The sequence below is a fragment of the Rhipicephalus sanguineus genome, chromosome 7 (genome assembly GCF_013339695.2).
Source record: "Rhipicephalus sanguineus isolate Rsan-2018 chromosome 7, BIME_Rsan_1.4, whole genome shotgun sequence".
NCBI classification, from domain to species: domain Eukaryota; kingdom Metazoa; phylum Arthropoda; class Arachnida; order Ixodida; family Ixodidae; genus Rhipicephalus; species Rhipicephalus sanguineus.
In genome coordinates, this window is record NC_051182.1 from 80,472,847 (window position 1) to 80,617,025 (window position 144,179).

Consider the following 144,179-nt stretch of genomic DNA (forward strand, 5'->3'; position numbering starts at 1 on the left):
GCCGAAGTGTTGCCGTCCATTGACCGTCAGGACTTCCACGTGTGCGCTCCCGCCGGAGCCTTCAATTTCCGTTGTCCCGGCGGCACAGTCTTCGACCCTGAAAGAAACGCTTGCGACATTGACCGTGGCACTGACGTGACCGATTTGGCACTCCCAGGAAATGCCGACGACGACTTCACGTGTGACGGTAGACGCGACGGCTTGCACCCTGACGAGACCATGGGACACGACTGCGCTAGGTATTACTCGTGCGAAGGTGGTCGAAAAAGGATCATGTTGTGCCCTACAGGTACGAGGTTCAACCCGGTGCTTCTCCTTTGCTCGAGCTCGGTCCTGTGTCACGTGGATCGGCATTTCTCAGCAACGCAGCCGCCCGCCCCATCGGACGCCCCGGTTTCCACAACACAACCCAGTACAACACCGGGTACGCCCACATCCACGGTGGCACCCACCCGCCGAACGACACCGGCGTACACGGTCGAGTTAACGATGCCAGCGCCTGCCGCTGTAACTGAACGAGCGTCGGATAGGGGAAGCGCTCGTACGGCTACTAGAGGAACTACATGGGCGCCATCCTGGCAGGGCAGTTGGGCTGCGACGAGAGCGCCTGCGCGCTCGACTACGCCGGCGCCCGCGGAATTTACAACGCGAGTTACTACGGCACGACCTACAACATCGACAACTACTGAGGCTACGACGACGACGACGACAACAACAACGACGACCACAACGACGATGACGACACCAGCCCCTACGCCTGCAATACAGCCGGAATTGCAGCAAGATTATGAAGATTACTATACAGAATTTTTGCCAGAAAATGCCGCAGAAGTAACACCCGGTGGCGCGAGACAAACTCCACCGGTGACTACGCCGAAAAGCGCTCCAGAGCCAGTCGTAGGTTTAGTTCCAAGAAAAATTCCAGAGGGTGTCCCCCTGCCTCGACTGGAAGATACGCTAGTAACTGCGCCTCCATTCACCAAGGATTACGTGACAGAAGCGACACCAAGAAATGTTCCAAAACAGGTACAGTGCCTACGGTCACTACACCGCAGAATATAAAGGAGCTTTCGCCAGAAACTACACCGTCGACAACTCGGGCCAGCACTACGGTAACTACTCAGAGAAGCACGCCAGAGTATGTCCCCGAATACGAAACAGACTACTATTCGGAGTTTGCGCCCGAAACAACTGCGAGATTCACCACAGAAACGACGCGGCCTACCACTGAAGCGACAACTGAAAGAACTACAACACGCCAAACAACGCCTGTATTTTCGCGCATAACCACACCGGCTCCTGTACCTGTGACAACAAGAGCGCCAACGAGAGGGTCGACCCGAACGGATACACGTAGAACGACGTGGTCAGACTCGTGGGACGGGGCGTGGGCTGGTACACGAGCGCCTGCATGGGCAGCTACACGCGCACCAACTTGGGACGCGACACGAGCTCAGGCAACCCGGGCTCCAGTGACACAACCAACAGTCACGCAAGCATCAGTGACGCAAGCACGAGTCACCCAAGCACGGACGTCACACAGGAGGGTGGTGCAAGCACGAGTTACACAAGCAGCGGTGGCTAACGTCCCAGTGACAGAAGCACCGGTTAGGCATTCATGGGCAGGGCAAACATCACCGCAGGTTACGTATCAGGAACCGACACTGCCACCAATACAGTCACAGACCGAGCAACCAGCGAGGGAACCGACAAGAGCCGCTACTGAAGTACCGAGTCCTCCAGTACCTTTACAAGAGCAAAGTTATGAAAGCAAACCACCTCTAGTGCCTTTACAGGAATTAAGTTATGACAGCAAGCCAACAGCTTCCCCAGAAATCCCAGCTTCGCCGATTGCTGTTGAGACACCTATTGGGCAAGGTGGTTCCGTGAGCTCCGAACCTTCCCAAGGGTATTCAGGTGGTGGTGCGCCACCTCCAGCCACTGCTCCCGGAGACGTCACCTTGCTTCCTTTCCCGCAACAACATCTGGGCGGGACGCGACGACGTCGCATAAAGTGCGTGAAGACGGGTGTTTTCGCCGATTTCAGGTCTGGATGTCGTAGGTACCACGTGTGCACGAAGAACAAAAGCAAGACGTACGAGTGTCCGCAAGGTCTCCTGTTCAGTCCGGTCAAACAGATGTGTGACGTGCCCGAGAAGGTGACCTGCGCGCCTCCTCGTCACCGAGGTTGTGTCAACTGCAAGCCGTCCAGAACGTCGACATCAAAGACGCCTTCTTCGCGCTTGCACCATGCCCATGGCGTGCCTCCCGGCTTCCACTTCGAATGCGATCAACTGCCGGACGGATTTTACCCCGACGTAGCACGTCGGTGCCACGTCTTCTATCGCTGCCACGGCGGCCAAACGTTCTCGCACTACTGCAAGGGAGGCCTGTTGTTCAACGCTAAGACCGGCAACTGCGATTTTGAGGGGAGCGTGGACTGTTCCTTGCCGGGTGACGAGGAGCCGTCACCTAACGAGTCCGCATGAGTGTTTCTCGCACACTTGTCAACACGGCTAGTCAGTGCGATGAGCCTCGCGAACGCCAATTGACTGCGGAGCAGCGCAACATGTGCCAAGTCGGGATGAGGGGCTGTACAAAAGGAAATCTGCTTCTACAAGCGTCATTTTGAAATGGAGTTGAGATGTTTCTTCGCGGTGTCGAATACCGCAGGTAGAGTGTGTTGACGCATGGAGGACATTACTATATTGAATGTTCTATTAATCACACAATGGAGATAAAGCATAGCTGCATTCAAGGTCTTCTCATGAGACATCACTCCAACATTTCTAGCTTCGAAGAAGAGCAAATGAGGCGCTTTTGTGGTAGACCACCAACACGCTTCTGACTGAAAAATTTGGGACCTATGCGCTTCCACTACAAACAACTACGCTTTAGCGGAGTTAGGGTACCCGATATCGCGTTGGTGCCTGAAAAGACAGAGCAAGTGTTCCCCATTCTGTGAACTGCTTTTCTTTTTATGACGTGCCTTGTATTTTGTGAGGCAGAATCGTTGGTGAGCATGGTAGTATTTTCCCCATGGTTTATCTGTGCAAGACGTACTCGTGCATTACTTGAGCGTTGTTCATGTTAAGTAATTATTTTTCCGCTGTTTTCTGTCATCTTGCATCTGAAATCTCATGTGCAGAAGCACTAAAGGAATATTTCTATTAACGGAGTGCTCGAAACGCAAGTACCATACTTTTCGATTGGCTTATAGACTTCAGTCTACACGAATGCCGAGGTCATATTCGAAACAGCTCTGCATAACGCAAGCACAAGACAGTGCATGGCCTACGAAGCCTACACGACACCTTAAGTGTTAACAAAATATTCTTGCGTAGTCACCACATACCCTTACATATGGTGCATTCTCGGAACGCGAAATTGTGCTCTAACAGCTAGCAGCAACAGAAAGAAAAGAGCACTACGATGTTCGCTGTTTCCAGCACTTACACGGAGTGTATGATGCAGTGTTTGTTTCTCTCATGATCCTGTGAAGCGTTGTATCTGATATGACTAAATGCGGAAGTAAAATTACGGTACTTGCTAGAAACACGACTTCTGCGCTGAATTGTGCCCAACGAACACTGTCATTGTTGTAAAATAAATTCCACAGTATGTTATTTCAATGTTCTCTGCCTCGTATATTTTGAACACTGTTAGACATCAATAAAAGTTCGCCAAATTATAGAAGCTGTGGATGTAGAGAACAGAATATTGAAGATGACGTTAATCTTGAGAACAGTACGAGGAAGGGGGACAAGGAGGAGAGCGAATGTTAGCTGAAAGGTATAGGGCTAACTGAAACAGACCCCCGTTGGCTACACCTCACTCAAAAAGGGACAGCGGAAGAAAGCTTTCAAAGCAGTAGAAAACGCCCACTGCTGATGCCACCGACGTAGTAACAATTCTATGCTCGATGTCACAGACGGTGAATCACTACAGTAGCCTCCGCACGTCGCCGCAGCGCTTTTGCGGCCTTTCGTAGCTTTCGTGGAGCATAGTCTCCAGATCTCATTCACTATAAAAGCTTTTCCGTTTAGCTGATCTGGAGCTGTGCGCACATCAAATATTTATTTAAAAAGATGGCCTACAGCACCGGAGGTATTCGAAAGTGTCACGGATAACGTGGCCGATGACAACCCTATCGGCCATTCCGCTCATAAACGAATACGCATTCGTGAACGCAACATCTATATGTGCGCAACACAGCACTGTAGCCTCGGTAAAAAAAAAAAAAAAAACATCCAATGCAGCAGTAGCATTGACGCATGAAAGAGGATACAACCAACATTGAATGAACTGAGGCGCGTGAGCTTATGCAACGTCATACAGTGCGCTACCTTTCTTCGTGTCTGGAAGCGACAATTCTTGACAACCTGCACATGAAGAAAACATGCTACTGCATGCTCTTTACTGAGAGTTTCCCGCATGTACTGAAACACAAGTGCTGAAAATCAGACGAGTTGGTAACTCGTTTTCAAACTTCTTACAGCGCAGAAAGAAAGAGGAAGAACACCGCCAAATTGAAAAGAAGGAGGGCAAAGAGGGCTGACGTCCAACTTGTTTGCATTTAAAGTATGCGTGCGATTATAAAACTCGAATAAAAACAAACACGACCGGCATCTTTGCACAACACAGCGTGTTGTCGACGACCATGCGCTTTCTAAATCACGCAGAAATGGGGCACCAGTAATTTAACCTCTCTTCTTCGTAGGCCGAAAGATAGGGATACATATGCGGCCTACCGTAACTGCTGCAAGCGTTTCAACAAAGTCGATTGTGAGTTGTGATCGATGGTTAGACAGCGCTTCGCACAGATCAAAGGCTGCCAAGCAATTCTTACCTTTTCCCGCAATTTTTGCACGAAGGTGTTTTATGCCAGGGTCCACCAAGACTTTCATGACGTATTTCCGTCACGGAAATATGTTAGCAAATGAACGTGATCAGATGACAAAGAAAAAAAACTAGAAGAAATAAAAAGTTCCGTTGACAGGAGTCAAACCCACGACCTCTCGCAACGCGACGATGGCTGCCGGGCGCTTAACCGACGGTGCCACCGTTATACACATGAAGGAGGCTACATGAACGCGATTTTTGTCTCTCACACGTTCCTCTTACAGTGCTCTTGGTTCACGGGTAAGTGTCACCATCTGGAAGCGGCAGAGTCAAGTAATGCGTGGCCTCCGCGATTAGCTTCGGCAACACGCCGTTACGGCAATCCGATTCGGCGCGATGCAAATAGGACAAGTGGGCGTGTCCAGATAAGATCGAACCTGAGATCCCGGTCACCATTGCCGATTTCGGTGAAATTTACAGTAGGTCTAGGCATTCGACCCAGAACAATGGTTTCGAAGTTAGTTTCGCGAATAAAATTTTTGTTTGCCTGAAAAAAAAGCTAATTTTGACCGCAAAAACAGTTTTCCGCCACTTTCGCGATTTCTGAATTTTGAGCCCACCTAGGCAAAAACGCTGCACTTCTTGGTCACAATATTTATTTTCCTCAAAGAACAAGTGAACTACAATCTGATGAGTCTATTATTTTTCTTGCTTATCGAAGCACTTTCGAAGAAAAATATCACAAACATGGCACATCGCGCAAAATACCTGTATTTCAGGAATTTATTGTTGCAAACAAGTGAAAGTGACGATAATAAAAACCGGTACATATTGAATTTGATACCTGCGCACTCATTTAAAATAATATTCTTGGTTTCATGGTGCTCCATTTCAATCGATAATTGGGCTGAAACGTAAGTTATTTACCAGAAACGCCGAATATCTAAAAATAGCTTTCTCAAAAAGGCCATTTTTAACTTTTTTAAAGCCCTCGGATTGATGTCAAGGACGTCATATGCCATTTTGTGTGAAAAACGTTGCGTTATTTCGCTAGCTAACAAATTATAATGCGTGAAATGTGATCAAGTCAGCCTTGCGGCCGCGTCTTTCGTTGTGCTGAAACTCGGGTATTAGTTGTTCAAAATACTTGCACGGCACATAATCACAAAGCAGCAGTTTCACAACAAAAACTGCGCAATCAGTTGTCACAGCGCAGCAAGCTTTGTCATGCAATCAGCCGCTTGACAAACCCGCAGCAGCGGCCGCTCATGGTGCGGGCGCTCACATTACATGAGGGCCGCTTCGTCTGCGGATGAGCTCCGTTTGCGCACCAAACTACGTTCAGAGGACGAACGAGAGAAGGAATGCATCACTGTGAAAGTTAAAGGCTGTTAACTGCAAACAAATGTCGTAATAGGCCAAGAAAACTCTGCGGGCAATTTCGAGTGAGCGCCTTCAATACAATGCACATGTATTGTTTTCCATGCTGTTATGCCCGCAGCCGCAAATATCGTGATAAACGCTCGGCTTGCGTTGAATATTATATATGTGGACGCACAATACAACAATACAACAATATGTGGACGCACAACAATACAGTATCGTAAAGGCGGTGCTTTCGTGATGCAAAGGACTTGGACACACTTCTTTTCACAGCCAGCCGACACAAGTGTTGCACGAGACGGAGAACAACTGCAGTTTGAGTTGTTCGACCATCGGAAGTTGTTCGACCATTTCGCAAAGCTAACTTCGAAACCATTGTTCTGAATCTAAACAGGCTGAAAAAAGAGTGTTTCACACTCGCCGGCATGGCTGAGATTGGCGCTGGCTAACACACCTAGGTTAAAATGCACATATATACCCCGCAAAGTGTACGGTATAGGGCGATCGCCGGCGTAGCTCAGTGGTAGAGCATCGAACTCGTTATTGGAAGGTCGCAGGTTCGGTCCCTGCAGGCGGCAAGTTTTCTTTTCGTCCACTTTACTTTCGTTACATTCATATCGTAATTAGTACAAATAGCATCCCCTATATATACTTTCCTTGGCATTGTTGTCTGTTATTTCTAAGTAATATTTGATTGATTTATTTATTTATTTATTTATTTATTTATTTATTTATTTATTGATACCTCAAGGGTCCCAAGGGACATTACATGAGGGGTGGGCATCAAAAGTAAGAACAAAAGATAGAAAAAAATACAATAATTAACAACAAACAACAATCAGAAAATGCAAAATACAAAAGACGGCAACGATGACAATTTGAAAGGAAGAAAAACATCTATTTACAATGGTAAGTCCAAAAACAGCAGTTCCATATATTAAATTAAGTGTTCGGTAGCAGATCGGAAGCGCGCTGCATCACAGACGAGTGCGACATCTCCAGGAAGGTCATTCCAGTCTCCGGCAGTTCGGACGAAGAATTGATGGAATTTAGTAGTGCGAGTTCGGGGTGGAATTCTGCGTTCATGTGACCTGTTCGAGATGTACAATGAGTCTGTTGAATGAACTCGCTGTCACGAGGTATGGTGTGAAAGAATCTGTGGTATAGGCGTAGGCGTGAGATGCGACGACGAGAGGCCAGAGGTACTAGCTCCAGTTTAGACGTTAGAGACGAAACGCTTGTGTGATAGGAGTACTCGGAAAGAATAAATCTAGCAGAACGGTTTTGAACAGATTCGAGAGCTTTAGTGAGATTAGATTGGTGGGGGTCAAAGATAGCACAGGCATATTCAAGTTTAGGTCGCACGAGCGTTTTGTAGGCAAGTAATCTTACGTGTGACTGTGCCATGAAAAGATTACGGCGAAGATAACCAAGCATTTTGTTAGCTGAATTGATAATGTGGGTTACATGATCCGTCCAAGACAAATCTTGAGACAGGTGAAGACCTAGGCACTTGAAGGAACGCACATTAGACAGAACGCAGTTATTAATCTTGTACACGGAGGGTGCGTAGTTATGTCGACGATGGAATGAAATGGTCGCGGTCTTACTGGTGTTCAGTGGCATGAGCCATGTAGCACACCAGTCTTGAATACGAAAGGGGTCTTCCTGAAGAGAACAGACGTCGGAGAGGTTATTGATATGGCGGTGCACGACGCAATCGTCTGCAAAAATACGTATTTCGAGGTTACAGCAGATGGCAGGTCATTGATGTAGATTAGGAAGAGGAGCGGCCCAAGAACAGTGCCTTGGGGTACGCCAGACAGAATGGGCGAAGTGGATGATGTATAGTTGTTAGCACACAGGAACTGCTTCCGGTTGGATAGAAACACTCGATCCAGTTGCGAATGTTTAGGCATGAATGTTTAGGCGCGATAATTTTAACAAAAGACGAAAATGAGGATATTGTGTCTATCAAGGAAAAACGAGCCCTTAAAGTAATCTTCTTTCCTTAATGTATCAGAGATGGGTTACTTCATGAGTGAAGACATTCATTGAAAATCGAAGTGGGTTGATAAGCCGGGCAAGCTTCGGCTGAAGCAGTCTTTGTGCGACTGCGATGATCGAAGAAACAATGCGTTGGGTGCAGAATAGTAAACGCTTTCCTCTGTACGCGAGGAGACAATATTCGGACATGAGCTTCGGTTGGAATTGATTGGTCGAGGGTCTCGCCAATTTCCGCAATAGACTTTTTAGACAGCAAGCCCCGTTGAAACATTCCGTGTACGCAATCCAATCGTTCGATGTATTGTGCGCGAGATTGTTGTGGGAATTTATGGAACTCTCATGGAATCCGCATATGCTACGTTATATCCCAATGAAATCATACGGGCGCATCGGAATCGCATGCTGAACGTTTCTATAGAGCAGCGACTTGCTTGGTGTGCCAATGTGCGCGACGCCAGACCATGGCGCTCGCACTAAGGTTTGCGAGCGTGCCACTTTCCTGCGGTGCTTATGAAGGGTAGAAAGTAAATTATTATGAGCTGTTCAAGATCCACATTGGTTCTTACTGAAAAATGCTGAGCTTTCTATATGAATTGGAGGATACGTTGATAATAAACACAATTCCAGGTCGTTTTCGCCAGGCTTCCTTAAAGTGTCGAAATCTCTTGCACGCAAGCGTAAGAGAGCCCTACTTCGGACATTTGCGCAAAAGCTGTAACTATATTTAAACGGTTATAGTGAGTTACGAGTTACGGTATGTTCTGTCCGTACAATAAAATTACTTCCAGGCGCACTGTTATAGTGATTGTGCACTGTGGCTATGTTATGAGTCATTTTTTTCAGGGGGGGGGGGTGTAAGAATGCTGTTAGGATGCACATGTGTTTAGAGTGCAGCCCTAAAGCGGCCATTGTTGCGCGAAGCGTTGGCGTGCCTCGACGTAACTCAGCGAACGAGCACAGCTACGGATGAAAGGGTGGGAAGGAATGCCTCACGTGCGCGTCCGCCAGTCAATAATAACGTGTGACCTCAACACACTCGAAGTTATATTGTAAGAACGCAGTCACGTACGTTGGCGTGGCAGTTTGGCTGCTTCCTATGCCCCCGGATGAGTGAAACCTTCCGACGAAATGACATACTAAAGGTGCTACCGTATGTTCGTGCGTTGTCTTCACCTTTCACTTTTCCCTGTCACTGTACAATATTGAAGATAGCTAAAGCAACATTGAACGATTGCACGAAGATCATTATTTTGGTAGTCATCGGTAATATTAAAGTTTTTTTACCGGCGCGGAAATGGGCACAATTCATGCCGTTGAGATTTATGTTCTTTGGCAACACTCAAAACATCCATAAAGCCTCGCCCAGATTTCGCGTTAGGGAGTGTCGTAATCGCCGGTAAGTTTTATTTTTTTTTCCAGAACAGTCGCTGACTTCAATCCACGTACATTCCTTGATTTAGAGCCAAGAGTATTAACACTTTAAATTCTAACACTAATGGTAATTACTTTGGCTTACATGTTAACAGTACATATGGAGCACCACGCTGCGCAAGGAGTCCGCTTCATACCAGACAAATACTGAAACAATGCACATAACGGATAACGTGATAGGCTCTGCTAGCCGAATGCGAATGAAATAGTAATCAGGGGGTCAAGTCAATGACGTGCTTTAATATTCACAAGAAAACAAAAAAGGCGGGTCGTACAATGAGATTTCCTTGCATTACCACAAGGCACACTTGCACCTTCCAAAAGTCGACGCGGCATGAAAACCTATCAGGCAGAGTTTGAAATTTTCAATGTGTAGCCAGGAGTAGGTTCATATAAAAACGCGGGACGTTTAAGAATAATACCAAAATCGCAAGCGTACAAGACAAAACCAACTTTTAGCCACTGATGACAAGCATGACGTCACAGGTTTTTTTACCTGTCGTGCTATCACATTCGCTTGATTCTTGCCACTGGAGTAAGCGCCCCCTCCAAATGTAGACGGCGTCGAGCTCCATGAACGGCTCAGAAACTATCATTTCCTGAATGCCTGGGCTTTTGTGGAAGCTTGGCTAGCATCTATACATTATCCTGTAAAATTTTTTGGGGTGCCCATCCCGCTTGACATCATCTATCTTTTTGATCTCCTGCTTAGTCTGACCTATTCAGAACATACGCGTACTGCCTGATTCACAAGTGGTGCCACTGCAGAAGGCTTTTGAGGTGACGACTGCGCCAGTCTACAGTAAAGAGATCTACCGGAATGTGCAGGCTATATACATAATGCCACAGACCAGTGGAAGACAGCTTCACTAGGATGTAGAGGAAACGGATGTAGCCGTCGGCCTCATCCTCGATTGTGAAATTTAACGACGCTTCCAGGTCATTGAGGAGTTCAGAAAAAAACGTTGAACATGCTTTCTGTCTAGGACGCAAAGGTGGTCGTCCACTACTATAGGAACAGATTTGGCTTAGGCCCTTTATCGTTATGTTGGCTGCTGTTACGGAAAGTGATACACACAAAGCAGTGTGCACGTTCGCTGGTAGAAGTAATCCTTGAAGGTAAACGACATTTTAGTCGAAAAGTAGCCAAGAGGTGGAAAATCCACGCCAAAAGATGTGACGTCTGTGGGTGAAGTTGGCCTATAATGGCAGAGAGAACGTAATTTTATTAATACAACATTACTTTCACTAAGCAGCTATTAATCTGGCTAATGAGATGCTGACCGTGACAGCCATGCCACAAGTGTCTCCTTGCAGCTGCTTTGCAACAGCTTTTATGCTGCGGCAAGTACACTGACTCTCATTACTTCTCATTAAACTTGCTCCAGCGTCTGAAATACGTAGGGTTCCAGCAGTACATTTTGCTCGGCGATCCCAGCTTACAGCTGCGACTGAAATTATGCACTCACGCAGATTTCTCAAGCAAACTTATCATAACATATCATCATCATCAATTATCCACCCTTAATGACCTTCGTTGAGGTATTCTATAAGTGGGGGGGGGGGCGGAGCATACATAAGTCAAGTGAACGTTGAGCTAGTCGTGGATAAAGCCAACAAATAATAACATTTAGAGCGATACAGGAGTTGGAACGCAATGGCAATCAGACACAAAAGTAACGCGGTTATAACCAATGAACGCCATGTAAAAGCAAAAATGTTTAAAATGCAACACAGCAAATAAATGGCAAATAGTTTTGACTTTTATGCTAAATTAATTTCAATTCGATAGATAACTTGCGTTTTTTTTTTTGTAAAGTGTGAGATAAACAAGATCTTACAACCCTTTTTTGTTTCGTTCATTTTTCCAAGAGCATACGATTTGTGACCCCAGAACGGGTGTGCGGGCAGCTCGGGTTCATTGATCGACAAGACGGCCTGCTGCCCTTCGCAAATGCCTGCGTGACACGTGACGCGCTCGGCGCTGACTGATGGTGGAAACGAACGCACCCGTAGGAGAAGGTTTGCCAAAGGCATGTGGGCACAGCTTGCGTAATCGCTTTCAGTTTACAGGTGGGCTTGTAAGAAGAATTGGTCGAGCTTCAGTACTTAAACAAGGCCCGCCACCACCATTACCGCAGTGTGCAAACTCATTCGTAAACATGGGGTCAATGGGCGTTCTGGTAGCAGTCTTCTGCATGGCGGCGCTTCACGGTAAGCACGCTACTCCAGAAAACAAGTTTGTCCTTTATTATTCATTACGGAAATATTTACAAACCGATTGAAATCACTTGTTTTAGTTCTGCTTTTGACGAAAATGTTTCGTCCTACGCTGTTATGGCAAGACATGACGTGCGAGAAATCCAACAAAGTAGAACTAGGCGATGATTCTTTAGGTATATGATTACAATTACCAGAAAGGTGACATCACGACCGAGCCTGAAACAATGGCGAAAGTTTGTTGTAGCGAACCGTTTCCTAATTGATGTCTTCCTCTTTTGCATTGAAAATTTCTACGTATGCAATTCGCCGTTGCGGCCCTTACAGTGTTTCATTTTGCCAAACTGAAAAAAAAAACATTGCAGCAGACACATTTCGGATTTGTCAGGTTTACTTTCACTTGTCTCCTCATATCTTTAAACAGCTGTGAGCCTCTCGCAAAAGTATTTATGACGCTTCATTGATATATTACTAAGTGTTCTGAGCCCAAAATATGGAATGAAAAATCGTTGAACTTGCACGTACGGTCTTCAGAAGGGGTTGAGAAACTACCGATGCTATTTACTTGAAGCGTTTAATGTCCCAAACCTTTTAAAACTCTGTGCCAAATATCAAAGATGTATTATTTAATAATAAAGCATGCTGTGGCATTGCTAGATAACGCCGAAATAAAAAAAAGGTTTGCTTTCTTACCCTTAATGAAGCTATGTCGTAGCTTTACCCGATGTTTTTTTAAATCGCGCAATGTTTTAACACGAAAGTATTTGATGCTAGCGCCCACCAAGACTTTTATGACGTATTTCCGTCACGGAAATACGTCAGCAAAATGAGCGCCAAAAATAGCAAAGAAAAAAAACTGTAAGAAAAGGTCCCGTTGGCAGGAATCGAACCCGTGACCGCTCGGTTCGCGTTGATGGCCAAACAGGTCCCGTTGACAGGAATCGAACCCGTGACCGCTCGGTCCGCGTTGATGGCCAAACACTCGACGGAGGCTACATGAATGCGCCTTTTATCTTTCACACTTTCCTCTACGCAGTGCTCTTGGATGGATGGATGGATGGATGGATGGATGGATGGATGGATGGATGGATGGATGGATAGATGGATGCTATGAGCGTCCCCTTTGTAACGGGGCGGGGACATGTGTGCCACCACGCTTGAAAAAACAACAAAAGAACGCACCGTTGCTCCGACCGTCCCACTCGACGCGCTTCCAATAGGAGAAGTGTAATTTTGTCAACGCTTTAACACACCGCGAGGTGGAGGCTTTAGCCCAAGCCTCGCTAATAGCATTTATCCATATCGAAAAATAGCTCTGCGATGCTCGCCTGGCTGTCGCACCGCGTTCCCCGTTCGCCCTGTGAGAATTAACGACCAGGCTAGAGGGAAGACACAACGCGCGTCGCGTTTCACTTCGCGTTTCACGACGCTTTGAAGGAGTGCATATCGAGTACCAGTGCTTATTATGTCCTTGTTGATGTCATATTTGCGCGGGTTTAACCCATATGCGGTGTCCACGTATATATTAACAACTTCAGCTACCGCAAGGATTATTCATGATCATGGGCGTTAGTCGTCAGTACGGAGATGTGCCACTAGGCTGCAAAAGGAGTGCGTCCACATCAGGCGGTGCTATATCTGGCAAACAACAGTAGCCATTGTACAAGCTCTGGTATACCAATGCACTATAAACAATAAACTAGTTCTGTGACGACACGTTTTCACTTTCGTGTTATACCTATTCCTAAGACGGAGGGATTAGCCATGTTTTTCTGAATATACTCTGGTACATAGAACAAAGTTGCTCCCTAGGCTGGCTTACTACAGGAGGCTTAATTAGAGTGGAAATCAATATGGACTTTAAGATAATTAAAAATACTCTACTACTAAACTTTCTAAGTCAACATTTTAGCACACTTCTTTGTTACACAAAATGAAGCCAGTGGTCTCTGATTGGTCCCTAACTAGGAAATATTTTGTTCCAGATACGTATTTAGCGAAGCGTGCTTTATGCATTCGGGTTAGAATATATCTTGAACACCAATGCGCATTGTCTGAAGCTTTAAAAACGTATAACGCGAAAGCAGATGTCACCCTTACAAATCTTTCTAACTGAATCGATGCTTTCGAAGTAACAAGTCGTAAATGTCAGTATTTGCCATGAAATACCCATTACTATGCATGTTAATTAGTGAAACATCGTTATCAGGATGAAATATTAATCTTGATTGTGATTGTTATACTGCCCGCTTCTGCAAGTAATCTTGCCTAAAGAGGTAGAACTTTGCAGCATACTGCGGGTGTTTCCTCAAAATTTTCTCAACTACAAGATAAAATACTACATTGCAGAACTTTGCATTATGGTAGCTGGTGCGTTCAAATATATTTTTGGCTCTTCGAAGAACACTTAAAACACCTGGGTGAAGAACGTAATTATTAGGAGCTCAGAGCCAAGCTGCCTGCGGCATATACCAACAATAACCATAGCAACAATAACCAACACATATACCAACAATAACCAGCAGTGGCATACAACATATACCAACAATAACCAGCAGTGGCCAGTCGGCCCAGTGTGCCAGAGGGTAACACACAAGGCCCGTGCCCCCCGCCCCCCCCGAAAAATTTTGTTCCATAGCATACAGAGCGCAAAATGACGCTCGACGACATCTGCCTGCCCGGTCGCCACTACAGGTGAAGAAGGTGCCCCCCCCCCCGAAAAAAAATGTCTGCCTACGCCCCTAATAACCAGTGATAGCGACGTAATTTGGGACTAACTAAATAAAGAAGTGCAGGATAAATTCAAGTAGTTATAGTAAGCTTGCACTATGCAACCTGTGAAGTCAAACCCTACCATATGAAACTCTGGTATATCGAATTATTCTCTATATTCAACTATTTTCGAACACCGGAATACTGCAACGTCAATGGACCGGGATATTTCAGGCTACAAAGAACGAAAATAGCAGGAACACTTGACATATCGGACAATGGGCAGTGCGATACGCCCCAGGAAATTGGCTTTCGCTCACAAGAATGTGAATTTTCACAAGGAAAGCATACTGTCCCGTTTGCTTGCATTTGGGAGACTGAGTGGCGTGACGAGCAGAAACCAGCGCTTGCCATCGCGTGCCTTCTCCCATGATTCCTCGTCGTCGCGGACGTCGTGTGGGGTCGCCGTTCGCTCCTGAACTCCCTTTGCTAATGCAATGACTGCCGTGAAACGGGAGAACCTTGCTACTCTTCGCGAAGCTGGCGATAATCAAGACAGTAGAACGTAGGGGAAAGAAATCTGACGACCCACTGGTTGCGGCATCCCAAGAAGCACGCTGAGTATTGAAAGACAACACCACTATTAGGGCCAAGGCAGACTAGGGGCGTCCGGCTCCCGACGAGCACGCGCAGCTGCGTATGAACGTGTTGAGTCGCTGCTTATATTGATACTCTATTTTTTCGCGTACATACCGCACCTGCCTATAACCCGCACCCCTAAATAAAAACTGCCGAAAAATAAACACTAAAGAACTTCCCCGTGTATTGCCGTAAACTGCATTCCTTACATTGTCGTGCAGAAGTGCCGTCAAGCCAACTTGCGCACCAAAATTCGAACCGAAAATACTGGTTAATTTTTAAAAAGTTTGATATCGATTATACAATATTTCGAACTAGTTGCCGTTTTTTTAGCAACGTAGACAAATGCGAGTGCGACTGTATTCTCAAAATAATCGTTTAAATATGACGCATACTAGCTAACATGTTGGATAATATCATGCTAATAGCATACCGACGAACCGAGCAAAAAGTACAGTGAAGTGTCTCGCACATGCCCTTTAATCTGTCCTCTTTCCTCCTGTATTTTTCTAAACATTCCTGAACTAAGATACCACCTCCTAAATGCAAGCGAACCGTATCTTAGAGTGGTACACTTAACGTATTTCTTTCTGCGGGTAATGAAGCATGCCCGTCTGTGCATAACATGTATACAGGCATACCGGGTTTGTTGTTTCTGTCAGAAATTGCACGCAAGCTAGAGCGATTTCTCATTATGTGAAAACTGCGCGAATAACGTATAGACGAAGGGAGAAACAGACGACACAAGCGCCGCGCAGTTTTCCCATAATGCATTACCAACTCGCCCAAGAGTATGTTCTTCTAAGCGATTTCTCGTTATTAAAATAGACTTGAGACCTTCATTTCGGGAAAAGGGCATTCTACGCATAATGAGAACGCGAGATATATTATACTGGACGGTATATAAGCAGATAAATTATTAGTGACTGCTGTCAGAAAATGTAAGGCCATTTGAACAGAAGCACTCAAGAGGGAATCTAAAAGATATTCCGGATACGCGCAGAAGAGAAGAAGGACTGTTACTATTCATGTTAAACACTGGTAATGAATCTCCAGAAAAAAAAGCGATACCCAACCTAACTCAATTGTCATGACTGTTTGATTCTTGTGCAGCCGTCAGCTCATTAAAAATAGTGGGCCATGCAATCGGTGGATCGGAGACACTAGAACGGGAGAAATTTGACATTTCATCGAAAGCAGGTGAGTGGTCCTCACCGAACCTTTGCGAAGCACTTGTGATTGTCATTTACATATAACAGATGCCATCTTTAAATGTGGGGAGACCTCTGTCAGGGGTGTTCAAGACGAAACTTTTTATTTGGGCGAACCTGTGCCCGGTAAACGAGAAGTCAGACAACAAGCTATGCACGACGCACAAAAATAGCGGCGAATAAAGCGACGACCGTCGATAATCTTCTCTGTGGTTTGGCGCGTCGGCATTTATACTTGAGGCATCGAACATTCGAGTTACGCTTATTGCTGGTGGCCGCACAAGTTCCAGAATAAACTCAACTGTTCGCGGTTGCTCGCTCAAGCCTATTAAACTATTCTCAAATAATCTCGAAGGTTCCCAGACATTCGGGCGAGCTTTGCAAAAGGCAGTGGGTATACGAGTATTGCACCAGTTGCCTAGAACTACAAAAAGAAGGGCGCGTGACAATATACAGTGACATAAAGTTCTCATCAGCGACTCATTCGGCTTGTGAGATTTCTCGTACTTACCATACCGCTGCTATCTGATATGCTCCTCATATCGGGACTAATGATGGTCATGCCTTGAATCAGAGTTGCCAGTGACCACAGTGAATCTCGTCGATGTAGCTGCTGGTTGTTTCCCTACCTATATTGCTGGCTGCTATCTAACCACAGCCGGCTACTTCGAGAAATGAGCACCTTATTGAAAAGCATAATTTGGATAGTTTCGCGCGTGCACAGAGACCAAACAATGGTAATTGGTGAGTCACTAGAACATTCGCTTTAGTTACTCAGTCTATAAGTGTCATTATGTGTCAAGGAGGTTCATGCGGTTCATTCGGTGTAAGAAATAAGAGGCTAATGAAGTCAACTGCGCTTCGACCACATCCCACTTATAGGCACCGGCTAGTAGTATAAGTTTTACATAATTACAGGAAATATGTCACATATCTCATATAATTCACAAACTGTATAATTTGCAAGACCGCATGGATTACGAATTCATTACTCATTCTGGTACACGCACACAGCGCTAACGGAACGGGCAACCTTCGTGAATTACCGGGAAATTTTTTACACCAAAAAACTAAGAGATCTGTATTTTTTACTACTTCTATTTACTGAAGCTTTGTCTCCTTCGTTTTTTTTGTAAATTAAAATAAAGTTGATGAAAAAACGGAAGCCTCAACTACGCATCATTTTTCTTCTAGCTTTCTTCCCACATAAGGACACCTTCTGCAACGACTAGCGCATACTTAAAATCCCAATTTCATCCTTTCGTCCATACTTTACGTCCTCTGTACACCTACGCCATTTTGACTGTCGTTCTAGCATTTATTGCAATTTCCATATTCTCATAGTAAATGGTGTAACACGAAACGTACCGTTTTGCTTGCGAAATCACGACTTTACACTTGCTCTGCATGCAGGTCTCATCTTTCAGCATAATGTATAACTGGAATGTCAAAAAAAGTAATTACGTTGAAACTCCAGCGCGTAATATCTCCTTTATAGCTATTCTGTTAATTCTGTGCTGGAAAAACATTACCCTTCTTTTGCACGTTGCTTTGACAAAGTAAAGTGAGATCAGACCAACACGAGAAATTTTCCAAGGCTCACTCTTCTCAGCGCCATTCTCTAAAAGAATTCCTAAATCAAGGAAATATTTGACAGGCCACCACTACGCGAAGCTATTTCTTCGATAACAGCTCAGTAGGCTTCACGTTCGTTTGTTTTCGCGCACGTGTTTTTATATCGGTATTATTTTTTGCAGACCCCAAGGACGGAGCTCAAGGGGAGATGAGAAAACTCACAGAAAAACAGGCAGTCGTCATGTTCCAAGTAAAACCCATCGATGGTAACATGGTTATTCTTTCTCTATTTGGTAAAAACAACGGCCTGAAACACGTCAAGCTTAAGCTTTCACATCGATATATTTTTCTTGCGAAATTATAGCTTTGAGCTCTTCAAAGAATAGGAAGTGTCATTTGATGTCCCATGAATGATCTGAAAGATTACTTTGTTACCGCTAAAATACTTGAATGCACCGTGTACAAAGGACTTATCTGAATGGCTAATTGAACAATGCAGTGAGATATATCAAACTTTATTTATTTAGCACGACACTGCCTCAGTGCAAAACAGTGACATCGAAAGAAAACCTACGGTCGACAGCCTGCGAAATATTGGTTTGACGCACTCGAGCTCTGAAGACATCGTTTTTACTGAAAGACACACGGCAATCAGGAGTAAAACTCACACACTTCTGACTGCATTTCTGCAAAACACGGGCATAAACATTTAAGCCTAGTGCCATAACTTTGCTAGAGACTTATAGGCAAAGGTGAAACAATTACCGATTGTATGTGTCAGGGTAACGCTGCCTGCTCCAACATTACCTGCACATCATATTTATGTAGCGGCACTGCATAGTGTTTCGACTCGGAGTTTTATCGATACAACTCTGCCTACGATAACGTAATCTTGAGAGATCCTACCTTTTCAGGATGCATTAAAAATGTTTTGAAAGCACTCTTTTTTAGTGTTGACTAATATAGTGTCAATCTTTAGTGTACCTTTTTTGTAATCTGCAAGTTTATGTGCGAGTGTTCTCTGTTTTTTTTTTTGACAACGTCTCGCCACACGGTATTGCAACTCGGGCTTGTGTTGTATATAACTTAAGTTTATATTACCAGACCAACGCAGACTGCTGGATGGTATTTAGTGATGCATTACGACTGGCACGTTTATCAGTTTATTGGTATGCGAGAAGTTGAGGTTGCACACACATGTATGTGTGCAATCTAAGCGCGGCGGGTACAGTGAATTATACGTTAAATGCATTTTAGCATCTGACGTCGCAGAAAGACTATTTTAAGGACGCGTCCTTTTTCTTCCAGACAACGACAGTGATGGTATGGGCGGAGACTTCAAAGGAGTGCCAAGTAAGTAGCAGGAAACGAGCATGCCTAAACTCATATGCAATATGCATCGCAGGCGTCATTCACTTATGGGCACTCTTGAAAGCAAATACAGAATGTATGGCGGAAATGCCGCGCTGAAAGAGAAACTCGGTAGCCTGTGTTGGCTTATTTCATCTGTTCATTCAACGAATGAAGAGGAACACAAGAACACAAGAAGGAACATGAAAGGGAAGAAGAAGAAGTGGCTCTGTTCGGTCGCTGTTTTTGTGCAGTGTTCGATTTTTGCTGTTTTCTTGGTCTATTACGCTGACATCCATTTCTTCCTCGGCGTGCCAACAAGACGTCGGGTGAAGACTTCGAGGGCTCGGCGCCTTACAGGTACGAGGTTCCTTTATCAAAGACTTGGCTAGTACGTGACCACTACGGTGGTTGGTAACCATCGCCACGAGCCTTATGCTCGTCCAAGTGCGTCAACCCTCATGAGTGACACTGCAGGGCACAATGAAAAGCCTGGGGGCTTACAGGCGCGCCAAAACGTCATAAGGCCGGCACGTTTGCACATTCACAACCGCGAAATGGCTTCAGCGAGCCCAGCAGCAATGGACGACGATGAAGCTGAGCGCAAGAAGCTTCGCTTAGAAGAGAATCTTTTCGACGATAAAACGTCAACTTATAACCTAAGTGATGAAGAAGACATGGGCGAAGATGAACCATTTACGTTGGTTGCGTATAAGAAGAAGCGAGCAGAGGGCATCCCAGTCGTCTTTCGTCCAACAGCTGAAGGTGCTAGTTTCTGGAAAGTGAACCCCAATCGAGTGTCAGCCGAAGTAGTTTCCGCTGCTAAAGAAAAAGTGCAGTCATTCAGAACGACCAGAGATGGAAGCTTCAGTGTCAGCGTTGCTTCCTTAGCTTCAGCCAAGCGCCTTCTAATGCTTTCGAATGTAGGCGGCCTGGAAGTTAAGCCTTTCATCCCAGAGTCATACACTCGGAACGTTGGGAAAGTAAAGCATGTGCCTCTGCAGTATTCAGACGAACAACTCCTAGAGTACTTGAGAGATGCAGGGGTTATATCGGCGCGGCGGCAAATGAAATATTACCGCCAGGAAGATGGAGCAGTAACGTCGCGTCCACTTCACACAGTGATTCTGACTTTTCGAGATGACCGCCCGATTCCAGGAAGAATCTACTTAGGATTCACCAGTCACCCAGTGGAAGAATATCTTGGTCCAGCACTCCGGTGCTATAACTGCCAGCGATTCGGACACATGGCAAAAAGTTGCCGTAACACACGCCGGTGTAAGATCTGCTCAGAAGAACACCACCATAAGGAGTGCAAGTCAGTTCTTCAACCTAAGTGTGCAAACTGTGCAGGTAATCACGCTGCCTCATATTCAGGCTGCCCGCAAAGTAAAGCTGCTGCGAAAATGCGTCGGCATGAGCTCATTCATGGAAGAAAACCGCGCCCCAATGAACCCTCTCCAAACCTTGAGATTGTTCATCCTGTACGTGATCTACCTCAGCGCACACCGCAACAACAACAGCCGCCAAGAGCACACCCGAGAGACCACTCACGAGAAGTACATTTAAGTACCCCAACCTACGCGTCAAAGCTGCGAACGCCCACGCGACCTCAGCCGGAAAGTAGCAGAACCGACAGCGCCAGTGTTCGCCCAAGCTACAACATCGAAACATCACGTCGTTCTCAACAGGCCTCAGAAACTGAACCATTCAAGGGGGACCATGCCTCTGCATCAGTCATGCAATTGATTCTACCAATGCTTTTCGCAGCACTTAAGGCAATCCTGTCTGCTCTACCGGAAGCAAACAACCTGCCAGAAGTAAAAGCCCTGCTGCCTCTGGAAGCACTATTGTATCAACAATCCGGGTCAGACCTGCGACAAGTAACATATGGATAAGCGCTATAAAAATGTCTCCGTACTCCAGTGGAATGCCAACAGTCTTCGAAGGAAGTGTGCTGACTTCCGTAAACTCCTTTTGCAATATAACTTTCCAATACTTTGCATCCAAGAGGCAGGAATGAATGACGATTTCCGCCTCTCTAACTACGTGATATATAAGTCATCTCGTCGAAGTGGTCCTAGCAGAGTGCATCTGTGCGTCAGAAAGGACCTACCTTCTCATCAAGTTCACTCAAGTGATTCGGACTTCCCGGAATTCGTCGCTTGTAAGGTATCCTTTGGTGAGCAGTGCATAACAGTGATTAATTTTTACCTACAACCTTCAAGCCGCATTTCGGTGGAAGAGCTCACAAATATCTTCAATATTTCAAATTCATATACATTTGTATGTGGAGACTTTAATGCACACAACATAATCTGGGGCAGTGATCGATGTGATGCACGTGGGAACGTTGTTGAGTGTGCCGCAGACAAATGCAATTTGACAATTTTAAATGACGGCTCCCCAACTTTTCTCCGTGGACATAATTACTCGAGTTGCATAGATGTTACCATGTGTTCCCAAGATCTAGTGAATGGTGTGGGATGGACAACGGATGTAGAAACACGTGGGAGTGACCATTTTCCCATCCTTATAAGTCACCCCTACTTGCGAAATGACGACATCAGGCGCTACAGCAAACTGACGAACTGGAAAGCTTTTCGGTACCGCCTAACAAACCAAAATAGTGAACTTACGACAGTTGAAAGCTTTACTGAATTTTTGCAAGATAATGCGAACAAATGTACAAAAAAAGTCCCGATTCCAAAAGACTATGCTGCAGTCGACGGAGAGTATGAACAACTAAGAGCCATCAGACGACGTTCCGAAAGGGCATATCGACGCAGCGGAAGTTTAGAAGCATACAAAAATGCACAGAAAATCCACAGTGTAATGCGCCGACGACTAGAAAATTTAGGTAAACGACGCTGGCGTAATTTTTGTGGAACGCTCTCTCCCCACACACCTGTTCCAAGAATTTGGCTGGTAATTCGAGCATTTAGTGGCCCTGTATCACAGAGCTTCCCATTTCGTGCGCTTGCTGTAGCCTTGGACAAACGGGAAGTTGTGGTAGCAGATGAATTTTGTCAACTTATCAGTAGGCCCGTCGCATCACACTGTGCCTTATTTGATAATTCTGTCGCGTTAGCCAGCCAGAAAATTAATGCTTGCTATTGGGCCCAGCATCCTCAACTAGACCCTCTATTTACGTTAAGTGAGCTGCAATGTGCTATAGCATCATGTCGTCAAAAATCGGCCTCTGGACCGGACGGCATTACGTACACTATGCTAAAGAACCTTGGGCCGACAGGCACAACCATTCTATTAGATATTTACAATAATCTATGGATGCAAGAAACTGTACCCGAGTCTTGGAAGTTTGCTCGCATCATTCCGATCTTAAAACCGGCTAAGACGCCCTTGAGCCTTGAATCCTTCCGCCCAATTAGTCTGACAAGTTGTTTATGTAAAGTAATGGAAAAAATGATTGATGCAAGACTTCAGTGGTGGTGCAACAGAACCGGTGTATTCTCCAACTACCTAACAGGTTTTAGGAAACAGAGATGCACAATGGATGCAATACTGGACATAGTAACGTATGTGGAGCATGAACACGCCTGTGGTAGTTTGACGGTCGCAGTGTTCTTAGACATCAAAAGGGCATTTGACACAGTCAGTCACACTCATGTTCTGCTGAGTATGTTGGAACTCGGACTGTCCGGCAGGTCTTTGCGGTGGATATCTAAATTTTTATCAGGTCGCAAAATATTCATTCAGACGAGCGAAGGAAAGAGTGCAGAACACGACGTGAGACAGGGAGTGCCACAAGGAAGCGTACTCAGCCCTTTTCTTTTCAACTGTGTTATGGCTGATTTAGCTAAAAGACTGCCTTCTAGGTTGAAATACTCTTTATATGCAGATGATGTGTGCATTTGGGCATCTGGCACGGATGTACGGTTGATTCAGATTGCATTGCAAGACGGCATAAATATTATTAACAACTTTTTAAAAGAAAGAGGAATGGTTCTGTCGCACGCAAAGACAGCTGTATTGCCCTTCACCCGTAAGAAGTTAAAAAACTTCAATCTCAATTTAGAAGGCGAACCACTAATGACTGTGACACAGCATCGGTTTCTCGGAGTAATACTTGATAGGCAGCTATCATGGGCACCTCACATAAAGAAACTCGAAAACGAGGTGAATATGCTAGTGAATATACTCCGCAGAATTGCTGGGACATCATGGGGCGGATCTGTATCATCCATGCTCGCTGTTCACAATGCGTTAATACGACAAAAAGTTGCATATTCTGCAGCAGTCTTACATGGCCTTTCCCGCACTTCAGAGGAGCGACTTCAAAGACTATTAGCTAGGGGACTGCGCGTCTGCCTAGGTGTTCCGCGAGCGACTTCCAGCAGCCTTGTCATAGCTGAGACTCGACAAGCACCCTTTCTAGTCATGAGAACAATCGAAACATGCCGCCATTTTTTTCGCTTACAGACGCAACACAAGGACCACCCATTGGCACTGGAGATTTTACGAAGGGATAAAAGCAATGCTCATGCAGAAATACAGAGTAATGTACATATATTACCAAGAAATGAAATTTGGAGCTCTGAAATGGACTATCCTCCATGGCTACTTGCAATACCGAGCATTGAATTCTCAGTAGATGGCATTATCAGAAAGAGAGACATGTTCATCCAAGCTGCTCAACAACTAGCGCTTTATCAGATACACATGCGGTATCCAGGGTACATACAGGTTTACACAGATGGCTCAAGTATCACAACGTCTTCAACATCGGCATTTATCATACCACAGCTCAATATTCAGGAATCATTTAAATTATGTCGTACAACGTCATCTACTACAGCAGAGCTTTTCGCTATTCTGTATGCTATAAAGTTTATAAACTCGGCAGCAGACGCGAGAAAATGGGTACTTTTCAGCGACTCACAGGCCGCATTAAGATCACTCTCGAGTACAAACACGACAGTAATTAGTGATAGCATGACATACGAAACGCTGAAAGAGCTCACCAAAGCAAGCAAGGCACAACATGAAATCAAATTCCAATGGATACCTGGCCATTGCAACATTCCTGGAAACACAGCTGCCGATGAAGCGGCACGACAAGCACATCGTAAAGATGTTACTATTTCTTTACCAATTTCGAAAAATGAATTGCGTGGTCTTATAAAGGCTACAACTTTCAGGATGAGCAAAACTGCTTGGTTTGACCAAAGTACAAAGAGCTGTGATTTATATCACATCGATCCATTCATTGAATTCAAAATTACGATAGCATTAGATAGAAGTATGGAAACTCTTATTCACCGATTGAGGCTAGGCACCGCATACACAAAACATTTTTTGCACAGAATTGGTAGAACTGAAACTCCCGAATGCGAATGTGGATTTATAGATGAAGACGTATGTCACCTTCTCATAGACTGTCCACATCATGACACGCCACGACGCCGTCTTAAATCGGAACTGTTGGCATTAGACCGCAGACCGTTTAGCTTGAGGAAACTTCTGGGCCCGTGGCCAACTAGAGTTTTACAGACGCAAGCTTTAAAAGCGTTAACACGTTTCTTACAAGACAGCGGCATTGCTGACAAGTACTAAGAAATACCGAACTTTCATTTGTATAACACATGTCATACTTATTATGCGCAGTCTCATATGACACCCATCATATGTGTGTGCTGAAGTGAATAACGTATCGACTGTTATGTACTCACGAGCGAATACATCTTCTTAAAGACCAGACGTGTGCTCTGCTGTTTTGTGCTGGTCGGACCAAATATTACGACGGACATTATCAGAGACTTCATTCGCTGAATTTGGAACATTTCTTTATCATTTTGTTGTGATATGTGCCTATAAGTGTGTTTTTGCATATGTGTGCCCGAGTGTTCTACTTTACATGAACTGCCTTGTATGTTTTACTTTAAGATATGTGTTCAAGTTTCACTCAAGGGCTAAGGAGTAGCCGGCGCCATAATTGTGCGCCAACATCTCCTTATATATCATATCAAAAAAAAAAAAAAAAAAAAAAAAAGGAACATGAAAGCCAGAGGAGCTTAACGTTAGCGCTCATTTCTGCGTACCTGTATATTGAGCAATTTTTTTCGATCATGATATACATTCCTTATTGTGATAATATTTAAGCGGACTTTCTTTTTGAAAGATCAATTTTATAACCAAAAAGCTGGACAATGATGCAACTGCAAGGATAGTAAAGGTGGTCAGATTAGTCTTCACTAATCTGATATGCGATCAGTTCTATGTCGAGCTATTGGATCGATGTGACCAGAATCAGCACGCCTCCAGAAGGTACGTAGAGGAGGCTTCACCTTCAACATATAACGAGAGTAGGAATTGTGCTTACTGGAAACCAGTGTGTCGGAACGGAACGAAAACCGAAAACGAGAAACGAAAAAACCCGATATTTTTGACCGGCATGAAAACGTAACCGAAACATTATCTATAATTTCTTCCGGACTGAAACCGAAATTTTTAAAATTATTTTTCGGTTCACGAGAAAACTCGACAATCCTGAACAACTGAGGTCATGCAGCGTAAGCAGTTATGCATATCTCCGGGAACAGTATTAAAACCAATGGCAGGCAGGAATTTCAAAAGCAAAGATATGCTGAAATTGTGCGAAAAACGAAAGCAGGGGCAACCAGAGATGTTTACATTAACGCAAGTGAACTTTTGCGCGCCTGTCACGCAGGCCAGCGTGAAGCATTGTCGGCGCTGAAGTTTGTTACAGCGAGGGCTGTTATGAGATCACAACAGCCGATTTTGGCGCCATACTTGTCCGCCGCCGCCGCCGGTGTCCGTAAACGCTATTGCGTGAAAGAAGAAAAAATGAAATGAGAAAAAAATTTCTAGGGTCGAATAGGATTGTAACCCACGCCCTATGCGTGGTAGTCGAGTGTTCCACCACAGTGCCACGCTGGTGCTTGTAACTCCTTCGCAAAAATACCCTAGACAGGCGTCATGTCGGGCAAAGAATTGTGTTAACTATGTAATATAGTTTGGCAGGAGAGTAAAATAACAATTTGGCGTCACACAATGCGAATTGTGCAAGGATTCGGTATAAAAGGCTCAGCTAATTCTTCATCGTTATCAGCCACAGCACAAAGTGCACATAATGCCTAACAGATGTGTAGCGGGTACAGGATTGTCAGATGCATGACGAAAAATGGCGTAGTGGATGCTTCAGAAAAATTACGATGATTTATAGCGTAGTCGGCTCCTTGCATGTATACTTGTATTGCCCAGGAGAGTGTACAAGAGGCTCTAGAAAGGCCGCTCTTCCAGCTTTCGCTGTGACTGTACAGCCTGTTCCGCGCAGGCATGGCGATTTTTTTTATCAGAACAGCGGTCTCGCACATCAGAGAGTACACTCAATGACGTGCTGCTTCTGAGATCGTGCTCACTCCCTTGACACAAAACATTGAGCCCGCTAAAAAAATCGAGCGAGCGAGAGAGAGAGAAATAACAACTTTATTGAGGTCCGTTACACACGTGGGGAAGAGCGTCCCCCCCGCGCCCACCCGAATTGCCTTTTGAGAAAAAATTCGGGAGATTCCACGCCTTGTGGGAATCGGTTGCGAAGCAATCAGCAAGTACTTATATTCTATAATTTATGGCTTTGAGCCAAGTGTTACAAGGTCGATCGACGTGTTTTTGTAAGCGTAGTAGTTGTGTGTACATCGTGGGCTAGCCAGGCACGTCGACAGCACTGGCGTTTAAAGGGTAACTGATGGTGTGACGTAACATAAGCTCTCACGTTATAGCACATAAGGCAGTATTATCGAAACGAAGTGAACTATACGGTGCAATGATGTGAATATCATACGTAACTTTCGTTAATGTATTGCTCTGGGGACGAGCAACGTTTCAATCTAGCATGCTGAACCGCAGGAATAAAAATTACACCATCTCCCTCTAAAGGGGACCATGAGACGATGCGAAGCCGGCGCACTTGCACGATCGCGTTCCGTTGGCGTTCGTTGGGCATGCTACCAACCTCGCGTCGTGGAACGCGAAGAGCACCGCTACGCGCGTCGTGTCTTCCATCTAGCCTGGCCGTTAATTCTCACAGGGCGAGCGGCGAACGCGGTCGAAAGGCGGGCGAGAGGAGGGCAGCATAGGAGAGGAGAGAGAGGGGGAGGGGACGCGTGCGCTCGCGCTCATCGCGGCGTTGCGCAGGAGAGAATTTCGGCATGTCGAGCCCGCGTTTCAGATGAGAGGAGAGGGCGAGAGGAGAGGGGGAGGGGATGCGGATAGGGGGAGGGGGAGTGGAGAGGAGGTGTGTGGAGAGGGCTTGCGCATGCGCAGTAAGGGTGGTCATGACGCACACCACTACCACCACCACCACCACCAGTTTGAACTCCGCTATAAGATGCTTCGCATCTAAAAATGTATTGTTTCTTAGATTGCTATAAAAACGAAGCCAACACTGGAACCACAGACGTTAACCTGATATGACGCCTGTATCATAGGAGTACATGTGTAGTGTTTGCTGTTTAGTTATAAAATAAATTGCAAGCACGACAACCACAATTGACGCTGCACCGACACGGCGCCTGCATAGGCTGTTTTTCCAAAGCAGTTTCTAGACCTGGCGTGACTCTGTGGTAGTAGTGGTAGTAGTGGTAGTATAGCTGACTGCCCCGCAGAATGCTTTGGTTTGATTTCTGCTGGGACCCTAATTTTTATTCTATGCATTCCTCGGGTCAACGCTGTCGATGTTGGTTTTTCTTAACGCTCTTGCATTTAAATTACCAATGTCTGTTCTCGCCGTTGCTTGTAGATATAAACTGTCAATCACCTGTGGCGCATACCCTTACACCGCGGCCCGTGGTAAACGGGGATGTGCCACACGTGTCTGGAGCAAAGGGTTTGATGACGTACACGACATGATTTTACGTTATTCATTTCATGCCCCAACAGTCATACTCGTCAAATCTTCTTACCCTCCCATGCCAACTTTGGTCTACACTAAGGAGGCAATCATGAGAGCACCCAGACGTAGGCGGCTAGCTAGATAGATAGATACGTAGATGGAAATACTCAAGGTGCCAAAGGTTAGCTAAGAAATGCTTCGCATTTTTTAAATACTATGACTTTGAGGATGATACTAGTTTGTGCTAGTTGGTAGGATTTCGGGGTATAGTTACTTCCGCTCCTCTGAAGAACGTGGGATAGAACGTGTTTCACCCCTGTCTCACTTTCTTAAAAGGTGGGCAAGTAACTACATCACAAATGCAATGTTTTTTGTCATTACCTTAACTTCAAATTTGTTCATACAGAAAAAAAACGTTACGAACCGTTACGGAACATGTTTTCTTCGTTCCGGAACAGAACCGGAACGGAACTTTTTGCGGTGGAACGAAACTAAAACCGAAACGAAAATCGTTTCGTTCCGACACCCTGCTGGAAACAAATATGGATCCAGTAGATTGACAGCTAGAAACCTGTACGACACCACACGAGACAAGTAGTTTAATAAGGCATATAAGCTCGCATATATAAACGACGCTGTAAACCACTTTGAGCTTATCGTAGCACTGTGCTTTCAACTTCGCAGCGGTCGCTGAAAAAACTTATGACGCTGAGGCTGAACGGAGTGACCCTGTCGGTGATGCGTCCAAGGCCATGCAGAAGGCACTGGGAAATGCCGTGGCAGAGTTCTTGCCAGGTGCCAGGAGTGACAGCCACCCGGTGATTCTTGCTGTTGGAAGCGCAATAAAAGACTGGTGCAAAGAAATGGGACTGCCTAGATATTCTATCTTACAGGTGACTCTTCATATTGGACGATTGCCCCTTCACAAAACAGACACCGCAGTCTACTCTAAGGCTGACCTAGATACCTTAAGACTGCTATAAATAATCTAAGCTTGCTCTAATTCAGTACTGAAGTGTTTAAGTGCATCGGGACGATAGATAATTTTTTTTGTGTAACAGCCTGTCAAGCTGAATCGCGTTACATGGGGACTAGTGTGTGGAAGTCTCGTACTGTTACTTTTCTACCTCTTGCACCATTTGTCCGCTCCGCTCCTTTGTGCAGGGTTGCCAGGCGTTTTTACACGGCCTAACATCCTCTGCCTGCTCCCCCCTTTTCCTCCTTTTAACATCTTCATCTGCTTAGCATCTGCTTAACATAGTCGACAACTGCCGCAGCTTGAGCTATTTCGCAGAAGAAGTTTCAAAGAAATGAAGTGCAATAGCAATAGAAGTAAACCAATACATTTCCACAATCACACTTACCTTGTTTTTTGCACCGGACTCAGCGTGCGTAAGAAAAATTCAGACAGAAAATAAGTACAATGGAAATACAAAGCTAGGGTGTTGTTTTTTTAGCTGAAGCAGCTTCCAGAACGTGTACCGAGCTTCTTGCATTAGAAACACTTAACAAGTGACTCAAGTTGAAGTTCAAGTGGTTTATTTAAAAAGCCAAAAAGAGCAGCTGAAATCGAAAAGAAAGAAGAAAGGTTGCTTGCAAGCAAACGTTCATACCACACTCTGGGTAAACTATACAAATGATACTATCACCGTTAATGAATCGAAAGAACTTTCCGTACAGCCATTCGAAAGTTAACCGTTCCTAGTCAGTTACGAGGAAGCTTTGACCAAGTGCCATATGAACAATTCAATTGCTTAGAAGCTTTCTTTTTCTACCCAATATTAAACGGGAGAGTCCTAACTTCAATGATTTTCTTTCCAAGGACAGACATAAGTGATCCTTACCAGAGTTAGGTCTGAACGAAACAATACTTCGGAAAAATTCGAATCTAATGCGAATGAAATAGAGGCGACTGTTAATACCGATAAAATCCCCTAACATAACGCTAAAAGCGAGACAAAGACGGATGGCGAAAACACAACACGAGCGCTGGTGATATATTCACGTCCTGCGTGACGATATGATTTTTCCTGCCAACGTTTCGACGAGAGCTGTAACCGTTTGACTCGTACTAAAACCTTAAAACTTTAACGCATATTGTACATTTTGCTTACCATTTGCAGGATAGTTCATATGCAGTGCGAAAGCTGATATTATGCGTTGGTTACTGTAATACTGACCTCTATTATTGGCGCCCCTGCTTAACGACCTGTGACAGATCATGATGGGTAGCAATGTGCATTAGTTGCAATGTTCCTGAAACCTCAGTTGCGCCTTTAAATAGGAAAGCACAGCATGTACCACATAAGAAGAAGCTTTTCAACGAGCAAGGTGTTTTTAAAATGAGTATCGAGCGTCTCGTAGAACATTCAACAGCCTCATACGACACACAAGTTTTATTGCGATAGCAATTAAATGGACAGTCTCGGCTCGTTTTTGCCGTCGCCGTGGCCGCCGTCATGCATCATATATGTATAAGTATGTGTGCGTATATATAAAAGTCCAAAACAAAGAATAATTCAGAAAAAAATGCTTCCGAAGTGCGAAATCGAACCAGCGACCTCTCGCTCCGCATCGCGTTGCGCTAACCACTACGCCACAGAGCGCAGATCCTTCATGTAGCGAACGGCGAGCGTTATAAACCCACCCTTTACCGCCGGCAGTACCACGGCAGACGCTTATAAGCGTTTCTTCATTGCCAGCGAGATGGCGCGAGGAGCGCAACGGGCGCATTTAAAATTCGTCGGCCAGCTCTCTCGCTTCTTCTAATATTTGCGTAGGGAGAACCTTGCCCTTCCGCTGTCTGCTCGCGCGGTTATCTCGTGGTGAGGGGAGGAGGGATGTTTCGAGCTTTCACCGTGATGTCCGCGCTGATGTTACGGAGCGTACGAAAGTCACTCGAGCTCAAGAGACGCCGCTAAACGAACAAACAGAAGATGAGCGCGAACTATCAAGTGTCACAGCTCGACGCTTTAAGCACGCTGATTCCTTTCGCTGCTTCGGCCGCCTTTGCAACAGGAGCGCTGTTCAAACTGAGAGTATCCATTGGCGAGCCTCACTTCGTATAGCATTACAGTTTCTTGCTATCGCATTCATTGCTTCGCCCTTGCGGCTAAACTGTGACTTTTTTCAATAAAGAGAAGTTGTCGTGGATGAGAGCATATCGTACATACAGGGACCGAGGTTAGGCCCACTATTGCAATGCGTGAATCGACGAGCGCAAGACCTGAGCATTGTCGGGGCCGAAGGCAAAAGGCGAATAATCTCTGGTATTATAATTGTAAGCTTGCAACACGAGGCGCGAGGCACCCGCACCTAAGCACGCCCTATACGTAAGGCGGCCGAGGAGGAAGCTAATTGCCGCAAGAAAAACCATGTGTGTTAGCCTCTGCACTCACCTTTGGGTTTCGATCGCATAATAATCTCGCTTTCTTTGGATGATGCTCTGTCCGAGCTATCGTCAAGCAGCGCTTAAAGGGTTGACGTTCGGCCTTGCTGATAAAGCATAGCAACAAAATGTAAGCGCTGTAAAAAGTCTAGGAAGGAGAAGGATGCAATCCATGTGCTAACCTTAAAAAATCCCTTATTGGGACTGAGGCCCATATCAGAACACATATGATGCCCGTACAGAAACAATTTTCTGGGACAGAGAGTCGTCATTTCTTGTGTCTCAGTGTACGAGTCAAGCAGTAGCCGTGTGTGACATATAAAAAAGAAAAATAGAACACATCTCTGCGCAAATGACTTTAGAAACGACCCTCAGAAATCAACTAAGTAATAATGTGTGTCCCCGATTAAATAAATCATGTCTTGAAATTTAGCGCGCGTTGGGTCCTTCTTCATGCTTGTCTCGTTAAAACACTTAAGATATGTTGCTTCGACAACCAAGGATGAGAAGAAGAAAACGACGCCGGTGAACAGCATCTGAAAATAAAAAAAAAGATGACGAAGATAGCGCGCAGCAACATGTGCTGGATTAAAGACGACGACGGGTTCAATCCCATTCGATCCTGAGTAATTTTTTTCTCATTTTATTTTTTTCATGTATATCGGTTACGCCACTGACGGCGAAGCCATTCAACGCAGTAACAAGCGCGTAAGAGCTGCGTTCTGAAATTTACGCGAGGCGTTTCAGGATTGCGGTGAATAACTTGACTTCTCGACTTCTTTATTAACGCGACAGCGTTAAAGAGCTCGTTTCGCAGAAATTCCGGTGTTGGCCCACTGTCGGCGTCGTTGGTTGTGAGTGAAAAATCATCACCTTGTCCGTGACCGAAAAGTCGAGAAAGACGCAAATAAAATAAGTAATAAAAGTCTTCGGTTTTGAGTGAGAACCAAACCCAGGCCGTCTGCGTGGCGAGTAGGTGTTCCACCACAAAGGTACGCTATTTCTTGAAACTGTTTCGGAAAAAAAGAACACCGCATGAATAATCTAGAAAGATGCAAATACGGTACGGTATGAAGAACTGTATTTAAAGCATCCTGAGAATAAAATAAACAATAAAAATCTTCGATTCCAGTAAGAATCGAACTGAGGCCCTCTGCGTGGCAAGGTGGTGTTCTACCACACAGCCACGCCACTGCTTGAAATAGCTTCGAAAAAAGAAACACTATATGAATGTCATGTAGTGGAAGTAGTTTGCCTAACCTAACGCATGTAATATTGCGTGGCAGACGCGTAGAATTACGCCAGGCGTCAAAACATGTAAATTGCGCTAAGCGTGGGAGTTTTAAACGCCCACCCATTACAAAGCGCTCAGACCTATTAGATGCGAAGCATCTTATGGCGGAGTTCAATCCGGTAGTGGTGAGCGGCGTGATCACCCTTGCTGCGCATGCGCAAACCCTCTCCGCACAGCTCCTCTACACACACCTCCTTTTCCCCTCCCCTGTCCACTACCTCTCCCCCTCTCCACTCCGCCCTAACGTGCCTCATTCTCTCCTGCGCAACGCCGCGATGAGCGCCAGCGCATGCGCCTCCTCTCTCCCTCTCTCTCTCTCCTCTCCTACGCTCCCTCCCTCTCGCGCGCCTGTCGACCGCGTTCCCCGCTCGCCCTGTGAGAATTAACGGCCAGGCTAGAGGGAAGACACGACGCGAGGTCGGTAGCATGCCCAACGAATACCAACGGAACGCGATCGTGCAAGTGCTCCGGCTTCGCATCGCCTCATGGTCCCCTTTAGCGGGAGATGGTGTAATTTTTCATCATCATAATCATCATCAGAAAAAGCATCGACAAAGTGAGCTGCTGCGCCGGCTCGCGTGTAGACTTACGGACGCGTAGTGGGCCCTTCACTGATTCGCAGACGGAAGAATTATGGCGCAGCGGGCGCTGCGCAAATGTACTTGCAGTAGGCATTATTGGATCGTTTGAAACGGCCAATGTTACGCGCTTGTTCGTTTCCTCGCGTTTCCTTCAACGTTACGTGAGACGTTCGTTTTCTTGCGGCACGGTTGAGGCATGCACCGAGAACCGAAGGCACACTGTAAGAACAAAAGGTGTTTTTTGACTCGTCTTTGCTACACATGTGACTCTCCTATGTATAACTCTCTTTGGAGAGTCACGTTGACTCTCTTTAGAAGAGTCGTGGGACGAACGACTCTCCAAAAGAGAGTTAGCGTGTCTCTTTAAAGAGAGTCATACATCCCATGACTCTCCTAAAGAGAGTCAGCGTGCCTCTCTAAAGGGAGTTATACATGGGAGAGTCACATGTGTAGCAAAGAAGACACCCTTTTTTCTTAAAGTGCAGGCTAGCAATTGAGAAAGCGATGCGCACGGGGGTCGATGACGCTATCGCGTTCTACTCTTGAAGGCGAAGCTCAAGCGTCCTCCATTTTCTTTTGTCGTCGCCTTCAACTTTATCGTTTAACTCTGATGTAAAAAACTGCATGGATTATTGCCAGAATTGCTTTTAATGATACCGTATAGATATGAGGCCAAGGTATACCAACGGCTGTGGAAAACTTTTGTAAATATTGCTGACACGGTGATGCCATTGTATGCCTTTTGCAAGATAAACTCCAAGTGAACTGATAGATTTCAAATTTTCTAGACGCTGTGATTCATACGGTAGGTGTACCGAAGCTCCAGATTCAATATTAATGGAATTAAGTAATATAGCTTTAGTTGCTAGTATCTTTAGAGGGGCTCGTTTCTTGGTTAGACACAACTAAATGGATCCAAGAGATAATTAGGTTGGGGAAGGTATTGTGACCATGAATTGTTGTCGTTAACTGTAGTCTAGTAATTATAAAGTACATTCCAATGAACTGAAGCGGACGAAAAATTACCTTTTCCTTCGGCGTTATCGGAACCCACAACCTTCAAATTACGCGTCTGATACTGTACCCATTGAGCTACGACGGAAGGCGCCTCTCCATGCACTCTGTCGGGTATATCTATATGTGTAATGCCTGGGAGGGATGGCCAGCGCCACTCGCAGTCAGAGCGGCGTGTGTGGAACGCTCTTTTTGTCAGAAGACGCCACCTGGAACGTGACCTTTGCACTGGACGGTAGTTGACAAAGAAACCTTGGTATGTCAACCTAAGACATTAGGTCTGCCGGGGCGAGGCCTTTGCTATCAGCTTTAGTTGCTAGTTACTTTATTTGACAAAGCTTTTCCGTTTAACCGCAGTTCTAGCTTTCCGAAGACGCTATTACAACGCAAATATGAGTAATGATGAGTGTCAGCTGGCCAGTCAATGGTTGTCTCATCCGCGTAGATTATAAATCGAAAATGATTATCAGTATTAGTGTCACAAATAATGTAATTGTGTATTATATGCAATCAGCGCAAAAATTGTCGGAATGTGAATTTCAATGTACAATACGCCAGTCTTCTTTCACCACAAAGCGGTTAGTGTTACCATAATACATATGACAGGGCAGACTGGTAGTATGATAGAGGTCTAACCTTGTCTGGACGACGCTTCTACCGTGAATGTACTAGCGTTACATTACGATGCTTTCGTTCATTTCGGCGAAAGTGCGATATTGGATTTTTTTTTCTGAATGAATGATGGCATTGTGCAGAGAGAGGTGGTTTCAGAGAGTTGAATGCTGGGCGAGTTGGTGCTTCAACATTCATATAATCGCATATAGCGCAACAAAACGGTGAAACAGAAAGGAAGACGAACATTGCGCCCGTGATCGCCTGTGCGGTATCGTTGCGAGATTTACGATGGCATTAATGCACGCACAGATTTACCGTGCTTCTCGACAAGCAACGCAGACGGCGCGCGCGCGCGCTGCCTGTCTTTCGGGTGGTCACTCTCGCATGTGATTACCAGAGCCTTTAAATGAGTCATGAGCCACCCCTCGGGCTTGGTGAGAAGGCACGCCCTGTGGATAGCAGACGCTGACGTGAACAGCTCAGCCAAATTTTGCAGTTGCGCTCGACGAGCGAAGTTTAGAAGCGGAGCGGGATACTGCCAGTTTTTCATGAGAGAACGGCAGCATGGGCTAGTTGGTGATTTGTAATCGACATATTTGCACAGCGCTACGTGAACGAGGACGTATGAAAGGACACAACACAGGCGCCCGTGTTGTGTCTTTTCATGCGTCCTCGTTCACGTAGCGCTGTGCAAATATGTCGATTACAAATATGCTAGTTTTTCGGGCGCCCTCTATTCATACAAGGGCCCGTGCTCGCTCTTTTCGGAGCTGCCGGCGCCTGCTGTTTGACGTCGAACAGCGCACGTAAATCAAGACCGGCGTTTGGATCAGACGCGCATCGTGCCACGGGGTGCCGCCATGCTCCGGTGCCGCGCTTCACAGTCTGCTAACATCACAGTGCTCACGCACAGAAATCACGTGATACAGAGCAATCGATCGCGTTCCATCACGCACGCTCAAGGTCAAGATGTGACCTTTAGTGGCTTATTTACCGCGTGCCAATCCTCCCCATGTAGATTTTAGCGCGCTGAAAGCGCTCGACAAAACCGGTCACTCCGCTCGATCCTGAGGGATTGAATAAAGTGTTGCGCCAATTGCTTCGAAAGGCAATAAACGTTTATAGTGAGGTCATTCGATGATTACTTGGGAGAGTGATTCAGGGCCCCTTTAATGAGGTTTGCAGAGCGCTGCCGCAGACAGCCATCGTAGAATCGCAGCTGCATTCACCAGGGTGTCTACCGAGTTGACATTTCTAAATTCCCTGAGATTTCCAGGTTTTCCCTGAGTGTTTTTGCAAAATTCCCTGAGTGAAACCGAACTTTGTTTTATGTCAAGATTGGTAGAGACCATATCGCTCGGTGATGTCACTCTCTAACGTTAGAAAATAAAAACGACTTAGTCCCATTTGAATAGTACATAGAACAGTTAAACCTCAATATAGCGAAGTTGGTAAAAGCGGCAACTCACTTCATTATATCGAAACTTCGTTAAACTGAAATTTGACCTTTCATGCAAGGCACAGTTACTGAAGGATTAATCTTAAATTGAAAATGCCACAAAAATGCTCGACTACTATGGCGACATGAAAAATTTTTTTTTATTTTTTTGCGTGAAAAAAAATCTATTTTGTTGAACCTGAGGTGCAGCAATCACAGTTAGATGCCTTGCCAGAGTGTCACATGTAAAGACGAAACAAATGCGGGTATAATGCACTGTGGAATTGCGCTTGTTCTGCTGCTGCGGGTTGTTGTCATATCCTCGCGCGTTGCCCAGAGCAATGCAACGCCTTTGCTATCATGTTGCCCAGCCGAACCATTTGCTCTCCACAAACGCACATCGAAAACCATCCCACGTTAGCAAGAAAGAGTCACAGTTTCACCGCGAGAGCAAAATAGTAAATTCGGTAGGAACAAAGAGGAATTTTATATGAATATAGGCTAGCAGCTCGCTCCTTCAGGAAACGCAGCCGCTGCACTAAGAGAAGTGCCCTATCTATGGCTCAGGGGCGGATTCAGGTACCTAATGGGGGGGGGGGGGTACAAAGGCTGAAGCACCCGCTCAGCAGTGAATTTTGGTGGGTCACGCATATTTACAACAGCCCGGAGCGGATTATGGCGATGCCTAAGAAGTCTTCCTTGCAAATGTGCATAGGGAAGCAGGAAAGGGTAGAGCGATGAGAGAGGTAGAGAGCAGGGACAAGATTCTCTTTATCCCTTTTGGGCAGTGGCAGGCAAAGCAACCTGAAAAAGGGGGGCAAACTCAACAGGCAGCCTGACAAAGGAGGTGGACGACAGGCACTGAAGGGAGGAGGCGGGGGCTGGCTTAAGGGGGGGTGGGCGATCGCCGCTACCGCCCCCCCCCCGTTTGGATTCGCCACTGCTATGGTTTCAACGGAAGTTTTGCAATTAGAGCACAACACCTACTAAGGTATGAGCCGTCTACTGATCCCCACAAAAGATGCCGCGACACAAGCGACCACGCACGCTGGTACAAAGTACGCACTTCCTGTCGGACTCTCGCAGCCCCCCCCCCCCACCTCCCTAACCCGCCGGCTCCTATCTCCATGTGCCCATCGCGCGAATAAGACAGTCGGCTCGTTTCATCTCTGCTTAAGCCCCGTTCGTCGATAGCGCTCGCGCGCTTTTGGACTTGATAAGGAAGATCATGGCGAAGGCGAAAAATTCGCGTCAGAGTGTTATATAATTGAGTTGAGTTGAGTTGAGTTGAGTTGAGTTTATTTACCACGTACAGTTGTACAGTAAGTGGCAGGGACAGGGGAAAAAAGCTGTATAAAAACAGCTTGACAAAGCCCCACATCCCCATGTTCACTGTGACAACAAAACGGCAAAAGCAAAGTAAAACACAAAACAACTTAAACCAGCAATGCACATGCTTTGCATCGGAACAAAGAAGTTATACAAACTTATACAACCCAGCAACGTAATGCTATAAATCGGAAGAAAGAAGTATACAAAACAGCAAATAATACTACACACATAAACTAATAAAGCATATTTAAAATTGAAGTATTAGAGAGCGTACGAACATTTTCACAATTAATTCCTAATTTATTAGTGTACTCGGCAAGCAATACTGCAATGTCTCAAAACCATAATTTGTGCGCGGTCTCGGCACATGCCAATGTTCGGAATGTCGGTTTAGGCGCGTCGAAGGATTTAATTGTAAGTTAGCTAAACTACGTATATAGCCGCGACCTTTTATGGTATCCGATCTAAAAGAGATTACTAAGGAATATTCGTAGAGCAGGTTTAGTTTGATTATTTTATATATAACGAATATTTGTGAAGTAGGGCATTAAAAGGCAGGTTAGCAACAGAACGTAGCGCTTTTTTCTGTAAGATAATAAGATTACTAATAGATTGCTTTGTTCCATTACCCCAAATTAAGTTGCAATAACTCAAATGTGATGTAAGAGCGCATTAAATATCAGAAGTTTTTGAGGAACTGGCAATAGACCCTGACATTTTCTCAAGATACCTAAGACTTTGCAAAGCTTGTTGCATAAAAATTCTGTATGATAATCCATTTCATGTGCTCATGGAAAACAACGCCCAAAGACTTCGCGATGGAGGAGAATTCGATTATGCTGTTATTTAACATGAGATTGTAGGATTCAGTGACTTCGTTTAGGGGGGATTTGGAGCGAAAAAGAACAGCTTTTGTTTTGGAACAATTTATAAGTAAAGAATTTTTTAGGGTCCAGCTGTGTATCTTTTGTAATGTTGAGTTAGCTGTATTTACGGACTTGCTATCGCAAAAAAAAAAAAGCAATATAGCTGCGCGCTAAGATCGCATGAAAGCACGGCAACAGCCTGAATTACGGCACTTCCGATTATGGTGGAAACGTTACTGTTTTCCGACATCGCACGCCGAATCGAGCAAGTGGGACCAGTGCCGGTGTCGCGAATTTCGGTCGCCGCTATGCCTTGGCTCTGAAAAGTTTTGTAATTCGGCTTTGTAGCAAACATCCACGTGGTGTGGCTGGTAATTGCGAGCTGCACCCCCAAAAAATATCGGTCGACTGCCTAAAACTTGTTTCAGCAGTGCCCTCATCAGGAAAGAAAAAGAAAGAAAAAAGCTTTTACTTGCTGTGAATGGGCCCGTTAGTTACACTAGGTCTCGCCTGGAAATTTATTCTATTCTTCACGGAGTCCTAAATAGCATCTTTGAGGCTCGGGATCAGAGCGAGTGAGCTCTCCGATAACAGCCAACAAGCGTAGTCTTTTTTCTCGCCGATCGGGATGACTTGCCAGATACCAGCCTTGTCGAAGACATCCGCTTCCTGAACGATCGCGATCGCTTGCAAGATAACTGAAGCTCGTTTTGCTACTGCTACCGCTTCTACAACTAATCATGCTTGTTACTTGACACGCGGCGATAAAAAAACACACCATATCGCGCGCTAACGCACAGCACGCGCGAGATAGAATACAGAACTACACCGCGTAGTCACAGAACACCCTGACAACATTGCGCGATACGATGTGTTGTGGTTCATGGTTCCCGCATGCCACGCACTAGCCGGATTCTCTCCCACTTCACCGCTCCGAAGGCGATGACAGCATCGAAGTGCGCCACTTCCCCGCTGCCGCAGCGGCCGTTTGATTTGAAGAATGCGTTCACAAAATATCGAGCCAGCGCTGCCGCGACTTTCTTTCCCTTTGAATAAAGTTACTGTGGATTTTCCCTGATGGGAGCACAATTTCACTGAGTTTTCCCTGAGAATTTCCAGACTACCCAAAATCCCTGAGAATTCCCGGTTTTCCCGGTTTTCCCGGTCGGTAGACACCCTGTTCACATAACTCGTCGCATATGGAGTTTCGGAGAACACCTCGACTCTGGCTGCGGGGAAAACTTTATTTAGGGCAAAGAAAGGTCTGCTTTAAGGAAAAAAAAAAAGAACATGATATGAAACGCTGTCATTACATAAAGGCACTGTTTGAAGTCATGAGACAAAACGTATAGAAATTCAAGGAGGCAGTCAAAACTGTAACACCTTCTTCCTATGCGGGCCTACGAGGAGGCCGGCAGGCTCGCTTTGCCGGTCCCTATACGTCGGACAGAGCCGGGTGTGCGACATCGTCACATTCCGTGGGACCAATGAAAATTGCCTTCAATTCATTTCAATTCCTTCTTCCTATGCAAGTAAATGAGGATTGTACGGAATTCAAGGGGGAGTATTGGCAGATAAATTGTGCATTATCTCTTTAAAGAAACGTATTTATTTAGAGGTTGGTGCGTATGCGTCTCAAGCTATTCTTCGTCTTTCCTATGAGAGTTACCGTTTCAATGCCGTAAGCAATCACAAATCCAGACAAATAAACACGTGAACTAACATTCACAGTTCGGCCGCGGCATAGAGAGGTGCTTCTTCCAATTTCAGGCGAGAGTTGGTGTGTGTATTGGAAATACTTAGGAACGTAGTCACTATAGACAATGGACTACTCATTTTAGGGTGTCAACGAAATATGTTATCCAGGTGCGAGTACTTTATGATGGGCTCCTCCATTCAGCTCATAAAAAAGAGTGAAGAATTTCTGCATCACTGTCAACGCCGGAGCAAACCGCATTTTGCAAGGAACCACGCACTATACTTTTATCGCCACCTTCTATAGAGCACCAGTCTTATATTGCGAAAAGCTCCGGCGAGCAATAAAAGACGTCATTCATATCTCCTCAGATTGCGTTCTGCGAAACTGCCGCACAATGACGAAATGTGGTTCTTGTGGTCCGTCGCCCTTATCACACGCGTACTCGTTGCTCGCTAGGTTCTGAGAATCCAGCTTGTGTAATTCCAACTACGGGGAAATGAGTGTGCCTTGGGCGCGCACGTCGGTTGAATCAAGCGCAAGCAGGTGTGTACACAGAACATGCACATCAACGCGGCAGCGCTGGGCTGCTTGCGGCAATGTTGCGGGTCTTCTTAGGTATTTCATTCAAATAATATGCCCCGAAGTCATGCAATGCTACAATCATAGGTCGGCAATAGAATCGGAGATCACTCATAATCACTCAAGAAATATATTTTTCTCTGAGGGCTCACTCTGACTCAGACTCACTAAATTTTTCCAAGACCGGACTCACTCGGACTCAGACTCAGTAAATTTTTTTTTCAGCCGGACTCACTCTGACTCAAACTCACCAACATATTATTCAGCCGGACTCACTCAGACTCAGACTCACGGCGTCACCTGAGTCTGAGTGAGCATGAGTGAGTCGACTCACGAGTCCGTTGGCGTAAAATTAGCATTTTCGATCATGGTGTGAATCCTTTTTAACGCCAGTATCTCTCATAATCGGTGCTCTACGATACGCCTTTTGATCTTGTGCCTTCAAATACGAGGTATCATATATCCTATATCATTATTATCATATATCCATCTAGTAAGGACATTTTCGTGAAATACGCGACTCACATGAGATATTTTTATCAAGAACATCCAATGAAAGAGTTAGCGGGAGAGGTCATGGCAGCCCTACCCCTAACTCACGCCTCTGATCAATAAATATTGAGGTGGCGCTGAACGCTAGTGTGCTGAGATACCTGTGAATGGACTTGAGTATAAACGTAAGCCGATATAAGGATGATAGTAATGCTGAAGATGAGTAGATAGGACCATAAGTCGGCAACAAAAGGTGGAGCTCACTCGGACTCAGTCAAGAAATATATTTTGCGCTTAGGGCTCACTCGGACTCAGGCTCTACAATACTTTCCTCAAATGGACTCACTCGGACTCCGACTGGCTAAAATTCTCCTCAACCGGACTCACTCAGACTCAAACTCACCAAAATATAACTCACCCGGACTCACTCAGACTCAGGCTCAAGGCCCGATCTGAGTTTGACTGAATCTGAGTGAGTCGACTCAACCTATGGCTAGGATTGAAACTATAATTCTAATAACGTCTGAAGCTTGACGTCCCGAAATCACGATATGATTATGAGGGACGCCGTAGTGGAGGGCTCCGGAAATTTTGACTGTCTGGTGTTCCTTAATTAACGTGCACTGACATCGCGCAGTACATGGGCCTCTAGCATTTCGCCTACATCGAGATGCGACCGCCGCGGCAGCGGTCGAATCCGCGAACTTCGGGTCAGCAGCCCAGCTGGGTAACCGCTACATCACCACGGCGGATTGAAACCATAATACGAGCGAGGTGATCTGTATGTGGAAAGTGATTATGAATTTTTTAATCTTTGCGTGCGGTTATACGTTTGATATTATTACTCGTAGGATATCGCTTTCGAAGGGGCAAACATTTTAAGGGACAAGGCTTGTTCGACGTGTGCTATTTTCTCTGTCTCCACCTTCAGTTTCTCAAGCCTACTGGTACGAAATTTTTATTTTTGTAAAAACATCACTTTTGATACTTCCGTTTTTTTGTTTGGTGCAACATATGACCGACTAACAATAACAATCTGCAAACGAGCGTAGCATTTGGCCGGGTGTGCTGCCGCTTATAAGGTGACGGAACCGCGACGATGCTGGTGGCTGTGCGATAACGAACTCGTTGCTTGTGGCAGCACCAGCGGGAACCACTGCGTCTGCTTATTGCTGTGATGAACCGCCGCGATCGAAGCGCATTGTTTGTAGGCCGAACGTTAGGGAGCACTGCAACCACGGCGCCAAAGAGGGCGCATCACGCGGTGTACCTTTGTATTTCGCGGGAACCTATAGTAAGCAGTGAAACACTAATATTACTTGGATAGAAAGTTAGAAACTGACTAAGCGGACGTTTGACAAACCGGTATACAACATTCTAATCGATAATTTTCCACCCGATCCGTTGCTTGAAAAGCAGGTTAATTACTCCTGCCTAATCAAGAGGGACACAAAAATAGTGTCTTACTCTATGCAAGAGTACGCAACATTGCTTTAGTCGCGTCCTAAATGAGCGTGTCGGCATATTTTTAAACTCTGGCAAAAGTTAGCTGGGGCAGCCTGTGTAAATTTGCTACACCAATATACACCACACATAGTCGCAGCCTCGCTGGCCTCCATCTTCCCAGTAGTAGAAGAGCCCTGCATTTTTTTTCTTTTATTCTTAAAAGAGAGAATAGGAAGAAGTGGCTTCTCTAGAAAGGAAAAGTGCGCGGCTGGCATATACCCAGGTAATATGGTTTATAACCGGCAGAGATACTGGACTGCCGTATAATATCGCGGCTCAGCTTTTTTTTTTCCTTCCGAACTGCAGCCTTCTGAGGCAACGTACATGATAAGACCTTATCTACAGAATAAAAGCACGAAACGAAGGCGAACTGACGTCGACAATTTCTATCTACGAAGTGCCCTTCTCTCAGACGCGGCGAGACAGTGGTGGATTTGAAGACGGGAATACGTTCTTTGTCCTCAAGAAGGAGGAATTCACCTCGAAGGTAGTCTCAAATCTTCCACAACTTTTTATCAGCTTCCTAAAATGCACCACACTGCACGAAAGTAATATTTACAAATACTGGCATCTTCAAAAGTAAGAGAACTACTCAGATAATTATTTGAGTGCACGTTAAAGAACCCCAGGTGGTCGAAATTTCCGCAGCCCTCCATTGCGGCATCTCTCATAATCATATCGTGGTTTTGGGACGTTAAACCCCAGATTATAAATTATTATTATTACTCAGATAATTCCTATAAGGCCGATTAGGATGACTTTAACAGCATGGTCTTCCATAGAACCAATCGCCTCCATGCATGCCCTGATATCGCTATTTATGCTACCGGCAGTCCAACACCGCTCTCTGAAATATACCGTAATAACCAAGGTGCATTTCGTGCCTTTATCCGAACCTAAAGCGAATGACAATCCTATCGGAAAACTAAGTGGCGCTGGCTCCGTGGCATAAATAAAGATGTCACACGTTCTCTTATACTTTCGCCTTAAGACGAGTCGAACGCGAAAGTCATCTTTCTCTTCTTTTTCTTCTCAGTCGTTGTACTGATGCCCCTCTCCGAAAGGTGTCTGCACCCAACGTGGTTTTGAAGTGCCTCGTGGATCAGATTCATTTGAAGCTTTTTGAATTTCACGTGGTTTTGCAGAGCCTCCAGGGTCGACGCACCTTTGACCAAGCGACGATCCAGTGTGATGGAGGTAGCCCCACGGCCAAGAATATACCTCATGTAGTCACTTGTTCGACAGAATATATTGACAAGGAACTAAAAAAAAAACAAATGAACGATAATACTGACAGTTATAACTGAGATTGTGATTTTTGATGCTGGAATGAGTGCACCAAAATTTTCCCTGCACATTTTCGCGGCTTCCATAACAATTGTCCAGAGGTACTGATGCATAGAAGCAATTACATCGGGCGAAATTAACGCAAGAAATTCATCTCGCAGGCTTGGCTAAAGCACAATGAAGCCCAAGCAGGTGCCTGCGTATCACGTCATCGATGGGCTCAAGTATTCGACAGGCTACACTGCGGAGAACGTACGGCAAGCACTCTCCTATATGCCAAGGGACGGCGACATCGTAATGGTGTCGTATGTCAAAGTTGGAAACAACTGGCTCGAGCAGATAATACAACTCATTCTGCACAGGTATGCCTGTCGCGCTGCGCGCACGCAGCGTGTTTGATGTGTTCTGTTGCACCAATACTTTCGTCAACATTGCACGTGTTACTTATATGCGTGGTTATTACACGCTGCTGTATTTACCCCACTGAGCAGATACTTTTCCTAATTACAAAGCCCTACCTATAAAAGCTACAAAAAGGAAGTAGGTGTTCTAATTTAATGAATGCGCGTTTCATTTGTGCCCAAGTAGTGATACTGTAACCACCAGTTCTTGCCAGTTGTCGTTTTAAATAATAGTTACCCGTATTTGGTACGGTGTCTGCTTGAAATATGGCGCTCCTGGTTTCAGTTCCTTTGATGGCAGGTACCGACAACTGTTTGTAAAGGTCACACCCAAACTGCTTGTCTTCAGTGTATCGGTACTGATGGTATAGTACGAAAAACTTTATTGATATCTAAAGGCGGCCCCAAAATTATCTGCGAAAGTCACTTGGTGCACTGTATGTGACCACGACGTCAGTGAAATTGACCGGCACTCGCTGCTGCTGCTGCCAGGTACGCAGCTGTAAAAAAATTCATGCGGTCTCTTTGCATTTGGTTAAGACGACTGCAAGACGAAAACCATCTTTTTTTTCCCTCTTCTTAGCGGATTGTATTGATCCCGCCTGAAAGCTTTCAGGCGGGATCACTAAGGCGGGCTCAATAACAGAAGAACGTAGTTTGAAGTCGATTAAAGGCACTCAGCCCTTGAGGGAAAGATATGGAAACGCCAGGCGTAAAAGTTATAGGAAGTGTTATTGTCAGTATATGTCTTCGATTTTGTTTCAGCAACAATGGTCTAGTGGTTGTGGTGCTCGAATGCTAACCTGTAGGTCGCGGAACAGAATTCCGGCGGCGGCGGCCGCATTTAGATGGAGGCGAGGGAGGCCCGTGTACTCAGATTTAGGTGCATGTTCAAGAACACCAGGTGGCCGACATTTCCGGAGCCCTTCGCTACGTCGTCCCTCATAATGATGTCGCGGTTTTGGACGTGAAACCCGAACAATCATTACATTGTATTTGCATGAGCAAGCTCCAGAAAATACACTTAAAGCGTTTCCGACAGATATCGGGGACACTGATTTACTCTATTATATTGTACGACTATGTTGCCCTTTCGCATTCCGTTACTAAATCTCAGCAGAATTTTATTAGTAGTCTTACTCTGAGCATTCTCTAACTTAACTGTGACAAAGCAGCAGCAGGCGATCTATGCCATGCTAGCCACGTGCCTTAAATGTTGCAACTGACCGTTTGTGCAAGGTTCACCCCCAGGATGCTTGCCGCAGGAGGGTTATGTAAGTGTTCTTTTCATAATTTAATCAGGGATCGTCATAGCATGCGGTATTGGTGAAAAGACTGGTCGATGCGTATATTTTAGTACACTTATGTTTTTGTAAAAACTAGTGGTCTGGAGTCAAGACTTTTCAAAATTGTTTCGGGCTCTGAACGTTGCATAAGCCTGCGTGAAGGCAACTCCGAATTAAAGTTAGTCGGAATTATTGAGAGCGCGGCACACGATATTTGCGACATCGAAGAAAACACCAACCACTTGCTGTACCACTGTCCACAGCTTGCATCGGAAAGACAAGTACTTTCGAACACACTGCAACGAGTGGATGATCGGCCACTTTCCGTGCAGGTGCTCCAACACAGTCCTCCATCTCTCGATGGCACTCGAGGCATTGATGCACTCTTGAGCTTTTTTTTAGGACGACGGGCTTGTGGGGAACGCATCTGACTTGTGATGCCGGCCCGCACGCTGCTGTTAATTCACTGCCTCTATCTTTCTTTTCCTGTTCTTTCCTCCTTTCTCTTTATCTTCCTATTCCCCTTCCCTATATATTCACCCAGTTAGGGTAGCCAATCGGAAGCGTTTCTGGTTAACACCTCTGCCTTCTCCCTTTCTGTTTCCTTCCTTCATTCCTTCCTTCCTTCCTTAAGGCACTCAAATGAACTATGAATGAAATCACTATATCTGAGCCGGAACACTAAGATAGCCCCCTCAGCTGCGATGGCTACGTTTGTGTACGCAACTTGTTTATGCTAGTTGCGTCAACTTGTAGCCAAATACTGATTGCACATACATATGGAGCCTATGATTTCATTCTTTTCATGTTAAAATGGAACCGCGAAATAAAAAAAAAGTATTTAATTACATGTTAACTACAATTAATTACTTAAAACTAACACAAAACAACAAATTACTTCATTTTCTTTCTTGGAATGTAATATTGAGTGCCTTGGAAATGTGGTATGTGAATTTGACACATTCTTAGAGTGTGCGTCAGAATTCGCACCTAAAGAGGTTAATTGCAATTTTCCGCAGTTGATGCCACAGATAAACCTTTGCCTGCTCTGTCGAGAAACCTCTGATACGTCTGATACTCAACAACAGACGAAAAAGAAGCAATGTTGGCTGATATATTTCACTGAATGTTCTTTGATGACGCACAGTTCGCATGTGGACGTCGAAATCAGTGTTATATATTCGAATGTGGAGGGTGACGTTGTTCACGCAGAGAGGATTTTATTTGGGATGTTCGCTTTTCTGCAGTGAATTTGTGCACGGCTTGGCCCTGGCGGATCGCGTCAGCGGACTCAACGACGCGTAGTACAACATCTTTCGGCGCCCCTCACCCCCTAGCGTCCTCGCCACCGTCGATGCTTCTTTGACAAGCGTTGCGATACTCGGTGTCGGCCCTTACCGCCAATCGTTCTGCGCCTTTGTCTTGTGACGTAGAGGTCGCGCTATCACTCTTATCAGCAGGTGCCTATCGGATACGCTATGGAAAGGACGCGTGGAAGGACGAGTGGAAGGACGCGTGGAAAGGACGCACGTCATCGTGGCTAACAGCGCGATTAACACAGACGAAGACGAGAAGGGGACACGGTACAGCGCTGACTTTTAAGTGATTTTTTTTGTGTGAAGAAAACGATAGCATACGAGTATATAGTGACACGAACAGAACACTTCGTGACCAACGCGGCCTTGGCCCTTTATAGCCCATCGACTCAAAAATGCTCTGTGCACCTAAGACTTGTCGTACCAGACGTATAGATTGCAAAAGTAATACGTAACCAGTAAACCAGGCACGGGTTCGCCCTAGATCCTTATCCACTATTCAACACGGAAACTTCGTTATTCATTGAGACAATAAAGGGCTGGCTGATACATTCAGACTCTGACTTGTTTATAAAAAAACGCCTCCACAATATCTCTTGATAGCCTTTGAGGGTGCCTGAAGAGCACGTTTGTTTTATGTAAAAGCGGGTGCCATTCACAGTCGCGACAGTACATAGACAAATGCTAATGCGTAAGCCCTTTCAATAAACTATGGTGTTCTCTCAACCGAATATTCAAGCAATGCCCGGTCTGACCTAAATATTGATGACCGCATAAAAAAGGGATTGAATATTTCTTGTAGAAGAGCGGGAATTGATGGAACGCCAGCACGCACAGAAGCACGAATGGGCGCGAAAAGAACGCGATGCCGCGGCCGCAGAACGCGCAGCCGCTCGCTCCGCTGGCTTCTATCTTTGGAGCATTGGAATGGCTCTAAATTCTCTCGTGTTATTTGAGATGGACATTTTGGTATCATGGCCAAATTTAGCCCGAGAGGCTCTAGCACCGGAGCAATGCACTAATACAACCAGGAAAGCCATTTTACAAGGCTAGTTCACCAAGTTGCTCCCTTATTTCACCGTCCCTATGTGCGCCTAATGTTTGGTTTATCACAGTCATAAGCGCTTTAAAATAGGGTGAACTCTATTGAGAAGAGAGCAGAGTAACATAGAAGGCCCTGAAAAATATAGTTACACCGCATATTTTCGTCAGATCTGACGAAAGAACACTGTAAACCATATTACACCCGGATAGGCGTTTTTTTGGTGTCTATAACTCACGCCCACACATCCCAAGAAAAGGGCGTAACAACCAGGATTACACCCTTTTCGTGGGCATACTCAACGGACTTACGCAATTTATGCATCGATTTTCAAGTGTGTAATATGAAAACTGCACCTTTATGGCAAAAGTGGATATGGGGTGTTTGAGGAAACATACAGCCCAGCACCCTTTAAAATATATATAATAATAATAATTGTTGGAATTTAACGTGCCAAAACCACCATATGATTTTCTACCACCTGGGGTTGTTTAACGGGCACATAAATCTATGTACATGGACCTCAAGCATTTTCACCTCCATCGAAAATGCGGCCGCGATTCGATCCCGCGACCTGCGGGTCAGCAGTCGAGCACCATAACCACTGGAGCACCGTGGCGTGTTCCTTTCAAAAATATAAATAATGTGGTCCCCCCCCCCCTATTCTTTCGTTCCTTTCTTCTAAAGCACTATAAAGCAAATCTCATAGCTAGTTCTTCCAGGGGAGACTATAGCTATCATTCACCACGCACTCTGGGAAAATACCCGATGCAACATTGCTTATTTCGTGCATGCATGCTATATCGTAAAATGTAGCAGCGGGTTTGTGCACACAACAAAATCGAGAAACGAAATCCGGAACGTCGCTGCTCGCATTTGTAAATTGTAACTGAGCCTTAACAGCTTAAAACATTCGCCAGGGTAACATACCGAAACTTCCTCACAAAAATGTATAGGTGTAACAGTTCAAGAAACACCCCTACACTCTACCAGCTATTCGGATGTTATATTCGAATATATGCCCTTCATGCGCCCTAATTTGAAATAAGGGTGTGCAAAGGGCGTTTGTGTCCTATTTAAGCGGATTAAAAATTGCCAGAAGTAAGGTTGTACGAAGGCTGTTTCAGCAATCTAAACACCCGTATGGGTGTGAAAAGATTTACTGTGAAGCTTCAGAATATTACGTCGATTTCTAGATCGTATAAAAACACATTGGCGTAGCGATTCATTAAGTCGAGCATGCACGCTTTGAATGCAAGTGCGTCAGAACTATTTTTACTTAGTGCAATTACAGCACTTGGAACTACAGTTGGTGGAGGTGCAGCCTTTCAGACCGCCAATCTTGCGGGGCCAAATCACCGGGTGCACTTTTGCAACGACGTACTACACTCCTGGAATGCGAATGAACCTCGCGCAATCAAACTTTTCAATATTAGCCACTACAGCGAGCCGACCTGTTTTGCGCATCTCATTCGATGCACTATATTTCGCGCGTCCGCCTCACTTGCCTACATATTTGCCGGGCGACATCGTCTGGCTTGCGCTGCCGCTACCCAGTAGACATCGACGGAGCCACAAACCGAATGGCTTTGAATAACCGTTCTTAATAGTTATTAGGTACCCTACGTTCCAAACAAGCGGAGTTAGTGAATACTTATCGGTATTTTTTAGCTTTACGTGTTTCGGAATGTTTATGTTTTTTTCAACGTTCAATCATTGCTATCATGACATGTGCCTCACTTATGCATGGCGTGTACGGAAACGCGGGGAAGCGAAAGTTTGATTTTTACTTTGAACCGAACGGTATTTTGCCATTTCTTATCGGTTATTGAAACTAAACGGCCGGAAAATATTCCACAGTGGCCCATGCAAAGCTTGTATCAATATACGTGCTCACTTCACAGTAGCACCAAGTTCATAAATAGTCATTATTTTGCGTTGGTAACTTTACCGCGAGCACGAATTGGTTCGCACATTTTAAGGCAGAATGTTTGAGCATACCAAGTGGCTATAATGAATATTTTGCGCTAACGAAAGCGTTAGTTTAATCTGACAACTTTTCTTAACGCGGGACGCAGGGGAGAGAGCGCCTCAGGGACCCTGGACTACCATATGCGCACACCTTACCCAGAGCTGGTTGGAACGGCATGGCTTGAGCAGATGACCAGCCCGCGGTTTATGAAGACCCACTTTGCTTACTCTAGGCAGCCCATAAATTCCAACGCGAGGTGAGTACCACGCGATTAGATTTAATGAAGTAGCCAATCAACAACCAATGGGCCAAGGCACGGCTGCACTTCGGTGTTCAGTGCAGGCAAAAAAAAAAAATCAAGGCAGCTTCATACTAGTGGTGCCAAGCCTGAAGGAAGTGTGGAGCTGCGCAGCCTTCTATGTTTCTCTTCGGTTTCTCTTTCCTTCCTCCTCTCTTCCTTTTTCTCTTATTTTTTTCTCTCTTTATTTCTATTTATTTCTATTTTCTTGCCATATTTTTTCCTTTCTTCTCTCTTTCTCTTTCTCGCTTGCTTCCTCTATTTTCTATTTTTATACGTTGTTTTGCTTGTTTACGCCAAGCGACGACAGCATACGGCAGCCCCGGCCCCTAAAGTGCTCCGCACTTAATATCATCAACAGGGTGCTCAAAGAATAAGAGGAAGGAGACTTCTCCTTGGCGCGAGCTCGCGCTCAGAATATACTACAGATGTCTATGCCATCCGTGGTTTCGCCTGCATTACGGCAAGCGATCACAGCATACGACAACTTACGACAGTCTGGCCGCCTAAAGTGCTCCGCACTTAAACGCTTCTGTGCCATTCGCACGGAATTCATAGATTGCCAACCGGGAAAAAAGGTTAAAATATAGGTTGTGAAACGCCTCCAAGAGAATGTGTCATTAGGTATAGCATCATAAATATTGTGAACGCTTTAGCAACCACCCGTTGATATGACAGGTTATTTGTACCGCTAATTACAACTTTTAAGTTTCCATTGTAATGTCGCCGGTTACTTAAACTTGTACGCTATAAAGAAACTGTATCTATGCGTCGCATATTCCATATAATAACGTGATCGTATTTGGACTACGATATCATAACAATGTGTTCTCTGCAAAACCATGAGTCAATGAGTAAAGGGCGCCTTATTTACGCGTAAGCACCTATTTGTAACATAAAAATCACACCATCTCCGCTAAAGGGGACCATAAGGCGATGCGAAGCAGTGTTTCGGCATGTCGAGCCCGCGTTTCAGAGGGGAAGTAGAAAGAGGGAGGGGAGGGGAGAATGGAGAGGGAAAAGTGGGAGACGGGTAGGGGAAAGAGAAGGGGTGAGGAAAGGGGAGAGCGGGAAAGTGGGAAAGGGGAAGTTGAGAGGGGGAGGGGAGAGGGAATGTGGGAGAGGAGGTGTGGGGAGAGGGTTCGCGCATGCGCACTAAGGGTGTTCACGCCGCACACCACCTCCACCGGTTTGAACACCGCCACAAGATGCTTCGCATCTAAAAAATTACCGCCAAAGCACTCCGGCCAAATGGTTAGCCAACGGAGCTGAAACGTGCGGCGCCGGTGTTTACACGAGCTACGGATCTATGGAACTGCTTTCTCTTGACACTTTTCATTTCTCTATCACCATATTTAAGAGATACGTGCATCAATCTACGATTGGCGACAATAGCTTAAATGATATTGAGAACACTTAAATGATTTTAAGGGTTGACATTTTTCCTGCAACGGGTCTCATGTCTAGCTACTTATGTTGATGAAACCTGAAGAGGAACTATTGCTAGCGCGGAGACCCGTCGAAGAAGGGTATGCTGGCACTGCTTGATTATCCTAGTCATATGCAGTCATATATATGACTAGGATAATATATGACTAGGATATGACTAGGACCTCCTAGTCATAAACAGCTTCGCTGTAAATAAAAAAAGAAAGGCTACTGAACGTCTGTTCGTTGGGCTGTCCGGGCGGCAAAGTGGGATTAGGGGCCTTCATGCTCTTCCTCCTGAATCATGTCCTGCTATACACAGACGAGAAATATAACCATCTGCGGCAAAAAATTTTCCTAGAATTTTGTTTATAATGGTTTTTTGATGCCCCAAAAGGCATTTCTGCGCAAGCTAGCGTACTCGGGTTGGTTCTGCTAGCCACGCCCGTGCGTTCAGAGCCAGGGTTGCCAGGTCGAAAACACAAAAAAAAATCCAAGATATTAGAAAAAGTAGCCAAAAACTAGCCAACGTGAGCCAATGGCAGTAAAAGTAGCCAAGCGTAGCCGCGCGTGTGAGAAAACAACTGCCATGTTTCTATATAAGTAACTAAATGTCAGAGGCTTTTAGTGGAAATGTGAATAAGTACAACAAGAATCTTTCGAAATCAATTACTGAGAATAAAGCTTACATTGTTGACTTTAGGGACAATTTCGTGCAGAATGATGAAGTTGCTTGCACAGTTGCGGAAACGCCACTCTCTTCACGCTTCGTGCGGGATTTTTCTTTAAATAACTAGAAGTGCCAGTCTTGCGGCGACAACAAATTTGAGTACCGCATGAGTGTCTGAGTGGTACAAACTCTCATGCGTGTTACAAACTAACACGTACACCAATTTATTATTCCTCAACAAACCGCACCCAACGAAGGACCCGGAGACAGGTCCGTGGTGTTGCGAGCGACCATCTCTCCCCAACATAACGAGGACATGTAGACTCAGGCCACCCGTAATCAACTGGCCTTTATGAGGACGAGACCCATTTGAGAGGCAGTGGGATGTCCGATTTTCCAACACTCTTGCTTATCTGGGATCTACCACCTGAATTCCGTGCTTATTATGAATTTAAGAAAGGAAATTTCAAGGGCTCTATTTTCTTTGTTAGACACAACATTAATGAGAATTAACAGACCATAGAGCCAAGGAAAGAATAGGGGATCCTTCACTTACTCGCGCAAAACTCACAGGGACAAGAACAGACTTACCGGGACAGGCGCGACCTGTCCCTGTCTCTTATTGTCCCTGTGTATTCTGCGCGAGTAAGTGAAGGATGAATTTGTCCCAACTAGGCCGAATTTCAGTTTTGATTCAGAATAGGGGATGGTATTTCTAGTAATTATGATGTAAATGTGAATGAAGTAAAAAGGACGAAAAGATAACTTGCCGCCATCAGGGACCGAACCTACAGCCTTCGAATAATGCATACTAAGCTGTGCCATTTCAGCTGCGGTGGCGGTCAGCTTATGTGGTATAGAGTGAAACTTCACTCGAACGAATTTCAAGGCACCCTATGAAAAAGTTCGTTAAAATAGTAAGGCCGCTGAACTGTAATGGTTGTGTTGGAACTTCTTATCAGAAGCTAAAGGAAGCACCAGTTGGATGAAATGAAATTTGAACCCTTTTATTTGCAATTCTGGAAGTTTGAATGCGAATTTCTGCTAAGTGAGTATGCTTTAAAGAATGTAGTGAGCTTTTGCTGCAGTTGTGCACTTCGCACTGCAGTGGCCATGAATTGAGCCACTGTGCCTTAGCTCTCATATATCTTCTCCGGCAACCACACTCTGCTGGGCAGCGAAGGACGTTAGTTTTTCTAAGTACATCAATGCTTCTTTAGCTGAGATTCTCGGTGCTTCCTCTACACGGGTTACTTACCCTACCTCGTCCTCTTGTTCTTCCTGAGGTAGGACGCTCGCTAGTCCTCAAAACGCAAAGCGCTCTCAGCACCCAATCTTTGAGATGTTTCTGATCAATATGACGTGAGTGACATTGCATGGTGTCACAACATATGTTCGTAGAACTGGAATGAGCTCTGCACTAATTTAGTTCAACTGAAATGCGTGAGAATTGGGTCCAATAGCACTTCGGTGGGGGATTTAAAAAAAGTTGGTACAAAAGAAAGCTTTTGACAGTGTTGCGCACGAAGCAATATTAGACAGAATAACAGAGCTAGGACTAGGCCAGCAAGTATACACCTATATTCTAGACTTCCTAACTAACCGAAAAACACGTATGAAGATATGAGACATTGAGCCCGAGGAACTGCAGCTCGGAAGCGCAAGTACGCCCCAAGGGTCAGTAATCTCTCCGACGCTCTTTAATCTCGCTCTTATCGGCTTACCAGCAGAGCTACAGGATATCAACGGCCTCCCTCGTACCATCTATGCTGACGATATTACGCTATGGATGAGCGATGGCAAGGATGGACAAGTTGAAAATACATTACGTCGTGCGATAGAAACAGTCGAACAATGCTTATCAGGAACCGGGATGGCGTGTTCGCCAGAAAAATCTCAACTCCTCATTTATAAACCATCACGACGTGGCCGAAAACCACGCAACTGATAGGAAAAGAATCTGGAAATTCACCTCACTACGGCGGATGGTAAACCCATACCCAAGGTACACAAGATCAGACTGTTAGGACTCATTATAGAAAGTAACGGCCACAATCGAGAGACCATGCGCAAATTAGGCGGTTTAATGTCTTGAATCATGAGGCTACTTAAACGCATAGCCAAAAAATATAGCGGGATGAAAGAAGGCAATCTGCTTAGACAAGTCCAAGCATTTGTAATAAGCAGAACAGTTTACGTAGCATCGTAACTACGATGGCACTCGTCAGAAAGATGCAATTTAGACTGTTTAATCAGGAAAATATACAAGCAAGCAATTGCACTCTCCGTCACCATTAGCAACGATAGTCTGCTGCAGCTAGGTCTTTACGATACACTGGATGAGCTAATCGATAATATGGATGAGCTAATCGATAATAATTGATCAAGCATCAAGGGTTCTAATATGCAGCTCAAGTGTTCTGATCATATCCGGCCTTTGGTTAATTACTGTTTCGAGAAGAAACTCAGGCCGGTAATTTCAGATAAGGAAGGGTATTTTGTAATTATGCCGGACAGTTTGTTCTCAGAAAAAGCATTAACAGCCATAGAAAAGAATTTTAGGACGGTAAAACTTAAGCCATCGGTAGTTACGCAACGTGCTGTCGACCTTTTGTTAAGACATAATATTGAGAGAATAGCTTGTAATGTCAAGAAGGCTAAATCACTTTAGAATTGCTTTTTTTTTCAGCCAACACACATAACAACAAGATCCCATTTAGAGCAATCGTTTCAGAGCAAGGCACCTGGCAAGTCGCTGTATCTAGTTATTTGCAGAACTGCTTAACCTCTTTGAGTTTTCAGACCCTTTTCGTATGCGTAATTCTCAGGCGCTAGTTCAGTTCCTCTCAGAGGAGAACCCCGGCTGTTGTAAAGCTTTTAGTATGAATATTGAAGACCTCTATTATTCTTTGCCGGATGAGGACTAGTTAAATTGTGTTAATGAATGTATTAACGAACAAGCGCACCAGACGGTTTTCACCGATAAATGTGGTGTTTCTACCGGGGCATTTCTAGAAATCCTTTCCATGTATTTAAAGTCGACGCTTGTAGGTTGGAAGGAAGGCGTTTACGTGCAGAAATCAGGAATATGTATTGGTTCTAAGGTTGCTTCGGTTCTTAGTGATTTATACCTTAGCAAGATTGACAAACTTTTGGAAGGCGCCTTAGGTAATTCGGTTATTAAGGTTTTTCGTTATGTGGACGATTACTTGATCTTTTGTAGTGGTGAGGACTTTGAAAAGGTGGTAACTTCCGTGAGCGAAAAAAATTTGAATTAAATGGAGGTGGGCTGATCTTTACTAAAGAGGTGCCTAGGATTAATGGAATACAATTTCTAGACATTTTCTTAACGTTCCAGAAGAACCACGTGTGCTGGTAGTATTCTCCTAGGTCTTCAAAACCGCTGTTAATTTTTTCGTCGAAGCACTCGAAGGTTGTAAAAAACGGCATCGCCATGTCTTGCCTTAAATCAGCCCGCACCAAGTCGTGTGAGCACAAAATGAGTGATAGCTTTAACGCACAGGTTACGCGTATTTTAGATGTAGGGTATCCTCGTGATGCAGTGGCCACGGTCGCTGAACGTTTAAAGAAGTCTATTGTGTTAAGTCCGAGCATGGCTGTAGAAAGCGATAGGAAGAAACGTGTCGTAGGTATACCGTACATTCATTGCGTATCTCACAGGCTAAAGAAAGTAGGAAGTAGATGCGGCGTTAATGTTGTTTTCACGGCTGCCAATAAGCTAGGTAAGATTTGTGCCGCTGTGCAGAGGAAGAATGAGCGAGTAAAAGACAAGAAGCGGAGCGATATTTGTTCTGTAAAACACACCAACAAATTCACTGATTGCCGTACGAGTGTGGTCTATAAGGTCCCTTTCAGCTGCGGCCGCTTCTACGTAGGACAAACGGGCCGATGCATTAACCAAATGTTGTTAGAACATAAGAGATCGCTAACAGGAGGCTCACCTTCTAATCTATCTTTACATTGTCGAGGTTGTAAGTGCACGCCAAAATTCGATGAATGCGCAGTGTTGTACCGTCATAGAAATGAAGAAACGCGCCTGATGATTGAAGCATGGCATATCGAGAATAGTGGTAGCGCATGCGTGAGCCAACCGTCGATTAACTTGCATAAAGATGAAATCAAATGCCTTAACAGTTATCTTCTACGTAGACCGCCACGCGTGCCGGATTGATAGGTTCGCCTGTTGCATGGGCATGCGCAGATAAGTTTTCGTGCCTTCTTTCTTTTCAGCCGTTGTGCGTCTCTTCAGTGGTTAGTCGGCGTTTGTGGTGTCCTGACTTCTTTCTTGTGTCCGTGTTTGCACGCCCTGTATTTTTAAAATGAGCTAATCGAGGCACAGCGCATGGCACAATACGAACGCTTGTCGAAAACTAAAACAGGCAGGCAAATATTGGATCGGCTAGGTATTACTTATCAGACGCGACATGGCGTCAAAGTAGATATGCCCAGACATATTAGAGGCGTGACAACCGTGCTTCCTATACTCAAGAATATGCATCCCGCCCACCATCAGGGCGGACGGGAAAGCAGAGCATTCGATATACATAGAAATTTGGTAACGGCATGGACACAGAGGAAATAGCTGTCGCATTCACCGTAGAACAAACAAGCTACAAACACAAGCGGACGTCATCATCAGTGATTCGCAGACGACGATACGAAACTTCGCAAACGGCCGAATCTCCCCTTAGGCAGTACGAATGCTGAAGCTCGGTAATATGCAAGAAAAAAGTGTCCACCTCATACAGACACCCGTTCACACACTATGAGACGGTAGTAATGAGGCGGCGCACAGCATGGCTCGAGGGCTTACAGGCCGAGCATCGGTTAGTCCCGCCTCAGGGAATACCGACGAGTGGGAGCAGGAAGCTAGAATGAGCACATTTCATGAAATTACAGTACACCATAGATTGCAGAGGCCCACAAAGGCGTACAAGCAGGAAAAAGTCTGTCGAAGGGCGGCACTTACAAACCCAATCCTACCCGAGTCGAGTACACCCAGACTTAGACACGACAGACAAGTGCAGACATTACGACTCTACAGCTACCTTAGAGCATATACTATGGGGATGTCCAGGTATAGTAAACGATAGACGTGATGCAGCCTTAAACAGCGACAGCCTCCACGCGTACTGGGAGTCTGCGTTGCTCAGCTCGGAACTGAAGCACCAACTCTGGGCCGTCCAGCGAGCCGAGGAAGCCACCAAGGGCCAGCAACACTTGGCCGAAGCCTATAGGTGGGATCCAGGCCCATCCCACCCATTCTCAGGGCACTCAGTAAAGTTATTTCATCTGATGTGAACTGAATAGTTCATTTAACTCACGTCCGTTGAAGTGATATTTTACTGTATATGTGCATTTAAAGGTAGGAGTGTTAGTCCGCGCCGCTCGTAGCCATGACGGCGCGGACACTGTTTTTCTGCCGGCTGGCGTCACGAAGCGCGGGATTTTTGTACGAGCTGGCAGCTGACCAATAATCGCTCGCATACTACCTGAAGGCGCGAAGCCTGCCAGAACGAGGCCCTCGCTGTAGATGAACGAAAGAAGGGGAATTTTAAGGGCTCTTTTATACTTTGATAGGTACAACATTAATTAAAACTGACGGAGAATAAAGCCTAGGAGAGTATAAGGGATGGTATATTTGTAGTAATTATGATGTAAATGTGAATAAAGTAAAGTGGACGAAAAGATAACGGTGTTTATTACACCTTATTACAACAAACATTCACTTGCGACTTGTAAGCGCTCGTTACATCAATTTTCAGCCGCTCGTCCCTTTCGTGGTGCCCTTATACATTACAGATGACTTAATCTTGTTTGCTTCATTTACCGTTCCGCAAACACACTCTGATATAGGTGACGCCGTATGCAACTACTGCAGAATTGCAGAAGTATAACAAAACGTATGCCAAGCGTTCAGTGTTACATAGCCCGAATAACCCTTGGTCTATTTGAACCCTGTGCGAATCTATGCAGGTATGTTTACCTTGCAAGGAACCCACTGGATGTGTGCGTCTCGTTCTACCACTTTACCCGCTCTCTCGAGGCATACAAGTTTGAGGACGGCAGCTTCGACGATTTCTTCGAACTCTTTGTGAATGGCGAGACGGACTGGGGCGACTACTTGGACCATTTGGCTTCGTGGTATGATCACCGCGACGATGACAACGTGCTCTTCATAACCTACGAGCAACTCAAGAGGGATTTCCGGGCAACCGTGATGAAGGTCGCCCAATTCCTCGGTAGCCAGTATGAAGAAATGTTGCTCAACGAATCTGGAGTTTTCCAGCAGGTATAGTTGAATCGTGGCTGTGCCATTATTGCGTGTGAGCTTGTTCTACGTGTACAAGTCGTATGAAACACTTTCTGGGTTATTGCAATCACGTATGTGCTCGAAGCATGTCCTTGCGCACCACATTGAACGTATATTGAACATTTAGCGTATTTTGGACACAGTATGCTTCTCATTTCGCGAAGCTGCGAGTACAGAAATTATTTCAAAACGATACTGGTTTTCTTCCATACTTGGTGCCAGTAAAAATAGAGGTCTCAATGGTCTTTATGAAAGCGAAACATGTAGAACGAAGCCATGTGCAGATCCACACTGTATACTGCAACCATAAGAAGATTTGTGCTTAAGCATCTACTAGAAAAGGTGCACATTTTTAGGGGCGAAGCTCCTTCGGCTGTGGGTCGTTCCCTCCTCTGTGCTAGTATGTATCCACCTCGTCCGATCGGCAACGGGCGTGCGCCGATCGGCAACGGCGCGGGGACCCTGCCGTACGAGAGTTAAATCACACTAAAAGACATACTTTGCGGGCGATGTACTCTAGTGAGCTTTCAACTTTTCGTCTTAATGTACATGATAAAGAAATTATTTCTACGAACAACGCAAAGCACAGCTGGAACAAGATGTTTGGTTTTGGGACGCTAAATGGAACCATGAGGCGATGCGAAGCCGCAGCACTTGCACGATCGCATTCTGTTGGCTTTCATTGGGCATGCTACCGACCTCGCGTCGTGGAACGCGAAAAGGAACGCTACGCGCGTCGTGCCTTCACTCTAGCCTTGCCGCTAATTCTCACAGGGCGAGCGGGGAACGCGGTCGCTCTTGGCGCGCTTTCTGTTTCGCTCGGGAGCGGACACTTTCCTTGCATTTCACCGCTCACAAAGCGGTGATAATGAAGGGACCGCGTAAACTAAGAGTACAATAAAAGTTTGATATGTTTAATATATACGCGGTGCTTCACACTCTTTATATGATGTACTGGGCGGATTTCACAGAAGAGTTTCGCGGTTTACCGATGATTCCCTCCGGAACTTCGCCCCACTCATCATCATTCACCCCGTGGATATGCTGTGATTTTTGAACACGAAAGTGTTTTATGCCGGTGTCCACCAGGATTTCAGTGACGTATTTCCGTCACGGAAATGAGGTCGAAAAGATTTACACGATCAGATGGCAAATAGAAAGAGTTCCATCAACCGGCATCGAACCCACGACCGCTCGCTCCTCAACAACAGATGCCGGGCACGCTATCCACTGCGCCACGGTCACAAACTCTAGAGGCTTTACAAACGCGCCTTTTATATCTACCATTATCCCGGTCGGCAGGGTGGTGCTGCCCTCTGGGAGCGGTAAAGTAAAGCAATTCTTCATTACTGTGGCCTCCACGATTAGCACCTCCAACGGGTTACACGTTCGCACCATTCAGCGCGTTTTCAATAGAAGTTCAAATTTGTCCAGGCCTTAACACACCGCGAGGTGGCGATATTAGCGCAAGCGTCGTAAAAGCGTCGGCCTCGCTCATAGCATCACGCTAATCCGAACCAAAAAATCACAGCATATCCACGGAGTGAATGATGATGAGTGGGCGAAACTGCGGAGGTTCATCGGTAAACCGTGAATCTTCCGTGAATTCTGCCCAGTACATCATCACCGACGTGAGATCGGGCGCGTTTATACTAAAGGTTCGATGAGAGTTATGACGACTTGCAGCTCACTTTAATTTTACATGTACGCTGTGAATTTTCATTGTTTAAAAAACCATTGATTTAGAAGACATCTGGCGTCTTTCGTTAGGCAGCTGGCGTCTTTTCGTTTTGCTTTAGAAACATCTGGCGTTCTTTCGTTTTGCTTTTAGAAAACATCTGGCGTCTTTCGTTGGTTTATTTCATCAATCAACGGCGTTTTCAACAAAATTTTTATTGTTTAATCACGCACAGGAGAAATCTCACCAGGCACTACCTTGGAGGTAAGCAATGGCTGCTAATGGGAATGAGAGACAGAAGAAGTCGGCTTTTAGCTAACACTTACACTTCTACTTCTACTAACGTTTCCTACTGGAACATGCCAATGGCTGCTAATGGGGAATGAGAGACAGAAGAAGTCGGCTTTTAGCTAACACTTACACTTCTACTTCTACTAACGTTTCCTACTGGAACATGCCAATGGCTGCTAATGGGGAATGAGAGACAGAAGAAGTCTGCTTTTAGCTAACACTTACACTTCTACTTCTACTAACGTTTCCTACTGGAACATGCCAATGGCTGCTAATGGGGAATGAGAGACAGAAGAAGTCTGCTTTTAGCTAACACTTACACTTCTACTTCTACTAACGTTTCCTACTGGAACATGCCAATGGCTGCTAATGGGGAATGAGAGACAGAATAATTCGGCTTTTAGTTAACGCGCACGCTGCGAATTTTTTATTGTTCAACAACGCACAGGCAAAATCTCCCACCGGCACCACCTTGGAGGTCAAGATCTGGTACTAGCGTTACGACTGGTTACGCACTACGACTACTACGACTACGAGGGACGAACGGGTGCCGCCTTAAGGAGCTTCGCCCCTAAAAAGCTCCCTCGACGGGAGTCAAACCCACGACCTCTCGGTCCGCGACAAGAAATGCTCGGCACGCTATCCACTGCGCCACGGTCACACACGCTGGAGGTTTTACAAATGCGCCTTTTATATCTCACACTTTCTTCTCACACTGCTCTTGGTCGGAGGGGTGGTGTCGTTCACTGTGAGGGGTAAAGTGAAGTAATGCATCAGGACCATGGCCTCCGCGATTAGCTCCTGCAACGCGTCGTTGCTACGCGTCCGTCCCATTTACCACATTTCCAATAGGAGAAGTGCAATTTCGTCATAGCCTTAACGCACCGCGAGGTGGCGACCTTATCCCAAGCGTCGGCCTCGCTCGTAGCATCCATCCATACCAAAAATAGGTCTGCGACGCGCACCCTCGCCTGGCTGTAACACCGCGTTCCCGCCTTACGCTCTCCCCGAAAACAAATCGCGGCCGGGCTACAGGGGAGACACGACGCGCGTTGCATGCGTTGCATTTCCCTCTAGTGCAGCCGTGGTGTTAATAACTCTTGAACAGCGTCTCTCATAATCATATCGTGGTTTTGGGACGTTAAACCCCAGATATTAATTAATTATAACTCTTGAACATGCCGTGGAATGGCGACCTTAGCCCATGTTCTGCGTCCATTCAGCGACGCTCTTCTGACTGACACACCACTTAGTCAGATTACGCCCTCACCGTTAACCTACAGCTACCACAAAGGTTTGTTTAATCATTGATCACGGACGTTAATCGTCGGGATGGAGATGCACCACCAAGCGTCAACGTGGGTGCATCCACATGAAACGGTGCTATAGCTGCCAAACACCAAGAGACATTGTGGAAGCTATCATATCAGTGTAGAGTAAGCATTCAGCTATTCCTGTAAGGACACGTTTTACTGTCGTGTTATACCGATTCCTATGATGGAGGGATCAAGCATGTTTTTTTTTTTTTCATTCTTCCCATCTTCTCTTGATTAGCCGCGGTGGTGGTTACGTTGCTCGGTAGCCTACCCGTAGTGCACCGGGTTTTGAATGGCCTGCGGGATCGACCCATCCTTTCGACCAAGCTACGTCATGATGAGGTCGCAAATTTTGGCGATCTAGTGACGTCTTGATGACGTCATATGAAGACTTCATCGCGTGATGATGATCTTTTGCGTCGCTTGTGTTGACACCGAAGTCTGCCCACTTTCGCGTTAGATGAAATAATGAAAGGCTTTAGTCCTAAAACGAATGGTTTCGCGTTACGATCGTCGACGCCCGCTGAGATGTACTGCCATTAAAGCCGAATGTTCAATTGCAGCCGAATGCCTATCCAGTGTTTACAAGCATCATACGTTTCTCGGGTATTAGGGTCTCTCATTTTACCCTTAGAATTGTGTAGAACTTCGAGGAGCAGCTAATTGCTACTTCGAAGAAGTCCCTCTTCACTTCACCCGTAGGTCTTTAAATGTGACACGTTAATCACCAGGAAGTGGGAGCCGAGGAATCAGGAACTCGGATCGTAGGTTATGCACTCGTACGTAAGGCCAGAGTAACTTACGGAGCTATTTGATCGTCTTTTTTTTACGCGAACGAGTGTCTTTAGACATAAACAAACTGATTGATTAAATTGATTGATTGACTGATTCCCTGCTCAGTCGATTGACTGGAAGGTGCATTTAAGCAGCTTGTGTCGCGTAACCACTCTATATACTCTCCCTGGCAGCAGTGAGCCTGCGGGAAGCAATTATGGTTTCCTTACCTGTGAGCATATCATGACAAAAGAAAAAGAAAACAAATCTGGAGCTTTTGCACTATCGGGAAAATGGTTGCAAGTGAAGCTTTGCCTGTGAGTGCCCGGCGTACCACTTCTCTTTCTTTCTATCGCATTGCGCGATGCTCTCTTTTGAGTGTTCTCTTACTCCATGTCGGGAATTGGACCTCCATTCACGTCCTTAGAAGCGCAACGCGTCTGTTGCTATAGGCAACAACGCCAGTCGTGCGTTCATATCCAGGCAACAACGAAAGTGTGACAACGTGAAATGACAAACAACCTCGATAAAAGATCAGATTGTCCTATCAGAAACGGCTGATCGCCTACAAGGCCGCGATTGATAGAGAAACAATTGTCGTAAAACGGCGCAGTCAAATACGCATGCGACCTGCGCACCTTAAGGGGCCGCCTTTCTTTACGCTCGCCGGCACCAAAATGTGTGAGCAACAAAAATCACAGCATATCCACGGAGTGAATGATGATGAGTGGGCGAAGCTGCGGAGGTTCATCGGTAAACCGTGAATCTTCCGTGAATTCTGCCCAGTACATCATCACCGACGTGAGATCGGGCGCGTTTATACTAAAGGTTCGATGAGTTATGACGACTTGCAGCGCACTTTAATTTTACATGTACGCTGTGAATTTTCATTGTTTAGAAAACCATTGCTTAGAAAACATCTGGCGTCTTTCGTTAAGCAGCTGGCGTCTTTTCGTTTTGCTTTAGAAACATCTGGCGTTCTTTCGTTTTGCTTTTAGAAAACATCTGGCGTCTTTCCTTGGTTTATTTCATCAATCAACGGCGTTTTCAACAAAATTTTTATTGTTTAATCACGCACAGGAGAAATCTCACCAGGCACTACCTTGGAGGTAAGCAATGGCTGCTAATGGGAATGAGAGACAGAAGAAGTCGGCTTTTAGCTAACGCTGCGAATTTTTTATTGTTCAACAACGCACAGGAAAAATCTCCCACCGGCACCACCTTGCAGGAAGACTGGTTACATACTACGCTACGAGGGACGAACGGGTGCCGCTATAAGGAGCTTCGCCCCTAAAATAGCTCTGCGACGACGCGCGCCTACATCACCTGGCTGTAGCACCGCGTTCCCCGCTCACGCGCTCGCCCTGACAAAAATCGCGGCCGGGCTACCGGGGCGGCACGACGCGCTTTGCGTTTCCTTATAGTCCGGCCGTGGTGTTCAATCAGACTTTAACATGCCGCGGGATGGCGACCAAGTTCTGCTTCCAATATGCGACGCTCTTCCTACTCTCACACCTCGTTTTCTGATTACGCTTTCACCGTTAACTACTACAGCTACCGCAAGGGTTTGTTTAATCATTTAACATGGACGTCAGTCGTCGGGATGGAGATGTACCTCCAATCATCAAAGTGGGTGCATCCACGTTAAACGGTGCTGTAGCTGCCAGACATCAATATACACTGTACAATGTCTGTTATATCAATGTACAGTAAACATTCAGTTGCTTCTGTAAGGGCACGCTTTACTTTCGAGTTATCCCGATTCCTATGACGGAGGGATCAACCATCTTTTTTTCTCTGCGAAGTTCAAAAATGAATATTTCGATATTTAAAAAACGACTATTTCAGCACGACGATGTGTTAACCTTAAACGACTTCTAATAATCGGAAGAGGGCACAAATTATCGAATTTTTTGGAAGTGATTCCGCGAGACAGTCACTATAAATGGATTGTATCATAGTGGTAACTGCATCGTAAACAATATATCTCATGACAAAAATGATGAAACGAGTCAGCAGTCGTGATTAAATTAAAATAACGTTGACAGGAGCTAACACGAAGCAAGTTTGAAATTTGGGAGAAAATAGGGGCTTTAAGCGCTAAGCGACAGTTCACCTGGGAATGTCGCTCGCACGAGCGACGTTGCCTGTTCACCGATTTCTCAAAATTTAAACGCAGGAGTAGAGGGGATGCTTGTGTCGCATGCGAGAAATCCTACTTCTTGAACTAAACTGCGAACGTTGTGAAATGGCGTTTCGTGCGGGTTCACCTTTTTTTGTCGCAGTCCTCGTAAACAGTCGAACGCGCTGAGTCGCTGGGTTAAGTTTGTTAAAACATTTCGTGCACGCTTTCTACGTACAGGAAATACTACAATCAGTCCGTTGTATATGTTTCTGTCTTTTCTACATACAGTTGGAACACAAGAGCAGCATACCATTCATGACGAAACTGCTCGAGGTCGACGAGAACGCAACATCCGACACGAAGATTACCAGCAACGACAATATGCACGACGCCCTCAAGCGTCTTGTATGCGACGAGAAGGGCAAGGTACGGCGGATAACGTTGGTCAGAAAGGGCGTCATCGGCGACTGGAAGAGTCTTTTCACTGCCGAGCACATCCGTCGAATGAGAGCGAGGATAATCGAGAAGGGTGTGGCACACATTGTAACTGACTTGTGGGGCAATGAAGATCTGGGCGAAGTTGTGTGAAGTGCTTCTGCTTTTGAGAACAGGTCGGTAGAGATTTACGAAGTACGGTATGATGAATAAATGAAGAGAAGTAGAAACATACATTCGTGTAATACTAAGATTGCTTCGCGCCTCTGCGCTTCCTTCGATCACGCAGAGCTGCCTAAGCTGCACAGATCTCAAGGCGGGAATTTCCGCGTTCACTGTGCAGCAAATATCATCGATGCGACAGGTACTGTGCTCTATGCACACCCGTAGAAATGTGTATTCTTAAATGGAACTTATTTCATTTTTACGAAGTCCGAATATTTGCCTGCATGTGTCAGTACACGTAAAATGCAAATTCCCCGTACCAAGTATAGTGACTGCTTTGGCTCTGTCGCTCGTTGTTCAAGTTTTCAGAGATAAAACTGCAGTCGCCACACTCTGAACCGATATCATGCGCAGGAACGGGACTCCGTTTATTTTACGGAGCAAGGGCCATACGAGCTATATGCTAGCAGATGTGAATTCTTTGTGGCGACGAATATTAGTCGCACGCAGGTGTGAACATAGGTCGCCTTCGCTCGCCTTTTGGCCGCCAGTCGCGAGTGGTTGCGTAAACGGTACTAGTCGCAGTTGTGGCGACTAGCACAGATGCGACTAGCACACCGGCACTCCGACGTCATGCTCCGTATAAAGTCCAAATCGATAACATCGCCCTGCGAGTTGTATATTCTACGCGTTAGTAAAAGCGCACCAGAGTTGGGAACGAGAGCCGACCGCCTACGTCACACAAAGGGCATATGCGACAACATCGACCCGCGTGCGAGGCCTGTCATCGATGGTTCGTCAAGCAGACAGGAAACGCCCCGCCCGTCTTTCGGCGCCGTTGCGAGCAGGGGGGGGGGGTCAGTCGAACAGCAACTGCGAATCTGTCTAAAAATCAGCCGTAATTTTCACCCTGACAAGGGAAGAACACAGGAGGACGGGCGCCGCTCCCGTCCAGCAGCAGCGCCCGTCCTCGTGTGTTCTTCCCTTGTTCGTATGAAAATTAGCACTGTTTTTTTAGATGGATTCCTTACAACGAGCTGGCTTCCATACACTTTTAAGTGGCAAACAGCGAACTTTGACCACGAGGGCACGGTCGCGTGCACGGCGCAGGCACTATCTCGATAGACATCGCTAGACGACTTGCATACAAGGCCTGGTCTCACCACCTTTTGTTGAGATGACAAACAGCAGGAAGGACCACAATCGCCTTAGCGAGCCATTCCCAGGATCTGGCGACATTTGTGCGTGGCGCCATCTCTTGGGGGTAGCAACGGCGTCCTGGTATAACTGAATGGGAAATGGGAAAAAAATCATATCTCCTGAAAAAAGCAAGCTATCAAAAACGACTCGGGGTTCTATACACTAGAGACCTGCTGGAACGTTTCGGTAAAATTGCAGTATTGCACTACACAGCGTGCAGCTTCCCAGGAGAATTGAACACCGCCCATTAGAAACACATGGGGCCCTATTGTAAAATTTTAAACACTCCGGTAAGCCACACGGTTTGTGGTGCGATACTGTAATTTTAACAGAATATTCAAATAAGTCTGTACTGTATAGAACCCCGAGTCGTTTTTGATAGCTTGCTTTTTTCGTCAGATAGAATTTTTTTGCCTATTTCCCGTCCAGTTACGGCAGGACACCGCAGTCACCGACGAGAGATGGCGGTACGTGCTTAAGTCCCCAAATCCTGGTCATGGTTTGGTAAAGTTACGCGAGATCGGATCCAAAAGAGTTGGCTGCTAGGCTTACTTCGTGTAACATAGGCTGCTACCGCATTCATTGCTTCGCCTTGCGGCAAAACTGTGACTTTTTATTTCCCTGAGTGACGAGGAGTTTGACTGGTGCATGTAAAGTTTGAGATCATGGAACTTGTGACCTGCCACATTAAAAGGCTGTGCCACTGTTTTCGGCAATTTGTTCGCCGCGTCCGCGCGTTGCCCGTTTAATCTAATAGTGACAGGCTGTGCTGTGGCGCAAATGTACTGTATCTGACAATATAAACACGTGTAAATAATGTAGATAACGTTTGAAATATGCAGGTAAAACTAGAGTTTATATGATGGACGTAAGAAATTCAGGTCATTTCATTTATAATGCTACTTTGAAGGTGTTTGCAAGGCTGACGTCTGGGACAAGAACACGGCGTTACGTGGGCAGTAAAACGAGACTTTACTTTCGCATGCACTAATATGTCATTAAAGTTCCTATTCCAGCGATACACGACCCTTGGTAATTCGGGAACCCTTCTCCCACTAGCGTGCCCCAGTTTGGGGCACCCTTATCGAAACCTTGACTCAGCGACATCCCGTATTCAAGAATATTTCATCTTCACTCGATTAGCCATATATGAATTTCACCTTCATAATAAATTTCGAAGTTCTTTTAATGCAAAAAATACTGCTTTGAAGCTCGCAGGACTACCGCTAATATGCAAAAGGTACAACATTCCTGCACCTCTCGTTTTTTTTGATATTTTGGGCACAGTTAGCTGGGACACACGGTATAAACAGGGTACCCCAGCTAATTTCAGCCAGAGTTTAAAAATATGCCAACCCAATCTATGACGACTCGACCAAACGCATGCTACTGATTCTTGCACGTAGTAAGTCACAATTTTTTTTGTTTTGCTTAATTGTTTATTTCGACAACAGTAGTTAACTAACTTCTTAAGTAGCGACCCTAGGCAAAAAAACTAATGCGGAAGATACAGATCGGTTTGTAAAACGTACGATTACCCAGTTTCTAACTTTCTATCTATCAAGCATTATTATTTTTCTGCTTACTGCGGATGCCGGCAAAATACAAAAAAAAAATACCATGTGACACGCCCGCTTACGCGTGGGGATTCGGGCTAATATTAACAGGGGCACCCCGAATGCATATTGGGGGCGCTCGCGGTGCCCTGTGCCGTGCTCAAGAGGATCAGAATGCGCGGACAAAATACGCAGAGGGCGGCGCATACAGACATCGCAGGTATGGGCCAGTTGGGCCGATTTACCTGAATGCTGACAGCAACGGTCGTGTTCTTTTCTGTCCTTCAGTGCCGCCTCTGTGAACAACAAATTATCGGAGACGTACGTATGTGAATATAGTGTGGGCTATGAGCCTACTATATATACGTGTAAGTATTACGCCTGGTCCTTTTTTTCAGTGGAATGTTGATGAGCGCTGTGTCTACGTGTGTTTACAGCTGTGTTTTGTATTTTAACAAGTTAGGCCGTGTTTTCTCAGGCTGAGTCCCCAACGAGAATAACGGTGCTCGTTGTGAAATTTATTCGAGCACTATAATTCGGGCTGCAATGCGCGATAAGTCGTGTGGTTACCTAGTCTACACATTTGACCCCCAACAAAGGAGTTCGACAACTGCGGTCACAGTATGGCTGTGCTTTATTGTCCATTTGTTTCCTGGCCGAACTTCATCCCCAAAAGCACTATGTTATTGAGTGGAAATGCTCACCACTTTCGTGTAAACTGCGCAATAGTATTAATACAACATGTTGTTGGGCTAGCGAGTTCATACTGTGCAAAAGGTAAGAGGCAACGCAAAGCCAAGAAAATACCAAAGGACAGGAAAGTGCGTCACCTCGCAACTAGATTAATTTACGTACACGGGCTACCTCACAGAATGAAAATACACCATCTCCCACTAAAGGGAACCATGTGGGGATGCGGAGCAGTGCATGGGTCGACTTCACGACGGGCACCTTGCACGATGTTAACGCGTCCTTGCAAGTGGAGCACACTATCATTTCACTGTAGTTGCTGTTTCTATTACTCGTCCCGAACTCGTGTTGGAGCATGCCACGCGGGTTCATCGCCACGCCACGCGGGAGCTCGTGGGTTCATCGCGCGTCTGCAGAATATCGTTCGCCGACGCCATCACGTGATTGCTGAGAGAGTGCAAGGAGGCGAGGCCACAGCGTCCTACCCAGCCCCTTGCACATGCCCGAAGGCGCTAGCGCGTGCCAGCGCGTTCTGACTAGGATACAACGCGTTGGTTCATCGCGCGTCTGCAGAATCTCGTTCCCCGACGCCATCACATGATCGCTGAGAGAGGGTAAGGGGGAGAGGCCACAGTGTCTTACCCAGCCCCTTACATAGGCCCGAACGCGCCAGCGCGTGCCAGCACAAGTGGTTCCCGAGCGGACGGTCGCCAATGGAAGGACGGACACAGCCCCGAGCAAAAGCTGCTTAGCATCTAAAAATATATCTGGAAGTTACGAAGTCAAAGTGGTGTTTTCGGCCAAGAACAAAATCGGATTTGTGTATGCTATGGTTGACGAGAAATGTGAGAAACGGAACAGTGTACAGGAAGAATTTAGTAATAAACACAAGCATCAGTTTGTCAAATGTGCAAACAATTTAGTGCGCAACATTCCTTTGACGTGTGGTCATGTGTACGTAAAGCAGACTGGCAGATGTATAAAAACGAAGGTAAGGGAACATATGTCGAGTCTCAAAGGTCGCCTTAAGACACATTTAGCGCTGCATTGCAATGAGTGCGCATGCACGCCTTGTTTTAGTAGCATCACCATTGAATACAGGCATCGCAATCAAACTTCGAGGGCGATCGTGGAGCGTTTTACATTGACAAGCAAAAGCAAAAGTGTGTTAGCAACACCTCTGTTGCCTTGCTTGAGAAAGAAATTTTGCTGTCGTCATCCGTACGTTAAGGCATGTGATCACGGGCTGTGCCATGTACGCTTTTGACGAGTTTTTTTGCCTGGTCGCGCAGATCGGAGTGTTGTTAAGTGAAGGTTTTCTCAAAATTGAGCCAGTTGGTTATACTGCGCTCGTCTTTGTGTATCTATTCTTTGTCTCTGTGTGCTCGCGCGAATCCGTGAATATAGATTTATTTGAAGAAAAGCTTCCTTTTATACAGTGCAGCCAGGTGCGCAGTTACATTTGAGCAGAACAATCAGGTGCAATCACATGTTTATGGAATCAGGCTCTCAAAAAATTGCGGTTCCGCTATACTTAGGGTAACACAGGTATCACCGATACAGACATTTCGGTTCGCATTGATAAAATTGGCCTCCAACAGTTTACGTGCGACAGTATTCTGCTCCTTTCGAGTATGCGAATATTTGTAAGACCGGACCCACGCATGCAGGATTCACAGGGAATAGGCAAATTAGCAATAATCTCATTTTTAATCGAAAGCTCTTGTTTCCTTGCCTTGTCAGCGCAGCGGCCAATGGGGACGATATACACTTTGCGGCACTTAAAGGGACACTAAAGAGCAAAACGATTTTTTTTCGCATTAGTAAAGTAGTCTTCCACGATACCAAAAACACCACGCTTGCTGCGAGAAGACGCTTAAGAAGCGAGAAAACGCGCAAAAAGAAAATACAGGTGGCGGCGCCACCTTTGAATTCCCGCACCATTTGCCGTGATGCCACATATTTTTGATGGCGCCTGCTTGGGCCTACGTAGTTCCTAATTGGTTAAATCGAAGTACATTGTCCTCTGAGGGGGCCAGAGACTTGACATAACGAGTTTGTGGAAATTTCGTCGAGCCACTGGCGCCAAAATATGCTAAACTCTCTTTGAAATCTTTTACGTCATGAATTACAAAGTTCGCCGCGAAATTTAAAAACGAAACTTCGAACTTGGCTTTATCCTCTAATAATAAACCTATGGTGGTGAAATAAACTACACAAGAGTTCTCCGAGCACACTTTATCAATCTAAACCAATTCATTGTTTCTCTTTAGTGTCTCTTTAGAGGATTTTCGTAGACTATAAGAACGCCACGCGAGGTACATACGTTCTTGTATGCTTTTCCCCACAAAGGGTCAGCGTTTGCGCAGCTGCGATGCATGGGCACAGGCCGGCCAACTTCCGTGGGGCCGAGAAAACAAACAAAAGAAATATTGGGGGACCCTTAAGCTTCGCCTTTAAGAGTTCAACGCGATATCGATATCTGCTCGCCCCCCCCCCCCGCCCCCCACACATGACATACCTATGGTGAAGGTAAAGGCTTTCGTCCTCTTCACCGTGCGTCCCCGTCTCCCTCGGAGGCGGCGGTAACAAGAGCTGAACGTGATCGCGCAATCGGGACGTGTTCGTATCGCCTTCCAAATCGCTAGCCTGCCGTCGCTTCCATGTGGAGACGTTAAGGCTTATCACAAGGAAAGCCGAAGTGCGCACGCCCTAAGGCTCCTATCTTCAGTTGCATCTACCTTGAATTTTCGCTCGCGGACAACGCTTATTTTTTGCTCACAACCAATGCCACCGACGCCGCCGCCGCCGTCACCGACACCGGAATTTCTGTGAAACGAGCTCGTTAACGCTATCGTATTATTAGGTTCCTTGTACCTGTTGGCCACCTTCTTTAGAGTGTTCGGGACTTTGTGCATATACGGTACGATGTGCAGTCTTTTATCCACCGGTGGCATTGCTTTCAGCCTGCCCTTCAGTTTTTGAAGAAGGGTTTCCGCTGCTCCTACTATGATAGAGCAAGGTTGTCTGGGTCAACGTGGCCTCTCTACTTGGTAGGAAAATCTTTTCTCCATTTTGTGAGCACAATAAGACATCAACGCAGAATAAAGGCAAATTGAGGCTATTGCCCTCCTAAAGAAGTCACAATTTCATTGCAATGGCGAAGCAATGAACGCGATAGCAACAAATTGTAGTGTTATACGAAGTGAGACTGTCAGCTAACTGTTTCGTATCGGATCTCGGATAAGTACAAAACGCTGGCGTGAGAGAATACGGCCGCTCCAAGGTGAGATGATCTGTCCGCATAGTCACTTCGCTTTGAGAGCGGAGCACGTAGAAGGGTATACGAGCCGTCCGCTGTGATGGCTGTCGAGATAGAGCGCGCCAGCGATTGCGACTGCACCCTTAGCATCGAAGTTGAAAGTTGCTTCTCGCGCGACACACGCCCCCCCCCCCCTTCGCGTCCTGTCTTGCACGTTAAAGACGGGCGGGGCGTTTCCTGTCTGATTCTGCGGCAAGACTTCCGAGCGGGGTGATGTTATCGCATGCACCCTCCGAGCGACAGAAATGGGCCGGCTCGTTTAATTTCAGCTTCGGCCGCGTTTGTCGCGCCTGCTCGTGCGTTTTTACCGGCGATAGAACATACGATGCGCGGAGGGATCTTATCTATTTGGACTTCATATGGGGCGATGAGTCGTATGTTAAGTTGTTAGTGTGCGACGAGTCGTATGGTAAACGTTCTTTATGGGAGCGAGGGCTGTAGGCCTAGGAAATGTGTCGCTGTGACAGCAAAAGTGTCGGCGCATTTTGTAACTAGTTTTTCCAAATTTTCAGTGAATCACATGCCACTTCATATTGTAACCTGCATCGTTCTAATCATTCCTTATTTTCTCTTCCTCTCCCGCCTGACGAGAGGTGTACAGGAATAAAAATATTAAACAGACCAGCCTGGTACAGATAACATTTCAGCGTGGCCCCTAAAACGTGTAGTCCATGTCACTTGTGAACCAGTTTCTCTCATTGTAAATATCGCCTTGAATGATCGTACTTTTCTTGTCTAAATACAGCTCAAGTTCTTACGGTATTTAAAAACGTTGACACGCTGCTTCCGACTATCGTCCCCTCTCTATTCTTTCGTCCCTTTGTAAAGTTATGCGAAAATATTTATAATTCGCTTATACAAATATTTGCACAGGTATAATATACAGAAGCCTTGCCTATTTTGCATTAGCGCTGAAGGCTCAACTAACGTTGTCCTTGCTTTATCTATGTGGCTAAATCCGCCAGATATGACATTTCAGCCGCTTAGGTGTTTTAGCTTATTTTCTGATTTCCACGCCGAGCTATTACAGTGAAGCACTGAGTATCTGTATCTTGTATTGTGTGCATCCTGCTCTCATTTCTTTATTGCGATAGCAATTATATCAGCACTCTCGACGGGTTTTTTTGCCGGCGTCGTCACCGTTCCCGTCACTGCCATGTCACGTCTAAAGTCCTAATTAATAACAACCGCCACCTCCCTCTCACCCTATGTCCTACCGCGGGGAAAAGCGCGCGAGCGGAGGCGAGAACGTGGTTGAAGCAGAGATCAAATGAGCCGGCCCACTCCGGTCGCTTGGAGGGCACATGAAATAACATCACCCCGCTCGGGGGGTGTCGCTAGAGCAAAAACTTTGAAATTTAATTCTAAGGGCGTGGTCATGAGATCGCTGGCGCGCGCGCTATCTCGGCAGCCATCAGCGGACGACTCGTATACCCTTCTACGTGCTGCACTCTCAACGCGAAGAGTCTGTGCGGAAAGGGCACCTCTCCCTGGAGCGGCCGTATTATTCGACACCGGCGTTTTGTGTACAGTTGCGCGAGATCGGATCCAAATGAATTAGCTGTCGGCCTGACTTCGTATAACATTAAAATTTGTTGCTATCGCATTCATTGCTTCACCCTTGCGGTGTAACTGTGCCGTTTTTCACAAGTGTGCTTCTGCGTTTATTAGTGGCGTCCCTTCGAATAAACCTCATTTAGAACTTTAGAATTGTGTGCATGTGCATGTTTCATCTTTCTGTGCCCGTGTCAAATTTGATTTCGTGCGAGAAACGGCGCTATGGATCACCGACACTGAATAGGCCAAACCGATACCCTCCGAAGCATACGGCATTTCAGATCGAACTCTGATGTTCTTTATAGTTTTTCCCTGAACCGAAAACAGAAAATATACATATCAGCTTTTGAGAATAGAAACGCAAATGTAAGAAACACGGACAAAGATACTCGCGACACATGCGCTGAATTTGTTTCATTGTTTGTCCGGGCTGCTTAAGTTTGTGGTGCTGTTCCGAAGATCACGTACAACTACCCACCAGCTCCTAAACATATCAGGTTCTTTATTCTGTTCTGAAACAAATTATTAAGGCCTGTTTCAAGGCTCATTGCATGGTCCTGTACTTTTACTTCACATCAGTAACCTTCTCGACAGTACATAGAGGCATGACTCACGTAGTTTACTATGCCGATGATACGGTTAATTCATTCGATGGCGCATGTAATAGCACTAAAATAAATTAAAAGCTATACATTACAGTGTGTCCAAGTGGTGCGACGAAAATGATTTATTTATTAATGTAAAAATCTAAATTTCTTGTTTTTCAGTCACCTCATCGTAAGTAAACCTCATTACCAGACGTCATAATTGACTCGCACTCGATTAGTGTAAGTTACAGTGTGCGATAACATGGCGACCGCCTTACATTAGCTTAAGATATCGTTCATGTTAGAGAACTTGTAGCTTTTGGCTTCTGTGCGCTGCTTAAGGCAGTTATATTTTTTTCTTATCAGGCACTTCTTTCCGTTCACTTCGCTTTTATACGTTCACATATAGAGTTTTGTATGCTATCATAAAGTGACACCTACCATTTTCATCGTTTCTCTGCAGCATTTACAAATCGAGCTCTTGGAATTATTTTCATCTGTCCTCTTGTTTTGCTCGCCTTGAGTTGTGTCATTACCTTTCCCACAGTAGTATTGATTTGTATATTCCTTCTGCTCTAGTGTGCACTCACGACAAGAAAAAAGAGATGGGTAGGGGAAGACTGAACCAATGCTAGCCTAACACGTGTAATCCCAGATGTTATAATTTAAAACGCCGAAGTATGCAAATGTATATTGTTTTCACATTTTCGCCCTGATTCATAGCTCAGTGAGAGTTAGAGGTAGACATTCGGCAAATATTTGCCTGTCTTTATTTAACATACGCTTAAGGGCCGATGCAGCAATATAGGGCTGCGTCGTTACAAGCAAAACAGAATAATTCAATGGAGTGGAGTTAATACAGGCAAGCAACATCTTTACTAAAACTAATGAATGACACCTAAATATACAATGTTACCTATGATGTTCGTGAATGCAGGTAGAACAACGTTAGGAAAAGGTTCCTTTAGTTATTCAATGTTCGCTGTGAAGTTCTTAAATGACTGGTGATCAGCAATGGTGGCCCTCGAGGCAGGAAGGGGACCACTGAGTTTGAAAGAAATGAAACCAAATTTGTATCGAATTCTCGAAGTTTCAAATCTTCACAGGCTTCCTTTTCAGGAGTGAGACTAAGGCCCGATGTTAGCAGCGCTTATAGACGCTTTCGGCGCTTTGGTATGCAGGGCAATGCTCCTGAGGAACGGTTCATATTTCCTGAAGTACGCTTAATGTGCCACGGTCCCAAAAGCGTCCAACGCCGTTAGTTGCTTTCTTTTTCAAAGAAAACGCAGAAGTGACCTCCGACAACTGAACGCGAAGCGGCAGAGTAGCACTGCGAGCGTTTTCACCATCGAATTAACCGACACGGCGCTGTTTCCCTGGAAAAAGAAAAAAAAAACATCGGCGGTGGCAGCTCGTTCTCACCTCTGAAGAAGCGTGTGAGGATTTGAAACGTCCGGAATTTGAAACAAATTTTGTTGGAGTTCTCATTCTCTGAATGAGAGTTGCAGGTATGCTTGCGAACAGTACAGTGGTCGTTCGTCGGCCTGCAGCGCTGTCGGTTGGATGTTTTTTTTTCATACCCTTTACTTTATTCACATCTATAACCCAATTGCCATAATACACGTAGAACAGCAGAATTAAGGTCCTCTACGCCTTCCTTGGCTTCATTATCTGCTGGTTTTCAGTAAGGTTGTAAGAAACAAAAAAAACGAGCCCTCTAATTTTTCTTGCTGCAACGCTACAGTTTACAGAAATTCCATTAGCACTATCATCGCTGTCACTTCTTCAAGAGTTCCACTTGTTTACACATACTCCAATCTTCTGCACGAATGGCAAGCTAGTGATGATTGACGTTTCTGAGAGTGTGTCACAATGCTGTCATAGTTGAACACGATGCGTCCAGCGCTTGTGCCTGATGCCTCGTAGATTGTGGATTGCAAGGCGTCCACAAATTCACTTTGTTTTTCCTTAGGAACCTTGGCATTCAGCTTGAACAGTGGCACGTACAAATCTGCGAAAGAAGACGTAAGAGTCGTGAATTCATTAGCACTTAATTAGCAAATTAGGTATTCGTATAGCCCATAAGAAAGTCACTAGTGGCCATCTCTATGCCAACGGGTTCGTGTTTTTTTTTCACGGACAAAAGATCACGTTAACCCATAGCAACCGCGGAAAAGAACGCTTGATCATTGATGCTTTCTTTTGAATCGAGCAGTTCCGCCTACAGCCTCATTTTTTAAAGCACGTAGCCGTTGCTGACGCGAAGAACATTTAATCAAGGCGGTGATTTCTTTTCACATTGCATTAATTGTAAAGTGTTGAGAAATAGAGTCACCGGCATCTTGAGTGAGAACGACGGGTGTTTGCGCGATCGTGGCGTGAGCCATTGTTAAGAATATGTTATTCTTGCCAAGCTCTCTCCCGAGACCTCACTTCAGATATCTCAAGATTGAAAAGGGAAAATAAGCAGGAAGGAGAACAACCAATCGGCACTCGTTGCACCGACTTAAGGAGTAGCAGTTAGTAGACTTCAATGGTGAAATAGAATTCCTGTAATGAACAATTTCTTTCGAAGGTTGTGTCATAACAAGTTGACTTAAAGGGACCGACAACTGCCCATAATATGAAATGAGTTGACTCCACTGATGTAAAGATGGTCCGTCGCATTGACTCAAACCAACCCTGTTTTTTCATTGAGAGACGGATTTATATATTTATTTCTAAATTGAAAATCGCGAAAAATGACCTGTGGCGCCTCTTGCCGGCAAAGACATGAATGATCCCATGAAGACGGCCACGTGACCGTTGATTGCTGAACGCGGTCGACGATTTTTTTGTTAGTATTGAAATATTGTTCGTTTGTTTATATTAAACAGTATTGCTCCAAAATAATGTATATATAGGCCAGCGTTAGTAGTATGCATTAAAGTGGCTCTGCCTTCGCGTGACGTAATGATACCACGCTCGTCAGCGCGTCTTGAGCAAGTTTTCAGCGTGCGCATGCAACCATGCATGCAGTTTCCAGGTCGCTAAGATTTTGGAGCGACATAGTTTTGCTACCTACACCTCGTCTTACAAATGACGCGCGCGGCTACTCGGCGCGGCCGCGCATATGCGTAGTGATGTTTTCGATGACTTGGCTTGGCTCGTGCATCGAGAGAGTAACGACAGCGGGATAAGCCACCCATGACATAGGCGCAGGCAACCTTGGACGCATGCGTACGCAACACGGTACAAATACAGGGAAGGTGTATAATGCCACATCATCTCATTGTAACAGCTTGTTATTTTCAAAAATAGTTGAAAAGCTATAAATGAAGGTAGTTAAGCATAGTTACAGGAACTCCCGCGAAAGCAGAACAACAATAGCTTTCGCAAATCGCGAAAAGGGCTGGCGGCATCGCTATCAATTCTCAGCGTTGCTGGAGGAAAGCTCCGTCCGTGTTTAGAGCCTTTCAGATCGAAAAATACTGCTTGTAAAATAACTACATGCTTTTGGGATTAACTACTGCAGCTACAAACACTGCGAAGGGTGAGCTTTCTTTCGCGTCGTAAAAAAAATAGGTCTGGAAAAATCAGTTGTCGGTCCCTTCAAAAGATATGTAATAGATAAACAAAATTGTCGTTCTTCTGTAACGATTGTTGTAGTTCTAAATCCTGTGCTAAATGCAGCTCCATTGTTGTTTAGGCCGTCTAGGCTAATAGGAAGTGCGTAGCACGGGCACCCAGCGATTCCCGTTCGTAAAGTTCCCACAGCTCTGTTGATCAAACCGTCGATAACGTGTCAATGTTTGGGGTAAGCATGTAGACTTTCCCTGGGACGAGTAGAATCTTGCTAGGGAGGTTGGCAAACTTGGTGTGAGACATGCCCTACTGTTTGGTGCGCTTGATCAACTTCCTGCTTGTTACAGCAGTTGAGATACGTGCCGTCTGCAGTGAGTTCCATCAGGTTCTTTCTACCTTGAGACGCAGCGACGAAGGCCCTGGAGAAGCGCCGGTGGAAGGAGCAATAGCGCACTTGGCGAAGTGGTGGCGCCCTCTCTTGCTCGGCGCGGGTGTCAGCCGCACGTTTCTGAAGCGTTTTTAGCGACCTTATTTTGATTATTGCGATTACTTCTTGGTTCTTGCGTAATTATAATTTTTTAGACCTTGTTCCTTTATTTTAATCGGTTTTGAACATCGGAAGACTTCTTTTAGGCCTGTATTGACCACCTGATTGTGAGCGTGACTGTGCGACATATGACACTGGACGAACAAACCGGGCCCGTAACGTGCTACTCAGCCAAAACAAATGGAATTATTGCTGTGCGTAAGTGCACTCGCAGTACTGGACATAGCAGTAGTAGGTAAGGTAATTGTTGTGACAATATCTCGGTGATCCCGAAAATCGGCCTCAACGTGACCAGTGTAAAACAACCTTGTTCACTACAAATTGCTCAGCATAGATGTCACGTTAGAACAGATTAATTATCACTGCACTGCGGAAGAAATACGACGCTTTGGAACAAGAACATGCTAACAGCATACGAAAAATTGATTGACGGAAGTCCTTCATTAACCCTTTGAGTAATAATGGGAGGAATCTGTTACACTTTTTCTTCAGTAAGAGCTTCCTCCGCCGCTGCACGTCATCCTTAGCGCTATGACTTTCTGCTGCCGTGAGTTAGAAACGTTTAAGAAACCGTGAAAAAAATTTTTGCGCGTTTACGATATTTGGTGTCGGTAATGCATTGAGTTTAAATTCGTTTTGCTCTGTAGAATTCTTTTACAATTGTTGTTCACTTGCGTGCAAGATAGCTAAAGTTCTAGACTTATGGTATTTTTCTCCTTTTCTGAAGTTCGAGAGAAGTAGTTCTACCATGAATCTATGGACTTTGTTTCAAAATTGGAGCAGTTTATCGGCCAATAATCGTGTCGAAGCGCACTCGAACAAAACATGAAGCAGTTTCTTCTTAAGCCTAACTACCAAACAGGCCCCATAACTACTTTTCAAGTTTTTTGGGCACTATTACATCGCAAGACAAGTTTTCTGATGGAGAAGGTGCTGAAATTCTTTTTTGTCCTTTTTTACGACTACGGTACCAGTGGTAATGAGGCCAAAAGCTGTGACAAGACGCTGTTCCTGAAATTGAGAGGCAAAAGAAAATGATGTCGAGATCGATGCTCTAGACAGTCAGGAAGTGAACGAGAACACGAATGTACAAGATCTAAGAGAAAAGCTAATGCCTCAGACATGCATGGAGTTCACGAATGCATTTACAGGGTTCAGGGCATACAGTGGCACAACACTGATGTTGTTTGCCTTGACTAATAGCCGCAATTTTATAGATGGGTGGAAATTCAGGCGTAACTGAGGTGCTCGTCGTTATCTACACCAATACAAGATGCACAAAGGTGCTGAAACCGTTGGTGTACGCGAAGAGGCCGGACAGAGCTGCTGGCAAAGCACAACAGGCACAAGTGCACATTTTGTACCACAACCGGAAATGTGTTGCGCCAGAGTTTTTTTTGTGCACAGTTTATGAGGTGCCGCTCTGTACCACTTGCTTTGAGCCTTTTCGTGCGAGAAATTTGGCGAAAGGATTGCAGCATGGTGTGCTCATGAGGCAATGGGACAGGTGTTGTCCCACTTTTTCAAAGACCCGTCATGGGTCAATGGGACACATGCGTCCCACTTTTTGGTCGTAAACTAATGGTCGTATTTTGGTGAAAATTGTTTCATACTATTTCTAAGTGTGGTATTTTGATATTCCACAGGCATATTTTTTGTTATCATGTGAAAAATATAGACGAACCCACAAAGGGTTAAGAAATGGAGAGGCGCATGTCGGCGTTGCCTGTCTACAAAACAGCTCACAATGTCTCACGATGTCTCACGATGTCTTGCTTAGAGCCTCCAGTCATTTCAAGGGGTGGTGACATGAAACTTTTGGCTTGAGCATGTTTTCTTGCAAACTTTTCTTACTGCTCCAGGAAGCATGATGCACTCTCTAAGATTCATGTATTTGGGTTAAATAATTTATTTCGCCTTATTTACGTGAATGACTTTCAGTTACGGTTCCTTGGCGCCGAGTTGGACGGCACTAAAGATTTCGGTACGTTTCCTACGCAGTGACTCCGGTGTCATTCGCGCTTGCATTGTGTCTCAATGGCGAGAATGAGTATTTATTCACACTTTGGAAGGTAATTAAAATATATTGTAAACGTTTGCTGCATCCAACACTTTGTGCTGAGTGTCCTTGCATTACAGAGGAAGCCAGCAGAAGGCTTTCTATAGCCTCGAACCTTGGTGCCTCCACTTCCATTAAGTAGAAATCACTTGTACTTAGGCGGTGTGCGGTTAGGACTGTGCTTTATCAGACCCCTTAAACCACCCTGATCAGACCGCTTTGGTAATCGCTGCGTGTTCAGATCCGTAAGCAGCGCTTCCCGGTAGTTTATTGACTGCAAAGCGTGTATGGCAATTTCCTATTTATCGAACACGGCACATTGGCATACTAAGTGGCGAAGGTCTGCCCCACAGCACATCCCGTAATGCGTGCGCGTCACTGCCGTATTTTAGGGTCGTCACAATTTTGTTAGAGTATGGCTTGTTGGCTGAATTTGCAAACACTTTATTGATGGAGACGTATCGAGATCTAGAACGGGAGACCACCCATCTTCAGTGGAAAACATGCCGGAGGCAGTGGCCTTCCGGCATGACTTACACATGATGTTTAAAAATTGTCCGAAATACGTAAAAAATAACAGAAACGCAATATTAGCTCGCTGCCTTCATAATTACTTCTGTGGCGGCAGGCATCTTAGCATGACTAGATAAATGGATTACAGCAGCAAAGAAAGAAAGTCAAGTTGGTTAGAGTTTGAATTAATGGAGGTGGACGGCCGGGTCGAGTGGCAGAATTGCAGGCTTTCTTGCCGCTTTGACATTTCGAAAAAGCGGGTGCAGGTAATTTTAACAAAGGGCTAAAATCTAACCAATTTTGCCGGCAAAACAGAAAACGAAACGCGGAAAAGCGCTACTGTCATATCTGGCGACGCGTCCAAAATGAACGACAGTCGTTACATGAACCATCGATCGACTTCGGTTCGTGTGTGTGTAGGCTGTGCTTGCGATTAGAGCACGCGTGGCGCACAAGCGTTGACGAATGCCTGTATCCTAACTGACTTAGTGTGGAAGCTTGGGCATGTTGGTGAAACATCTGGAGGAACACAGCGCAATAGAAGACTGCAACAAAGAAGGACGACGCACAAACAGCGCTGGCTTCCAACACTTTATTTATAGGACGGGAAGAACTAACTGTATGCATATGCCAGTGACATGCTCCACAACCACCTGAAAATGACAGAATCATTTTTGCTTAATTTTGTAGATAGAACGAGCAAAGACTGCGCACAATAATATGACATTCAGGGCCTTTTATTAAATGATATTTCACGAGATGAAAGCGCTATCGAAGGACTACTGATGCACGTCCTATCGAACTTCCTGATGAAGTCTGCCTCAATGATTTCACGCATCAACTGAGAATTATTCCTTGTCGGTACCTCGCTTTTGTCAAAGAAGGGCATACAACCGCAATCACGGCAATAAATGCCCAGATGGCCTTGGACCGTGTTGAACAGTGTTGTGCTCTGCCGTGTTGTACTGGACAATGTTGTACAGTACCGTGTTGTAAGGATTTGCCGGACTGTCCTACATATTTCTTCCCACAGGAGAGAAGAACCAGACATTTCATTAAGGTCACGCGGAACAAAGAAACGAGCCCTCAAAATTCCTTGTCTTCATGTATACCACGCCAGTGACACAGGGCCCAAACTACTTTTTGTGACTCGCAGAGCAACGGTTAAGGCTGGCACTTGAAGGAAACTAGCAAAGCTTCCACAACATTTCTGGAGCCGAAAAGGCTACTGCCGTACCAGCACGTTGCCCTACAGTCTTCAGTCTGTGCGACACATAATGCATGTGCAGAAGTACTACAAGTCCTTTTCTTTTTAACAGGCGCACGTGGTACGCGGTCATTTTCACCACACCTGATTTCCTTTAAGTGCTTTTCCACAACAGCTGAAGCTAGAGCTTGCGTATACCCGGCAGATAACAAACGAATGACCTAGGCGTCAAATGTTTTTGGAATGTAATGCGACACAACGTTCTGAGGGCATTGACGAGGAGCAGAGTAGCTATTCCTCTTTTGACTAATTTTCAGTGTGCTCATTTGAATGATATAAGCAGTTTTCCGCTCCTTGGTTCAAAAGACCAACACACATGTTTGCTAGAGAGGCACAGCTTCATGTTCAAGAACCTTAAAAAGCACTTTTCGGGTAGCTCATGCGTCAGCTCCCACATTATCAACTTCTGCCTGAACACATTTAACACTTTCTCTGGAGCTCGTTGAAACACCTCCTTCAGACAATAAATGGAAATCAAGAAATGATGTACATATCTGAACACTTTGGCAACTAGGGCAATCGAGGTGAGGTTGAACGTTCTGGTCTTTATGGCGAGGTAAGTGTCATTAATGGTGGGCGCCAAGCACGACCCTATGCAAATGCTACTTTTTTGTATTCACTGTCATTGTTCCCACTAGACAGCCTATTTGAGGTATATTGTCAGCAAATCCAGAAACCCACTATCCGCAATGCCTATTGCGTTCTGGAATGCAGTTGAACTGAAACCGTCAATGCATTCTTCTACACATTTTAACATCTCGCCATGTGCAAGGGAATAATATGGGTCTTGAACTTCTACAGATAAGGCCCCGAAGCCGCTTATATTTTCTTTTAAAAACCTGACTACGTGTCCGAGTCTTTTACCAGAAAAGGGTCGTGAACAGTTATTAAATTGACCTTACTTCGCTAAAATATGGCGAGAGTTTTCAGCCTGGTCCCTCTTTCTGTTACAATTACTCGCAGAGGGCAGTCGTTCTTGTGGGTTTTAGGTGTAAAAAGAAAATTCAAAGTATGATCTGCTGATTTTTGGACAGACTTGGCTAACTTGTCAATGTTTAAAACAGCACAAAGCCTCTTGGCCTGGGATTTTACTTTTCTTTAGGAAGTACTATTCTCACGTTTGAATAGAGAGCCGATAGCAAGAATGACCTTGTCATTAAAAGTACTCAAAGGAGCGAAACCTCCTTCTTTGTGAGAAGGTGAGATCACTAAGGATACCGCGTTGAAAGAATGACTTCTTCGAATAGTACACTATTATGCGCAGTGTTTTCTTGTACTAGCTACCACGCTAAGTAAAAATGGTTCTGGAATTTTTAAGCGCGGAACACTTTAGGGTACCGGCTTGTCGTCCATCCATCTTATGGGGCGTGATCGCGCGCGCAGTAAAGCGCTCAATACAGGCTATAACAAGGCTACTAGCAATGCCCAACCCCGGTTTAATATGAACGAACAAGGTCTAAAACGGTAGAATTAACCGCAGTAGCCAAGAAGTAATCACAATAATGAACTTAAAATAGGTAAACCGTTTCGGAAACATGAGGCTGACTCCGGCGGAGCGCTACAGAGGGCGCCACCTCCTCGCCGAGCGAGCAAATGTCCCTCTCCCTGCGTCGGCGCTGCGTCGCTACGTGACTACATCTGATGGGAGAAACAACCTGACGGAACTCGCTACAGACGACGCGTATCTCAAATGCCGTAAGAAGCAGGAAGTCGATAAGGCGCAGCAACAACTAGTGCATATGTCGCACACCGAGTAGCACACCGACTGCCTAACAAGATTATACTTGTGCCGGAGAAACCCTACATGCTTAGCTCAAACGTTGGCGTCATTGACGCTTTGGTAAACGGAGCAGTGGGAACTCTACGAACGGGAGTCGCTGGGTGCCCGTGCGACGCACTTCTTCAGGTTTCACAGTAGGGGAGCTGCCATACGTGTTTTTTTGCAGGTTGTGGCGCATGTCCGTGGCATATGTATAGAGTTCATCCTTCCCGTCCTCTGAATGCAGTGTTGCAAGCCAGCGCTGTGTGTGCGCCGGCCTTCTATGCACCTTCTTTTATTGCGCTGCGTTCCTTCCTAGTTTACGTAAAGACAAAAGGTGGACCTTCGCAAGTCATGGATAAATGACGGTAAGTAAGACTACCTGAGTGCATACCAGAATAGTTAAAATGCTGTTAAGCACAACCGAAGCTCGATGAGGCGATGAAGTTGAGAAATTGTGGGCATAAATTGGGATAAGTTCACTCAGGACAAAGCAAATTGGAAGCCATTAGAAAAGGCGTTCCTCCTGCGGTGAACAACAAATAGGGTTTTGTTAATTTTCATGATGATGCTTCGAAATGTGCAATAACTCTTTATCTAGTTAGGAGCACGCATATGACTAATGCCTGATAGAAAACAATACTTTCGTGAGGAATTTCGCCGGTAAAACTATGATGCAGCAGCTTGCATACACACCCTATTTACACAAATGCGCATATAAGTATATATATATATATATATATATATATATATATATATATATATATATATATATATATATATATATATGTGTGTGTGTGTGTGTGTGTGTGTGTGTGTGTGTGTGTGTGGTGTGTGTGCGCGTGTATATGGCGTGCCGGGATGCATCTGTGTTTGCGCGATTATCACTTGCATCGATGTCAAAAGCGCATTTGAAACAATCGCCTGCGAACTGTATTGCACTGATATCACAGACTTAAGGACAACGGTGTACAGTAAGGGTCATTTTCATGCCACAGATAATGTGATGTGGCTGTTCCTCGCGTTATGTGCTTTATCTCTCTCGTGGACGATGAGGTATTAGAAAATACGTTTAACATTAGAATACTGAAAACTCACCAACACAAGCTTTCACACTTGGAAGAACCCACTGGCTTCTGTAAGTCTTGCAGGAGATCAAATCCAGCCCAGCGGAAGTCACAGCCTTTTTCTCACGTTCCATCAGCTCTCTTTCAGGCACTGGCCTGTCGAAGCAGAACCTCTCCGCGAAAACCGCCCTCAAGTCCTGCATGTAAGTTCGATGAAGCAAAGTGGCCGAAACTGATGGTGCCAATACAGAGCATGCTTTTATTAGAGGCTAGGGCATACCATGAGAATACCATGAGAAGTGGAGCAGAGCTACTCCACTGTCAAAGAATATGTTGTTTCCACAATCTCTTTACGGATAACATTTGCCTTCGCCTGCGGCATCGTGACTTTGATCTGTACTCAAATGCGCCTACCAACTGCTACATTAAACCCATATACTAAGATCAGTGGTAGTATTTAGAGGGAAGCCCATGGCAAAGCCGAATTTACTAGGAGACCTTTGCGCCAAACGCTGGGTCAAGGTCGTTGTTGTCTGAGGACTACTGTTCATGTATAACCGCCAACTAGACCTAAACTGCATCATTCTAACAACCTTGAACAGATATACTGAGTTAGTCCAAAGTGAAAACCACTGTATGAAATGTGGCAAGGCATATTTCACAGATGCATGAGCGCATGACTATGACACGTGCGTATTGAGTAACACGACACACGTCTATCGAATAACAATGAAGAGATGGCATGAAAAGGGATCAAGTTAGTCGTAGCTTCTCTTTAATCTTGACATTCTCGCTAATGATTTAAGATCTACAATCAAGAAGATAGCTCAGCAAGCACTAGAGGAACATTCATCGCTACGTGAGGGTTCAATTTCTGCGTGACAATTTTGACTATCCATAAGAAGTAGGATGAATTGAAACTACTTAAGGAGGAACTGGTTGCCCAAAATGAGACGCTAACCAGAAGTGTAATGAAACTCGAGCAGTATTAGTGTCTGATAAATATTCAAATCAAGCTCGCAACGGTCACGACAGCACTGTGCGGCGATTGTGAAGCAGATTGCAGAAGGGTAGATAGGCGGTATAGTCGCTCTTTCTGTGTCTCGTTTGCTTGCGCTGAGAAGTTTTTATAGTAAAGCAGATGGTGACGCTATTCGGTGTGCTCTCACGCCCAGTGACATTGACATAAATAATATCGCGTCTCAACTGAATAAGACGAAAAGAATATTGTCTCGCGGTTTTCAAGCCAGAACAACAATAGCGACTTTGTTATAACGACTTTATTATCCAGTGCTGTCGCACTCGAAGCAGTAGGCGGCGGAGAAACGCCGTTGGTGTATGTGGAAGCTGCACTACTCTGTCGACGAATGAGATGCGAAATAAAAAGCATGTACTGCGTCGTCACCAAACGAAATCATCGCGTACGGCGCATTGCACCGACCGTAGAGTTTCCTAAAATAATGCACTGAAAACCTCCTTTGCGCCTGAAGTTGCAGAAGCGCTCCTTGTCAGCACTCGTTACCGTCGTGATGCAGTACTTCACTTCACTGCTTGTAGACGGCGACACCGCTCGGCCAACGATCACTGCGAGAGGGAGTTCTGAAAGATATCAGGCGCGCTGGAAAAGCCTTGCGCATGTTCGTCGGTGGCATAGAAGACAGAGGACTGGGCATCTATCATCGGGGAACGATAGGTAGTGGCTTCGATTCCAAGGTCATCGAACTAGTCAACGAAAATTTTTCTGTGCTTAGTGTTTGTCATCATTTAGTGTACATTTTACCGACGTCACTTCATTGACGGAAGTGATTTCAGTGAAGCCTTGGTGGACCCTGGCATAAAACACTTTCGTGTTTAAAAAGGCGAGACCAGAGATTCAACTTACTTTAGTATAGAAACCCGATAATACATGCTACTGAATGAGACGGGCAACCAATTGGTAAGGGAGTTCTCCACATTGGCAGTAAAATACCGTAACTTGAGGACATCTGTGGCTTAGTTGACATCCCTGGATAGATTTCAGGTCTATTCTTAGGAAGAACACTTTTAGAATGCGCCAGCTCTGTGAACATTTTTTGGTAAAACATACATCAAAGTTATTAAAGGTAGCATTAAACCATGGGCGAAGTAGATGATGCAGGGGATTTCAAAACGTTGCTCAACAAATATCTTAACCGTCAGTAATCCAGTTATAGCGGAGATAGCAGCATTGCTCAAAACATTTTTACGACTGAAATCAGGACTTACAGGAAGGTAGGGCCTCCATTCTTGCTTCTGGTACATCCGGTGCCACACGTCTGTTATGCCAGTCCTTGTGAAGTTGACAGTCAGGCACTCTCCACTGTCCTTAAGCAAGCGGTGGACGTTGTGGTATCCCTTCTTCAAGTCAGACACGAAATGGAATGTGAGGAAAGCGAAGACCCGGTCGAACGAGCCGTACTTGTGAAGTAACGAGTCTGGATCCCCGTTTTCGATGTCATGATGCTCGTAAGAGAGTTCTCGCTGCGGATAGTGGCGTCGGGCGTGTTGAAGCATATCTGGCGATACATCTATAGCCACGACGCGTCTGAACGGACGCAGCCGCGGAAGCAAGCAGTCCGAAAGAAAGTTTCCCGGTCCGCAACCAACGTCAAGGTGCTGACATTCAGCGTTAGTGGGTTGACGAAACTGCACACTATCTAAGGCAGCTAAATGGTCTCTGTAGGTGTAAACTTTCAACCAAGTGAACGCTTCTGGGTCGAGGTCACAACTGCCACCCATTTTTTGTTCACATGTTATCTGCTGTCTTCCAGAGTTTATTACGCCACCTTGAACGTTTTCTACATTCTTACGTTGTGTGTGAAAAAACGGGATACGTGTCTCGGAGGGCGGAAAGCGCCAGGAAATCCCCCTGTGTGTGATCATCTGGAACATAAATTACAACCCATTCACCAAACATAAATTACAACCCATTCATATTACCAAATGAAGCGAGAATTCGTGAAAAAGATTGGCTTATTGTACATTTCATAGCTTGCAGTAGAAAACACACCGCACGCAGAGCAAATGTAGGAACATTTACGATAAAATAAATACGCCGGCGGGTCGTGACTGCGAAGTACGGGCTTTGAAGTTGTGCAATTAACCATTTTTTTACCCCGACATGATAGCAAAAAGTTAAAATAATTCTTACTTTTGTCACAGAAAACTTGGAAGACGAAGCCGAATGCATAATCACAGCGAGGTTATTGCCTGGTCTGCTGATTTACATTGGTTCGTCTGTGAGTCGCTGTTCCTGCAAATTAAAAAGGAAAAAATGTTTAGACACCACCAACGGAAAGCATGGCCATAAACACCCAATTATACTTCCTGCATACATAGTTTATATAACTATCTTAGAGCGATAGGCAAAAGGTATCCCGCTACGGCTGTCTTTCTGTTTCTGTTCTTACCCTAAAGTATACCGAGTGACAGTTATATATATATATATATATATATATATATATATATATATATATATATAAAAGGAATGACGAAAGAAACTACGACTTTCGTTGGTTCGGCACTGTATATTTTCACTAATGCGTTTCGTCTGGTGGACCAGAGTTTGTCAGAAGTCTTTGACAAAGTCTGGTCCACCAGCCGAAACGTTAGTGAAAATATACAGTGCCGAACCAACGAAAGTCGTAGTTTCTTTCTTCATTCCTTATTCTATCGGGGTCCGCGTGATTCTTTTACCACTACTATATATATATACATATATATATATATATATATATATATATATATATATATATATATATATATATATATATATATATATATATATAATATTAATGTACAAATACAATGATATATTTTGCGTTCAGGTTTAAGTACCGATTCCCGAAATACATACACTGATGCGCACACCGTCGTGACTTGTTGGAACGTGACTCTTGTCAGGTTCCAACAAATGGCGATGGTGTGCATTGCAGAGATTGCAGGGTTGGGGGATGCATGTGTTCGCATGCCATCATTTGACTTAACAAAGGAAGAAACTGACTTTCTTGACAAAACGCAGACAGTGCTCTGACTGACGACGTTGACACATCTTCAGTCCTCATCATCTCGAAGACTAACATATATTATCTAAAATCCATTGTCATCATTCTGCTTTTCAACCTATTTATTGGCGTGGCACCTACTGTAATAAATCCGATGTTCGAAGATAGCGCTGTGTCCGTGCGTTATTCTGTCCTTTGTGTTGTTCCTACAGTGCGTTAAAATAGTGAATTACACTTCGCATGTTCCACTTTGCATGTTCACTTCGCAACAGCTCCACTTCGCATGTTCAGTTGCCACTCACGCGTCGTATGTATTTGAGCAAAATACAGCGGCGTGATCTTCCTGACCTTCAATAATTCATTACTGAACAGAGTAATGAATTAACCGAACTAATGAATTACCCCCCACCTCCCGTCCTTGTACCGCGTGGACGCGAACAAAACCCGTATACAGGACAGGTATCTTTCCCAACTTGTTTTCGTTCTTATTTGATGTTTTACTCCTTACTGACCCCATTTCACACGCCAACCTAAGTCAAAAGCACCCTCCTGTCTTCTCTTTTTCTCTTCCCTTTTTCGCTTTTCCTTTCTCTTCTCTTCATTTACTTTAGCGGTTAGTAACAGGAAGCTGCTCCGGCTTACGACACAAAAGATGTCCTAAAACATCTAAGGAATTGCGCTTGATAGATTCTACATAGTGGCCGTGATCATAGGGTTATTTGAATGTGGATCTATTCGCGCGATGTGTTGCGTTTGTGTCCCAGAGATTCGTTTCGCAAGATATCATAATTTGAGACTATATACGAGTATTTTGTTCTGTAGACACCGGGCTACTTATGTTTATCGCGTGATCAATATCCGCATTATTTGCTCCCTCGGAAAGCTCTCATATTACGGGGTGTGGCTAGCTTGAGCGCGATCTTCCTATACGATACCAATGTTGAATACATAGGCAATGCATTCGAATATCTTGGTTTGGAACGTTGTTACACCACGCAGTAAAGCACAGCATTTCCATTCAATTAGTGTATTAAACGTTGCAGAAGAATATGGATCTGTCATGCAAGTCTTTCTAAAGAATCATACTGTGAATGTGGTAAAGTGACGTATTTAATAATTCAGGAATTTTGAAAGTTCAGCTTGCTCGGCTCTGCTCTCCAGTTAGCGACGAATTTCAAAGATTGTATCGAAGTTACGCAGACTTCAATGGCATCAAAAATGTGTTGAAGGATTTCTTTTTCGCACCTGCACTGTCACTCGCAGCAGAACTCTCGCACCAACTCTCGCACCAACAACTCTCGCACCACCAGAGAGTTCGAGAAGATCAGCCGCCCCTGGAAAGAAACTCGTTGAGCAGTGACTGTCACCAAGTACCTCTAATGACCGCATTCGATTCGCTTGTTTTTGTTGTAGGTGCAGAAGGTGCATAATGGACAAAAACAGCGTGCAGACGGACGGGCCGAAGAAAAGGATACATGGAACAAGCGCTGACTATCAACTGTGATTTATTGGCATATGCAGATTATTTATACACAAGCGATAAGCATAAAGAACATGCGCAGAGGAGCTGGCAAGGGCCCATAACAAGGCAAAATAGAAAAGGCTTTTGTACCGTGAAGAGACTGCGCTGGAGCGACAAAATATCAAACATACCACTAATTAAGTTTACTTCTTTTTCGTGTAAAGAAACCGATTTTTGACTGACACAGGACTCTCCTCGTTTTTTAATGCAGAAGCTTCCACAAATTCCCGTGTCGTTTGATCACTGTGTCTAAAGAGCACTGTCGTATCACTAAACAATGGCTTGCACGTGTTGCAGTGCGAAGGCAGGTTGGTATACGTGCAGGTCTTGAAGGTTCCGGAATGTTATTTTAGCCGTACATAGAGGCAGTTTGCCCGATGTACACTTTTTTTACAGGTTAATGGTATTTTGTTCACTACCCCTTGTGCACAGGGCATTGCTTCGTCCCTGTGTTTCGCACCACATTTCGTTTGGCTAGACCTCAGTTAGTCATGCTTTTTGTTCACTATTGGGCACAGTTTTCCTAACTTGTTTTTGGCTGAAAACAGTACCTGAACATCGTAACGTGACGCCACATTTTTTAACCCATGTGCCGTTCTGTGCTCGTAGGGCATGGTGGCACACTTTTTTGGCCGCTCTTTTCATACGACTTCTTGTCTCTTCTTAATCTGACGTAACCGTCCTTCGCAGACGGAAGTGATTGCAGGCATCTCCAGGCTCGGGTCAAGGCCACTCGCGGTGGTTCACTTGTTATGGTGCTTGACTGTTGACCCGAAGGTCGCGGAATCAAATCCGGGCCTCGGCGGCCTTATTTCGATAGAGTCGAAATGCTAGCGGCCCGTGTACTTAGATCTGGGTGTATGTTACAAATCCCAGGGGGTCGCAATTATCGGAGCCCTCCAATGCGGCGTCCCTCATAATCATATCGTGGTTTTGGGGCGAGGAATTTCTCCTCACGAGATAAACTTCAAGTCGAATCGGAAAAACTTCTTGCTTAATGCTCCTGCAAATATGCTCCAAGGACGCCACGATGAACCAACCTCTAGACATTTGGGCATGGGTAACAACTATAATTATTAGAGCGTCGGGTTAGGCTCGATATCTCCCTCATGAGGGGTGGATCGTAATAGTACAAATTATGAAAGCAACAAAACTGCTCGAACAAAACAGGATCAACAAAAAGCGGTCATCCGAACGATAGCAATGCGGACCCTGATTACAGCATACCTGTGTAAAAAAGAACGAACGATTCAGCAACACTGCAACATCGCTGCCGTTTCTCCAAGTAGAGGAAGGTACGGTTCTAGAGGTCTTCCAAGCATCCAATGTAGATGTCGCTGGCCTTGGTTTGTCGGTGATAGTCCGGACGCCGTGACATCAATCAGGCAGGAAGCACACGGTCCACCGTCACGAAATCCACGCAGCACGCCCAGATCCCAACCACCGAGTGTTACAGGACAATCCGTAGATACACATGCCAACGATAGTGGTGCAGTAAATACTGTGGAGGTGATAAGGCAGCACAACTGAATAAAAGTTCATGGTAGCATCCAAAAAGCCACATTCCAGCGTAGCTGTTACTCTGCCAACTGAAGGAAGGTGCCGTTGAAAATACCTTTATTGCGTCTGATGTAGATACCGCTGACCACGCGTTATCTGTGCTTGGCCGGGCGGCACTCCCAACAGAAGCACACGATGATTACGGCGATCTCATCGGGAAGAGTGGAAATCATAAACATTTAGGCGCAACATTGAGGAATGCGCTTGTTGCAGTGGCTTAATCTATAATAACATATGAGGTTTTACGTGCCAAATCCACAATATGATTATGAGGCACGCCGTAGCGGAAAGCATCGTTCGAAGCGCAGAAGATCCAGATCGTTGTCACTCCGGGCATATCTACGTGCGGTAGAGCTCGTAGATATCGTAGCCTTGCACCTGAAGTGGCCAGCGGGCGACACGGCCTGAGGGATCCTTCAATGACGACAGCCAGTATAGTGCATCATATCATGGTCGGTGACGACATCAAATGGGCGAGCATGCAGTCATAACAATTCTATGTTTAACAAAAGCTTGTCCTACGTGCTCGAGGTACAGTATGTTTTCTGTGGCCCTCATCGCTCGTTTCTGAAGTATGATGATGATGATGGTGATGAGATCCTTGTGCGATCGTCACCTATGCACGTGGACAGCGATGAAAAGAGGAGGAACTGAAAGAAGCTCTCGGTGTCCACAACAGCTGATTTTGATTTAGACAGGCTTGTGGTACAGCTTGCATTCCTTCTAATAGGTGCTTCTCGGGCAGGTGTAAGCTCTGTTGAAGATTTTGTTGAAGCACTGAGGACCTAGTCTCAAACAGTTTTCAGTCTTTTGGACCAGGTTGTCAAACTTCTGCAGCTTTTGTTTTCAGTACCGCAATCGGCGGTAACAGGAGAGTGCTCTTTCAGTGCACTCCTTCGAGTGAAGACATATCTTCGGAGTCTCATGACGCAGACCTGTTTCGCTTATGTACTTCTTCTGCAAGAACGGAAAAGGTGTCTCTGGATAAAGTCATCAACGAATTTATCACGAAAACCGCCGAGTTCTCAGCAAAGTTTCGTTCATGTTAGATATGTTTTTTTAAAACCGTAAGTGTTTTATGCCGGGGTCCACCGAGAGTTCATTGACGTATTTCAGTCACGGATAGGATGATGTAAAATGTACCCTAAGAGATGACAAAGAAAACAAATTGAAGAAAATGTTCCGTCGGTGGGAAATGAACCCACGACCCCTCGCTCTACAGTTGGCGGCGGTAAACGACTCGGCCACAGAGCGCACATTCTTCAGCACGCTAACAGCGAGCTATTTATGTACACCATTTACAGCTGGCGGTACTCAGAGCCTCGTGGCACTTCAGCGTGCCCTCGTTATCACCAGCGAGATGGCGCGAAGGGTGCGCCTTAAGTGTCGTCGCCCCGCTCGATGCGATGCGCGCGTGCCTCCTACCTATACCACCAGTACTTTGCCCTATAAGGTCAGGTCGCCCGTGCTCGCGCGCTTATCTCGTGATGGGGGTGGCTTGTGCGTCTTGTGCGTTCACCGCAAAGGTTGCGTTGAAGTTACAGAGCACAAGAAGGTCACTTCGCTCGCTGCAGCGGCCGCGTTTGCAAAAGGAACCCGCTGCTCAAACACAAAAGAGTAACCACTGTGAAACTTGTTAGTTCGTGCTCGTCCTGAGTATACTTCTGCGTGCTATAGCTGCCAAACACCAATAGATAATGTGCAAGCTCTCATAGATCAAAGCACAATAAACGCTCAACTACCTCTGTGAAGACGCGTTTCACTTTCATGTTATACTGATTCCTATCATGAAGGAATCAGCCATGTTTTTTCTTTCGTACATTTATTATGGTTGAGTATTGAGCATACTATGTGTGTAATCGACGTACCGGCGTATGTGATTATAATTCCAATATATACATATTTTTAGTTCCTTTCCTTATCCCGCATATTCGCCTTGGCGTTTCTGTAATTCACTATGTCGTCGTACAGAATTTTACTAATGTACGCATTGGTCAGTCCAGACGCATTGGTCAGTCCATCATACTATTGTTTCGAAGATGCCATCATACATTACCTTCCTAGTCCGCACTTATACTCTCTGTGCTTATGTGCATCGTTAAACTGTAGTCGTCTATATTGTATAATGTCAATTGAGATTCAGTTCGACAATTAATCTTTTCTTGCATATGGAAGTGCTTGAATAAATGCACGCGTGTATGCAAAATGTTTGAGGGGAGCATATCCTTCCGTTGTTCTTATTGTACATGACATGACTGAACACAGTCTATTTGAAATAGTAAAGGCTCACCTCGTTTAATAAACACTGTTCGTAGTATATTTTTCAAATTTATGTACGATTGTTTTTGTTTGAAGGCGTCTTTATTAATGTCACGCTACATTAGATATACAAGCCTTTTCATCAAATGAGGCAATGTTAAAAAAAATCAAAAAGCGATGGTAAGGAAACAACCATTTTAAAGCACCTAAGTAGCAAGTGCGCATATATTTTATTGTTTAGCCTTAGTCAAATTATATAAAGAACCAGGGAATACTGCCTTTCACACCGTGATCTATACCGTCTACACTACCAACAGGACTGTTTGCAGTTATATTATTGCTATGGATAGAGATGAACTATAAAGAAAGATATTTTACATATTGTCACGTGGTAGTCACGTAGACGAAGACAGCAGTCAGCACGTCCGAGATGAAACTGTTTATTTGGCCGAACTTGTGGCCGGGAAACTGAAATTCACAGTACAGCAATACGCTGATAGCGGCGAACAGAGCGTCGACCGTCGATCAACTAACTAGCGGTGAAGCGCGTCGGCATTTAAACATGTGCCGTCGAATATTCCAGCGTTATCGCTGGCTATCGTGCAATTTCTAGAATAAGCTCGAGTGTGCGCGTCTTGCGCGCAATCTTAACAAAACGATCTACAATGATCGTGAAGGTTCTCGAACAATGAGGCGCGGTTCGCGCTGAGCGTTGCTGGCAGTCTTTGTGGCCGAAAACCGAATATAGCAAAAGTGATAAAGAAACGCACGTGGCAATATTCAGAAAATGCAAATTACTAGGAAATTTGCTCTTCATCTAATGAAAAAGATTAGTAGTGTAAAAAGAAATAAAAACAATGGTCACGGTTTCGCTGCCTGTCCTACAATCTAACAAACCTCTTCTGCAAAGTCACGTGCTAAGTGTAAACAGACCAGAAAGGTGCGTGCTTCTTTGCGCGCGCATAGAATATGGTTCCAAACGTTATCCCGGAACGAGCCTGAATGCGTGGCCTAGCGGCTATCTCGAGCCCCCAACCTCACGCGCTCGCATGAAACACTTCCGGGAGCCTCTGATAAGAACAAGAGAACAGCCGTTGGTATTCCATGCGTCCATCCCTTATCGCACAGGTTAAATAAAGAAGCTGTTGAAATCGTTTTTACAGCGTGCAATGAACTGGGGAAGAACTAGTGAACTGGGCAGTGAACTGGACGAGGAGTTATGGAGTCGCTCTCTATCGGGCACACCTCTCTTGCGTGCTAGGTAGGATTACGCCAGCGCGCTCCTCAAGTGTTTGGCGACCCGCGCTCTAGGAAAACACGCGAAATCCTTTCTGGACACTTTTGTGAATACTTTCGAAACGAGGGAAGTTTTTACAGTAAAAGTAATAAGCTTGGACAAAATAAAGCACAGCATTGTTTACAGGTGCTATTTGTTTACAGAATATGTGAATATGCACAGTGAGCGCCAATTAGGCGCATTCGCCACGATGAGGTTTCCACAAACAAGCTATGAAATGCCAATTCCTGAGGGCGAACTATCTGACATAAACTCATACAGTGTCACGGAGGAATTCGTGCTCCGTCAATCATAGCACCCGTTTTCTATCGTGTGCATGTGGTGTAGTGTATTCATCCCGCTAACATGTGGAAAAAATATATTGGATAGACTGGCGCCTGCCTTAACGAGAGACTACGCCAGCACAATAACACATTAAAAGGCCCGCCTACTTCACATTTGTCTTATTGTGGCTCTTGTGGTTGTAAACCGTTGTTTCATCGCACGCATGCCATCTTCAGGCACGTTGACCAAAGGTCACGTGAAATCATAGAAGCTTTGCACACTAGGTGCAACCGTGATGTTCACATTTCCACCCCATCTATCTGTCTTCATGACTGCGAGTTTAGCCTGCTTCAAAGAAGTGACAATTATCTGTAATGCGATGATGCGCGCGCACTCGAACTACGTGTATTTACTCCTTTCTGCACAATAAAGCTAACAGTTGTTAGACCAGCGCCTTACTCTGTGGTCCTTCTTGTGGTGTCTTCGTCTTTTTGTGCTGTTTAACAATGAAGTTAAATCAATTAGCCCAATTGTGCACACTGTTGCACCCTTACAGCGGTCTGTTTGTATAAATAAACCGGGCATTCCATAATGAAACCTGAATTAAGCGATAGCGCCGCCGCAGTATATATGACCATTCATAACTGCAGTGCATACGCAAGGAACCGTTCTTGCGTCGACGTTTCCAAAGCATTTCGGAAATAATTTCTTGAGAACTGTAAAGGAAATTGGCGCCTACCGCGCCGTGTGCGCGCCGTTAGCAAGAATGTATTTTTTTCCCTATAAGTCCTGGGACGTTTCATTATAGTTATTACTGAAAAAGGGTCACAGTCAACTTTTATTCGTCTCTTTAAAGACCCGCTTCTTCATTTTAGATCCCGTACATTCATTGGCGAGAGCTGAGCCAAACATCAGCATATACAGTGGCTTCTTTTTTATTTATTGATTTATCAATACTGTTGGCCGAAGGCCGTTACAGGGTGGTTGCGTTACAAGATATGAAAAAAAGGAAAGAAAAAAAAATGCAGTCGCGCTCGAGGACAGACTCAAGGTACAGTACACGCAAAAGGCACAATGCAGTAGTACACGTGATACAATGATAGAATAGGTACAATGCGAGCAAGAAGAGCTGTAGAAACTAATAAATCCTGGTACCATCAAATTTGCCGCGGTCTCTGGATGAATCAGTTCTCATACAACAAGAAACGAGAGTTTTCTTTAGGTAAATTGAATCCGCAAGGTAAAAGCAATGTGTCTACACTCGCAGTGAAAAGTTTAGTTATCCCGGCTTCAAACTTGCTTACATTGTCTACTCTCAGTAGTTCACGTGGCAGTGAGTTCCACTCCTCTATTGTTCTGGAGAAAAACGAATATTTATGGACAACTATTCGTGCTGGAATTGGTAGAATATGTTCTTGGTGGCTGCTTCTGACTGTTCGGGATACTCGCTGTTTTATATATTCTTGGGCATTGAAATTAAACCAGTTACGATGAATCAGATACAGAATTTTCAATCTAGCTGTCCTCCTGCGTTGAGTAAGTAAAGGCAAGTTTAATTTGTTAATCATCTCAGTTACGGAATCAGTTTATCGGTATTTTGATCAGATGAATCTCGCGGCTCTTCTTTGAATTTTTTTCAATTCTTTCTATCAGGTTGTTTTTAAAGAGATCCCAGACGACGCTCGCGTACTCTAGTGGAGGACGAACGAGCGTTAAGTACGCAGTTAATTTAGTTTCTTCTGGAGCAAGTGTTAACTTTCGCCTCAAGTACCAGAGCTTTTTTTCAGCTGAGGAGCATATGTTGTCTATGTGCGTTTTCCAGTTTAGATCATTCGATATGCTAAGTCCGAGGTACTTAAAATGGTTTTCACGGCTTAGAGCCTTGCCATCCATCTCGTACTCGAAGGAGTGCCTATTTTTAATTTTATTGGTTATTGTTATATACATAGCCTTACTATAGTTTATTTTCATTTTCCACGTATCGCACCAGTCACTAATAATTTTAATGCAGATTTTAAATCAATTTGCCTCGTGCATGATAAGATTTCTTGAGAGTAAATTCCAAGGCACAAGAAGCACACACTTCGGGGCATGAAGTACAATAATGAACCGGTTGTCACTTCGGAAACATTTTCCAAACTTACTAACCTGTAACAGCAGAATAATCGGCGCAGTCCTCATTACAACACTTTCGCCATGCTCACGAAGCCATTGGGTGTCGACTGTCCTTACGTAGGCGCTGCGTTGGGATGTCACCGTCGCTATCGGTGTTGTTCCGCGCGCATGCTCTAGTTCAGAAGCAGCACAATGCCGCGACGGTGTTTCCATGCGATGCACCTCGCAGCTGCCGGTGGTCGTTTTCTTGCTCGATGCAGGTGACGGTATCGGTGCTGAGCGCAGGAAAACCTGTAACAGCGGAATAGTCGGCTCAGTCCTCATGACAGCACTTTCGCCATGCCCACACAACCCGTAGCGCTCCCTTTCCATTCCACTGAACTTACCATTATCTACAGCATGAAAACGTGCGCAGATCCTGCTGTTAGAAGGAGAAGCGGTCTACAAGGCGAATGATGTTCACCTTCGCGCCTCCACTCGAAGGCAAACAAATATCACAATAGCGTGCGCTGGAAGAATTCTCTAAACGACGGAACTCGAAAAAGACCCGCAGGAGCTAGGAATCGCAGCGAAAAACAGCGAAGTTATTGCAGCTAGTAGCCGCAAAACGGAAGAAAAAGAACGTGCAGAGACCACAATGGAAACTTTAAATGTGCAAGACTCTTTGGTAAATTTTCCAGCAATTCTAGAGGCAAAATCGCGTGTATGTGTCCTTGTATTCATTCTAAAAAGACAGGGCGTGCAAACACGGACACGAGACAGAAGTCAGGACACCACAAACGCCGTCCTGACTTCTTTCTCGTGTCCGTGTTTGCACGTCCTGTCTTTTAGACTGAATACTTGCCAACTAGCTCAGCTCTCTGTTATTTTATTCTTGTATGCAGTCATACAAGCATGCATATGGCTTTCTAGAAAACACATAAGGTTGGGGTGGCGAAACTTGATTTTGGGAGTGAATCAACCTAATTTTCGGGTCTTTATGGAGGTGGGCAACCTATGGGCCCGCTTGTGGGAGAAAGGCGTCATCAGCCGCTCAGCGTGCACGGACCAGCTTCTAAGGGAGCGCTTTTTACTGCTCACTGAACACCACATGGAGCCCCAATCCTAAGCAGAAATCTTCCTCGCGGGAGTGCTGGCTGCGCACGCGTGTTGTGGCCGATGGCAGTTTACCAGTTCTCAGTTTCACAATTGAAGCTCTACGCAGCCTCTCACCCTGCGGACAGGTGTGAAGACTCACACCGAGTTCCGTGGCGTACGTGCATGCACTGGAGCACCGAGCGCTGGCCTGCCATAAAAAGCACCTTCAAAGATAGCGACTGCATATTAGACAACCTTAAAATATTACACCTTTGCATTTTGACGACCTGAGTATGCCGTTATTGATCATCCGAACTCTTTCTTTCTTTCTCTTTGGCCGCGTTTTCTCACCACAGAATATTTTCGTACAAAAGGAACTCGACAGTCTAAACGTGAAAATTTGAGACGTGATTCCACCAATGATTCAGATCAGATCATCATCATAGAATATGATGAAATTTTCCCATCTAGCCCTCAAGTTCAGTCGTTTAGTTCGTGAGCAGCCGGTTGCAGCGTAACTTTGCACACGTACAAAAAATAATATGATAGCGACAGGCTATTTAATTTTGACGAAAAGGCAAGCGTAGGCATTTTCTCGCTCTCCCTGGGCTGAAAATTTTCATTAATAATAATATCTAGGGTTTAACGTCCCAAAACCAAGATATGATTATGAGAGACGCCGTAGTGGAGGGCTCCGGAAATTTTGACCGCCTGGGGTTCTTTAACGTGCACCTAAATCTAAGTACACGGGCCTCAAACATTTTCGCCTCCATCGAAAATGCAGCCGCCGCGGCCGGGATTCGATCCCGCGACCTTCGGGTCAGCAGTCGAGCGCCATAACCACTAGACCACCGTGGCGGGGCGAAAATTTTCATTAAGGCTACCATACTTCACTCCCCATTATTTTTAAGTGGAGACCTTAGTAATCAATCTAGCGCTGCGAAAGCTACGCTTGAATGCAGATTGTGCGGTTATCTTAAGAGACTCCTTTTCAGTTTGTGCCTCACTAACGGCTTCATGAAGTTTCACCAGCCCCGAAATTCTCCCTTATACTGTCTCTCAGAAAGGAATCTTTTAAAATTATTTAAAATTTAAAACCAGGATACCGTAGATTACAATACATTAAAAGGCCGAATGACTAGCGAGAGCATCATGGAACCTAGAAGATCGGTTTTTCCAGTTGTGGCCTGTATAACTCTGATTATATAGCGAACATTGTGAATTCCAATGGATGTCATCGAAAGAATAATATGGAAAAGATTTAACCCCTTAAAATGTTCCAGGAAAATTCAGTAGTGTAGTTATATACAATGACTCCCCGAGTGTCGTGAAAGCTAAAAATTTGAATAAAACATAGACATCCTGTAATTATGTCCCTGTATTCAATACTTTGCGCTGTGTATGCGTCCAAGCAACATATCGTCGTGTGCTCGGTGCCAGGGCACCGCGAGATCGAAGGAAATGTGTTGGCTGACCAGCTGGCCACGTAAACCAACGGAAGCACTGCCAACTCTTCAGTTGCTGTCCCCGAAATGGACCTAAAACCAAGCATACAGAAAAAGCTCAGGGCTTACTGGCAGAAGCAATGGGATATACAAACGCATAACAAGTTGCACTTGATCAAACCATACCTCGGTAACTGGCCACTCACGTCAAAAACATGCCGTACAGAGGCCACTCTCTGTCGGCTTAAAATAGGACGCACACACAGCACACAAACACGCCTTTTGTCCGGTGGCGACCCACCCCGCTGTGACAGATGTGGCCATCCACTTACCGTACTTCACATACTTCTTGAATTTTCTGAGCTAGAGGCTTTACAGCGCAGAATCTTAGGCACTTATACAGCCATCAAACATAACCATTGTTCACATTCGATACCATTTCCTGGCGCTCTATGGACGTCAATGACCCTCGCGCCATTAAACAACATATATCGTCATCAAAATTCAGTGGTGTCAAACCAGACAATCGGAGTACAAGATAAACAGGTTGAGATGCTGTGTCCCCCTGTTGATACTATAATCACGCAGGGCCCGTGTGGCGGCACCACCTCTATGCGAATTCTGCTTAATAGTAGAAACAAGAAAAGATTCTTTTGTCAAGTCACCCTTATATATTGCAAAGGAAAATACTTCTGTAAATGTCACTCTTAGGCTAAACTTAACAATAGAAATTGTACTTGCCTTTTGTGCTTCTGTTCTGGGCTTTAGCCACAGGGATGTCTTGATGTTCACTGAAGTAGCGAAATGAATACTATTTTAATACGTATTTTCATGATTGTGCTTATAATAGCAATGATCAAATATTAAAAAAAAATGTGCTTGCTCTGCACTTTCACGTGGCCAGCATAAATTCTATTTAACATTTCAGGTGTCTGACCTCATTATAGAAGTGCTCAATCGTTCCTGTTTTTCTTTTATATGTTTTCATTCTTGTTCCTCATTTTCACTATTATTTATCATTTGAAACCAGGGCCATAGCCAGAGGGTGTGTCCTAGGCGCTCGCCCCCCCCCCCTCCTTCCCGAAATTTTGATCGGGGGATGTTTTACGAAAAATAAATAATGAAAATAGGTGTTTTTTCTCAAATGGTCAAGGCCTTCAGCAACTAGCCCCCCCCCCCCCCCCCCTATCCGCCGAAAAAAATTTCAGGCTACGGGCCTGTTAGTTTATGTGAGCAATTCTTGCACGAACCCCTACAGCGGACATGAACGATATCTGAAGAATCTCATCGTCATCATCATCGTCAATTGCTGCTTCTTTGTTTGCAAAGGTATTAGAGTTATCGTCGGCATGCATGCCAGTTCTCTTCCGCGAACAATCCAAGGCTGTAAATGATGGTCCTAGGTTAGGAGTGAATGTACCTTTACGCTGGCTATTGCCTTCCCAAGCAGCAATAGGACTGGGCCTGTGAAGTGGAGTAGTGATTCTTGAATAATAGTGGACACACTTAAAAGCAGCTCGCAATTGCCCAGACTGCATGTTTCTCGTTTAGCTGCCGAGATGTCATGAACACTTCCTCACCTTTTCTCAGTGCTGAAGCGGTGCTGCATCGCGAGCTTATTGATCTGCTGTCATAGTGAATTCCGCAAGATTAAACAGACGGCAGGTAATTAACCACTGCTTTTACATCTAGTTCCATTCGTCGCCCATTGTTCCGGGAGAGCTATCTTTTTTTTCCTGCTCTGGAAGGAAGACACACGTGGAAAGAGCTACAAGGGCGGTTGTTATTCTTGAGTTGTTCAAGTATAAAAAAAAAAAAAAAAACGTTTGACTTCCCCTAGCAGATGGCCCGCATATGCTAACGCAGTGCAGACGGGTAGACAGAAAAAGACGGCACACTTATTCTGCGAAATAGTTGAAGGAACGTTGAATTAAAATCCTCGCCACAAAAATAAGCATTACAGGAAAAAATAAGCGCACAATCTCCCGCGGAAGTTGTCTGAATGATGCGCAAGCGTAACGTTTTACAGTGGGCAAGTGCATACCCGCAGCGTTTCCTGGAAGTTTATTGTGAGTGGCATCGGTATAAGGTCTTTCGCCTTTTCAGCGTTCGTGTGGAACGCATCAACGAAAGGTCAATCCCGCGATCATCGAAAAGTGCGCTTCGGCTTAAATTTTCTGAAAGTTGCACTTTTCCTTACATCTGTAATGCTTGACGTGGACTTTACACGTTGTGCTGCCGATTACTTTTATTCCTTCGTCTCGGAACGCGTCAACGAAGCTTTCACAGCAAGTGTTCTCCTTTTAAGTTCTCTTACAGGTAAGCTTTGTATATGGCTAAGGGTCTGTGCATTAGGAACAGCGGAGCTCTTTATGCCAGCCGTTGCTTGTAATCTGCCCCCAGGAAACTATCACCATGAACCTTCACGTGCTCCTTTCGTCCTTTTCTTCCTTTTTGTACTCTTCTTCATCTTCTGCTTCGTTCACAGAACAAGTGCGCCGATTTGTCCGGTACACGACCCCGATATCACACTGATTGGTGAGGAAATGGGTACAGACAAAAAAAGCGAGAAAGAGAGACAGAAAGAGATAGAAAGAGAAAAAGTGAAAATGAAAAAATTCTTGGCGAGGTGGGATTTGAACCCGCATACCCGCGGCCGAAGGCGAGCGTTGTAACTTGGTTATCCAGGCACGCTAGCAGAGCATAGCATAGCCTTATATAATAGCTTAAAAAAGGGGTTGGAAAGGGAAATGAGCGTGAGGAGCAAAGATGTGAGCACAAGTAGGAGGAAAAGAGGAAGCGGAGAGAGTAATGCATAATATAGAAAGGAAGAGAAAGTAGACAGAAAGAAAAGGAAGAGGGAAAGGGAAAGAAAGACAGAAGAGAGAAAGAGAGATTCAAAGAAGGAAAGCGAAAGATGTGAAGAGAAAGAGAAATAAGCAAACGAGAAATAGATATAGAGAGAGAAAGAAAGGGAACAAATACAAAAAAATGTAAAAGCGAGAAAGATAGAGAATGAAAGAGATAGAAAGAGATAGAAAGAAAAAGAGACAGAAAAGAGATCGAAAAAGCAGAGAGAAAAAGAAAACAATTGAGGAAGAAAGAGCAAAATAAAGAGAAACAAGAAAGGGCGCCCGGTTCTGCTCGTCGTTCAGGCTTAGCACCCCAACTGCGAAGCTATCTGAATTTCTTTTCTATCCGTGAACATATTGTTAGCGCCCTCAGGCTCTCCGAGTTGTCGAGTCATCCACATTGGACTCGCTCTGCCAGGGCCACAGCCAGTTAATAAGGAAATGATAAAACTGATCTAGGGTCTTCGTATTTTTATATAAGTCGGCTTATATATTGCCCCTGAAAAAAAAATGTCTTCCCAGCAGCGAACTTGAGTTTAGAAGTGAAGGGGACTTGAATGGGATCGGTGCTAGCTTGTAAGCGCGCTCCTCGAGGTAGCGGTAAATAATTGCTAAAATGATAAAAAATCATAGCGCATTCATATCTTCAGATCTTATGGCTTTTATTGCCCCTATAAAATGTCTTCCAAGCAATGCACTCTTGTTTAAGAGGGAAACCGATTTTACGAGCATCTATGCGAGCTTTTTTTTTCATTGTAAGCTGGCTTTCTCAAATTGTATTAATAATAATAATTGCTGGGGTTCAACGTCCAAAAACCACGATATGATTATGAGAGACGCCGTAGTGGAAGGCTCCGGAAATTTTGACCGCCTGGGGTTCTTTAACGTGCAGCTAAATCGAAGTACACGGGCCTCTAGCATTTTCTTTTCTCAAATTGTGCGTCGCAGTGAAGGCTGCCCATGTAAAAAAAATTGGCCGCCATCCCGCCCCGCGAACGTGAATGTCCTGCGAAGCTCTGTCAAACACCACACATGCTGATGTGGTGGGGGGGGGGGGCTTATGTTTTATTATTACTTTTGAGTAATGGTAGTGATAATCGCTTTGTGGTCGCTGTGGTAGACCGCGATTGGTTTCGCGATCATTTTCAGCAAGTCGAAGTTCTTCCTTTCGTCGAGCGTTGTATTCGCGAAAATCTCCTGGTGTCTTTGAGCGATAACCGTCCAAGCACTCCGTAGAGATGGTTAAACAGTGGAGCCCCGGTGTTTGTCACCAGGGTAATCCCGACTTTTCAGAACTTGGGGCAGATAGGTAACGAGAGACGCTGCAAGGTGCGTTCCCTAGTCGGTGTTCTTCGCTCGTCTGTTCTCTTGTTAATATTTAGTGGCCCAGTGTGGTGAGAAGCTATAGGACTTTCGTGCTTACGTCACAAAAATTTCCGACCGACGAGTGGTACACAGCGTCACTGTAAAAAAGAAAGGAAGAAGGCAACTTCGCACTAGATGTGCCAAGCCTGAAGAAACAGCCGAGCTGGGCGGCCTTCCCTCTTACTATTTATTTTTTAACACAAAAGTGTTTTATGCCGGGCTCCACTAAGACTTCATTGACCTCGCTAACACTTCAATGACATAATTTCTGTCACGGAAATGACGTCAATAAAATGAGCATGAACACATGCCACAGAAAAACGAGAAGAAATAGTTTCGCTATGTGGGGGCTCGAACCCGACACTTCTATAGTCGCTGATGGATCTGTGACGATAGGTGCCCGGCGCTCTACCTACAGCGCTACCGGTTGATGCGCGTGGTAGGTAGAGCGTAAGCAAATGTTATGATTTGAAGAGCTCTGATGATGAGCACTTCGAGCAGTGCCGTTGGCAAGCAAAGGCCTTTTGAACGATTCCTACGATGATGATGGAAGCGTTTCATTTGAACAGGATGATGAACGAATTGGTGACAAATTGACAATGATAAACGACGACAATGATTATGACGGACGTTCTCAAGAAGAGGTGTGGGCAACCAAAGGCGCCTTGAATGGTCATGATAATGTTGACAATGAAAATGTTGAACATGAGGAAAAACGCGTTGATCTAGGCAATAATGGACTATGAGGGCGAACGTGTTTAAACAGACCGTTATCAAGCAAAGGTTCTTTCAAAGATGATGATGATATTGACAATGAATGCGTTGAACGTGATGGTTAAGGCGATGATTGCTATAAGCGATGGTGATGATGATAGTGATTAACACATTGAAACAGAGCCTTCGGCAAACCATGTTCCCATTTACGACAAAGAATGTTGATGGAAGTAGTGTAACTGGTGTCCCCTACGTCCAGACATGTGGACACTTGTTCTCCTTTATAAATAACCCTATATTTACTTGTTTTCAGGTTGCTCCCGTTTTAGTCTGTGTTGTGAACTAGCGATGCGAATTGGCCTATAGGGACTGGAAAGATATTAAAGGTAGTGAAGCCCTCTTCTTTATTAGCAATGGTTCTGCGTTTTACAACCATTACTTACAGCTTGCCGCCGCTGCCTCGCGGTTAGCCGGATTGTAATATTGAAGCCAACTCTTTATCATAACTCTACTGTTGTTGATAAAGAACAGAGATGAATGACGTAGGCTTACTTTATCAATATTTTTGCGTTGCGCTTTGGCGGGATTCCAGTAACAATTTTCGTTTTTTTTACACAGATTCCGAGAAGTCTTTCATTAGTGTCACTTCTAATATTGAACTTCTTTACCTTGACTAGAATACTTCGGTTTTCTTTGTAACTACCAAACTGACGTATTAGTGGCCTTTTTTAACAAGAACGTGTTTCATGCCGGGGTCCATCAATACATCAGGACGCATTTCCGTAATGCAAATACGTCCTTAAATTACGGATGACAAAGGGAAACTAGAAGAAAAAGTCCCGTTGATTTGGATGGCCTCAGAGTCGAACCCACTACCTCTCTGTCACAGGACGATAGGTGCCGGGCTTTCTCCTATGTGCGCTACCGGCACTCGTAATTAAAGGTTAACAAACGCGCCTTATGTCTCTCACACATTCTCCCTCTCATGGCGCTCTTCGATTGCAAGGGCGGTGTCGCCGTCTAGGAGCAGTGAAGTGAAAGTATTACGTCATATACTAACGAGCACGGTGACAGGGAGTGCTTCGTTAGTATCAGTGCCATGGCGGCTAGCTCCACAATTTTGACTCCCACTATGTTTCAATAAAGTTTAACCCTCCTCCCTCCCCCCACCGAGGCTGCCGGTGCAACGCAGAGTTGGCGGCGATTCAGCTCCGTAACTGCGCACGTGTGTCTCTGTCCTGCGCGTCGTGTCAGACTGTTCCGCCTCGTCTCAAGAGTAGTGAAGCTTCCACATGCACCAACGGCGTTTTTCAGTAGTCTACTGCGTTGAGTGTGATGGCACCGACTAAGAAAAGGGCTGCATTAAAGGACGGACAACCCCTCAGACCTCCAATTAAGGATAACCGCACCTGTGGAAATATTGTACATTGTATGAATTAAAACTAGCCGTGTTTTTATTAATAAGACGCTGATTGATATTTTTCTTTCTTCACTAAAGTCACTTTTGGCATCTCACGCGATAACGACCACGTGATATTTTAATGGTTCATGCGACCAATGGTCTTTGTGTCAGTGTTGAAATGCAGTAGACTTTTCCTATTATAATCTTTTATAACTGAAGATTGTGCCAATACACCTTCCTTTGTAGTCAGCAGAAGAATGGCGCCGCCTTCGCTTGACGTACGATCCGATACGCCGTTGCCCAGAGCTAATCGCAGAGGCCACGGGAAGCATGAAAGCTAGCTGAGGGGCTAGCGGCACCTGTAGACAAGTTGGAGAAGCCCGCAACGTGGCAAAGGGATTTGACGCGATGAAGAACGTCCGGAAAGCTGAAAGAACGTCCGGAAAGTGCGTAGCACTGTAGGAGCCCGGCTTGTCGTCTATCCGTAAATCCCATGTGGCGTGCTCACGCTCACCAGTCGAGGGATGAGTCGAGGCCTAAAACAAAGCTAGCAAGTTGGAAACCAGGTTAAAATAAACGAAGACATAAAATTATACAATAAAAGAAATATTCAGTAAGTTGTCGCAATGAATAAATTGAAATTAACTCATGGCAATGATTTACTTATGCACAGGGCTGACACCCGCGCCGCACAAGACAACGCGCCACCATTGCTCCTCCCACCGGCGCCTTCGTCGCTACATGTGAAGGCGAAAACAAACTGCGGGTTCTCTCCGCAGACGACACGTATCTCAATTGCTGTAACAAGCAGGAAATCGGTGAAGTACAGGAAAAAGTAGCGCACATGTCCTTCACAGAGTTTTTGAATCTTCCTAACAAGATGATACTCGGGCCGGAGAAATCCCTCCTGCATACCTCAAACACTGACGTCATTGACGGTTTGGTAAAAGGGGCAGTGGTAACTCTACGAACGGGAACCACTGTGTGCCCGTGCTACGCACTTCCTGAGGTTTTAGAGTAGTGGAGCTGTATTTTAGCGCGGGATGTATAACTACATCAATCGCTTTACAAGCTTTTTTTATATTAAAAAAAAACGGCCGAAAATGTCAGAATGAAGTAGGTTAACAACACTTCCCCTCACTCCTGGGAAAACAGAACGTCGAGTGTAGTAAACAGCTTGCGAGAACGGCTATCGGAATCGCTGTCAATTCTCAGCGTTGCAGGAGGAGGCGCTCGTACTTTTTAGGGGCGAAGCACTTAAGGCGGCACCCGTTCGTCCCTCGTAGTCGTAGTCGTAGTAGTCGTGGTGCGTAACCAGTCTTACGCTTTGACCTCCAAGGTGGTGCCGGCGGGAGATTTTTCCTGTGCGTTGTTGAACAATAAAAAATTCGCAGCGTGCGCGTTAACTAAAAGCCCAATTCTTCTGTCTCTCATTCCCCATTAGCAGCCATTGGCATGTTCCAGTAGGAAACGTTAGTAGAAGTAGAAGTGTAAGTGTTAGCTAAAAGCCGACTTCTTCTGTCTCTCATTCCCATTAGCAGCCATTGTTTACCTTCAAGGTAGTGCCTGGTGAGATTTCTCCTGTGCGTGAATAAACAATAAAAATTTTGTTCAAAACGCCGTTGATTGATGAAATAAACCAACGAAAGACGCCAGATGTTTTGTAAAAGCAAAACGAAAGAACGCCAGATGTTTCTAAAGCAAAACGAAAAGACGCCAGCTGCTTAACGAAAGACGCCAGATGTTTTCTAAAGCAATGGTTTTCTAAACAATGAAAATTCACAGCGTACATGTAAAATTAAAGTGAGCTGCAAGTCGTCATAACTCATCGAACCTTTAATATAAACGCGTCCGATCTCACGTCGGTGATGATGTACTGGGCAGAATTCACGGAAGATTCACGGTTTACCGACGAACCTCCGCAGCTTCGCCCACTCATCATCATTCACTCCGTGGATATGCTGTGATTTTTTTAGTGGCTTCTTATATCGAAACATTCTGCTTAAAAAATATCCACGCACTTTTGGAATCAACCTCTGGAGGTATAGCCACTACCGAGTTGGAGCTTTTCGTTGCGCCGTAAAAAAATCTACCCCGAGAAAAATCAGTTGTGCGTCCTTTTGAACTCCACTGAAAGCCAACGACATCTACGCGCGGATGTCGTGCGAGTAAGTGCTTTGGTTCTGCGATAGACAAGCCAGCACGAAGTACAACGCCTGCGCGCGTTCGCAGCCCAAGCTACGAGCACTGCCTGTCGCGTTCCTGATGCTGTATGCATGAGCAGCGCTGTAGGTTACCCAATTACTGGAGAGCCCACAGCTTTCCATTTGTCTCCTCAAATGAGAATGCTTTCCATGAGCGCATATCGAGTACCAGTGTATGATATGCGCTTGTTGACGCCATCTTTGAGCGGGATTCACCATATGCTGTGTACGGGTGTATATTAACTACTTCATCTATTTCAAATCTTTAATCAAAATAATTAACGTTATTTGTCGGGATGTACATGTGCCACCAAGCGTCGACGTATGTGGATCCGTATCAAACAGTGCTACATCGGCCATACACCAACATACATTGTGCACGTTCTCTTTTATCAATGTGCAATAAACATTGAACAACTTCTGTGAAGACACCTCTCACTTTCGTGTTATACTGATTTCTGCGATGGAGATATCAAGCATGGTTCGGTGAATTGAGCTTGCCTAGTTGGTGCATCCCTTGAATGCTACGTGCTCTATACTTAAAAGAGAACGGCATTAGTTCAAATACTTCGCTTTCAGGTTCAGCTGGCTCCTTATGTTCATCATCATCTTCAAAGCCATAGAAGACCAGCTGATTATGTCGGCTTCTATTTGCAGTGTCATCGATCATACCCATTATAGCGTTAATTCCGCTCAAATTGTGCTTTATTGCTCTACGGCTCTCTGAAACTGCACCGTGCAGCTCGTCATTTTTTTTACCTTCACTTCCAGGATGCTCAAGTGGTTTTTTAAGCAAACCATAGAAAACTGCTGTTCAGCTTGGGGGTTTTCAATTATCTATAATTTCCTCTTGTCCACCTAAAAGTTGCTTCCGTGACGCATTTTCTGTGCAGAAATTGAACTAAACATCACCGCACAAAAGCAATAACTAAAATAAAAGCAAATACCACGCAGCAGCACAACGTACCAATGCGTTTTATTATTCCTGTGAGAACGTACAGATGCGAAGTGGGAAAAGGATACTCATACGCATCTTGAAAAGCTCCGGTGCACTAAAGCGTGGGAGACTACCAAACAAACACACAAAAAGAAATAACTGTAGAGCAATACACCAGCACCTGGAATCCAGGAAATTGAGTCTTTTTCAGGAAAGATTACCAGAGATAGTATTCAAAAATGTTAGAAACATTGACATACATTCGAAGTACAGGTACCTGCTATAAGGGAAGCTCGTTGATGTATTCCTGACTTAGGCTTTTGCCATCGTGGACAGTACAATGTAGCGATCTAAGGCAATGTTTTAAGTTGAAATAGGCTTGACATTCGGATTATTTTATGAGGCTTTTTCCAAGTGCACGACGACAAAACTGTGTCTCATGGCGCAACCCTCGGCCGTTGATGTTGTCTTCTGCTCCAGCAGGGTCCTTATGTCCTTGCGAAATGCGTCACGCTTTCCCTCTGGAATCTGGGCGTCCAACTTGAAAACGGGCACGTACAGGTCTGCGAACACGCCGTAAATACCTTGTGAGCCATTCCACTCGGACAAAATGTGTGACCAGTGAAGCCGTAGAGCGCACGACACAGACGTGACAGAGAATTTTAAGCCACAGCCGATCAGGTACCCTGTAATCATATCCAACTTGCCTTCCTAGAATGTAATATACGAATTCAAACGGGACATCGAAATTTGTAGTATAACGACTTGTATGCGCAATTGGTCCAGGCAATCACGTCATGTGGCGACGAATTTCGTCGATAAAGATAACGTTTCCTCTGGCCTACGCGTTTGAGTCGAAATAGCGCTGATGTGACCCCAACTGAAGACTGTGGAAACGAAAGTATGCGCGTTTCCTAAATTGTCCCGTTTCAATCCGTGAGCTCTATACATTTTGAATTTAACGTACGATCCCTTATAGTTTTACATTTCAGCGACGTAGTACTTTTGTCATTTCACCGCATTCTCCGCTTCGCGACATGCCTCGTCTTGCCTAGCTTCCGCGACCGCGTGGCGTTTTGTGAACGATCCTAACGTTTTGTGGACGCTCCTATTCCCTTCGTCAACTTTTGCGTGCCTGTTGGACATACTTTATGTCAGTGCCCTCAGTACAGCTCTCAGAGACAGTCCCTCTCAGCAGTGTTTGCTCGCCTCGACGACCAGCCGCTCTCTGAGCAGTCATTCTCGGAATGTCGGAAAGACCGAGCTTCACGCCAGAAAGCAACGAAAGCGCTGATGAAGTTCCCGCGAGCGACCCGCCTCGTTGAACGATTGTGACACTCCTGTGTGTGCGCGTGTGTATGTGTGTGTGTTTGTGCTTCCCTCGCTCCCTATCCCATTCCTCTCTTTCATACTTTTTTGTCTCCCTTTCCCCAGTGCAGGGTAGCAAACCAGATATGTTTTCTGGTTAACCTCCCTGCCCTTCCGCATTACACTTCTCTCTCTCTCTGCGTGCCTGTGGTGAATGGTGGGGTCGTCCAGTTTGTGAGGCAGATACGTTTACGCCGGCGCAGAGGAAAAATACACGGAAGTCAAGTCACATAGATCTTTGCTGTAATTGTTTATGTAATTGTTTTTGCGTTAATTGTTTATCCACTGAGTTGTAAATGGAGAATGACAGGCTACGAGTTACATTTAACAGAAACTGCTCTTCATAGCAGCTTTAAGAGGTATAGCATCCACACAGAAGCAAGAAAAATTGGTCAAGGGCTCGTTTTCTTTGTTAGACACAATATTACTGAGAACTAACAGACAATAAAGCCAAGGAAAGTATAGGACATGTTATTTCTAATAACCCCATATCGCGAATGTGTCTTGTGCGCCGAGTTTCCGGCCCGTTAATCGACCTTTTCGTCGCATTGTCGCACCTGATGTGTTCTTGTAGTCGCTGTAACGAGACTCGTTCTGTGGATGATCGCCGTCTGACATGACGTTACACTCGAAAATCTGTCTTACAGGCCAGGTGGGTATTGCCTACCACAGGGAAAGTGTTTCGTGACGTCAGGCACGAGTGTAAGAAAACTACGTTCAGCTGGACACTCAGTGGCTTCAAGCAAAGCCTCCCGAGGTCGTCGTTCACACTCCTCTGTCAATTAAACCATCTTTCAGTGTAATTACAATATTTTAAAAATGTAGCTTAAAGGAAGGAAAGACAATAAAGCTGCGTGAAGCGAACCGGTAGACTTCTGGACATGTAGCGAAACTAAATTAATTGAAGTACAATAATACAATAAGTGGCATGCTCGCCGTGAACGCACCCTATCATTCCTCATGGGATACCATTAAAATCTTTCGCAGCTGCGGATTGGACGCCATGCTCAGAATGTGCATTCTATTCCTGTCTAACGATTGCGTGTTCTTTTACCAAATATACCTAATATAATAGTGTGCCAGAATATTGAGCCACTTGGTTGGCATCAAACATAAAAGACTATAAGGCGTAAATGTATCGTCCGACAAGAACAGAGCCGCCCGCATTGATTCCATGCATCTATTGCCGACGCTCGTCGGATCGAAGGAATGCTTTTCTGCTTTCGGAAATAAGGAATTTTCATTGGTTCTAAGCTAGCCTTTATATTTTGAGGAAGATACTTTAGCAAGACTGGCGAAACCTTAGAAGACGCTTTAAAATATTGTATTATTAGTTCATTTTCTAACGCGGTAAGTTATTAGTTTTGCTGTCCGAAGGAGATTGTGTGCAAAAAAGGTAATAAAGGAACCCAAGCCGGAGAAACAAGGTGTGTAGGAAAGTGCGTCAAGTTGCAAATGGATTTATTTGAAGAAACGTTGCTTACAATACAGCGCAGCGAGGTGCGCAGAACAATCAGGTATAACCACATGCATATGTGCATAAGTGATCATGCTCTCCGAAACTGTTTCTGCTCTACGCAAGGTGATTGACGTATCACTGGTACAGACAACTCGTTTCCTATAAATAGAAAAGACCTCCATTGCTCACTTGCCATGGTATTCTTCTTCCTTAGGAGTATGCGAATATTTGTAATAATCGGCCCACACATGCAGGACTCACAGTGCATATGCAAATGGAAACTAATGTTATTTTCAGTTTTCAGTTGACATTCCTTTCACTAACGCAGTGGCCAGTCTGGCCGGTACACACTTTGCCGCATTTAAGTAGAATTTCATAGACCGCGCTCCCACGCACAAGTTATGTGCGATATTGCATGTTTTTTTTTCAGATAGGGTCAATTTTTGCGAAGCTGTGATGCGTGGACACAGCCGGCCAACTTCCGCGAAGCCGAAATAGCAGTAGGTACTTTTTGCCTGTTGGCCACCTTCTTTAAATTGTGGCCAACGCTGTGCATATGCCTCACGCCCTGCGGTGCACAGATAGAGTTGTTTTCAGCTTGCCCTGAAATTTCTAATGAAGAGTTTTCTGCTACTGCTACTGTGACGGAGCAAGGGTCTCCGGCTGAACGTAGCCGCTCTACACTGTAGTTAAAGCTTTCCTGCATTTTGTGAGCAAGTGATAAAAGCCAAAATTGGACTACTACCAAGTTCTATTCAAGCAAAACAATGAATAATCGCGTCCAGCGGTTGACGGTTGGCTTATCGATAGTTGTGGAACTGCTTACATTTTCCACGCTTCGAATAGTTGTAGAAGGAAGAAATGAAATGCATAAACAGCTATGTTTCGCGAAAACCCGCACGTGTTGTTCCTGACTGAAAGATGGCCGGACATACTTGAGCAGTAGTGTTCTGTGCACATTTCCGCCAGAAATCGCCACTCATTTGAAGGTAAGGCCATAGAGAAATGTGTTTTCATAAACAGCGGACACACCCATAGAGCATTGCAGCCCAGCTTGTGCACGGCTGTCAGCGCCACGACACACGAGCGGCTGGTGAGGCCGGTATTGTCTTCCGAGATTTGGGACGATCCTCGCGATGAAGAAACAAAAAAGAAACATATTCTTTCCGGTGTTGAGGTTTGGACCCGGGCCCTCATGCTCGAATGCCTACACCGACGGCTTACTACTGGCCTACACAAGCAATATTTATTTTTGTGATTACGAGCGCTTGTAAATCATATGAATGAGTTATATGCGCGATGCAAGAAAAACATAGAAAGAGAACGCTTTCTATGCAGGATTTATTGAATTTTGTGGTAGCGCATTAAAAGCCCTTACGAGACACAATGCAGACGCATCGTGGAGGACTTTACACAACACCAAAATTTTTCCTCTGGAAAATGATACCAAATTTGCTTATTGGTTGTCCTCCTGAGGCGGCTCTTACACATGCTGACTAACGAGTTGAAGCGCGCATGGCTAAGCCCCTTGGCTTGTTTTCAGACCCTTGCTTGCTCGCCCACGCAACGGCCCGAGGGGCCGCTATTTACCAAAGTATATTTCTCTATGGTACGGCGTTTGTGTTGTCTGGTTCTCTGCTTTGTCCGTGTTCACACGCTATCGTCTTACATAATGAATAGGTATTAGATCTTGCAGATGTGTATCTGTACCCTAAAATCATTTCATATTGAAATAAATATGTAGTGGTTTCAAAATCGCCCTGAGTCCGCTCACCAATCCAGGCGTCCACATCCGGCATTATCCACTGGCAGTCGTAAACGGCGCAGGACACCAAATTGAGCCCTGCAGCAGCTGTGGCCACTCGCTCTGCCTCCTCAACTGCTTCTGCCACAATAGGAGCATTGAAGAAGAAGCGCTCCGAATAGAACTTCGTCGGATCCTGCAAAGCACGGACACGATTCTTTCTATATGAAGTTCATCGATACCTATAGGTTCTGATGAACTTAAGCCGTAATTATCAGAGTGTCGTCGCTGGAGACTCTACACGAACACCTCATGGCTTCGAACCTTTACTCTTGCGTTCAAAATATTTATTCCTTTTCATGCAAATAAACCCAAAGTGGTAGGGGTATTCGATCGCTGCTTGTTTCTTTTATTTATTTATTTATTTATTTATTTATTTATTTATTTATTTATTTATACAAGTACCTCACGGGTTCCACGGGGGAACATTTAGTGAGGGGGGGGGGGATACATTTTGTTTTGTTTTACAAAGAGCGATCAATGCAAATGTAATACCGCCCGTCTTAGCTCTTGCTACAAAAAATGTCTCCACGTGAGATACGTAATACCGCCCTTTTCTGGAAAAATTGTGCTGGCCAGGCAGGGCAATAAGCTCCCACGAGCGTGGAGCACATTAAAGAACACTGGAGGGAGCGAAACGCCGCTATGGGACATACCTATAGCTGAGATCTGCGTGCGCATTCGAACTGCTGCCATTGTGAACCCCTGTTCAGCAAACTAAAATATAATGTCCACAGGCCCGTAGCTAGGAATACTTTTCGGGGGGGGGGTACTTTCTGAAGGCATTGACTATCCGAGAAAAACAGCTATTGTCATTATTTATTTTCGTTGAAACACCCCCCCCCCGCCCTAGCAACAAAATTTTCGCGGGACCTGCCCTGGCTACGGCCCTAATTGTCCAAATGAAAACTGAAACACTCGCGGGGTACTTGTAACTGTATATGCATGTTAATTCAGCCGCGTCCGTTCACACGACATCTATTCCTTTGCTTGATAAGTAAGCATTGTAAGTGCAAAGCAATAATACATGACCTAGCATTAATACAGCTGCCTATTCGAAAACCTCTTTTGAGATGCGAAGCATCTTATAGCGGAGTTCCAACAGTAGTTGTGTGCGGCGTGACCACCCTTACTGCGCATGCGTATACGTTCTCCACACACCTCCTCTCCACTTCCTCTCTCCATATTCCCCCTCTCCCCTGCCCCTCTCCACTTCCCTTCTCCCCTTCCCCTCCCCACTCTTCCTCTGAAGCACGGGCTAGACATGCCGAAATTCTCTCCTACGCAACGCCGCAAAGAGCGCCAGCGCATGCGCATCCCCTCCCCCTCACTCTCCTCTCCTACACTGCCCCCCTCTCGCACGCCTGTCGACCGCGTTCCCCGCTCTCCCTGTGAGAGTTAACGGACAGGCTCGAGGGAAGACAAGACGCGCGTAGCGGTCCTCTTCGCGTTCCACGACGCGAGGTCGGTAGCATGGCCAACGAACGCCAACGGAACGCGATCGTGCAAGTGCTCTTTGCAAGTGCAAGTGCAAGTGCAAGTGCAAGTGCAAGTGCCCTTTAGCGGAAAATGGTGTAATCTTTTTATGACTTGTACACATTACGTGACGTATAGTACCTTACACACACACACACACACACACACACATATATATATATATATATATATATATATATATATATATATATATATATATATATACATATATATATATATATATATATATATATATATATATATATATATATATATATATATATATATATATATATATATATATATGTATATATATTGTTAAGGTGTTTAATAGACAGCACTCAACGACAATGAGTGATGGCGACAGTCACGGCAAGGCACGAACTCCCTGCGCGAGCGGCGTTCTTTCTTCAAGCAGCCAAAGAGGATGACCCACTAGAAGGCGCTGGAGAGGGTAACCCATTACCATGTCCCAAGGCTTCTCTACAATTACCCCGGGTACGAAAAGGGAGCCGTCCGGCGACCTAACAGCTCGTCACTATGAGTGGGTCATAGTAGGCCTTGAGGCGCTCCACGTTGACAATGTCGCGCCCTCGACGGCGCATGTCCGAAGCTTGTTCGATGGGTTCGATCAAGTAGTTGACCGGGGATGTGCGCTCGACGACCCGGTATGGGCCTTCGTATTTCGGCAGCAGTTTTGAAGAAAGGCCACTTGCAGTGGTAGGGACCGAGAGCCATACGAGCGCTCCAGGAAGGAACGTGGGTTCAGAAGTAGTGGTGCCATCGCGAATGCTCTTCTGCAGCTCTTGTTCCTGCGTCGTAAATGTCTTGGCAAGCTCGCGACACTCTTCAGCGAGCCTGGCTGTGTCAGAAATAGGCGCACACTCAGATGAATCCGGCTTGTATGGAAGTATCGTGTCGATGGTGTGCGACGGGTGCCTTCCGTACAGTAAGAAGGACGGTGAAAAACCAGTAGTGCTCTGAGGGGCGGTGTTATAGGCGTAGGTGACGAGGGGCAGAATGGCATCCCAATTGGTGTGATCGGCGGCGACGTACATTGACAGCATGTCGCCGAGCGTGCGGTTAAAGCGTTCGGTTAGGCCATTCGTCTGCGGGTGGTAAGCAGTAGTCTTGCGGTGAACAGCATGGCACTCTTTCAGAATGGCTTCCACGACTTCCGATAAGAAGACACGGCCTCGGTCGCTGAGAAGCTCTTGGGGTGGACCGTGACGCAGTATGAATCGGTGTAGTAGGAAGGAGGCAACATCGCGCGCTGTAGCCGCTGGGAGGGCGGCGGTTTCGGCGTATCGCGTTAGATGGTCAACAGCGACGATGGCCCAGCGGTTACCAGCCGAACTCAGAGGAAGTGGTCCATACAAATCGATGCCCACGCGCCCGAACGGACGGTTAGGGCAAGGTAATGGTTGTAGACCTGCTGGCGACACGTGCGTTGCAGGTTTTCGGCGTTGGCAATCGAGGCAGGCGCGAACGAACTTCTGCACGTAGCGGTACATCCCACGCCAGAAGTATCGTTGTCGAATGCGGTGGTAAGTTTTGGATACCCCAGAGTGCGCGCATTGCGGGTCGGAGTGGAAGGCCTCGCATATATCAGAACGCAGACTGCGGGGTATCACTAGTAGCCACTGGCGGCCGTCGGCGTTGTAATTGCGTCGGTGCAGGAGGTCGTCACGAACGGCGAAATGGTGGGCTTGACGACGTAACGCGCGAGTGGCTGGTGTTGCCGTCGGATCAGTGAGCAAGTCGATCAGCGAGGTGATCCATTTATCCTTGCGCTGTTCGGTAGCGATGGTGTGAACGCTGATTGAAGAAACAGCTATGTGAGATACTGAGCAGGGGGCATTGTCGTCAGGCAAGGGAGAGCGCGAGAGGGCGTCGGCGTCAGCATGCTGGCGTCCGTTGCGGTACAGCACGCGGATGTCGTAGTCCTGCAGGTGAAGTGCCCAGCGGGCGAGACGGCCTGAGGGATCCTTCAATGACGACAGCCAGCATAGTGCATGATGGTCGGTGACATCAAATGGGCGACCATACAAATAAGGTCGAAACTTTGTAAGGGCCCATATGATCGCCAGGCACTCTTTTTCCGTGACTGAGTAATTGGTCTCGGCTCTGGTAAGCGTACGGCTTGCGTATGCCACGACATATTCGGGGAACCCTGGTTTGCGTTGCGCAAGGACAGCGCCGAGGCCTACGCCGCTGGCGTCCGTGTGTACCTCCGTAGGGGCCGTAGGGTCGTAGTGACGTAGTATGGGTGGAGACGTCAACAAACGACGGAGCTTTGCGAACGCGTCGTCACACTCGGACGACCACGAATTTAGGGGTCCGTTACTTCCAAGGAGCTTCGTCAGCGGCGATATGATGGTGGCAAAGTTTCGTATGAAGCGTCGAAAGTATGAACACAGTCCGACGAAACTGCGCAGTTCTTTGACGGACGTAGGTTTGGGAAATTCGGCCACGGCCCGAAGCTTGGCCGGATCGGGAAGGATTCCGTCTTTGGACACGACGTAGCCGAGGATTGTCAGCTGCCGTGCCGCAAATCGGCACTTCTTCAGATTCAGTTGGAGGCCGGCGTTGCTCAAACGTGTCAAAACATGCCGCAGACGTTGGAGATGCGTGGAGAAGTCCGGAGCGAAGACGACGACGTCGTCCAGGTAACACAGGCACGTGTGCCATTTCAAGTTACGCAGAACGGTGTCCATCACGCGCTCGAAGGTCGCGGGCGCATTACACAGACCGAACGGCATGACGTTGAACTCGTACAAGCCGTCGGGCGTGACAAAGGCTGTCTTTGGTCGAGCGTCATCAGCCATGGGTACTTGCCAGTACCCCGAGCGCAAATCGAGAGATGAAAAGAATTCTGCTCCTTGGAGGCTGTCAATCGCGTCGTCGATTCTCGGCAGTGGATAAACATCCTTGCGGGTGACCTTGTTGAGCCGTCGGTAGTCCACACAGAACCGCACAGAACCGTCCTTCTTCGTAACGAGAACAACAGGAGACGCCCATGGGCTGTCGGAGGGCCGAATTACATCGCGTCGAAGCATATCGTCCACTTGCTCGTTAATTACCCGGCGTTCTGTGGGAGACACGCGATATGGACGTTGCCGCAGTGGTGGTTGGGCGCCAGTGTCGATGCGATGCGTAACAGCGGACGTGCGGCCGAGGGAAGTTTGCCCGACATCGAAAGAATGACGAAATTCATCCAACAAGCACAGAAGCTGCGAACGCTGGACCGACGTAAGGTTGTCAGCAATGGAGGGATCAAATACATCAGTAGGTGACGAATCAGACGTGGAAACAGCACTGATGGTGCGGGAACTGGTACAGTGCGAGTCATCGGGTGCGTCCAGAACTTGTGCGTCTTCAACGGGTTCCACTTTGCCGAGACATTCCCCTCGAACCAACGTAACAATGCACGGGGATGGGTTGGTAACAAAAATAGTGGTGCTGCCCTGAGTGACTCGCACGGTCGCAAAAGGTACTAGCAACCCTTTCCTAGTGCAGACGCGGGCAGATGGCGAAAGGAGTGCAGTGGTGTCGGAGAGACCGGCGCAGTAGACCGACACAGCCGTTGACGAGTTTGGAGGCACTTTCGTATCGTCTTGGACGAGGATCTTGGTCATTGCCGATGGACTGTCTGTCGGCGTCAAATGTGAGAACGGTGAGAGTTCGATTTCGGCTGGTGCGCAACGAATTACGGCGTCGTGGCGGGACAGGAAATCCCATCCCAAGATGACGTCGTGAGAGCATGCCGCAATTATGATGAACTCGACGTCGTATAGAACGTCTTGAATGACGACGCGAGCAGTGCATACTGCTGTGGGATGAATACTCTGGGAGCTCGCGGTACGAAGGGACATCCCAGAAAGTGGCGTCATCACTTTTCGAAGTAAGCGGCAAAGTGTTGCGTCCATAACGGATACAGCGGCTCCAGTATCGATAAGGGCCGATGCGCGAACACCGTCCACAAGCACGTCGATTACATTCGATGGACTTCGCTGAGGGCTTTCACAGTTCGATAGCGTCGCAGCCCTTGCCTCCTGGACTGCGACGACTAGTTTTCCTGCTCTCGTGCGACCGAACGAGGCCGCATGGGTGACAGTGACCGACGTCGGGGAGACGGAGAGCGGCGAGTAGCTGGAGGTGGGCGTGACGTCGGCGACATAGGTGGAGGTGGGTCGTAGAATGCACGGCTTGACTGGCTGGTGACAGGTGACGCGACTCGAGGCGGCTGCACGCGTTGACAATAACGTGCCACGTGACCGGCGTATCCGCAAGCAAAGCAGATGGGCCGGTTGTCGGGGGTGCGCCATCGGTTCGCCGGGGTAGGTCCCGCCCATGTCGCAGTAGGTGATTGACGAGTCGGCTGCTGAAATGACTGCATAGTGGGCTGCAGTCGGGGCCGAGGGATGGCGTCAGCATATGTAGCCGGCACACCCGCCTCAAAGAACGGAGGTCTAGCGGCGGCTTCGGCGTAACTCATTGGGGCAGCCGCAGGAATTACTTGGGGCGTCCTGGCGACAACTTGAGCGTAACTCTGAGGCGCAGGAGCCGGAGGTTGCGGGTGGTACTCAGGCATGACCTCCGCAATTTCCTGCTCAATCGCTCGGCGGAGAGGAGGAAGAAGGGTGGTCGACGACTGTTGAACGTGCGGCGGGTGGGCAAAGGCGAGGAGGGAGATCTGGCGTGCAATTTCCTCGCGCACGAATGACTTGACTTCTGCCAGCAACGCGGCCTGGTCAGATATTGCCGCCAAGCCAGCAAGCTCTGCGTCGCGTGATGGGGAGCGACGGGTCATCGAACGTTGCCGGCGGAGCTCCTCGTAGCTCTGGCACAGTTTTATGACCTCGGCCACGGTGGAAGGGTTTTTAGCGAGCAACATGGTGAAGGCATCGTCGTCAATGCCCTTCATAATGTTCCGGATCTTGTCAGACTCGGACATGGTGCCGTTGGCTTTCTTACACAAGTCCAGGACGTCTTCGATATAACTGGTGAAAGATTCACCGTCCTGCTGAGATCGCTCACGTAAGCGCTGTTCGGCTTGCAGCTTACGAACTGCTGGGCGGCCAAAAACGCTGATGACGGCGGTCTTGAAATCGGCCCAAGTCGCAAAATCGGACGCGTGGTTGTTGTACCACAAGCTTGCTACGCCCGCGAGGTAGAACACCAAGTTGCTTAACTTGCCTTCTTCGTCCCATTTGTTGGGGATGCTGACGCGCTCGTAAATTGCGAGCCAATCCTCCACGTCGGTGCTATCGGCGCCAGTGAAGATAGGTGGGTCGCGTATACGGGGGACACCGGGACATGTGCTCGTTGCGAGAGGAGGCGTTTGCTGGGCGGCGTCTTGAGGCATGGTAGATGGCAACGTACGGGATCGGAGCTCCAGGGGCATTGAATGGGAGCAGAGCACTCTCCACCAAATTGTTAAGGTGTTTAATAGACAGCACTCAACGACAATGAGTGATGGAGACAGTCACGGCAAGGCACGAACTCCCTGCGCGAGCGGCGTTCTTTCTTCAAGCAGCCAAAGAGGATGACCCACTAGAAGGCGCTGGAGAGGGTAACCCATTACCATGTCCCAAGGCTTCTCTACAATATATATATATATATATATATATATATATATATATATACACCTAAAATGTATATATTACATTTGCACTTCGCATATTGTTGGCCCCCTAACGGCAAGTGGATGTGAAATGATTTTTTGCGCACGGCACTAGTCTGTCAAAGGGAGTCAGAACTGTCAACCACCAGTTATGTTGTGCAAATTTAAGCGACTACGCTTATGCAAGAGAGCGAAATCTGGCATGCCCTGCACGCAAGTGTTCCCTTGAACAGTGGACCCCTCTGTACATGCACAACGCCCAAGGGTGAACCTACCGCAGCAAAGAGAGAGGTCAGAATACCAGTAACTCGAAGGACGAAGGCATTTTTCTGTGATATCCAACCCACATTGTGCTGTACCACGCAGTTATTGTTTACATTACGTCTGTGAATTTCACATTTTCGCGAGTATACATAACTTTTTGCCGTTTACGGGAGCATTTCTTGACTATTGGCATCTATTCCGTCGCTGAGTATGACCAAAGATTTCTTGTCGTTCTCATTACGTGGCACGCCAACGCCGAGTTTCTGACTCCTATTGTTAGCTGGGTAATCGGCTGCCCCTGTTTCTTCGGAAGTCAACGAGCTGTTTTTCTATCCCTTCTTTTACGCACATAGTTTTTCGTGTGTACGGTGCGGCTCTGAATTTCTGAAGGTTCTTTTTTTATCTTATCCTCCAAGTGTCCTCCTCATCTTGTCAAAGAAGAAGGCGGATATAAAACGAGACCAAGTGGGAGGAAACACGCAAGACAGCTAGCGCTCGTCGCGTGTGTTTCCTCCTTCTTTTGTGTCCGTTTAACATGCGTTCTGTTCCTGTACGATCACCAACGCACCCAAACGTGCATTATTTCTTCCTCAGTCTTACAAATGGCCAGAGCTATACGTAACGCTTTATGAGCAATAAATTAATTGTAATCAAGAACGTTTTCTTGTAATTTTGTAATATAATCGATTACTTTCTCGAAACTGCAGTTGCACGTATTTCAACTGCATTTTCTTTTGATTGATTATCAGTAATCATTTACTTTTTTTTCCACAATCAAGTTTTCGTCACTGTTTTACGGCAGTTGTCGTCCCGAGAAATATGCGACCACTCTGCAGGAATTGCCCCGCCCTGCCATACAGGGGGTCGTTACAGAGCCTATTTTTTCACCTTTCCCTTGGGTTTGCCTGCAACGCCTTACGCGAGCGCCAGCAACATTGAAGCGCGACGCTTTATGGAGTACATGGACACTAGCATTGAAGCACTGCGCAACCACGAGCTGGTGCGCAAGGTGCTCCAATATAATACCTCCCTTCCCTCCAGCCATGCATTGAGAGAGTGTACAATGTAGCAGCTGACCTCTTAACGAGGAGACGTCACAGAATCAGGGAGAACAACTTTGAAAAACAACACTTCTTGAAAATTAACAACGTTTACACTGTATCACAGACGCCACAGCAAGCATCCCAGCCTTCAAGCTAGCCTCCAGCCTTCTTTCTACCATGCAAGTCATGGTAGTTCGTTGTTGTTTAGTGAAGTTTTGCTGTTGTGGTACAGCGAGAGAATTTTGAAGGAAAGTAACGCAAAATAATTGATTACATTTCTACGATTCCTCAGTAACTTTTCTGGGGCTGTAATTGACCAGTGTAATCAATTATATTTTAATTGAAACATTTCTAATTGTAATCGCTTCCTTATTTTTAGTAACGTGCGCAAGTCTGGAAATGGCGAAATGCAATACGTGGTTTAGGGTTACGCCTTAGTGAGCTGGTCATGAATTGAGCAATGTCAATTTCTAGCATTATGCCTGCCTTCTGCGCATTCATTATTAACCGCACGCGTAAGTCTTCCCGGTTTAGGCATCCATCTTCTTTTTTTTTTAATTCATCTTCATTCTTGCTGCAGAACATGGTGTCGCGTGCAAGCCCTAAGTTGCTGAGATATACTTCATTCACCGCTAATCCTATTTGTTCGCAATCCACTTGTTAAATTACTCATTCGAAACAAACATTCAATAACATTGCAATGACGACTATCTCCTCGTTTGGGCCATTTGTCTATCGGTATTTTGTTTTCTTTTGTACGAGCAGAGTACCAACAGAAGCAGCTATGTTCGTCGACACAACGCCTCCAAAGTGCTCATATCTCTGCCAAATAGAATGCCTTTTTGTTATCTAGCAACCTCATATAAAAGGGGATTTTTGTGTTAAAGAGGTTTCTCGATTATCTTATCGATCACACGAAAATGATTCTTGGTAATATACTCGTTCCAGATACCAGTTGGTTTTGTACGTTGAATAATGTCAATTCAAAATTACCTACAAGTTACAAGCTAGTAGCTACTCGTATTCCTTTTTTTTGCATAGGACCTTCCTCTTCAGTTATAGTGGTTCGGAATGCTGATATAAAGAATAACACACTACGCTGTGTGTTTCCATCAATATACTGAACCTACTATCAAATTTTACTGATTTTATTTGTAGTAGTAGCCTTGTGCCGGATGTTTAATTCACATAACTTGTACGCGTATAGGTCCGTTCAAGTATACCTCAGGCTCATAGCCATCATATCGCCCTGCTTGAAATTGGTAATAAATATTCAGTCAGGCACTCTCACCATGCATGCACAAAGGCAAGCCTCCAAGAAAACTGTGTAAATTAGTTAACAAAACCGGAAGCAACATTCAGTTCACCTCGGATACTTCTTGCAACTTGCTTATCAGACGTTTACCTTCCCAGACTTGCTATGAACTGAGCTATGTATTATTCATCAAGACTTGGCCTGTCCCTATGTTAGAATACTTGACTGCCACGCGGAATGCCTGCGGTGCGAGGCCTGATCGGATCCGGATTTTTATTCCTTGCATTCGTCTGGATTTTCTAGTCTCCGACAACGCTGCCAACCCCGGTTTTCCTGCGCGTGGGGCCTTTACCGCAGTCGAGCTAAAATTACCGTTGTCTGTTCGCGACGTTCCTCGGTAGATATAAATTGTGAATTACCATGTCACCCCTGTTGTTTACGGGGATGTGCCGCACGTTACTGAGGTAAGGGGCTTCGTGACGTACGCGACAGGCCGCTCACCTTATTCATGTCATGACTTGAAAGTCATGTTCATTATTCCGTCATGTCCTCCAATGCCAGTTTTGGCGTATGCAAGGGGAAGAAGACTATCACGAAAGCACAGAGACGTAGGCGGTTATATAGATAGATAGATAGATAGATAGATAGATAGATAGATAGATAGATAGATAGATAGATAGATAGATAGATAGATAGATAGATAGATAGATAGATAGATAGATAGATAGATAGATAGATAGATAGAAACTCGCAAAGCACCTTTGGTTAGCTAAGAAATGATTCGTATTTAAAAGCTGGAAGCTATGCCTAATAATATAAGATAAAATATGCAAAATATTAATTTTCCTTCTAGGAGTGTTGTTGGCAAATGGAAGAACGTTCTGTGAACATGATCAGTTCACACAGAAAACGCTTTTCGAAGTAATGCCACTCGCTCACCGGAACGTAGTCCTTCCATTCTTCTGTGCAACGAAGCTGGTGCATGATGTCCGTGATGACAGACCCAGTAAGCGTAACGAGAGCTCCTTCCCCGCCATCCTTCAGCAGACGGAACATGTTTCGGTAAGCACTCTTCAGGTCTCGTACGCACTGAAGCGCCAGGAAGGAGTATATGCGGTCGAATTGGCCGTACTTGTCAATTAGAGGCTGTGGGTCGTCCTTCTCAATGTCAAGCAGCTCATAGAAAATGTCCGGGTGACTGGCGTACTGGCTCGCATACTGCAGTAAGATTTCCTCTCTGTCGACGGCAACGATCCTCCGACAGGGACGCACTTTTTGTAGTAGAGCGTCTTTGGTGAATCCCCCAGAACCACAGCCAATGTCGAGGTACTGATGTCCGTCGCTATCGGGTCGCTTGAAATTCACGTGTTTCAGGGCATCAAGTTTGTGAAAGTAGCCAGGCTTTTTGGAGCTCTTTAAGGTCGAAGGGTCGAAATAGCAGGAAGAGGAACCGTGCCTCGAAATGGAATTTTCTGCTTCCTTGTTGTTGGTCGGCATCATGGCGATCTACCTTGCGTGGCCCTCTGCTTGTCAGCGAGATGCACGTCTGCGCTCGACTCACCTCCTCAAGAAGAAGAGCAAGTCACATGCAAAGGTCAGCAACACACATAGACTTGTTTCAAGGACACCCGAGATAAGAAACACTCGAGTCTGAATCGCGCGGGATCCGCAGGTAGCTTATCGGACAAAAAAACCTGCTGAGTAGGTAAAAAAATATCAGCACTTGTAAAGTGCCATTGACCTAGTACAGAGTTCCCATCAGGACGAGAGAGCTCGCCCTGTCCTGACCTATCAGTTCAAGCGCATTCAAGTGGTGCTGCAGCTTGTGCGGTCATTGAGGCTCACAAGTGTGTATTCGCAGTACACTAGAAGGCAGCGCTTATGCAGCCTTGACAATGTAATTACACAGCACGCACACATACTCGCATACACACACATGCAGATACACACACCCATGCAAGTCACAGAACATAGGGCTCACGTTAAAAAGAATAAATAAACGTTTTAATATTGTATGTACAAATATTTATATTACTGCCATGTTAAAGTTCTATATTAAATTGCTGTGCCGACGCAGGAGTTACTAGCAGGAGCGGTACTGATTGAACAAGTAATGTGCACTACACCACCACTTTACAAAAGCATCGAAGAGTTCTACCATTGCACGAATTATTCCAAATAATGCATTAAAATGTGTTTACCTCAGAATAGTAGCTTTTAAAGTGAAATTGTAAGACTGTTCCAATATTGTGGACGAGTGTTCAGAAGTGAATCGTGCTAATTTATTAAGGCGAAAGCCTTAGATGCCTCATCAAACGCGAAAATTTGCTGGCGTCCCACGCTGGCGACGTCAACATGAGTCATGTTAGATATCATCACCATGTGATCACGTCACTCTATGATGCCATCATGGCGTCCAAGAGCACGAAAGTTTGCTACGCCATTATGACGTTACTCTGTCGTCACATATCTCAACGTCACATGGTGAAGTCATCACATGACATCATTGCTTAGTGGAACGTGGGCCGATCCCGGAGGCAGTGCAAGACAAAGGTAGGTGCAGAGAGCTTAGAAAGCCTCCGATCGTGGAGACATTGCGAAACCACGCTAGTTGCAGAAAGGTTTGGGGGAGGGGGGCACGGAAGGTTCATCAAATTGACTTAGAAGAAAAAGAAGAAAGCTTTTGTCTTCGAGTTGACTGAGGCGGATGAAAAAAGGACCCAGTTTGTTTTGAAGACTTGTATTATTAAAGTCGGAAGATTCCGTCTAGATTGTCGCATTGGGCTAAATATTAAATTTTGAAGCCCATTGAAGTATCGTAAATTTATTTTCTGTACACACGAGGTGTTGCACTGCCTCCGAGATCGCCAACTTTGAGTGAGCAACTATATGCCATGTGAGGACATCGTCAGTGCGCCACATTGTGACTACATGCCGTCGCAGAAGCGAGTGACGATGATGTCATGAGCTTATGCGATGTGTGTGTGGTCATTACGACGCCACATGGTAAGGTCATATCACATGTCTCTAGTGACGTAGGTCACGTGGGTCACGCTCCGGGAACACAACCAAGGTGAAACCTTAGGTGGTAGATTGCCCCCCCCCCCCCACCCAAAGCTTTGGCCGCACCACCAATCACTCCCCATCAGGATATCCTCGATCCTGGTCCTCTGGCAGAAATTGCACGTCTTCGTCTTTCTATGGGGGGGGGGGGGGCACGTTGCGAACGCCTGCAAAAGGAGATGGACGCGCTGGTTGCAGACATGGCGCAAGTATGCATGCGAGTCTACACAGGATATAACGACGAATGGAAGCCCTCCAAATAGCGATTATGGAGGAAGTCCAATCATGTATAGAGCACACGCTCACACGTAACGCTGCAAACTACCGCGAACTACCGAGATAACAATAACAGCGTATGTACGACACTCGACCGAACCTATCGTCCGCCAGTCTCAAACGCAGGTAAACGGCGCTCACACCCCTACAAACGCCCTTATTGTGCTCCCGCGACGATGATGGCGCCCCGTCATGCGCCGCGGCTAGTGGTGTGGCAGTACAATTGCAGGCGGTTCCGCCGAAAGCGATGTTTCCTGCTACAGTACGCTGCCACTTTGACACACCCTCCCGATGTTATCCTCATACAGGAACGAAATTGCGCCCTTTCTTTATCGCGTTAGAACACGCTATTGGGTGCCTCCCCTCTTAAGGAATCCGTAGTTTCGAAACATGTGACATGCTGTGTGCATACCACTGCCACTAAAATTTCTCATGCAATAAAGGCTGGTCGTCTAACTTGTTGAGAGCATGGCAAAAAGATTGTCTCTGTGTTCTATACTTCGGACAATCACACAGAACATGCCGAATCGTTTCTTCGTCGCCGCAATGCTCACAGGCGGTGGTGTCGGCCATCCCTATGCGAAAAGCATACGCATGGGTAAACGCGACGCCCAGCCATAATCTACAGAGAACGGTAGCGTCACCTCGGCGAAGTCTTGATGGCAGTCGAAGGCTTAACGTGGGATCAAAGGAGTGTAGTCGTGCATGCATGAAATGTGGCTCATTCCAATTTGACATGGTGCATTGGCTTTTACGCCATCGTCCGGACATAACGTCGCAGAAGAAGATTGTACAAGCACTACTCGCCTTCCTGCGATCCACTGGCCTGTCAGAGCGCCTCTGAGCGGAACGCTCTTGTTTCTGTGTGGTTGTGATTGTTTTTTTTTCTTGTTATTTATTTTCTCTCTCTCGCTTTCAACCCCCTATTCCCCAACCCCAGTGCAGGGTAGCATACCGGATGCAAACTTCTGGTTAACCTCCCTGCCTTGCTCTGCTCTTTCTCTCTCTCTCTCTCATGCAATAATCGGAATAACAAGGCGGGAGGAACAGCAAAACTCTAGTTATACTCAATGCTCTCTCCGTTCGCTTACGTGCTGTTCTTGTTCTTGATCACCTTGAACTGTGGCTCACGCCCACTGTGGGGGATTGGCCAAGAACTGAGTGCTCTTATATACTGTTATAGTACTTAAGAATAAGGGAGGTCGTAGAATAGAAAACATTACAAATTTGATAGGAAATTTTGGCGCTCGATCAAATGTGTAAAAAGAACAAAGCTGTTTTTTAGTAATAGACACCAAAATAATATAAATCAATACCCTAATTTTTAATATATATGCAGGTGTTGACACACAAGGATGAAGGAAATAAGTGTTGATTTTAAGGGCGCGTTTTCTTTGTTATACACAATATTAATGAGCACTAACTGACAATAATGCCAAGGAAAGTATAGGGGATGTTTTTAGTAGGTAAATGTAAGGTAAAAGTGAAGAAAGAAAAGTGGACGAAAGGATAGCTTGCCGCGGGCAGGGACCGAACCTGCTACCTTCGAATAACGCGTCCGATGCTCTACCAACTGAGCTACCGCGGCGGCCATCCCCCCGTTCACTTTGTAGGGTATATATGTACATTTAAACGTGGGAGCGTCAGTCAGCGCCGCCAGTAGCCATGACAGCGAGTGTGGAACACAGAGAAGGATAATAATATAGATTAGCTAGTGAAAGGGGCCGTGACACCCAATTTTCGATCATAATCTGTGTTATGTAGATGAATCCTTGTGCATTCACAAATAAGCTGGCGAAATGTTAGCGAATTTGGTCGAGCACTTAATTTATAATCGAATATTTTTATAAACACGGGAGCGGCCCGAGTGTCAGGCAACACTGGTGCAGTCGCGAGCCGTGACGTAACAAGCACCTAGCTGTGCAAGCGTCTGGATTGCAGCGAACGATATTGTTCCGTAGTCAGCTGCACGTGATATCGAGATATCTTAGCTTTCTTCAGCTTGGCACTCAAATTGAACGATTCGCAGCTGCTGAAACTTTGGTAGAAGACGACGTCTCCGTTCCGTGCTGCACGTGACGTCACACGTGCCCTGACAAAATGGCGGTCGCCGCCGGTGGGCGGGGTTTACAGCCGGCGACTTCTAGGGCTTTTTTTTGCAATGAAATATTCTTTTACGGCCAAATTTTGAAATCTGTATAGGCATAATAGACCCTCTACTTCTAGTTTTCGCTGAAAACCACAAATCTTTGGGCGACCGTGTCATGGCCCCTTTAACCGATTGGTTTCACTGAGGTAACCCAGCACAGTCACGCAAACCTTCGCAATGGAGAACCCAGAATTAGAGGCTCCAAAAGAAAAAAAATGACAGGCACAGGCTAATTCATTCCAATAGCACGTAAAGGTGTTTCCCAAAGGGCTTTTCGTGCTGCAGTATATCGCCTGCAGGTCAAAAAGAAATGATCGATAGTTTCCAGCTCACGACGGAATGCGCACAATGGAGAAGGTGCCCGAGCAGACGTGTGTTGGTAGAAATTAAGCTTCGGTACACGACAGCGCAGCCTCGTAACTGACACTTCCAGTTTACGGGTTTGACAAAATGACCTCCGCCAGGGATATAATAAGTGCCGACTTTCGGTGGACCTTGTCGGTACTGTGTCTGCAACGACTTCCATATTGCTACGCCTGCGAAATCGCGCAGCCGTCACATAAGGGAATGGTGGAAAATAAGGTAAAATCGGTCCACTGATCGACGACTTCGCTAAAAATTCGGCAATTCCATTTAGGAACAACCCTTTACGGCCAGGAACCCAAACTAATCGAACTTTTTTCAAATGCGCGGGTACCAGTGCACGAAACGCCTTTGTGACGTGTGAGTCAGCAGCAGCAGAAAGTGCAGCCCAGAGAGATAGATAATCTGTGATTATGAAGGCAGATGTAATTGCCAAGTTTAACTTGCACAATGCGAGCCCCACTGCCAGAAATTCAGCCACAAAAACGGGTATGAAATCGTCTAGGCGAAAGGAATTAGACCAAGCCGAATTCGGGCTAAATATACCAACACCTGACTTTTCGTCACACTGTGATGCATCTGTAGCAATAATACCGTTTGTTCTAACGCTCCTGCAGGTGGTCTTGTAATGAAACCATCTGATGGGGGAGTAATTTTGCATTATTAAGAAAAATATCGTCAAATTGAATATGTCGGGGTTATGTCGCAGGTACGTACGCTCAGAGTGTCCAGTAAATGTACAAATATACTTTGTGGTGCATAAAATGGCGGCCATCTAGCATCAAAAAATAATGCCGGAGTGGAAATAAAAGGTGTTTCTGACTGTCATAGTGGCGACTGAATGTCTGAACAGTAAGAAGGCGAAACCAGCACGAAAGAGAAGGAACCCTCGATTCTGGACACAAAACATTGTTAGATATCGTTTTAGGGAGGCCGACGCAATAGCGCAGCGCTTCACTTTCCAAATTAGAGGCCTGATCTTGTAGGCTGGAGCACCAGAGAAACATACGCTACCAAATTCCAAAATAGGGCGAACATACATGCGATAGATCATTAACCGTGTGTCTATTCTCATACCTATGCGGTAGCTGCTTAGCGTACGCAACATGCCAACAGCACGCACACCTCGCACACCTTTTCCAGCTATAGATTGAATGTGGGATCGCCAGTTAAGAGATGGATCATAAATTAACCCAATGTATTTAATAGACTCCACCTGTGGTATGTCCTCATAATGATAACTCAGTGAAATGTGCACAGGGCATTGCGGTGGGAAAACAAGAAGGGCACATTTACACGGATTAAGCAAAAAGTGATTGTGATCAGGCCAATTCTCCAGCGTATTAAGGTGAGTGCATCCGTTCCTATCAGGTCTGGATATTATCTGCCGTTGCAAAAACGAGATATCGTCAGCATACACCTGAGTTGTTATTTCCTCGTGTCGTGGAATGGTGCGCATTAATACATTAAATAGCACCGGAGAAAGCAAGCTGAAAGTGGGTGGCGAAAACCGACACAAGAATAACAGGGCTGGCGCCAACAGCTCGCGTCCAGCGCTTCCCGCTAAGTCAGCTGGTTGGTTGGTTGTTCCTTAGGAACCAGGCGCAACGCACCGCGGGGAATCAGCCATAAAACGGGCGGTGCCCTGTTTCTTAAATGAAATTGTTTCATATTCTATTTGTGTTTCGAAATTGATAGTTCACTAAATAACTAACTGATATATTCAAGGAAATAGGAAATAATAACAAACCAGTACAGTTGAAAAAGAAGCTGAAATTAGATAACCTTAACATTCAATTCGTTCTGACTCGCGTAAAAAATCACACGCGGCACAGCAAACTTTCCTTTGCCTAAAACCCAGTACGGTAGCACCAAAGGAAAGAACCGCCGGAAGTGGCAAATTTAAGCCCATCATTAGGAGGGGCCCTTCCAGAAATATTTTCCTTCTATTTGTATATCTTGAGCACTTAAAAATGAAATGCTGAAGAGATGCACCCTGATGGAAATAGAGGCATAAAAGTGACTCCACCAGATCAGACCCACGTAGGTAAAAGTTCGGAGGGGGTCTCGGCATCGTAGTCTGGCAATTGACATTTCGGCCTTTCTATAGTGGAGCACGATCGATTTTTCCAAATAAACGTAAGATGAGAAATTCAGATGCTGACAAAGGAGATTTAGCGAAGTTATCCGACGTGGCAAACTTTTCGAATCGCGCCGCACAGACCAACGCCGACGCCCGCAATACAGATATTATGGGATCATCTTATGCGTGTCAGCCTGTCAGAATGAACGCTGCGGGTATAGATTGGGGTAATTTTCCTGAAGGTAGGGCAACTGCAAGTAATTATGTTTGAAAAATAGGCCTAAACTCACGTACCTGAGTTTAAGAAGGCCAATCCAGAGATAATGACGCAAGTCCCACTGCTGCCTTTGCTTCATAAACTAAAGCATCAGTCACTATCACGAAATTGTTTTTCTAAATTTGAGAAATTGTGTGCCAAAATGTCATGTAAGTATCTGTTGGGCAAATGTTTACTATCTTTGCGAAATAGATTGCGAAATTCTATTCTAATTTTTTGTGCAGATCTCTTTATTACACGCACATCACAGAGCTTAACTTGTAAAGTTTCGAATAGTTTCTGTGCAAATATTCCGTGCGGACACGTAGTCTAGACCACTAGAGGTTAATATGTATCGGCTGATTATTAAGAAGATACTGCGACCTTCTCTGTGTTGGTGCATATACGTTTAGGAAGGTTTGTACTGTTAGGGTGCGGAACCGTGTGAGAAGGCACGCGCGATTCTTTATGTAAAATATTTTTGCGACAAATTCAGAAAGCCTAAAACATCAACGTAATGATTCGTGTTCTAGAACCAGTGGCCGAAGTTTGCAAGCAGGTGCACCAAAAGGCAAACCGAAGCCCAACTCTGATATCGGGCGACTATATGTACGGTAAATTGTAATGAGCTCATTACGACGTAAACGGCGACGCTTACTGCTGAGCCTGCGTAGCATTCCTACTTCACGTACTCATTTGGCTCACAATTTTCTATATGTGGGCTATAAGGAAGGAAGGAAGGAACAGAAGAGAAAGGAAAGGCAGGGATGTTAACCAGTCTAGAGGGACCGGTATGCTACCCCCTCACTCGGGGGGGGGGGGTGATTCTTAAAAGGAAGAAGGAAATGAAAATGAAAATTGGGTGTAGAGTGCACGATAACTGTCTCTCAAGTGAGAGTGAATAGGGGAAATATAAAGATAGAGAAAGGGAGAGAGCGAAGGAGAGCATGCACGCACAAAAAGTCACACTCATCTAACAGTCATACCAACGTCGTTAGTCTATATCCACCACTGCAAGTCTGTTGTATTCTAGAAGTTGAGCACTGCCTTCGTCGCCTTCACCGGCGAAGCCCTCTCAGGACGACATTCCAGAATGGCTTCTGCCGTCATCGGTCTGGTATCTATACGAGCAAGACCGACTGCGTATGATTTTCTCTGCGCATTGTAGTGAGGACAAGTCGCAGAAGATGTGCTGTAGTGTCTCCTCGCTACCACAGTTGTCCCAAAACGGGTTGTCTGCCATATCGATTCGAAAGGAGAATGTCTTTGTGAAAGCCACTGCTAGCTATAAACGGCAAAGCAGCGTGGCATCATTTCGGCGTAGTCCCGTAGGGGTAGACGTAAAGTGGCCGGGCAGTAGCGGTGGTATTTGTGCAGTCTGCTTGCTGTGTTACAAGTGCAGGAAGTCATTTCTTGTGCGGCCACTCGAACTTGGCTAGCAGCATCGGGCCTTGATAGGGGTATTGTCTCGAGCCTGTCACATTGAAGAGCTGATCGAGCAGCATTGTCAGCGTTTTCATTCCTATCAAGCCGCAGTGACTTGGCGGCCACTGAAATGTCACGTGGTGTCCTTTCTCTAACGAAGTATGCAGGAGATATCTAACCTCGAAGACCAACTGCTCGTATGGTCCGTGTCGCAAGGCTGATAGCAAAGATTGCAGGGCTGCCTTCGAAGCGCAGAAGATTGACCATCGTTGAGGCTGTTCGCGGTTGACTACACAAAGTGCAGCGCGAAGAGCGGCAAGTTCTGCTGCCGTCGTGGTCGTTGGGTGGTCTGTTTTGAAACTGATGGTAATAGCTTTCGCTGGGACGACAACTGCTCCGGACTGGAGGGTAGTTGAACCATCGGTATAAATATGCACGTGATCAGCGTACTTTTCGTGCAAAAGAATCAGAGATAGCTGTTTCCGCACTGGAGATGAGAGCTCAGATTTTTTTTCTGATTCTTTGCCAAAATGCGCCTAGACTGAAGCGAATATTTCCATCGCACGGGACCAACCTATACAAACGCACATTGCGGTGGAAGCCTTGCGAGCGCATATCAGGCATTTTTTCCGGGCCCATTTCCACAACCTTGCAACATTGCCTTCAGAAAGACCACGGGCATCGTATTGTGCAACGATTGCAAACCATTCTTCCCACCTTCCATCAGGTTTCAGCCTCACATCAAAGACAGCGATACCTCCTTCGTGCTTCATTCGACCTGAGTGCACCTATGCGGGCTGTAAGGTTCTCGGTATAAGTGGCTCCTGAATACCTAAGTGATTCCATCTGTGGAATAAGCTATTTTCGGTAAAGCAACGAAATTTGAACAGGAACACTGAGGCGACATTACGATTGCACATTTACTGATAAGCAGGGATGTAATAATGTCCTCGAACAACGTTTCCTGAGTATTCATACATATCTGCAGACTTTGATGCAGTGTCTGCTTATGTGATGATGCAACAAAAAAGAGATATCGTCGGGATATACATGCACTTGCACGCACTGTTGTACAAACATATTACATATTGAAAATAGGAATGGTGACAATATTGATCCGTGGGGGAGACCTCTAGTTTCCTTGCGTGCCAAAGAAGACAAACCCAATTGTGAGTAATCTCCACCGCCTGAAAAGGGATATACCCATGTGAAGTAATGTGGTAAACTTGCGCTATTATTCGAATTTATTATTAGTGTGACACGCTCCACGCTGTCATAAGCTTTTGTAATATGCGATTCTCACTGCAGCATATTGTTGCTATCCGTCTAAGTCTAAAGACTGTCTAATTGGGTCTTTAAGAAAATATTATTGTTTCCCAGCCATGCTTGTGTTGGCGGGGCGTTAATTCGATGTCAGGCAGAACGGAGCAGTAAGAGAGCAGAATAGTACGTTTACCCGCGTAAGTTCAGGGCGTCCCAAAGATGCTTTATGCGTCATCGAATTTCGCATTCAATTCAAGGCGCGGAACACAGATATGAGCCAGCGCCAACTTCGAAATTAAATTTCGAATCGGGAACATAGAACGCAACGACAAAATTGGTGTCTACTTATCTGAAACAAATCCGATAAAACGAAGGCAGAAAGGCCTGCACGTTGGCAATAAAACGCCATCAGAAAATTTTCCTAAAGAATAGTGGATATCGCGACGCACACGTCAGCGCACACGTCAGAAAGGACGATGGATGGTGGGTCTGTCCGATAATGAGTTCATCTTTCTTGACAGCCCCGCGTGGGAGCTGTGATAGTGATAAGCGTTGCTACAACGTCTCTTCCATGGTGTTAATGTTTTGAATGCACAGCTTTTGCTTCCTTTTTTTTATTCCTCTTTTACGGTGATGCTAATAGCCTCTAGTTCGAGGTGCTTTATTCTCTGCCCCGTCCTTACAAAAACAAAGTAAAACTTTAGCTATTTCATATAACGTGCCTGCAGTTCTTGACATGCCGCGATCAGCATATGGCAGAGCATGAAGCTTAAAGCTTGCATTGTCTGCGATTCTTGAGGCAATGCAAAGCCACGTTAGGGGCAGAAAACTGTCGGATGAGGAGGGGGTGGGTGGGGGTGGGGGCAGGAAGTGAGGATCGGTAGATCGGCTGAGAAGAAGTGGATTTCGCCTTTCACTCGTCTTAGGCGAATGCATGATGGACCCTTTGAATGATTTTTGAAATCAGGTAAAGCAAAGCTTTTTGCCACTTGGTCTCATATATCATTACAGGTTGAGGAAATGCATTTTCCTGCCTAATTTATGTGTATTTTTAAGGTATGATAGTAGTGTCCCCTGTGAGATCGTCTCCGCAGACACGTAACTACTAACACATTTCTCGTTGGGCACTGTTCCGCTTTGAGCACTACTATTCTTCAGTTATGCATTACGTAACATTCTTCGCGTGTATAACGCGCTCCCGAATCAAATGAATACTCATGTTATGCGGCTAACATATTACACTCTGTATTTATGGCAGTTCTACATAGCTCGTCCTCACGTTAGCTTTAGGTAAAAAAAAAAATTTGCGCAGCTTACATTATGTCATGCAACGCTAAGTCCCAGAACAGCTGGTGGGCACCTGAGCTGGACTTGGCTTGGGTTGGCTTTTTCCTTCTCACCTTCTTTCTTGCACCCCTTGCTATCCTATATTATACATGGCTATGCTTTCTCTTTTTAGGAGCCAAGCACCTGAGGGTGCCGGCGTGTCGGCGCGCATCGTGCATCGTCGTCTGCTGTCGCAGGGTGCATCGTCGTTGCTGTCGGGACGGTCCATTTGCTTGAGCGCAAGAGAAGGCGCCACCGCCTCAGCGCTCGCCGTGTGGCGAGAGAGAGCGAACCAGGCGCTCACTTTGGAAACGCTCTTTCTGAGATGAACGCTGAACTACCAGGTCGCAAGGAACGAGAACGCGCCCTCGCCCGCCAGAGACAACGCTGACGCAGGCAGCGTCTGCTAGCAAATTTCCGGATTGAAAAAAAAAAAAACCTACTGCTCGCTCTTCACAAGCATTCACCGGCCACCCCGTATATATAGGCACTGCATCTTGACCTGCAATGTAGTGCCGGTGGGAAATTTCTCTTGTGGGCAGGTGAAGAATAAAGATTCGCAGCGTGCACGTTAACTAAAAGCGGACTGCGAGTCTCTGTGTCCGATCTTTCTTCTCTCTCTCATTGGCCACTACCAGCGATTTTGCTGTAGGAAAACACCGGCGCACACTGCATGCTTCGCCCCTCCACAGGTTTCACGTTAGTGGAGCTGAAACACCCTTCCCTACATGGTTCACCCTCTCCCCATTCTTTTTCTGTCTTTCTTCTCCCTTTTCTCTCAATTTTCGCTTTCTTTCCATGTGTATGTTTCATAATGATGATAATTTTCTATCTACGACACACGGCCAACCTCGACAATAACTGGTTTGCTGTAAAAGGAATCAGACAAAAGAAATGTATCTTGACAGAACGGTTTCAGTTCATGAGCTTTCAGACAGAAAGCGGTATGACGTCGCCATTTGCGCGTCGTTCAATACGCACACCGATCGCGCGGGGTCGTTAATATCGACCCATCACTTTTAAGGAAAGTGATCTAACTTTGGCGATGTCTTACATTTCATGGCATAAGACATTTAATCAGGACCATGTTGTTCACGTGAACAAACTGCGCCTCACCACCCCACTAAATGCTGGAGAAACAAAGTTTTCCACTATACCAGACGCTGATACCGACTTGTGGTAGTGCGCGGCACACACCGTTCCTAGGAGTGTGCGCAGAAAGTACCGTTGGTACAGTGGCAGAAATGAAGGCAGCCGTGCATCCCGAGACATACGGTGTTTGGTCGCGTGGAATGTTGAGGCGAAATGTATTTATATCTAAGAAACTAAGAAACTATATCTTTATATCTAAGAAACTTATAAATTTCTATGTTCAAAAACACCAAAAAAATCGCTGATGCTCAGCAGAGTTGGATTGCTAGCATGAGCTTCCATATTCGTCAGTGAATGCAGGCACTTTCATCATGTCGTTGCGATGTTTTGCGTTAGTTGTGTTATATAAATGACGCTTGCTCATCCAAGCGTTTATCTGTGACCGTGGCTATCAGATATATCACGATTCTGCTAAAAAAGGCAGTCGCCATTGTTCTGCAGCCCGACAGCAACGAGAGTGACCCTTCCTCATTTCCAACGCTGCTCCGCCATCAAAAACAAGATGGATTATAGTAGACCCGTGAAGTGACCAATGCAGTTAGGCCTACCGAATGCAGGGATTCTCTCTGATAAACAGCATGACTCCCTGGCAGTCACCAAAAGCGGTCCCGCTCAGCTTAATATCAATACATATGAGAACAAAACGAAACAGACCTGTGGTGATGACTACTTCGCGAAGCAGAAGGTATATGTTCATTTATGACCACGTGGACAGTTGTGCTTAGAATAAAAGCTACCCGCTCATGCCTTTCTCAACGCTCCGAGAAACCGAAACTGCGACTGGGCTCCAGACAAAGGCTGGAAATAAATAACCGTAGCACGATCGAACAAAACGAGTTTCCGGCTGGATAATTGAGCCATGACCGAGCTATTGCCACAAAAAAAAAAACGAAAAAAAAACAAGACGGAAATAGTTGTGTCAGCGCTATTTTGAAGCGCTTGAAGCGATGGAGGGATGGGCAGCGTGCCCATCTATCCATCGGGTGTGGCGGCAATGAAGAAAAGAAAAGGGGGCGGGGGTTCGGTGAACTGCACATGCGAGTAATTGAGGGTAAGTATAGAGTAAGCGGGTACCATTGTCACGTAATGGTACCTGGTTGCATTCACGCATTGCACTTGTCGTCCACCCTTAAAAAGACACAATAGGACAACCCTTGCGCGTAATTTTAACGCGATCGCGTTAAAGAGCTCGTTTCGCACCGATACCGGCACCGGCGTCGTTCGGTGTGAGCTGAAAGACAGCGTTGTCCGTGATCGAAAATTCGAGATAGATGCAAATCAAGAAAAATTCGCGGTGTCCTTTATGCATTCACGTAAGATGACTCGAAGTGAACGCCATCATCTGGTTCTTCTCAGTCGATGTGTTTATGGCGCCCCGCTACCCTTTGAATGCTTTCTGCACCTAACGTGATTTTACACTGGCTCCAAGATCGGAGGTACCTCACCTGGGTCGCAATACTTCCGTGATAGGACTACCTTTGATCAAAATACGGGGCCATGTCGTGTAACGTTACTTCTTCATCATTATCATCATCATCATCAGCCTGACAACGCCCACTGCAGGGCAAAGGCCTCTCTCATGTTCCGCAAATCAACCCGGTCCTGTGCTTTCTGCTGCCACGTTATACCCGCTAACTTCTTGTCATCTGCCAGCCTAACTTTCTGTCTCCCCCTCACGCGTTTGCCATCTCTTGGTATCCAGTCAGTTGCTCTTATTCAGTAGCGGTTACCTTGCCTATGTGCTGCATGCCCTGCCTACGCCCATTTCTTCTTGAGTTTGACTTAGATGTCCTTAACACCCGTTTGTTCCCATTACCCACTCTGCTCTCTTCCTGTTTCTTAAGGTAAGACCTATCATTTTCCTTTCCATTGCTCGCTGTGTCGTCCTCAGTTTCAGCTGAACCCTCTTTGTAAGCATCCATGTTTCTCCTACGTAGGAGAGTACCGGTAAGATGCAGCTGTTATACAGGGTGTTTCAAGAAATGTGTCCACTATTTTTTTAAAAATCACAGAAAAGAGGTATCTGCCTGCTACCTGCGGCGTTACCTTTACTGTGGGAGAGGGCATTTTGAGATGCGTACAAACATTAATTACGGTAGTAATTATAGAAATTAAGAAAATTAACTTTTTAACTAGTGGAACTAAGTGGTCGAGTCAAATGGGCGAATCGAAGCCCTTCCTGAGAATAGTCCATAACAGCTTTGAAATTTTTGAAAGGCGGCCACTGGTAATCACCGAGGAGCAATGCAATCTGGCTCATTTTGCTGGTGATACCGAAATCTACGCACCAAAATGGCGTCTGCCATTCACTGCGGAAACGCCCTCAGTGACGACATTGTTTCCCTCACACGGGGAGAGGAGAGGGGAGGGAGGAGGATAAGCGGTGTCACGAAACGAAGTATCTAGATCAACGCATGATAACGGCGCCCGCTTATCCTCCTCCCTCCCCTCTCCCCTCGCATGGGGAGGGGGGAGGGGAGCCCGTGGATGTTTACTGTTTTTCTGTTTTAGTTAGACCATTCATTATATATACCGTGTGTTTGACCGCTGTGAAGCTGCCCAGTGTATGAGGTGGTCAGGTTCCCCTCAAGCTGCTCAATGCAGCTTTTTTGCCTGGTCATGGTCGCAACCTTGTTGTGAATAAACACAATTCAATTCAATTCAATTCAATTCAATTGTGCATTCAAGGCTCAGCATAGATCCACGCGACGTAGGTGTGGAAGCAGTACCAGGTAGCGACAGTTACAAAAAAAAAACACATGCATTTCATAAAGGCCGGACTCGGACCCAAACGTTCAATGTCTAAAAAATCCCCAGGCCTGCGCTGAAACCGCAGCACAGCCACAGCGAAAGCTGGAAGAGCGGCGTTTCTAAAGCACCGTTGTAAGCTCTCTTGGGGCTACTAATACAAGTACACTAGCAAGGTACCCACTACGCCATAAATCCCAATTTTTGTGAAGTTGGGAAGCACCTACTAAGCCATTATCCGTCATTCTGCGGAGAAGCGAGGCACCAGCTACACGTTTGTAAGCTTTATGTGACTTTGTTGACGCGACGACTGATGACGATGAAGAATTATGGCTCAACCCTTTAAAATGGGTTGGAAGCTTTAAACGGCCTACCAGTTACGTAATTTGCATTAGGTGATGCCCGGTCGCTATGTCCCTCTCCCGCCATTCTGTATAACGTACGTTGACGTGGGAGAGAGAGGGGGGTGGGGGCGAAGACCTTTACTGAGACCTCGAGGAAATGGATCATGCGCTTATGGGCTTCCTTGGCAACTAATACAAGTGCACTTGCGAGGAACCCACTATGCTATAAATCATTGCAATTTTTGAGAACTAGGAAAGCAGGCATTATGCCATTTTTCGTCATTCTACGGAGAGCCGTGGTACCTGCTAAACGCATGTAAGGCATTATGCGCACTTTGTTGATGCTGTGCCTGATGACGATGAAGAATTATGGCGGAGCCCTTTGTAATGGGTTGGAAGCATTCAACAACCTACTCGTTGCGCAATTCGCATTGTGTGACGCCTGGTTACAGAATTCGCGTTGTGCGACTCTTCGTGCTTATTTTACTCTTCTACCACGCTATATTGCATATGTTAATGTGGTTCCTTCCCGACACGAAGCCTGTATAGGACCTTTTTGCAAAGCAGTTTCAAGCACCGGCATGGCACGCAAAGGGTCTGTCTGCGGGCTGCTGGTTGTTTCTGAGAAAGAGTCTACCCTGTACAGCAGTTACTACTCACGTTGACAGTGAAGGCAGGTACATATGCTGCGATTTTGTGTTGCATGGAGTGCCGTGGCGTATTATCAACTTGTATGCATTCAATGAGATTTCAAAACGGGTTCAGTTATTTGAAGATATGTCCAAACTAATTAACTGTGATTATTTCACTGTACTAATGGGCGACTTTAACTGTGTATGCAATCCTAGTGATCGCAACAATCCTAATAGTCACCGAGACAGGAGTGGTGAAGTTTTAAGTGGTATTATAGATAATGCAGGGCTCATTGACATCGGTACTTTCGGTCAAATAACTGCGTATACTCGACTTCAGGGAAGCTCTTCTGCTCGCCTTGATCGAATTTACGTATCTTCATCACTCCTACCCCGGGAACTTTCGTGCAGCACTGAGCCAGTTTCATTTTCGGATCACTGTATTGTTATCGCAAAAATTGGTGCAAGCCGCCGAAATCACTTCCGACCACAGTGGGCACTTTGGAAGATGAACTCGGACCTCCTAAACGATCAGGAATTCGTTAATAGAGTTAAAGAGGCAGTGAGAAATTCTTTTTCTAAAGGATTACATGTATTCGCTGCTTGGGAGCTTTTTAAGCAGGAGGTTCGTGCACTAGCTATAGAATGTGGATCTGTCAAATCGTACTATCGAAAGAACGAGGAAAAGAGATTATTTGAAAGTCTATGTAACCTTTACGAGATTGAATGCGAAAAACCAGGCGCATACATTAATGAAATAGAAAGCATTAAATGCCAGCTACAAAATTATGATGCTGCTCGCTACAGAGGTGCACGTATTCGATCTCGGAACAGCAGGACTTTGAATTCTGAGCTACCGACACGTCAAGCTTTACTTGATGAGCGGCGCCACGCAATGTCCAAGTTTATTCCAGATCTGATTTCTAACGGTGCTGTTCTAACAGATACAGCAGACATTATCTTGCAATTCGAAAGGTACTACAAGGTGTTGTTTAGTGCTCTTCCTGATGACCATGGTGGCGAAAACAAAACAAATTTTGTTTCTCTGTTAAGCCCATTGAGCGAAGATGATTGCGCAATCATTAGTAGTCCCATCACGTTAGAGGAAATTAAGCAGGCCATTGAGCAACTACCTTTGTCAAAAACACCTGGCCCTGATGGGATTCCTGCTGAATTTTACAAATCATTCAAAACAACTCTCAGTACTATTCTGCTGGATATATTTAGACAAAGTTACGTCATGAAGACTCTCCCGCAGTCTTTTTGCAAAAGCCATACTGTTCTCATTCCAAAAAGTTCTGAAAAGGAAAAACTTCGTTCTGTTGAAGGCTACAGGCCAATAGCGTTGACAAATGTTGACTACAAAATTTTTGCTAAGATATTATCAAATCGGTTACAGTTTGTGATGTCAATACTTATTGGTTCTCATCAGACATGTGGAATTAGGGGTCGCTCCATACAAACAAATATTCACATCGCTCGAACACTTCTTCAGTATTGCTACAGTTGTCAAGGACAGCTTGCTATGCTACAGGTAGACCTTGCCAAAGCTTTTGACCGTGTTAGTCATTCCTTTCTGTTTTCCCTTCTGCAACATGCAAATGTTGGCTCTGTTCTGCTGGAAGGCGTTAAACTTTGTTACAATGACTGTTCAACGCGACTAATTATTAATGGCCATCTGTCAAAACCGGTATCTATTTGCTCTTCTGTAAAGCAAGGCTGCCCAATGTCCCCACTGCTGTTCGCACTTTATCTTGAACCGCTATGCCTGAGCATAATACGATCGAATAGTATTCGCGGCTTCAATATATTAGGCAATGAAGTTAAGGTATTGGCTTATGCAGATGACGTAGCTTTCTTTTGCTCAGACAAACGAAGTATTGAGAATGTGGTATCTACAATAAGTAAATTCGGCATTGTATCAGGTGCTCGTTTAAACACATCTAAAAGTTTAGGATTATGGTTTGGATCATGGGGTAGTACGCCGGAGAAGTTCGCAGGAATTAATTGGACTCGTATTCCACCAAAGTACCTCGGTGTGCCGCTAGATGCGTACAGATTCAGCGCACGATACTGGAAAGAACGTGTTCCTAAGCTTGAACGACAGGCCCAGACTTACGTTCCACATCGCCTTTCCATCTTTGGGAGAGCTAAAGCTTGCAATACATTTTTAGCCACAAAGCTATACTATGTATTGCAACTTATTCATTGCGC

General features: G+C 45.6%; 4 protein-coding genes across 4 annotated transcripts in view; 2 read left to right on the top strand and 2 right to left on the bottom strand.

The window, feature by feature from the left end:
- The window catches only part of LOC119399556 (chondroitin proteoglycan-2), an 81,722-nt gene extending 80,436 nt beyond the window's left edge, over positions 1–1,286 (top strand). Inside the window, exon 8 of the mRNA XM_037666365.2 lies at positions 1–1,286. This exon is cut by the window's left edge and continues 250 nt beyond it. Coding sequence (XP_037522293.1) covers positions 1–1,062 — 1,062 coding nt within the window. The 3' untranslated portion in view covers positions 1,063–1,286.
- A 43,227-nt stretch (positions 1,287–44,513) lies between these two features.
- On the top strand, positions 44,514–65,855 carry LOC119400742 (sulfotransferase ssu-1-like). The gene is made up of 4 exons (XM_037667717.2): positions 44,514–44,698; positions 50,460–50,609; positions 58,747–59,062; positions 65,556–65,855. The coding sequence occupies exons 1-4, from the start codon at positions 44,514–44,516 to the stop codon at positions 65,853–65,855; spliced, it is 951 nt and encodes a 316-aa protein (XP_037523645.1).
- A 10,581-nt stretch (positions 65,856–76,436) lies between these two features.
- Positions 76,437–88,434, bottom strand: LOC119400745 (juvenile hormone acid O-methyltransferase-like). The gene is made up of 3 exons (XM_037667718.2): positions 87,800–88,434; positions 85,587–85,752; positions 76,437–76,790 (listed from the first exon to the last, which is right to left on the bottom strand). Exons 1-3 carry the CDS (start codon positions 88,310–88,312, stop codon positions 76,582–76,584), a joined length of 888 nt encoding a protein of 295 aa, XP_037523646.2. The 5' UTR covers positions 88,313–88,434; the 3' UTR covers positions 76,437–76,581.
- Positions 88,435–110,913: 22,479 nt separating this feature from the next.
- Positions 110,914–126,416, bottom strand: LOC119399558 (juvenile hormone acid O-methyltransferase). Its single transcript, XM_037666369.2, has 3 exons — positions 125,825–126,416; positions 115,192–115,357; positions 110,914–111,153 (listed from the first exon to the last, which is right to left on the bottom strand). The coding sequence occupies exons 1-3, from the start codon at positions 126,383–126,385 to the stop codon at positions 110,987–110,989; spliced, it is 894 nt and encodes a 297-aa protein (XP_037522297.1). The 5' UTR covers positions 126,386–126,416; the 3' UTR covers positions 110,914–110,986.
- Between the last annotated feature and the right edge of the window lie 17,763 nt (positions 126,417–144,179).

Coding starts and splice junctions, on each gene's coding strand:
- LOC119400742 (XM_037667717.2), top strand. CDS start 44,514: ATGAAGCCCAAGCAGGTGCCTGCGTATCACGTCATCGATGGGCTCAAG. Junction 44,699..50,459: donor ATACAACTCATTCTGCACAG/GTATGCCTGTCG, acceptor CGCGGGACGCAG/GGGAGAGAGCGCCTCAGGGA. Junction 50,610..58,746: donor CCCATAAATTCCAACGCGAG/GTGAGTACCACG, acceptor GAATCTATGCAG/GTATGTTTACCTTGCAAGGA.
- LOC119400745 (XM_037667718.2), bottom strand. CDS start 88,312: ATGGGTGGCAGTTGTGACCTCGACCCAGAAGCGTTCACTTGGTTGAAA. Junction 85,753..87,799: donor AATGGAGGCCCTACCTTCCT/GTAAGTCCTGAT, acceptor ACTTACATGCAG/GACTTGAGGGCGGTTTTCGC. Junction 76,791..85,586: donor AAGTGTGAAAGCTTGTGTTG/GTGAGTTTTCAG, acceptor CTTCTTTCGCAG/ATTTGTACGTGCCACTGTTC.
- LOC119399558 (XM_037666369.2), bottom strand. CDS start 126,385: ATGATGCCGACCAACAACAAGGAAGCAGAAAATTCCATTTCGAGGCAC. Junction 115,358..125,824: donor AATGGAAGGACTACGTTCCG/GTGAGCGAGTGG, acceptor CGTGCTTTGCAG/GATCCGACGAAGTTCTATTC. Junction 111,154..115,191: donor GGATGTGGACGCCTGGATTG/GTGAGCGGACTC, acceptor GCGTGTTCGCAG/ACCTGTACGTGCCCGTTTTC.